Genomic DNA, 144,179 nt, shown 5'->3' on the forward strand with positions numbered 1-144,179 from the left:
ACCTGTGAAGGTATGCGTAGCGTACTTTACTTTGTCCTCTTCAGTTCACTTACTTATGGCAAACACCGATTCGACCTTCTCGGTCCACCGTTTCAATCCGATCGGTCCTTCGGTTCCATCAAATTCTAAAGGTTTGCAGGCAGTGAATTCTTTGTAGGTGCATCCTACACGATTTCCTGTACTGCTAGATCCAAGGTTATTGTTGGTATGTAGCGCAGCCTGTACTGCAGCTATGTTTGAAGCTAGAAAAGTACGGAATTCCTCTTCATTCATATTCACGGTGTGTCGAGTAGTCGGTGCCATTTCCTTCAAAATAGTTAAATGGAACAAGTTAATCATACAGAATATTAAGAGTAGTTAATAGTATTTCGTAGCATAATATGAACTCATTTATAAAAGCTTTTTCTTCATATTAGCGTTTTATAAGTTTAAATTCGGGTAGTACCTACCCGTTAAGTTCATACTTAGTAGCTAATATACAATTCAACTACTACAATTCTATATGAAAAACTGATTATAATAATATTTCGCGTTCAAACTTTTATACAATATTTTACAAACTTACAATACCGCTTATTTTACATAAAGCATGAAATATAGCACACAATAACTTTGATACAAGATAGTTGTGAAGATAATTCTAGCTAGTACACAAGTCGTTCAGCAAAGGCAATAAAGACACGTAATTCATACGTCCAGAAACAAGTCATGCATTCTGGTTTTACTAGGACTACTTCCCATCCTTGGTCTTGTGCAACATAACCGTTATGGCTGTTGATAAGACAGCGTGTTGTAACGTCGTCAAAGGGACGAGAGTTACGTAATGTCCAACAGTCCCGTAATAATCTAAAAACCTCATTTCTTACCCCAATTACCGACTCCGTCACTTGTGGAAACGTTTTGTTTAATAGTTGTAGCCCGATGTTCTTGTTCTCACTTTGGTGAGAAGCGAACATTACTAATCCGTAAGCATAACATGCTTCTTTATGTTGCATGTTAGCCGCTTTTTCTAAATCACGAAGTCCAATATTCGGATATATTGAGTCAAAATAATTTCTTAACCCGTTGCGTAAAATAGCATTTGGGTTCCCCGCAATATATGCGTCAAAGTAAACACATCGTAACTTATGGGTTTCCCAATGTGATATCCCCCATCTTTCAAACGAAAGTCTCTTATAAACCAAGACATTCTTGGAACGTTCTTCGAATGTCTTACAAACTGATCTCGCCTTAAATAGTTGTGCCGAGGAATTCTGGCCGACTCTAGACAAGATTTCATCAATCATGTCTCCGGGTAGGTCTCTTAAAATATTAGGTTGTCTATCCATTTTGTGTTTTTAAACTGTAAAATAGACAAGAGTTAGATTCATAAAAAAAATACTTATTAATACAAGCAATTTTTACATATATCATAAAGCATAAGAACACTATATTACATATATTACACCACACGAATACAACTATCTTATTCCGACTCGCTCATTTCTTCTTCTTCGGTTTTGGTTCGTTTTGCCAAGTTTCTAGGGATATATGATGTTCCCCTAATACGAGCCGTAATTTTCCACATTGGTTTAGAAAAACCTGGTGGTTTAGAGGTTCCCGGGTCATTGTTACAACTTAAGGACTTCGGGGGTTGACGATACATATAAAGTTCATCGGGGTTGGAATTAGATTTCTCTATTTTTATGCCCTTTCCCTTATTATTTTCTTTTGCCTTTTTAAATTTAGTTGGGGTAATTTCTATAACATCATCGGAATTCTCGTCGGAATCCGATTCTTCGGAGAATTGGTAATCCTCCCAATATTTTGCTTCCTTGGCGGAAACACCATTGACCATAATTAACCTTGGTCGGTTGGTTGAGGATTTTCTTTTACTTAACCGTTTTATTATTTCCCCCACCGGTTCCGATTCTTCTTCCGGTTCCGATTCTTCTTCCGGTTCCGATTCTTCTTCCGGTTCCGACTCTTCTTCCGGTTCCTCTTCGGGAACTTGTGAATCAGTCCACAAATCATTCCAATTTACATTTGACTCTTCATTATTATTAGGTGAGTCAATGGGACTTGTTCTAGAGGTAGACATCTATCACATAATATCAAACGCGTTAAGAGATTAATATATCACATAATATTCACATGTTAAAAATATATAGTTTCCAACAAAATTTGTTAAGCAATCATTTTTCAAGTAAACATGGTCGAAGTCCAGACTCACTAATGCATCCTAACAAACTCGATAAGACACACTAATGCAAAATTCTGGTTCTCTAAGACCAACGCTCTGATACCAACTGAAATGTCCCGTTCTTATTGATTAAAAACGTTCCATATTAATTGATTTCGTTGCGAGGTTTTGACCTCTATATGAGACGTTTTTCAAAGACTGCATTCATTTTTAAAACAAACCATAACCTTTATTTAATAGATAAAGGTTTTAAAAAGCTTTACGTAGATTATCAAATAATGATAATCTAAAATATCCTGTTTACACACGACCATTACATAATGGTTTACAATACAAATATGTTACAACAAAATAAGTTTCTTGAATGCAGTTTTTACACAATATCATACAAGCATGGACTCCAAATCTCGTCCTTATTTAAGTATGCGACAGCGGAAGCTCTTAATAATCACCTGAGAATAAACATGCTTAAAACGTCAACAAAAATGTTGGTGAGTTATAGGTTTAACCTATATATATCAAATCATAATAATAGACCACAAGAGTTCATATTTCAATACACATCCCATACATAGAGATAAAAATCATTCATATGGTGAACACCTGGTAACCGACATTAACAAGATGCATATATAAGAATATCCCCATCATTTCGGGACACCCTTCGGATATGATATAAATTTCGAAGTACTAAAGCATCCGGTACTTTGGATGGGGTTTGTTAGGCCAAATAGATCTATCTTTAGGATTCGCGTCAATTAGGGTGTCTGTTCCCTAATTCTTAGATTACTAGACTTAATAAAAAGGGGCATATTCGATTTCGATAATTCAACCATAGAATGTAGTTTCACGTACTTGTGTCTATTTTGTAAATCATTTATAAAACCTGCATGTATTCTCATCCCAAAAATATTAGATTTTAAAAGTGGGACTATAACTCACTTTCACAGATTTTTACTTCGTCGGGAAGTAAGACTTGACCACTGGTTGAATCACGAACCTATAACAATATATACATATATATCAAAGTATGTTTAAAATATATTTACAACACTTTTAATATATTTTGATGTTTTAAGTTTATTAAGTCAGCTGTCCTCGTTAGTAACCTACAACTAGTTGTCCACAGTTAGATGTACATAAATAAATCGATAAATATTATCTTGAATCAATCCACGACCCAGTGTATACGTATCTCAGTATTGATCACAACTCAAACTATATATATTTTGGAATCAACCTCAACCCTGTATAGCTAACTCCAACATTCACATATAGAGTGTCTATGGTTGTTCCGAAATATATATAGATGTGTCGACATGATAGGTCGAAACATTGTATACGTGTCTATGGTATCTCAAGATTACATAATATACAATACAAGTTGATTAAGTTATGGTTGGAATAGATTTGTTACCAATTTTCACGTAGCTAAAATGAGAAAAATTATCCAATCTTGTTTTACTCATAACTTCTTCATTTTAAATCCGTTTTGAGTGAATCAAATTGCTATGGTTTCATATTGAACTCTATTTTATGAATCTAAACAGAAAAGTATAGGTTTATAGTCGGAAAAAAATAAGTTACAAGTCGTTTTTGTAAAGGTAGTCATTTCAGTCGAAAGAACGACGTCTAGATGACCATTTTAGAAAACATACTTCCACTTTGAGTTTAATCATAATTTTTGGATATAGTTTCATGTTCATAATAAAAATAATTTTCTCAGAATAACAACTTTAAAATCAAAGTTTATCATAGTTTTTAATTAACTAACCCAAAACAGCCCGCGGTGTTACTACGACGGCGTAAATCCGGTTTTACGGTGTTTTTCGTGTTTCCAGGTTTTAAATCATTAAGTTAGCATATCATATAGATATAGAACATGTGTTTAGTTGATTTTAAAAGTCAAGTTAGAAGGATTAACTTTTGTTTGCGAACAAGTTTAGAATTAACTAAACTATGTTCTAGTGATTACAAGTTTAAACCTTCGAATAAGATAGCTTTATATGTATGAATCGAATGATGTTATGAACATCATTACTACCTTAAGTTCCTTGGATAAACCTACTGGAAAAGAGAAAAATGGATCTAGCTTCAATGGATCCTTGGATGGCTCGAAGTTCTTGAAGCAGAATCATGACACGAAAACAAGTTCAAGTAAGATCATCACTTAAAATAAGATTGTTATAGTTATAGAAATTGAACCAAAGTTTGAATATGATTATTACCTTGTATTAGAATGATAACCTACTGTAAGAAACAAAGATTTCTTGAGGTTGGATGATCACCTTACAAGATTGGAAGTGAGCTAGCAAACTTGAAAGTATTCTTGATTTTATGAAACTAGAACTTTTGGAATTTATGAAGAACACTTAGAACTTGAAGATAGAACTTGAGAGAGATCAATTAGATGAATAAAATTGAAGAATGAAAGTGTTTGTAGGTGTTTTTGGTCGTTGGTGTATGGATTGGATATAAAGGATATGTTATTTTGTTTTCATGTAAATAAGTCATGAATGATTACTCATATTTTTGTAATTTTATGAGATATTTCATGCTAGTTTCCAAATGATGGTTCCCACATGTGTTAGGTGACTCACATTGGCTGCTAAGAGCTGATCATTGGAGTGTATATACCAATAGTACATACATCTAAAAGCTGTGTATTGTACGAGTACGAATACGGGTGCATACGAGTAGAATTGTTGATGAAACTGAACGAGGATGTAATTGTAAGAATTTTTGTTAAGTAGAAGTATTTTGATAAATGTATTGAAGTCTTTCAAAAGTGTATAAATACATATTAAAACACTACATGTATATACATTTTAACTGAGTCGTTAAGTCATTGTTAGTCGTTACATGTAAGTGTTGTTTTGAAACCTTTAGGTTAACGATCTTGTTAAATGTTGTTAACCCAATGTTTATAATATCAAATGAGATTTTAAATTATTATATTATCATGATATTATCATGTATGAATATCTCTTAATATGATATATATACATTAAATGTCTTTACAACGATAATCGTTACATATATGTCTCGTTTAAAAATCATTAAGTTAGTAGTCTTGTTTTTACATATGTAGTTCATTGTTAATATACTTAATGATATGTTTACTTATCATAGTATCATGTTAACTATATATATATCCATATATATGTCATCATATAGTTTTTACAAGTTTTAACGTTCGTGAATCACCGGTCAACTTGGGTGGTCAATTGTCTATATGAAACATATTTCAATTAATCAAGTCTTAACAAGTTTGATTGCTTAACATGTTGGAAACATTTAATCATGTAAATATCAATCTCAATTAATATATATAAACATGGAAAAGTTCGGGTCACTACACCGTTAGCCGTACCGGGTCTCCGAAACGTCAACTAGTCGTTGAAACGCAATCATCGAGTTTAATTCAACAATTAAATAATAAATTAAAAATAATTTTCGTAAAGTCAATAATTATTGAAAATAATTATTTTTCCATTTTTCTGAGTTCCGTAAACTGAAAAGCTTTCTAGGCGATTAACTTAATCGTAACATTTTCTAGTTATTTAACTTTTCGAAATAAGTTTATAAATTAATATAACATATTAATTCAAATAATCTGATAGGATCAAATATGCATTTAATTCTATTAAACACGCAAAGTCTAAGTAAACACCGTTAAATACTTAACAGACAAGTAACGATAGTAGACGGAAAAAGTCGGGTTGTTACATATAGCTTGAATTTCTTTTTTTCCCGAGGATTTTCTAATGTATTAGAAGGTAATGTTCTAGTCTCTCTAATAGCTAATTGTTTAGATAAGGTTCCTAAAACTTTTTCTACGTTAAGTATCAAATTTTGATGATTATAATATAATTCGAAGATTTTATATAAGATAACATTATTTAGTTCAGTTTGATTATAAAAATATTCTTGTATCATATCCACTAATCCTTTACGTATGGTTTCTTCTTTTGAGATGTATGAAATATTTCCTAAAGTGGATTTTTCTTTTAATTCCTTTAGCTCATTTTCTAGGATTTCTATTTTATCTTGTAAAGTAGTTATTTCATCCTTCACTTCAATTCTATTTTCCTGGTGATTATTTGTTTGATACCAATCATGTGACTGAATGGCTAAATCAGAAATTAATTGTGGTAACTCCACAAGAGTTTTAGAAAGAGCTGCACCACCAGCGGCATTGTCGATTTCTTTCCTAGTAGAAATTAAAATATTTTTATAGAATTGCATTAATCTTTGAACATCATTTAGTCTGTGTTGAGGAAATGATTTTATTAGTTTTTCATATCTAGTCCAAGTATTGTATGAAGTTTCTTGAGATTCTTGCTTAAATTGAGTTATCTCATTTTGCAATCTTATCATTTAGAAGGTGGAAAGCATCTTTTTAAGAATTTTTCAACCACTTGGTCCCATGTAGGGATTTTTCTTTCAGCAAGTTGATTAAACCAATCTTTAGCTTCTCCCTTGAGTGTTCAAGGAAAAAAGGATAAGATAAATGTATTCGTCTTCTATCTTATTATATTTGAATAGTGTGCAAATACTAGCAAAATTTTGAAGATGTTGATAAGCATCTTCCTCAATAGTCCCGTTAAAGTGACATTCTTCTTTAATTAAGTCTAATATTTGTTTTGTGATGGTAAAATTAGTCTTAATATTTGGTGGAAAAATTTGTCTTGAGGCTTTTTAAGTGATCTTCCATAGAAAGTTTTGGATTATTCATTGTGTATTTTTTAATTGTTTTTAAGTGTTTTAAGTTATTCAGCAAAAAATGGCCGTCAGTGTCTAGGCTTCGGCAGATCCCTTTAAATCGGAAGCCCAACAACCTTTCCCTAAAAGAAGACAGTCACCACTCGTATTTAGGTGTTTTTAGTTTAATTTATGCTCTTATGATTCCATTGCGCTCCCTGGTAGCGGTGCCAAAAAGTTGACGTGTCAAAAGTGTGTGCAGCAATGCGTGTCTTTTAATATAACTTTTAAATTTATAATATCTTAATTCACGATTTACTTTTAACACTCTAACAAGCAAAAGAACCCGATCAGATGTAATTTAGTATTTAGTAAGTTAAGGTTCATTCCAAGAGAACGAGTGGATTTAGAATATAAATTTTGGTTTTAAGATTTGGTTGCTTTAAATAATGATGAAACAAAAGAACGGATAAATTGCAAATAAATAAATTGAAAAGATAAACGATAATAAAAAGAGCACATGCTTGAATCTTTCACACCTTTTTCACAATTGTTTTTTAAATTAAAACCAAACTCGGATTTATTATTGACCTAAGAATATCTAATCCAAGACAAGTTGATCAGGTTAATCCTAGAATAGATGTCTAGTTTTCTTGCTTGCGTTAAGACCTGATAATAGATTTAGTATGATTAACCAAATCCTAGTTATAGTTACTAGCTATAATCCTCACTACTAAACTAATCCGATTTTATTATGTTTGAGTTTACTAAGTTTCAAACCTAGTGATGTTCTAGTTAAAACTTAATAGTAATTGATTAATGTAAATCAGATTAATCCAACAGTGGTGTTTTAATCAGACATAAGACATAACAGAAAATCCAGAGATTCTGTCAGATTATTATTTGTGTGTTTATAAGATAAAGCCGACGACTTGGTTCATGAAGCTGGCGGCTTCGTGGATTTGGTTAAATATTTCCGCTGAATACTGTTTAAATTGATCTGAGTATAAACTACAATCAAAAAGTGAATCACCAGATGAAGTCGGCGGCTTTGGTCTATGCAGCCGGCGGCTTCATATCCCAAATATGGCTTTCTAATTTCTTTCATACAATTCGAATATTTAAACAATTGTTTACAAAGTGTTACATGATTCATGCATATGTAAGGCTATTAGCCCATAACTAAAATAAAGACAAATAAAAGACAAGAATTAAGATAGAAGATCATACCGACATAAAAGAGATTTCAAAAAAACTTGACTGAATAAATTAAATTGTTTGAGATAAGCAAAAACCCTAAATAATTCGTAAACTATCTCTGAATGCAGAGTACAAAAGTCTGATATGAAAAACTGACCCTAAGGCCTCTATTTATAATCTTTGAAACCGCCAACCCAAGCCGGCCGCTTGGATGGGATGCCGACGGCTTCCCTTGACTTGGATTGGGGCTACATAAAACCTGTCCTGAAGAATACGTCGTATCTTTCCGTATCATTTAAGCCGACGGCTTCAGTGTAAAGCCATCGGCTTGATTTCTTTCGAATCAAGGTGTAAATCTTTTCCAAAATTAGCTTGAACTTGGTCGGCAAGCAGACGAAACCGTGTGATTTACGCCGCGGCTTGACTGTATTTTGCTTGATCGCCAAATTCTTTTATTTCTGTGATCAAATCTAGAACATTCTGGACATCTTCATGGAATCCGACGACTTCAGTGCCTTCATGCTGGCGGCTTCTTCACTTTTTCTGCGTTTTTGACTGATTTTGCTCATGTTTTGTACATAACTCAAATAAAATATTAAAAATACCTATTTCCCCGTTTTTACCCATTTTAGTGTGTTTTAGCATTGAAACAACTTTAAAATACCAAGATAACTCCTCAAAATGTTATCAAAATACTGTATAATTTAGGAGTTATCATAGATCTACACTATTCTAAGCATAGCTTTGACATAAACATAATTACCTAACCCTAACCCAAACCGATATCTTGGTCAAAATTTTCGTAATCTGCATACTCCGGATATCCCTCCATTATCTTTACTTTTTCCGTAATTAGGACTATTAGCTTAAAACCAACTATACCCTTTATCTAGGTAATTTAACCAAACACAATTATCCACTTTAACTTCAATTCGTTAAACCATTCAAAAGTACGACCCTAGGTTAACTTACACCTTCTACATTAGAAAGTTAAAAGTGAATTTAGGTCTCGCAAAATATAAATAATAAACCACTATTCTCCCTCTGAATAGCTGACTCTGACGCCTTACGGTCTAACGACACCGCATAAACAAAACCGTCCGTTTCAGTCATATCAAGACCCAAATTTAGTTTTAGTGCACGCCCGCTGATATAACCGAAACGGACGATTTTATTTATGCGGTATCCTTAGGCCACGAGGCTTCAGAATCAGCTATCAAGAGGGAGAACAATAGTTTTAAATTTATATTTAGTGGGGACTAAATCGTACTACTCCTTATTATTATAAGTAAGGAAAGTACGACCTAGGGTCGAATATTTAAGATATCAGTAGTATCGAACCTATAATTATAACTTAAGATAATCCTAAAGTGAAGGAGTAGTTGTGTATTGCCTAATTTTGGGTTTTCTGTCTTATAAGATAAAATAAAGTAAATGCGATAAAATTTGTAATTCAAATAAGATTAAAGCAAGTGCATACTGATAGTGCTCCAAATGAACATATATTTAGTATCAATTTTCTTCCAATATGTAACGATTTTAGTTACTATTGTTCTATTTTTATGTTGTAATCGTTTAAATAAATAAGTGCGAAGACAAAAGAAGAAAACAACAATTTGAAGACGCAAATGGCCAAAAAGCTCAAATGTACAAGATACAATCTAAGTGGTTTAATTTATTGATAAAAAACTTCTAAAAATGACAAGAGTACAAGCCGCGAAACGCAAAGTACAAAATATCTAAGCGTACGAAAGGACGTTCAAAAATCCAGAACCGAGACATAAACTGAGCATCAACGCGCGAGTCAACGGACCTAAAATTACAAGTCAACAATGCACAAGCATATAATATAATATATATATAATTATATATATTATATTATATTAATTAAATACTCAGCAGCCCACGTTTTTAGAGCAAAATATCTGGATCTAGGCTGGCCATGCGATCGCATGGCATGGAAGAAGCATCTCCATGCGATCCCATGGAGTGAAAAGTTTGGTCAGGTCTATAAATTGGCCATTTTTCGGACGAGTTTCACACACCACCATTAATCTATCTCTCCCTCTGTATAATATATATATATATATATATATATATATATATATATATATATATATATATATATATATATATATATATATATATATATATATATATAATTTAGTTTAGTTTTATATTAGTTAGTTTGGGTAATGTAAAGGTTATTTTACGGGTTTTGAAGTCAAAGTTCTATCCGTGTAACGCTACGCGATTAATAATCACTGTAAGCTACATTCTTCTTAAAAAAAAAAAAGGTTGAACCTGCCGAATTTTGGCCTACATCTATCTGAACCTGCATATCCATGCGACTGCCTAGTTTCAACACTTAAACCCCATACGATCGCATGGGGTGGTCTGACACGCCTGATCCTAGTACAGCATTAATTACAGAGTAAGTTTTATTAATTATTATTATTATTATTATTTAACCTAATTAGGGTTTTAATTATTTAATTAGTTTTTAGTTTTAGTTTTAATTTATAATTTGTAATATTAAGTTTTAATATTATTATTAATTATATAAATTAATACTTTTATAAAAAATAATATAAAAATAATATTTTTTATAAAAATAAGTAATTTATAATTTTTTGTTTCTTTTTATAAATTGTATCTTTTTAATCGTATCGTTCGTAATTAGTTTAAAACTTAGTTTTTGCCATAGTATTTTATATTTCTAGATTTTTAGGCTTTCCGTATAATCCCGTAAGTGCTTTTTCTTTAGATTAAGATTTAGGCGCTTTAGAATTTTGCGACACCGTTTATTTATTTTAGTGCCTAATTAAGTTATTGCCATTTTCGAAATAGAATTCCATTTAAGTTTTAATACCTTTAGACGCAACTTTTTAGATTTAATTTTTAGACTTTTAAATTTCGACGCTTTACTTTCTTATTATTATTTTTTGACTTTTTTTTTTACTCTTATTTTTCAGCGTGCTTTTTCTTTTTCATTTCTACGTTCTAGTTTTTAGGACATAGAATTTTCTTTATTTTCTTTAAATTTCGACGAAAAATTATTTTAAGCAATTAAATTGATAGACATCCAAAATTTTCTGGTTCGTATATATATTATTATTATTATTATTATTATTATTATTAATATTATTATGATAAGATTAATATTATTATTAGTCGTATTATTAATATTATTAGTAGTATTATTATTAGTATTATACATAAAATATTACGACGGAGTGCTGTCCGAGTGATTTCAAAATGGGTTTTTGAGAGGGATAGAGCTAAGGAAATTATGGGTTATAACTATGAAGGTTATGGATATGGATCAGGTGTATGCTCGTAAGGTCAATCTAGTGTTTATCATCTTCGTTGCGTCTACGTACTTTCCTGCAATATTGAATCTCAATATTGATACGTGAACACTCATAACTTAACTTTTATATATTATTAGTGTATCCCTGACTAGTGCTCGAGTATATATATTTATGCATGCTTATATGTTTAATTTTGTCATTAGATAACTTAAGATAAAATTGAATTTGATACATATGCGATTGAGATAAGGTATATGATATGCATGTCATTGGAAAGCTGGCGAAAAAATATAAACTTTTCATTTAGATATCGTATGGTTTTGATGAACGGATTAAAAGATATCGTCAATTGAATTATGTATAATTTTAAAGTATTATTGTTAAAATGATTATCGTTATCGTTATCGTTATCGTTATCGTTATCGTCGTTATTATTATTTTTATTTAATAATCAATAATAATAATAATAATAATATTATTATTATTATTATTATTATTATTATTATTATTATTATTATTATTATTATTATTATTATTATTATTATTATTATTAATATTATTAAAATAATTAATATTTTTTTTTATCAAAACTATCAATTTATTATTTTTATCGTCATTATTATTATTAAAAGTATCACTAATATTAAAACCATCATTTTTATTAAAATTATCATTTTTAATAGAAATATCATTGTTATTATAAAATATCAATATTAGTATCATTTTAGTATTATTATTATTTAAAATTTTTTATTTTGAATAGAAATATCATTGTTATTATAAAATATCATTATTATTATCATTTTAGTATTATTATTATTTAAAAATTTTCATTTTGAATAGAAATATTATTTTTATATAAAATATTATTATTACGGTTAATATTAAAAAGTATTGCTATTATTAAGATTGTCATGATTAGAATTATCATTTTCATTAGTAAATATAAATATTGTTATTTTTATTAGTAGAATAATAATAATTATTATTACAAAATAATACAACTTTCACTTATTATTGTTATTATCGATAATATTTTATCAAATCAATATGTGATACAAAGATATTTTACTACATGTAATATAATTACAGTAATAATACCTATCATTATATTTTTATGATATTAAATGAACTTTATAAATTTTATTACTTAAGATATATAAAAGTATATTTTTATTATATAAATTTTAATATAAAATTTTATTTATTAATAAATGATTTATATTATTACTCTAATAAAATCTGTTAAATATATTAAATATATAAAACGACTATATTTAAGTTATATAATAATCATGCATATATTTTGAAAGTCATTTTGGGTCAAGTTGACTTTTGTTGACTTTTGCATGATAATCTCGAGCATTAGGATTGTGATACACTATGACCTGACCTAAATTGTTAGACAGATATTGACTAATCTATGAATATATATATATATATATATATATATATATATATATATATATATATATATATATATATATATATATATATATATATATATATATATATATATATATATATACTTAATATAGGTTCGTGAATCCGAGGCCAACCCTATAATTGTCAGTGTCATCATATGCACAATTGCTACGAAATACAGTATTGTGAGTTTCATTTGCTCCCTTTTTAAATGCTTTTGCAATATATATTTTTGGGACTGAGAATACATGCGCTGCTTTTATAAATGTTTTACGAAATAGACACAAGTAATCGAAACTACATTCTATGGTTGGATTATCGAATCGAATATCACCCCTTTTAGCTTGGTAGCCTAAGAATAAGGGAACAGACACTCTAATTGACGCGAATCCTAAAGGTAGATCTACGGGCACTAACACCCCCCATACTGGAAAATGGTATGCTTTAGTACTTCGAGTTTATATTATACAGATAGATTTCTGTTTTGGGGATATTCTATATGCATGATGTTAATGTCGGTTACCAGGTGTTCAATCCATATGAATGATTTTTAAATACTTGCGAGTGTATGATTATTGAATAAAGGAAATCTTGTGGTCTATTAAAATTATGGAAATGATTGATTACGATAAACTAATGAACTCACCAACCCGTTGGTTGACACTGTAAAGCATGTTTATTCTCAGGTATTAAGGAAATCTTTCACTGTGCATTTTCTCATTTTAAAGATATTACTTGGAGTCATTCATGGCATATTTCAAAAGACGTTGCATTCAAGTCATTGAATTCAATAAAGATTATTATTAAGTAAATGACAGATTAGGTCATTTATAGTTTGGATATTATGAAATGGTATGCATGCCTGTTAACTTTCGATGTAATGAAAGTTTGTCTTTTTAAAACGGATGCAATATTTGCAAAATGTATCATATAGAGGTCAAATACCTCGCAATGTAACCATATGTTATTGTATTCGTCTTTATAGATTAGGACGGGTCGCTTCATGTGGTATCAGAGCAGTGGTCTTAGCGAACTAGGTCTTGCATTAGTGTGTCTAACTGATAGATATTAAGATACATTAATGAGTCTAGACTTCGACCGTGTCTGCATATCAAAAGTTTTGCTTATCATTTCTAGTCGGAAATCATCTGCTTATCACCCTTAGAAAATTACATGCTTATCATTCCTAGTCTAGAGACATCTTACTGCATTGATTGCATGAATAGTGTATAGACAAAATTCATATCTTAGCATATCTGCTAATTCATATCTTAGCGTATCTACTAATTCATATCTTAGCGTATCTGTTACTGTAAACTTTGCCTGCCATATTTCGTAAATTTCTCCGTAATCTATGAAATCTTTTGTTCTATATATAGATATTCTACGTAAGTAGAATACCATCCGATAGCCAGAAATCATTTCATATCGAAAAATCCTTTATTCAATTGTACGCAATGGAATTCGCCACTAGTTCAAGTCCCTCGGATTCCGATATGGAGTTTCACTCGAGCTCCGAAAGTAGTGTGACCGGAATGGATCAACCAATTAGCCATCATCTACTCTGGATGAATTGGGGGTGGGTTTGTAGCCTCCTCAATCCTTGGAGACAAGAAGAAGGTGATCCCTTTCATCCACCACATTGCCCTCTTGGCGAAGAACCTGAAGCACTTACCGGCGAACCTGTTCGTGATACTATTTTCTCTCTCATTTCCAGGGTACCTCGGCGTGACTATATACTATCTCAAATTCTAGATCTTATTCATCCCCTCATTCGAACCGACAATCACCCCGGTGTAATAAAATAAGTCAACGAGCTTCGCATTCGGGTAGTGGCTTTGGAGAATATGGTGCAAAGGTTACAAGCACCAGCAGCAGCACCAGCAACAAAAGTACATCCATCAGCAACACCAACAGAACCATCACCACCACCAACAACAACATCCGCATTCCACACTTCAACATCACAATCTGTACCTCGAGCATCAACATCATACGCACCATAGATACCAAGTAGTACCAACAACAAAAATCGATAAACTATTAACCTATAACTTTGTTGGAGGAACATTCTGTGGCAATTATGTAATCTCTAAAGTCTTAGAGATTTTCTATTCTAGCCCTAACCATAAATCAGATGAGCGAACCAAAATGATAGAAGGAAGAGTAGAAACCCTGACAAGAATGGTGCGTGATTTACAAGCTAGATTTGTTTTACCAGCAGTATCAACAGTACCGTCAGCATCACCAGCACAGTCTGTGCCGTCAGCATCGTCAGAATCAGCAGCACCTATAGCATCACAAACTCCGTCAGTTCAAGAATCACTGTGGACATCTTTACGAATCAACAACGAGTATATTGTATCAACGAGTTATGAACTCATTTCCATTGAAGAAATTATATGTATAACTTATATATATAAATTTTGGAAACCATAGTATATCTTTTCATATTAAGCTATTATAAATGAATTAATAAGGGTAGATACTACTCGGTTAATTCATATTACTAATATGCTATGATGTACATCCTCCGTTAATAACTTAACCATCGTTAGCTACAATATCCCTTTCAACTCGACAAATTTCATTTCATAGTAAACCAATTATATATATGTATAAATTCTAAACATAAGAATATTAAATATAAATAATAAATAAATACTAAAGATTCAATATATTATATTATTGGCAAAAATGATATAATTGACAAATTGTAACATATCAAAGTTAATTATAATTTTAAGTGTAAATGCTATATTAATATTATTATCATTACTTTCATTATTATTAATAATATTAACATTAATATTAATACTTGTATCATCACTATTATTATATAAAGTGTATATATATATATATATATATATATATATATATATATATATATATATATATATATATATATATATATATATATATATATATAAAGATATATGAAATTGAATACATGTAACTTGTTATATCTTTTATGTTATTTTTATTATTATTATATATTACCTTGAACATTTAAAAATCATTAATATTATTACTAATAATATTATTATTATCATCGTTAGAATTATCATATTTTTTTATTAATGTTATAATTATTATTAAAATAAATATTGTTATTATTATTGATATTATCATTATTAATAGTATTATTTTTATTATTAGTATTAATTTGATATTATTATTATTACTCATTTATCTATAAATTATTAATAACACGGATATATTCAGATGGAAACAAAAGTTGTTAACAATCAAAATCATGTGAATGTACGAATCTATATTATATATTTATTCTGTGTCATTTTTATTTGTTCCTGCTTGAAAAATTCGTCCATTTCCATAAGTGTCATTTTCACAGATCAATTACAATCCAATATTACTGCTAAATCACGTACTTAATTACACTATAAAATTTACGTACTGAAGTCTGTAAAGAAAAGAGAGAAATTCAAGAAAACAAGTGATAATATCTCTGTTCTTCATCTTTAGAGCCAAAATTCGAATTAGTGTTTTATTTAAAAATCCTTAAATGCAGAATGGTTAGGAACCTTCTATGCAAACTATCTGCAAAGTTTCAAAACCTAATTCGTTATATCCAGCTTGAATTTTCGAGTCAAAGTTTTGTTTCAAAAAGTCCAACATACGAACATTGATCGAATTCGAGTTCATATGGATGTTTGAAGTTCAATTGACAATTCCAAAAGTTCCTAGGATCGATTTGCAATATATTTCGTGTTATAATCTTCGTCTAATACGTTCGAATAAATGAAATCAAAATTTTTTTTTGCTTTCCAACAGCGACAACCGTAGCTGTTCTTATGTTTATATTTTTTTTTCGTGTTTAATAAATGGAAACAACAAATACAAGATGTTTTGGTTTCAATAAAATTCCAATCTTAATTCTTCATTTGGTTTACGAATCTTGCTTTGGTTGATGGTGTTTGAAAGAAAGAAGAAGATGAAGATCACAGAAATCATTTCGAGTTAAATGTAAACGGGTGTCTATTTAAAACAAATATGTAAGCACAGACTAATGGTTTAAGAGAGTGTCGGGTTTCGAGAGGTCTCGGGTTCGAGCCCTATATGGGCTGTTTTTTTTTTTAAAACTCTATGAGGTAGTTTATTTTCCTTATTATTATTATCATGATTATTATTGTTATCATTTTTATTATTATTATTATTATTATTATTATTATTATTATTATTATTATTATTATTATTATTATTATTATTATTATTATTATTATTATTATTATTATTACTATTACTATTATTATTATTATTATTATTATTATTATTATTATTATTATTAATATTATTATTATTATTATTATTATTATTATTTTTATTATTATTATTATTATTATTATTATTATTATTATTATTATTATTATTATTATTATTATTATTATTATTATTATTATTATTATTATTATTATTATTATTATTACAACACAACAACAACAACAACAATACCCAATCCCGCGCCTGCGAGGTATGGGGGAGGTAAGGTGTAGACAATCCTTCCTCTACCCTAAACTAGAAGAGAAGTCGTTTCTGTTACCACGAGTCGGGAGAATTCTCCACCCACGGTAAAGGAAATTCATCCCCCTCTCTACTCCAGGGTAGAGAGATTGCTTCCGTGAGGACCTCCGGCTAAAAAAAAGACTCTTTTTTTTTTTTTAAACTAGAAAATAGAAATTAAAAAATAAATTAAAACATACAAAGATAAATAAAAAATAATAATAAAAATAATAATAATAATAATAATAATAATAATAATAATAATAATAATAAAAAATATAGGGGGACGCCATGAAAATGGTAGAATCAGATTTTCATGGGGTTTAAAGCATGCCTAAGAATCAATTTAGGCTCTGAGCGGCAGTCAAGACGCCACTAAAATGACGCTTGTCGTTGCCTCAATAAATAGAGCCAAAAGACCTTGTGGACAGCAACTCGAGGGCATGCCGGGTGGAAGTTGTTGCGCAAGCAAAGAGCCAACCACCCTTAGCAAACCAAAAACCACTCATGCACCTTTACGGTAGACACCCCCGAAAATAACAATAATAATTATTATTATTATTGTTATTATTATTATTATCATTATTAGTATTATAACTAATATTATTATTACTACTAATACAAGTATTAAATATCATTTATTATTATTATTATTATTATTATTATTATTATTATTATTATTATTATTTTTATTATTATTATTATTATTATTATTATTATTATTATGGTTACAATTATGATTATTATTAGTATTATTACTTAGTATCAAGTATTATTATCTTTATTATTATTATTATTATTATTATTATTATTATTATTATTATTATTATTATTATTATTTCAAGTATTATTATTATTAATAATAAATATTATTAATATCATTATTAGTATTGTTATTATTAAAAATTATTATTCTTACAACTATATTATTATTATTATTATTATTATCATTTTTACTACTAGTAACATTATTATTATTATTATTACAACTATATTATTAGTAAAAGAATCATTTTTGGTAAAAGTATCATTAAAATTATCATTTTAAAAATTAGTATTTTTATCATTATTATTATTATTATTATATTACAACTGATAAATATTTTGTACAGAAAATATACTTATTACATATACTACAATTTTATTTCATATAACTACATATCAAAAATATTAACATTTCTTATATAAATACTTTCATATAACAAACTAATAATATTTCTTAAATATAATACTAATCATATATACATATATATAGATATATTAATATAACTAAATATATAGATACTAATCATTTTAAATATATATACAAAGTAAATATATAGCATATAATTTAAGATATAATATAAGTATATGTTTTAAATAGAATATAACTACAAATATAGAAATAATATATATATATATATATATATATATATATATATATATATATATATATATATATATATATATATATATATATATATATATATATATATATATATATATATATATCAATGAAATTATGTAATTTCCACTAAATGTTTTAATATATATATATATATATATATATATATATATATATATATATATATATATATATATATATATATATATAATGATATAGGTTCGTGAATCTGAGGCCAACCTTGCATTGTTCAATGTCGTCATATGAATTTTTACTACAAAATACAGTATAGTGAGTTTCATTACTCCTTTTTTAAATGCTTTTACAATATATTTTTGGGACTGAGAATACATGCGCAACTTTTATAAATGTTTGACGAAATAGACACAAGTACTTAAAAACATTCTATGAATGATTTATGAGTACATCGGATATCACCCCTTTTAGTCTGGTAATCTGAGAATTTGGGAACCGAGCCTCAAATTGACGCGAATCCTAAAGATAGATCTATGAGCACTAACAAGCCCCAGTCAGAGAATTTGAACTGCTTTAATACTTCGAAATAGGTATACAACCGCCAGTTTTAAAAGATATGATCTGTTTGTGAGGTGTACACGGCCATTATATTTAAAAGAGTGGCCTGATTGTATACTTTTTGCATGACCGTGCGGAATGCCGGTATGCGGGGGTTATTCAAGATGCATTTTGTTAAGGTTGATTACCAGGTGTTTGTAGTTCGTATGAATGACTTTTATACACAGGTTATGTGTATTAGTTTTTGTGCACGAGATATGTGTACGATTATTAAAAATCGCGAGGAAACCTACGGGGGAGAAAAGGATACGAACCTAATCTACTAAGCATTATGAAATATGGTTTCGTACATGAGATAGGTGTACTGTATTTAAATCTTGTGGTCTATTAAAATGATGAATTTTATTGTTTACGATAAACCTATGAACTCACCAAACTTTTGGTTGACACTTTAAAGCATGTTTATTCTCAGGTATGAAAGAAATCTTTCACTGTGCATTTGCTCATTTTAGAGATATTACTTGGAGTCATTCATGACATATTTCAAAAGACGTTGCATTCGAGTCATTGAGTTCATCAAGATTATTATTAAGTCAATAATAGTTGGATATATTATGAAATGGTATGCATGCCGTCAAATTTCGATGTAATGAAAGTTTGTCTTTTTAAACACGAATGCAATGTTTGTAAAATGTATCATATAGAAGTCAAGTACCTCGCGATGTAACCAAATGTAATGTATTCGTCCAGATGGATTAGGACGGGTCGTTAAACATGCTGAGTTTCTAAATGGAACGTGATGATTCCAGATCATAACGTCATCTTGTGCCATGTTACACGACTCTTGTATTCTATTTAATCTATAAAAATATGGAAAAAAATATTTTCTTGATGTTTCTGTCTTTTTCGAGGTATTCTGGTAATTTGACAAATCAAGATCGTGCAATTACAATTTTCTTCTTAGAACATTAACTATGTTCATTTCAAAATTCATACCTACGAATTCTGGACCATTATTCGCTTGACTTGAAGTCGGGAAGAGGAGACAAAAGTATAGAACTCTTGAATATAAAAAATATATAAAGCTCGACAACAACACATAATTTACAAACCATGCATATCGATATGTATTGCCACATAAAGTCACGGGAGAATTAAAATTACTATAACCCCAAGGTAATAGTAAAAATAAATAAAATCCTTCGGTGGTAGATGAAAGAGAAGAATGACAGATATGAAAGTTAGGAGTATATCAAAGATCAGAACGGGATGGGGTATATTAAGGAATGTTTTAAAATATAAATTGAGGAAGGAAGAATAGAAGGTGTGAGCTGTGAGAATAAGGAAATGAAGAGGTTGGATATATAGTAAAATATCCGACAGGGCAATCAAAACAGATTATCGCATTTAATCAAAGCGGATCCTAAGTACCTTAATTACCGAAGAACCAATTCTTATTACGAAGATTTCCTCTAAATCCCTTGAATTCTAAAAATCAACCGTGACTACGTCACCGGTTAAAATTAATCTACATTTACTCATTTCACTCTTTTGTGATAACTTCACTCATACTCTTCACATAAACGGATTGTTTTATCCATATTCCTCAATAATGATAAAATTCTAATTATCAACTCATATTTGTCATGAAAACATTCTTATTGTTATCCATGACGACCTCGATCAAATTTCGGGGACGAAATTTCTTTAACGGGTAGGTACTGTGACAACCCGGAAAATTCCGACAAAATTTAAACTTTAATCTTTATATGTTTCCGACACGATAAGCAAAGTCTGTAATGTTGAATCTCAAAAATTTTAAACTATGTTCATACATTCATTTAACATTGACCAAATTTCGACGATTCACGAACCATTATATATATATATATATATATATATATATATATATATATATATATATATATATATATATATATATATATATATATATATATATATATATATATATATATATGAGTATATATTATAACTTGAAAAACGTTAACAAAGTATTAGGTATAATACTTTACATGATCGTATTTGACGACGTAATTATAAGATAATATCAAATGATTGATTTATCAAGATACATTATGATATGATTACGGGTCTCTGATGAGAGGTCAACTTTGAATTAAGAAATCTTTCCTTTTAACGGTATTCGGAATAATGGGTGTAATAATTTACATGATTTGAGTAAAGTGTCAATTAACGAGAGTTAGTCAAAAGTTGTGGAAATTCCCATTTAATTTTCAAAAGCATACTTTACAGTGACTGCCTCGTGTCCCTTGGTAATTTAAAAAATTATTTGATATAATAACTTTTATTATTTAAACGAGTTAACTTATATGAAACAGACCATGAAATATAATTGGTTTTGAAAAACTAAATATTATATTGAGTAAATATTTTAATTATATATATAAATGATATTTCTAAAATAAAGATGTATGTATATGTATATATATATATATATATATATATATATATATATATATATATATATATATATATATATATATATATATAGATATATTAATACAGTTATAAAACGTTTTGATATTTTATATATAATATTAAATATATTTTAATAAAAGTTGAGTTATAGAAGCAAATGATCAAAACACTCAAATGTATAAGTTACACCTCGTATAATATTATTTTTCAATGATTTTAGTCTATATTTTGACAAGGGTACAAGTCACGAAACATAAAGTACTATTTTTCTAAGCGTACGAGAATGCGTTCGAGAAATAGGAACCGACACATAAGGCAAATTTCAACGTACAATAAATTGGAATTAAATTTATAGGTAAACTATGTACGTAAATATAATATAATATTTGATTAATTATATAAATTAAATATATTATAATATATATATTAAAAATTGTCGACAGCCCACGAGGGAAATCAGTTGTGAGCTGGAATGGGAAGTTCCGCGATCGCGGCCAAAACACTCTCAAAGGCTCCACGATCGCGTAGTCATTGGGTCCAGAGAGGAGCTATAAAGCTCGATCGTTTGCTGCTTAAGTTTTTCACAAATCATCAATCTATCTCTCTCGCATATCTATATATATATATATATATATTTATATTATTATTATTATTATTATTATTATTATTATTATTATTATTATTAATATTATTAAGATAAGATTGATATTATTATTAGTCGTATTATTAATATTATTAGTAGTATTATTATTAGTATTATACATAAAATATTACGACGGAGTGCTGTCCGAGTGATTTCAAAATGGGTTTTTGAAAGAGATAGAGCTAAGGAAATTATGGGTTATAACTATGGAGTTTATGGATATGGATCAGGGGTATGCTCGTAAGGTCAATCTAGTGTTTATCATCTTCGTTGCGTCTACTTACTTTCCTGCAATATTGAATCTCAATATTGATACGTGAGCACTCATAACTTAACTTTTATATATTATTAGTGTATTCCTGACTAGTGCTCGAGTATATATGTTTATGCATGCTTGTATGTTTAATTTTGTCATTAGATAACTTATGATAAAATTGAATTTGATACATATGTGATTGAGATAAGGTATATGATATGCATGTCATTGGAAAGCTGACGAAAAACTATAAACTTTTCATTTAGATATCGTATGGTTTTGATGAACGGATTAAAAGATATCGTCAATTGAATTATCTAAAATTTTAAAGTATTATTGTTAAAATGATTATCGTTATCGTTATCGTTATCGTTATCTTCGTTATTATCGTCGTTATTATCGTTATTATTATTTTTATTTAATAATCAATATTATTATTATTATTATTATTATTATTATTATTATTATTATCATCATTATTATTATTAATATTATTAAAATAATTAATATTTTTTTATCAAAACTATCAATTTATTATTTTTATCATCATTATTATTATTAAAAGTATCACTAATATTAAAACCATCATTTTTATTAAAATTATCATTTTTAATAGAAATATCATTGTTATTATAAAATATCATTATTATTATCATTTTAGTATTATTATTATTTAAAAATTTCATTTTGAATAGAAATATTATTTTTATATAAAATATTATTATTACGGTTAATATTAAAAAAGTATTGCTATTATTAAGATTGTCATGATTAAAATTATCATTTTCATTAGTAAATATAAATATTGTTATTTTTATTAGTAGAATAATAATATTTATTATTAAAAAATAATACAACTTTCACTTATTATTGTTATTATCGATAATATTTTATTAAATCAATATGTAATACAAAGATATTTTACTATATGTAATATAATTACATTAATAATACCTATCATTATATTTTTATGATATTAAATGAACTTTATAAATTTTATTACTTAAGATATATAAAAGTATATTTTTATTATATAAATTTTAATATAAAATTTTATTTATTAATAAATAAATTATATTATTACTCTAATAAAATCTGTTAAATATATTAAATATATAAAATGACTATATTTAAGTTATATAATAATCATGCATAGATTTTGAAAGTCATTTTGGGTCAAGTTGACTTTTGTTGACTTTTGCATGATAATCTCGAGCATTAAGATTGTGATACACTATGACCTGACCAAATTTATTAGACAGATATTGACCAATCTATGAATATATATATATATACTTCATATAGGTTCGTGAATCCGAGGCCAACCCTATACTTGTCAGTGCCAACATATGCACAATTGCTACGAAATACAGTATTGTGAGTTTCATTTGCTCCCTTTTAAATGCTTTTACAATATATATTTTTGGAACTGAGAATACATGCGCTGCTTTTATAAATGTTTTAGGAAATAGACACAAGTAATCGAAACTACATTCTATGGTTGGATTATTGAATCAAATATCACCCCTTTTAGCTTGGTAGCTTAAGAATTAGGGAATAGACAACCTAATTGACGCGAATCCTAAAGGTAGAACTACGGGCACTAACACCCCCCATACTGGAAAATGGTATGCTTTATTACTTCGAGTTTATATTATACAGATAGATTTTTGTTTTGGGGATATTCTATATGCATGATGTTAATGTCGGTTACCAGATGTTCAATCCGTATGAATGGTTTTTAAACACTTGCGAGTGTATGATTATTGAATAAAGGAAATCTTGTGGCCTTTTAAAATTATGGAAATGATTGATTACGATAAACTAATGGACTCACCAACCCGTTGGTTGACACTTTAAAGCATGTTTATTCCCAGGTATTAAGGAAATCTTCCGCTGTGCATTTGCTCATTTTAAAGATATTACTTGGAGTCATTCATGGCATATTTCAAAAGTCGTTGCATTCAAGTCATTGAATTCAATAAAGATTATTATTAAGTAAATGACAGAATATGTCATTTATAGTTTGGATATTATGAAATGGTATGCATGCCTGTTAACTTTCGATGTAATGAAAGTTTGTCTTTTTAAAACGAATGCAATGTTTGCAAAATGTATCATATAGAGGTCAAATACCTCGCAATGTAATCATATATTATTGTATTCGTCCTTATGGATTAGGACGGGTAGCTTCATATGCAAAATCAATTAAATCAATACTCTCAAACGAGTGTTGATGACAATTCGTTCGGTCAATCTTGGATCACGAATGATGAAATAATAACTGGTTGTGAAATCTGTGGAGATTATCACTCAACATGGGAATGTTATTATTACATTCCTATGAAAAATTATTCACCCATGGAACCTGAATGAAATGATTATGAGGAATACAACTCAAATTGGGATTATTCCCAAGAATATATCCAAACTTAACAACCAGAGGACGAGGAAAATTATGTGTCTGAAAAGTTATTAGATTATATGAAAATCAAACTCGAAGAATTTGACGCTCAAAATGTGTAGTGACCCGAACTTTTCCATGTTTATATATATATTAAATGAAATTGTTATTTACATGATTAAGTGTTTCCAACATGTTAAGCAATTAAACTTTTTAAGAATTGATTAATTGAAATAGGTTTCATATAGACAATTGACCACCTAAGTTGACCGGTGATTCACGAACGTTAAAACTTGTAAAAACTATATGATGACATATATATGGATATATATATATATATAGTTAACATGATATTATGATAAGTAAACATATCATTAAGTATATTAACAATGAACTACATATGTAAAAACAAGACTACTAACTTAATGATTTTGAAACGAGACATATATGTAACGATTATCGTTGTAACGACATTTAATGTATATATATCATATTAAGAGATATTCATACATCATAATATCATGATAATATAATAATTTAAAATCTCATTTGATATTATAAACATTGGGTTAACAACACTTAACAAGATTGTTAACCTAAAGGTTTCAAAACAACACTTACAAGTAACGACTAACGATGACTTAACGACTCAGTTAAAATGTATATACATGTAGTGTTTTAATATGTATTCATACACTTTTGAAAGACTTCAAGACACTTATCAAAATACTTCTACTTAACAAAAATGCTTACAATTACATCCTCGTTCAGTTTCATCAACAATTCTACTCGTATGCACCCGTATTCGTACTCGTACAATACACAGGTTTTAGATGTATGTACTATTGGTATATACACTCCAATGATCAGCTCTTAGCAGCCCATGTGAGTCACCTAACACATGTGGGAACCATCATTTGGCAACTAGCATGAAATATCTCATAAAATTACAAAAATATGAGTAATCATTCATGACTTATTTACATGAAAACAAAATTACATATCCTTTATATCTAATCCATACACCAACGACCAAAAACACCTACAAACACTTTCATTCTTCAATTTTCTTCATCTAATTGATCTCTCTCAAGTTCTATCTTCAAGTTCTAAGTGTTCTTCATAAATTCCAAAAGTTCTAGTTTCATAAAATCAAGAATACTTCCAAGATTGCAAGTTTACTTCCAAGTTTTCTAAATCCATTTCAAGTAATCATCCAAGATCAAGAAACCTTTGTTACTTACAGTAGGTTATCTTTATAATACAAGGTAATAATCATATTCAAACTTTACTTCAATTTCTATAACTATAACAATCTTATTTCGAGTGAAAATCTTACTTGAAATTGTTTTCGTGTCCTGATTCTGCTTCAAGAACTTTCAAGCCATCCAAGGATCCTTTGAAGCTAGATATATTTTTTTCATTTCCAGTAGGTTTATCCAAGGAACTTGAGGTAGTAATGATGTTCATAACATCATTCGATTCATACATAAAAAGCTGTCTTATTCAACGTTATAAACTTGTAATCACTAGAACATAGTTTAGTTAATTCTAAACTTGTTCGCAAATAAAGTTAATCCTTCTAACTAGACTTTTAAAATCAACTAAACATATGTTCTATATCTATATGATATGCTAACTTAATGATTTAAAACCCAGAAACACGATAAACACCATAAAACTGGATATACGCCGTCGTAGTAAAACCGGGGGCTGTTTTGGTTGGGATAATTAAAAGCTAAGAAGAACTTTGATTTAAAAGCTATACTTCTGTAAAAATGATTTTTCTTATGAACATGAAACTATATCCAAAAATCATGGTTAAACTCAGAGTGAAAGTATGTTTTTCAAAATGGTCATCAAGATGTCGTTCTTTCGACGGAAATGACTACCTCTTTCAAAAATGACTTGTAACTTGTATTTCCGACTATAAACTTATACTTTTTCTGTTTAGATTCATAAAGTTAAGTTTAATACGAAACCGTGGCCACTGGAATCACTCAAAACGGATTAGAAACGAAGAAATGGCGAGTAAAACAAGATTGATAAAAACTACTCATTTTACCTACGTGAAAGTTAGTAATAAATCTATTCCAACCATAACCTAATCAACTTATATTGTATATTATGTAATCTTGAGATACCATAGACAGGTATACAATGTTTCGACCTATATTGTCGACCCATCTATATATATATTGCGGAACAACCATAGACACTCTATATGTGAATGTTGGAGTTAGCTATACAGGGTTGAGGTTGATTCCAAAATATATATATATATATAGTTAGAGTTGTGATCAATACTGAGATACGTATACACTGGGTCGTGGATTGATTCAAGATAATATTTATCGATTTATTTCTGTACATCTAACTGTGGACAACTAGTTGTAGGTTACTAACGAGGACAGCTGACTTAATAAACTTAAAACATCAAAATGTATTAAAAGTTTTGTAAATATATTTTGAACATACTTTGATATATATGTATATATTATTATAGGTTTGTGAATCAACCAGTGGCCAAGTCTTACTTCCCGACGAAGTAAAAATCTGTGAAAGTGAGTTATAGTCCCACTTTTAAAATCTAATATTTTTGGGATGAGAATACATGCAGGTTTTATAAATGATTTACAAAATAGACACAAGTACGTGAAACTACATTCTATGGTTGAATTATCGAAATCGAATATGCCCCTTTTTATTAAGTCTGGTAATCTAAGAATTAGGGAACAGACACCCTAATTGACGCGAATCCTAAAGATAGATCTATTGGGCCTAACAAACCCCATCCAAAGTACCAGATGCTTTAGTACTTCGAAATTTATATCATATCCGAAGGGTGTCCCGGAATGATGGGATATTCTTATATATGCATCTTGTTAATGTCGGTTACCAGGTGTTCACCATATGAATGATTTTTATCTCTATGTATGGGATGTGTATTGAAATATGAAATCTTGTGGTCTATTGTTACGATTTGATATATATAGGTTAAACCTATAACTCACCAACATTTTTGTTGACGTTTAAAGCATGTTTATTCTCAGGTGAATACTAAGAGCTTTCGCTGTTGCATACTAAAATAAGGACAAGATTTAGAGTCTATGTTTGTATGATATTGTGTAAAAACTGCATTCAAGAAACTGATTTCGATGTAACATATTTGTATTGTAAACCATTATGTAATGGTCGTGTGTAAACAGGATATTTTAGATTATCATTATTTGATAATCTACGTAGAGCTTTTTAAACCTTTATTTATGAAATAAAGGTTATGGTTTGTTTTAAAAATGAATGCAGTCTTTGAAAAACGTCTCATATAGAGGTCAAAATCTCGCAACGAAATCAATTAATATGGAACGTTTTTAATCAATAAGAACGGGACATTTCAGTTGGTATCTGAGCGTTGGTCTTAGAGAACCAGAAAATTTGCATTAGTGTGTCTTATCGAGTTTGTTAAGATGCATTAGTGAGTCTGGACTTCGACCGTGTTTTATTTAAAAATGATTGCTTAACATTTTTGTTGGAAACTATATATTATTAACATGTATATATTATGTGATATATTAATCTCTTAACATGTTTGATATTGTGTGATAGATGTCTACCTCTAGCAAAAATCTCATTGACTTACCTAATAATAATGAAGAGTCGAATATATATTGGACTGATTCACAAGTTCCCGAAGAGGAACCGGAAGAAGAATCAGAACCGGAAAAAGAATCAGAACCGGAAGAGGAGGAACCGGAGGAGGAAATAGAACCGGTGGGGGAAATAATAAAACGGTTAAGTAAAAGAAAATCCTCAACCAACCGACCAAGGTTAATTATGGTCAATGGTGTTTCCGCCAAGGAAGCAAAATATTGGGAGGATTGCCAATTCTCCGATGAATCGAATTCCGACGAGAATTCCGATGATGTTATAGAAATTACCCCAACTGAATTTAAAAAGGCAAAAGAAAATAATAAGGGAAAGGGCATAAAAATAGAGAAATCTAATTCCAACCCCGATGAACTTTATATGTATCGTCAACCCCCGAAGTCCTTAAGTTGTAACAATGACCCGGGAACCTCTAAACCACCAGGTTTTTCTAAACCGTTGTGGAAAACGACAGCTAGTATTAGGGGAACATCATATATCCCTAGAAACTTGGCAAAACGAACCAAAACCGAAGAAGAAGAAACGAGCGAGTCGGAATAAGATAGTTGTATTCGTGTGGTGTAATATATGTAATATAGTGTGCTTATGTTTTATGATATATGTAAAAATTGCTTGTATTAATAAGTATTTTTTATGAATCTAACTCTTGTCTATTTTACAGTTAAAAAACACAAAATGAATAGACAACCCAATATTTTAAGAGACCTAACCGGAGACATGATTGATGAAATCTTGTCTAGAGTCGGTCATAATTCCTCGGCACAACTATTTAAGGCGAGATCAGTTTGTAAGACATTCGAAGAACGTTCCAAGAATGCCTTGGTTTATAAAAGGCTTTCATTCGAAAGATGGGGGATATCACATTGGGAAATCCATAAGTTACGATGTGTTTACTTTGACGCATATATTGCTGGGAACCCAAATGCTATTTTACGCAACGGGTTAAGAAATTATTTTGACTCAATATATCCAAATATAGGACTTCGTGATTTAGAAAAAGCGGCTAACATGCAACATAAAGAAGCATGTTATACTTACGGGTTAGTAATGTTCGCTTCTCACCAAAGTGAGAACAAGAAAATCGGGCTACAACTATTAAACAAAACGTTCCCACAAGTGACGGAGTCGGTAATTGGTGTAAGAAATGAGGTTTTTAGATTGTTACGGGACTGTTGGACATTACGTAACCTTCATCCTTTTGATGACGTTACAACACGTTGTCATAGTATCGGTCATAACGGTTACGTTCCACATGACCAAGGATGGGAAGTAGTATTAGTAAAACCAGAATGCATGACTTATTTCTGGACGTATGAATTACGTGTCTTTGTTGCCTTTGCTGAACACCTTATTTATTAACTAGAATTATCTTCGCAACTACTTTGTATCAAAGTTTTATGTGCTATATTTCATGCTATATGTAAAATAGCAGTATTGTAAGTTTGCAAGTTATTGTATAAAGGTTTAAATATGATATTTTTTTTTTTGTGATTAGTTTTTCATATAGAATTGTAGTAGTTGAAATGGTATGTTAGCTACTAAGTATGAACTTAACGGGTAGGTACTACCCGAATTAAAGAGTATAAAATGCTAATATGAAGAAAGAGCTTTTATAAATAAGTTCATATTACGCTACGAAATACTATTGACTACTCTTGATATTCTATATGATTAACTCGTTTCATTTGACTATTTTGAAAGAAATGGCACCGACTACTCGACACACCTTAAATATGAGTGAAGAGGAATTTCGTGCCTTTCTTGCTTCAAACATAGCCGCAGTACAGGCCGTGCTACATACCAACAATAACCTTGGATCTAGCAGTACATGAAATCGTGTAGGATGCACCTACAAAGAATTCACTGCCTGCAAACCTTTGGAATTTGATGGTACAGAAGGACCGATCGGATTGAAACGGTGGACCGAGAAGATCGATTCGGTGTTTTCCATAAGTAAGTGTACCGAAGAGGACAAAGTGAAGTACGCTACGCATACCTTCACAGGTTCTGCATTAACATGGTGGAATACCTATCTAGAGCAAGTGGGACAAGATGATGCTTACGCACTACCGTGGTCAGCATTCACGCACTTGATGAACGAGAAGTACCGTCCTAGAACCGAGGTCAATAAGCTCAAGACAGAACTTAGAGGGTTACGAACCCAAGGATTTGATATTACCACGTACGAAAGACGATTCACAGAATTGTGCCTATTGTGTCCGGGAGCGTTCGAAGATGAGGAAGAGAAGATCGACGCATTTGTGAAAGGATTACCGGAAAGAATCCAAGAAGATATAAGTTCACACGAGCCCGCCTCCATACAACAGGCATGTAGAATGGCTCACAAACTAGTGAACCAGATTGAAGAAAGAATTAAAGAACAGACTGCTGAAGAGGCCAATGTGAAGCAAGTCAAAAGAAAGTGGGAGGAAAACGGTGATAAGAATCACCAATACAACAACAACATCAATTACAACAATAATCGCAACAACTATCCCAACAATCGCAACATCAATCGCAACTACAACAAACGGCCCAACAACAACAACAACAACAGCAACAGCAACTACAACAATCATCCCAACAACAATAATAACCGCAACAACAACAACAATCAGAAGCAGCTATGCCAAAGGTGTGAAAAGTATCACTCGGGGTTCTGCACCAAATTTTGCAACAAGTGTAAAAGAAATGGTCATAGCGCGGCGAAGTGTGAGGTCTACGGACCAGGGGTTAACAGAACGAAAGGAACAAATGGTGTCGGAACGAGTAATGGCGAAGCAAGTAGTGTCGGAGCAAGTTATGCCAATGTAGTTTGTTATAAATGTGGAAAACCAAGCCACATTATTAGAAATTTCCCGAACCAGGAGAACACGAATGGACAAGGCCGCGGAAGAGTTTTCAATATTAATGCGGCAGAGGCACAGGAAGACCCGGAGCTTGTTATGGGTACGTTTCTTATTGACAATAAATCTTCTTACGTTTGATTTGATTCGGGTGCGGATAGAAGCTATATGAGTAGAGATTTTTGTGCTAAATTAAGTTGCCCATTGATGCCTTTGGATAGTAAATTTTTACTCGAATTAGCAAATGGTAAATTAATTTCAGCAGATAATATATGTCGGAATCGAGAAATTAAACTGGTTAGCGAAACATTTAAGATTGACTTGATACCAGTAGAGTTAGGGAGTTTTGATGTGATAATCGGTATGGACTAGTTAAGAGAAGTGAAAGCAGAGATCGTTTGTTACAAAAATGCAATTCGCATTATACGAGAAAAAGGAAAACCCTTAATGGTGTACGGAGAAAAGATCAACGCAAAGTTAAATCTTATTAGTAACCTGAAGGCACAAAAACTAATAAGAAAAGGTTGCTATGCTGTTCTAGCACACGTCGAGAAAGTACAAACTGAAGAAAAGAGCATCAATGATGTTCCCGTCGCAAAAGAATTTCCCGATGTATTTCTGAAAGAATTACCGGGAATACCCCCACATAGATCCGTTGAATTTCAAATAGATCTTGTACCAGGAGCTGCACCAATAGCTCGTGCTCCTTACAGACTCGCACCCAGCGAGATGAAAGAACTGCAAAACCAATTACAAGAAATTTTAGAGCGTGGTTTCATTCGACCAAGCACATCACCGTGGGGAGCTCCTGTTTTGTTTTCAAGAAGAAAGATGGTACATTCAGGTTGTGTATCGACTATCGAGAGTTGAACAAACTTACCATTAAGAACCGCCACCCACTACCGAGAATCAACGACTTATTTGATCAACTACAAGGCTCGTCTGTTTATTCAAAGATTGACTTACGTTCTGGGTATCATCAAATGCGGGTGAAAGAAGATGATATTCCAAAGACTGCTTTCAGAACACGTTACGGTCATTACGAGTTTATAGTCATGCCATTTGGTTTAACTAATGCACCAGCTGTGTTCATGGACCTTATGAACCGAGTGTGTGGACCATACCTTGACAAGTTTGTCATTGTTTTCATTGATGACATACTTATTTACTCAAAGAATGACCAAGAACAGGGTGAACATTTGAGAAAGGTGTTAGAAGTATTGAGGAAGGAAGAATTGTACGCTAAGTTTTCAAAGTGTGCATTTTGGTTGGAAGAAGTTCAATTCCTCGGTCACATAGTGAACAAAGAAGGTATTAAGGTGGATCCGACAAAGATAGAAACTGTTAAAAAGTGGGAAACCCCGAAAACTCCGAAACACATACGCCAGTTTTTAGGACTAGCTGGTTACTACAGAAGGTTCATCCAAGACTTTTCCAGAATAGCAAAAACCTTGACTGCATTAACGCATAAAGGGAAGAAATTTGAATGGAAGGATGAACAAGAGAAAGCGTTCCAGTTATTGAAGAAAAAGCTAACTACGGCACCTATATTGTCATTTCCTGAAGGGAATGATGATTTTGTGATTTATTGTGACGCATCAAAGCAAGGTCTCGGTTGTGTATTAAAGCAACGAACGAAGGTGATTGCTTATGCGTCTAGACAATTGAATATTCATGAACAAAATTATACGACGCATGATTTGGAATTAGGCGCGGTTGTTTTTGCATTAAAGACTTGGAGGCACTACTTATATGGGGTTAAAAGTATTATATATACCGACCACAAAAGTCTTCAACACATATTTAATCAGAAACAACTGAATATGAGGCAGTGTAGGTGGATTGAATTGTTGAATGATTACGACTTTGAGATTCGTTGCCACCTAGGAAAGGCAAATGTGGTAGCCGACGCCTTGAGCAGGAAGGACAGAGAACCCATTCGAGTAAAATCTATGAATATAATGATTCACAATAACCTTACTACTCAAATAAAGGAGGCGCAACAAGGAGTTTTAAAAGAGAGAAATTTAAAGGATGAAATACCCAAAGGATCGGAGAAGCATCTTAATATTCGGGAAGACGGAACCCGGTATAGGGCTGAAAGGATTTGGGTACCAAAATTTGGAGATATGAGAGAAATGGTACTTAGAGAAGCTCATAAAACCATATACTCAATACATCCTGGAACGGGGAAGATGTACAAGGATCTCAAGAAACATTTTTGGTGGCCGGGTATGAAAGCCGATGTTGCTAAATACGTAGGAGAATGTTTGACATGTTCTAAGGTCAAAGCTGAGCATCAGAAACCATCAGGTCTACTTCAACAACCCGAAATCCCGGAATGGAAATGGGAAAACATTACCATGGATTTCATCACTAAATTGCCAAAGACTGCAAGTGGTTTTGACACTATTTGGGTAATAGTTGATCGTCTCACCAAATCAGCACACTTCCTGCCAATAAGAGAAGATGACAAGATGGAGAAGTTAGCACGACTGTATTTGAAGGAAGTCGTTTCCAGACATGGAATACCAATCTCTATTATCTCTAATAGGGATGGCAGATTTATTTCAAGATTCTGGCAGACATTACAGCAAGCATTAGGAACTCGTCTAGACATGAGTACTGCCTATCATCCACAAACTGATGGGCAGAGTGAAAGGACGATACAAACGCTTGAAGACATGCTACGAGCATGTGTTATTGATTTCGGAAACAGTTGGGATCGACATCTACCATTAGCAGAATTTTCCTACAACAATAGCTACCATTCAAGCATTGAGATGGCGCCGTTTGAAGCACTTTACGGTAGAAAGTGCAGGTCTCCGATTTGTTGGAGTGAAGTGGGGGATAGACAGATTACGGGTCCGGAGATAATACAAGAAACTACCGAGAAGATCATCCAAATTCAACAACGGTTGAAAACCGCCCAAAGTCGACAAAAGAGCTACGCTGACATTAAAAGAAAAGATATAGAATTTGAAATTAGAGAGATGGTCATGCTTAAAGTTGCACCTTGGAAAGGCGTTGTTCAATTTGGTAAACGAGGGAAATTAAATCCAAGGTATATTGGACCATTCAAGATTATTGATCGTGTCAGACCAGTAGCTTACCGACTTGAGTTACCTCAATAACTCGCGGCTGTACATAACACTTTCCACGTCTCGAATTTGAAGAAATGTTTTGCTAAAGAAGATCTCACTATTCCGTTAGATGAAATCCAAATCAACGAAAAACTTCAATTTATCGAAGAACCCGTCGAAATAATGGATCGTGAGGTTAAAAGACTTAAGCAAAATAAGATACCAATTGTTAAGGTTCGATGGAATGCTCGTAGAGGACCCGAGTTCACCTGGGAATGAGAAGATCAGATGAAGAAGAAATACCCGCATTTATTTCCAGAAGATACGTCAACACCTCCAACTGCTTAAAATTTCGGGACGAAATTTATTTAACGGGTAGGTACTGTAGTGACCCGAACTTTTCCATGTTTATATAGATATTAAATGAAATTGTTATTTACAAGATTAAGTGTTTCCAACATGTTAAGCAATCAAACTTGTTAAGACTTGATTAATTGAAATAGGTTTCATATAGACAATTGACCACCTAAGTTGACCGGTGATTCACGAACGTTAAAACTTGTAAAAACTATATGATGACATATATATGGATATATATATAGTTAACATGATATTATGATAAGTAAACATATCATTAAGTATATTAACAATGAACTACATATGTAAAAACAAGACTACTAACTTAATGATTTTGAAACGAGACATATATGTAACGATTATCGTTGTAACGACATTTAATGTATATATATCATATTAAGAGATATTAATACATCATAATATCATGATAATATAATAATTTAAAATCTCATTAGATATTATAAACATTGGGTTAACAACACTTAACAAGATCGTTAACCTAAAGGTTTCAAAACAACACTTACATGTAACGACTAACGGTGACTTAACGACTCAGTTAAAATGTATATACATGTAGTGTTTTAATATGTATTCATACACTTTTGAAAGACTTCAAGACACTTAACAAAATACTTCTACTTAACAAAAATGCTTACAATTACATCCTCGTTCAGTTTCATCAACAATTCTACTCGTATGCACCCGTATTTGTACTCGTACAATACACAGCTTTTAGATGTATGTACTATTGGTATATACACTCAAATGATCAGCTCTTAGCAGCCCATGTGAGTCACCTAACACATGTTGGAACCATCATTTGGCAACTAGCATGAAATATCTCATAAAATTACAAAAATATGAGTAATCATTCATTACTTATTTACATGAAAACAAAATTACATATCCTTTATATCTAATCCATACACCAACGACCAAAAACACCTACAAACACTTTCATTCTTCAATTTTTTTCATCTAATTGATCTCTCTCAATTTCTATCTTCAAGTTCTAAGTGTTCTTCATAAATTCCAAAAGTTCTAGTTTCATAAAATCAAGAATACTTCCAAGATTGCAAGTTTACTTCCAAGTTTTCTAAATCCATTCCAAGTAATCATCCAAGATCAAGAAAACTTTATTACTTACAGTAGGTTATCTTTCTAATACAAGGTAATAATCATATTCAAACTTTACTTCAATTTCTATAACTATAACAATCTTATTTCGAGTGAAAATCTTACTTGAAATTGTTTTCGTGTCATGATTCTGCTTCAAGAACTTTCAAGCCATCCAAGGATCCTTTGAAGCTAGATCTATTTTTCTCATTTCTAGTAGGTTTATCCAAGTAACTTGAGGTAGTAATGATGTTCATAACATCATTCGATTCATACATAAAAAGCTGTTTTATTCAACGTTATAGACTTGTAATCACTAGAACATAGTTTAGTTAATTCTAGACTTTTAAAATCAACTAAACACATTTTCTATATCTATATGTTATGCTAACTTAATGATTTAAAACCCGAAAACACGATAAACACCATAAAACTGGATATACACCGTCGTAGTAAAACCGGGGGCTGTTTTGGTTGGGATAATTAAAAGCTAAGAAGAACTTTGATTTAAAAGCTATACTTCTGTAAAAATGATTTTTCTTATAAACATGAAACTATATCCAAAAATCATGGTTAAACTCAAAGTGAAAGTATGTTTTTCAAAATGGTCATCAAGATGTCGTTCTTTCGACGGAAATGACTACCTATTTCAAAAATGACTTGTAACTTGTATTTCCGACTATAAACTTATACTTTTTCGGTTTATATTCATAAATTTAAGTTCAATACGAAACCGTGGCCACTGGAATCACTCAAAATGGATTAGAAACGAAGAAATGGCGAGTAAAACAAGATTGATAAAAACTACTCATTTTACCTACGTGAAAGTTAGTAATAAATCTATTCCAACCATAACCTAATCAACTTATATTGTATATTATGTAATCTTGAGATACCATAGACACGTATACAATGTTTCGACCTATCATGTCGACCCATCTATATATATATTGCGGAACAACCATAGACACTCTATATGTGAATGTTGGAGTTAGCTATACAGGGTTGAGGTTGATTCCAAAATATATATATATATATATATAGTTTAAGTTGTGATCAATACTGAGATACGTATACACTGGGTCGTGGATTGATTCAAGATAATATTTATCGATTTATTTCTGTACATCTAACCGTGGACAACTAGTTGTAGGTTACTAACGAGGACAGCTGACTTAATAAACTTAAAACATTAAAATGTATTAAAAGTTTTGTAAATATATTTTGAACATACTTTGATATATATGTATATATTGTTATAGGTTTGTGAATCAACCAGTGGCCAAGTCTTACTTCCCGACGAAGTAAAAATCTGTGAAAGTGAGTTATAGTCCCACTTTTAAAATCTAATATTTTTGGGATGAGAATACATGCAGGTTTTATAAATGATTTACAAAATAGACACAAGTACGTGAAACTACATTCTATGGTTGAATTATCGAAATCGAATATGCCCCTTTTTATTAAGTCTGGTAATCTAAGAATTAGGGAACAGACACCCTAATTGACGCGAATTCTAAAGATAGATCTATTGGGCCTAACAAACCCCATCCAAAGTACCGGATGCTTTAGTACTTCGAAATTTATATCATATCCGAAGGGTGTCCCGGAATGATGGGGATATTCTTATATATGCATCTTGTTAATGTCGATTACCAGGTGTTCACCATATGAATGATTTTTATCTCTATGTATGGGATGTGTATTGAAATATGAAATCTTGTGGTCTATTGTTACGATTTGATATATATAGGTTAAACCTATAACTCACCAACATTTTTGTTGACGTTTAAAGCATGTTTATTCTCAGATGAATACTAAGAGCTTCCGCTGTTGCATACTAAAATATGGACAAGATTTGGAGTCCATGTTTGTATGATATTGTGTAAAAACTGCATTCAAGAAACTGATTTCGATGTAACATATTTGTATTGTAAACCATTATGTAATGGTCGTGTGTAAACAGGATATTTTAGATTATCGTTATTTGATAATCTACGTAGAGCTTTTTAAACCTTTATTTATGAAATAAAGGTTATGGTTTGTTTTAAAAATGAATGCAGTCTTTGAAAAACGTCTCATATAGAGGTCAAAACCTCGCAACGAAATCAATTAATATGGAACGTTTTTAATCAATAAGAACGGGACATTTCAAAATGAACAAATGAGAGAGTTTGCAAATTGGCAAGCTGAAACTCTATCAGACTACACACCTGTTGATCTGAGGAGTTGTATGCAAGAAAATCTCATATCATCGAATTTTGATGAATTCGACAGCTCCGAAATCACCAATTATCCCGACGTTTATTCAGTTTTACCAATTTCACAACATATCGACACATTAGCCTCTACCGACGAAATCATCGATCCATTAATGGATGAAGAAGAAGTAAGGGTAACAAATTGGTACTCTTGGAAAAACGATAACGTTAAAATTTTTAACCCCGAGACCAAAGTGGTGGGACCGATAAGGACCGTTAATGAAGAAGAATTTGCTTCGATCCCGAAATTCACAATTCCACAACCTTCCAACCCAATATTCTCAATAGACGAGTCATCTACCGAAGATGAACTACGAGCTGTAATAGATAATGACACCTAAGATTTCACCCAATTGGGTAATAGAGGTGAAACCTTTGATCACGAGAATGAACGAAAGGAAATGCTAGGAATTGTCCACCATAAAGAAGTATTTATGTCGGTGTATAACGATCCATTTGACCAAGAACCAGAAGAGAAACATATCAATATACTAAAAACTACACTTAAAAAAGAATTAAGTATTGACGATCGGGTGAGTCTAAACTTTAAACCCATTGATATATTATACACCACCCGAGATGTAAATAACTGGCTCACTATTTTAATTCGTGGAACTTATTCTACCGACTTCACAAGTCATCAGCTAAGTGTGGGGAAGTCTAACCCCACTTAACGTTAAATTAGGGGTTCGGGTTAGTGCATAACTCGTTAATGAACATGCACAATGTGTAAGGGTAAAAGATGCATTTTCAAAAATTAACAAACAGTTCAGAAAAGCACCCGTTTTTTAAGAAAATCATGTGTGATAAAACAACAAAATGAATGAACAATGAGGCGCGCCATCTATCATTCGACGAGCTTAGTAATTACAAACTGGATATTTTTAATCACTTTTCTACACTAATCACCCTCATGAATTTATAATTATAGTCTGATTTCATGCAAATGAGGGCATTGCATGATCTCAAGTGTGGGGAAGGGTTATAAATTCTCTCGGGTTTGTACTTGGTTTATTTGTCAAATTTTGTGAAAATTTGAAAAATTTTCAACTAAATGAATTCAAAATCATGTTTATACATATTTATGAACGATAAAACCTAGGTGTTAATACCGAAATTATCGTTACCTTGGAAAGGACATAAATTGAGAAACAACCTAAAATGCTTGAATTCATTTAAAATGGAAAAGAGGAGAATAAAAAGGCAAAGAAAGAAATAAATAAAAGCCAAGTGTGGGGAGAATGTACTAAGTTTTTCAATTAAAAACTATCTATCACATGTTTCTGTAAAGTTATTGCCGGTGCTTTTATTTTGGAAAAAATTAACTGTTTTACCCGGTAAATTGTAATATAAATGGAAGAAAAGATGGATCTACATGATGAATCAATTCCATCATTAAAAGGAAGTAAAGTCTTCCGAAAAAGAAATGCGCTTCTTGATTTAGGTCAGGAAGTTTTCATCCAGACCAGTTGTAGAGTCTACGAAAAACCCTGAAAAGTTTTCTCAAAAATCAGCTGGAAATCCACGGACCTCAGCATCAAACAGGGTCGCCATGTGGTCAGACTTATCCTAACCATGAGAGGATCTGTCTTGTAAAATGGGGAGGGCACCGTGCAAATTAGCTTGATAAGACTAATGAATCAGAAGCCCAAAAAGGATAATCTTCTTAAAGATTAAAAATCAGCTTTTAAGCCTGATATTACTCAATCCTTGAGATTGACTTTAAAGATTGAGAATTACAAAATCATGGAATTCGATGATATCTAAACTCGAGCTTGAATTAGAAAATATTTTGATCAAAGTTACAAACCGATTTGTTTTCTGAAAACCCATTTTCAATGCGTTCATTACCATTTACCGTAAAATCCTAGGAATTCACCTGGAATTCATTAGATCACCTGAACCAAATCGGGTGTCAACCGTAAGAACGGTGGTTGCATAGCATGGTCGAAGACAGGCCCTTGTGCCAGACCGAAAAATTATAGGGTGATCTTTACTATTTCTCCTACAAAGGATAGTAATTGCATCCGACACGATGTGAACCATAATCAAAAGCATGTCATTAGACAATGCCTTAATAGTTGCTTGTTCATCGCTTTCCTTTACAACCGGATGGTAGTTTACTGAAAGTTAATATACGAAACAAGTATACTGGACGTGTTGCTTTCCTAATACAAGGATTAGCAAGTGGGTGACGCAAAACCACAAGTTTTGAGCTAAAATTTTAAAATATGAAACACACACAACCCACAAAAACATTTTTTAAACATCGGTGAAGGGTTATTCCGAAAAACTTATCTAGGGTAAAAGCTAGAATGAATTTTCAAAATATCAAATGTTTTCATAAAGATCCAATTTCCTAAAGGATCTAAATTTTTATAATCATGTGGGACTATAAACCACCTCGTTACTATCATTGTTTATACAGCCATATCAAAATCACTGATGTATAAAGTGTGAGAATAAAAAAGTGATTCGAGTGAAGTGTGATTTTATTTCAAGTTCTGTATTGCTTGAGGACAAGCAACGTTCAAGTGTGGGGATATTTGATAATGCTCCAAATGAACATATATTTAGTATCAATATCCTTCCAATATGTAAAGATTTTATTTACTATTGTTCTATTTTTATGTTGTAATCGTTTAAATAAATAAGTGCGAAGACAAAAGAAGAAAACGACGATTTGAAATCGCAAATGACCAAAAAGCTCAAATGTACAAGATACAATCCAAGTGGTTCAATTTATTGATAAGAAACGTCTAAAAATGACAAGAGTACAAGCCGCGAAACACAAAGTACAAAATATCTAAGCGTACGAAAGGACGTTCGAAAATCCGGAACCGAGACATAAACCGAGCATCAACGCGCGAGTCAACGGACCTAAAATTAAAAGTCAACAATGCACAAGAATATAATATAATATATATATAGTTATATATATTATATTATATTAATTAAATACTCAGCAGCCCACGTTTTTTAGAGCAAAAAATCTGGATCCAGGCTGGCCATGTGATCGCATGGCCTGGAAGAAGCATCTCCATGCGATCGCACGGTGTGAAAAGTTTGGTCAGGTCTATAAATTAGCCATTTTTCAGACGAGTTTCACACACCATCATTAATCTATCTCTCCCTCTGTATAATATATATTTATATTATATATACAATATATATATATATATATATATATATATATATATATATATATATATATATATATATATATATATATATATATATATATATATATATATATATATATATATATATATATATATATATATATATAAAATATAAATTAGTTTAGTTTTATATTAGTTAGTTTGGGTAATGTAAAGGTTATTTTACGGGTTTTGAAGTCAAAGTTCTGTCCGTGTAACGCTACGTAATTAATAATCACTGTAAGCTAAATTCTCCTTTTTAAATTAATGTCTCGTATTTAAGTTATTATTATGCTTATTTGAGCCGAAGTAATCGTAATGTTGGACTAATTATTAAGACGGGGTTATTGAACTTTGGACCATAATTGGGGTTTGAACAAAAGACCGACACTTGTGGAAATTGGACTATGGGCTATTAATGGACTTTATATTAACTAAATGATATCTCGTTAATTTAATATAGAGATTTATAATTTAACGTATTTATATATAACCACATACGCTTGATCGGGTACGGTGGGTGGGATATCTATAAATACTAATAATTGTTCATTTGGCCGGACACGGGGATGGATTAATAGTCAATGGACTCATTAAAACTGGGGTGGATTACATTCAAGGGTAATTGGTGTAATTGTTAATAAAGTATTACAACCTTGGATTGCACGCAGTCGATAACCTGGTGTAATCATTAACAATGTATTAAGACCTTATTACGGTTTTAATCCCCAATTAGTTGGAATATTTGACTTCGGGTATAAGGTTAATTTGGCGAAGACCCTCGCACTTTATAATTATGACCAATGGACTATTATGGACAAAACCAGATGGACTTATCAAATAATCCAGGATAAAGGACAATTAACCCATGATAATAAATTAAAATCAAAACGTCAAACATCATGATTACGGAAGTTTAAATAAGCATAATTTCTTTATTTTATATCTCATCGCACTTTTATTTACTGTCATGTTATTTATCGTACTTTAAATTATCGTACTTTTTATTATCGCACTTTTTATTTATCGTCATTTACTTTACGCTTTAATTTAAGTCATATTTATATTTAATATTTTGCATTAGGTTTTAATTGTGATATAAGACGTAAAATCGACAAACCGGTCATTAAACGGTAAAACCCCCCTTTTATAACAATAATAATACTACTTATATATATATATATATATATATATATATATATATATATATATACAAATATATTTTAAACTAAATATAGTGTTAAACTCAGCTGGATCCCTGTGGAACGAACCGGACTTACTAAAAACTACACTACTCTACGATTAGGTACACTTCCTATAAGTGTTGTAGCAAGGTTTAGGTATATCCATCTGTAAATAAATTATATAAAACTTGTGTAATTTGTATTGCATTTCGTAATAAATAATAATAGTATTTTGTATACACCGCTGCACACATCACATACTATGATTTTGTTAGTTACTTTGCCGATATTATGGAATGCTGGCTCATGAATAGGTAATGACCTTGTATTCACTACACTGGTCCTACCGACCCTGCCATAAGACATGTCAATGGGTAATGCATTAGGCTTGAAGATTCTAAATAGACAGCAACGTCCCTTACCCCCGATGCCTGTGCAGTCTGACTATAGGCATACACGTTCAAATGACTCATCCAATTGAGCGACTCGGTTGGGTGATTTATTGACATTCCACAAGGGTCTAAAGTTTCTTAAGCACAGTGAAGCACAAGGTATGCCATATACGAGAGACGTGATGTGTTTCGATGTTTTCGTTATGATTGGGTTTAAAAAGATAGTTAGGCCCTTAAAAATAGTTCAACCATAAAAAACACCATGGCCAAGTCGGTTTGACTTCCATGAACATGTTCATTTATCCTAATGGTCTAATCCTTTATGTGTTTAAACAAACAGTTCCTTAATTAACTAAGAATCCCTCAAGCGGGGTGCAATGCTTGGGAACGCATTATGGTGTAGTGTAATAATCAGTAATGACCGGGTTCAATGGACTTACTTAGCAGAGGTGCAACTTACAACAACCGTTGTGCTTCAGCGTGTACACACTAAGTTTATATGCTTGTGACTACACTAGCATGGTCTGAGAATGACAATGCACTATGGGCCTAGTTAGATGTTTCACTACGAAAGAGTCCTCAGTCAGAATCCAAGGCTCGGTGGACTTACTACAACTAATGTGCCTCAGTCAAACTTACGTTGTATCCGATAGACTTCTCTTACCAAGGGGTGACACAGACAGTGTACTCTGAATCGGGATTCACGAATTCCAAATATCAGAGCTGATAACTACGTTCTATTAGTTGGAAAATTGATTGAGTTTAAAGCATAATTGAAAAGCATTTCCACAACATACACAAACCATAACAATATTTCGGCATTATAACTAACTACATCATAGCATACACTAAAGATAACTACTCGCTAATCATGGTAACAATATCACAAATGATAATAATGAAAGACATTATATAAAGACAAAGGATAGAAGTACTAGTAGATTAAACGAGTTCCGAATACAAAAGTGACAACTTCAAACTCTAGACCGCTCCTAATACAATCTTCGGCATTCTTTTCTGGGTATTAGATTTCCCGCACGGAGTCGAAGACCTTGAAAGTATGACTAATATTGTAGAAATATAGAGAGAAAGAAGTGAATTGAAGTGTGTGTAAAAATGGATGACAAATGCCCTTTAAATAGACTTGGATTTTGCTAGGATACGGCTAGCAGGCCGTATGGCAGGCTGTATGGCAAGCCGTATGGCCAGGCCATTTGCAAGGGTGATATTGGCTAAAAAGTCATCTCTTTATCCCCGATATCAGGCTCATATTTAACAAAGTAATCTACTTTATTGCCTAAATACACATCTATTTGCTTAGATTGGTACATTTGGTAATTATGAAGGCAATGCAAAAAGAATCAGCGAAAACGGACTTAAAACAAAGAATCTAGAGCAAAAACGGCAAAAACCAAGAAAAAACCCCAAATCAAATGGCCTGCCACACTATGTGGACGGCCTGCCAAAAAATTGGACAACCTGCCATTCAAACGGGCCAATTAAACGGGCAACCACCAAATCAGACGGCCCAACACCAAATTGGACGGGCAACCTAGACGGCCTGCCACTAATTGGACGGCCTGCCATGATTTTGGACAGCCTGCCTGGACGGCCTGCCAGGCCAGATTTTAGTATAAATAGGCTCGTTTGTATACATTTCCAACACACTCTCCACTCTTCAAATTACTCTCAAATTTAGTTAGTTTTCTAGTCAAGTTTTAGAATAGTCTTTCAAGTCCTTCTCACCTCTGAGCGAGAAATTAAGTACCCGGAGGCGAACGCCGAAGATTGTACTAAGAAGCTGTCTAGAGTTGGAGTTGTCACTTTTCTACTTTTGGAACTCGATTAATATACTGATACTTTTATCTTGACTCTATTCTTGTTATAATATTTTTTATTATTACTTTGATAGATGATATTATTACCATAATTATATTTTGTGCATTCTATGATGTAATTGTTACGTTGTCTGAATATATAAATTGTGTAATGAGATATCGTTGAGATGCTTTCCGATTATGATTAAACTCAATCGCTTTTCCGACTAATATAACGTGGTTATCGGCTCTGTGATTGAGAAGTCGCGAACCCCGATTCAGAGTACACTATCTGTGTCACCCCTTGGTAAGACACTTATACCGGATACATAGGGTGTTTGTCAGAGGCACAACGGTTGTAGTAAGGCAACCTACCCTACGGATTCCGACAGAGGTTCTTTCGTAATGGAAACCCTAATTGATACTAGGAGTACAAGGCCGGCCTCAGGCTATGCTAGAGTAGTTACTACGCAGGTAAACATAGTATGTATATTGAGGGGGCACAATGGTTGTAGTACTCTATACCTCTGCCATGTATGGCCATGGAAACGACCTCACTACTGAAGAGTACATTGCACCATAACGCGGTCTCAGACATTGCACTCCGTCTGAGGAATTCTTTAGTAATAGGAACTGTTTGTTTAAACTTATAAAAGATTGGAACTGTTAGGATAACCGAACGTTTACATGGAGTCTACTGTCTGGCCATGACGTTCCTTTATGGTTGATTTATTTTAAATAAGGACCTAACTGATCTTTATAAACCAATCGTTAATGAAAGCATCGGAATCATATCATGTCTCTCGGATAAGGGATACCTGCTACTTTAGATTATGTTTAAGAAATTTTGGGCCACGTGGATAGATTAATACACTGCCTTATCGGGTCGCTCATAATAAAAGAGCCGTATAGTGTTAATAAGTAGATGTGTTACTCTGGCATCGAGGGAAGAGGTGTTGCTGCTCATTCAGAATCTTCAAGCCTGCCGCATACATTATGCCGAGTGACATGTCAGTCCTCTGACATGGGCGGTAGGACCAATATAACGGGTAAAAGATTATCAACTATACATGAGCCATCATTACACAACTCAACAATGTAACTAACAAAATCATAGCATGTGCATTTTTAATCTTATTTGAAATACAAATTTTACCTATATGTATTTACTTTATCCTTTAGAAAATTAGAAAACCCCAAAACAAAAACACAACTACTCCTTGTTAGTTATTTTTGTCAGGTTTTAGGTTCAATTCTGTATACTTCCTTAAAAAACGACCCTAGGTCATACTTCCCTCACTCACCATAAGGAGTAGTAGATTTAGGCCCCGATCTTATAAATTTAAAACACTGGTATATCTCCGCTGAGAGACCTCGACTGACGGCGTGCTGCCCGACGACATTGCACACGAAAATATAACCTTCCATTTTGGCCATATCAGTAGGGAACCTAGTTTTTGGCACTGCTACCGGGGACCACTGGTATTAGGAAATACTGCTTCTATCGAACCTATTAGCAAGCATTTGGTGGTGTCTAAGAATGACAATTATACACGGACTTGGTTGTTGGATTTTCCGAATAGTCTCCAATTATATTGGAACCAAAAGGATCCTGCCTCTTCGTAGTCGGCCTGGCCACCGGGTTTGTTGAATAGTTTGTGAGGAGCTCTGTTTTCGAAGTAACAAGGGAATCTGCAGCAAGAACCAAAAATTAAACCCACTAAAAATAATTAACTTTAGTTTAGATTGCCTTAGATTACCTTTGAACTAACCGTAGCTTAGATTAGATTGCTTTAGACTAACTTTAGGACTTGCTTTAGAATTACATTAGGAATAGCTTAGATAACTTGGACCTTTTTAGAATCCTTCTTTTTGGATTCCCTATCTAAAATTTACGGCATACCTAGTGTATAACCCACACTCGATCCAGACCAGGAATGTTGCTATATATACCTGATCCGGAATCTATTATATCTACTGCACATAAGGAAAGAAGATTCGGAGAGCTCAATCAAATGACGCTACGAGTCACCCTTGCATAAAATACCAAACCCTCGATTGAAGGTTGAGGAGGACCAATCAGATATCCAGAGATCCAAGATCACTCGTTCGAGTTAAAACATCACATTGTGCAGCTTATCCAAAGTAGATGTCAATTTTATGGATTACCGAACGATGATCCTAACTCTCACCTTGACAAGTTCATCTCTCTTTCGAACTCCTACAAACAGCAAGGAGTAGGTCAAGATATAGTTCGGCTAAACTTGTTCCCCTACTCTCTCACTCATCATGCGAAGACTAGAGAACGATTCCATCACCACATGGATGGAAATGGCCACTAAATTCCTAACCAAATATTTTCCTCCATCCAAGCAAACCAAGCTTAAAACTAACATCATTAATTTTCGTCAAAATTATGATGAATCTCTGTACACCGAATGAGAGCAATTCAGGACCTTACTGAAGAAATTCCCAAACCACCAATTGGAGAAGTCAACCCAAATCTGTACGTTCTAAAATGGTCTTAAGGTAAATCATAGGACGACGATCGATGCAGCAGCTCAAGGGAATCTGATGAATCAAACAGCAGACGTAGCATGAGAATTGCTCGAAAATATGACAATGCATCATCATGACTGGAACAGTAGTGAAAGCCTTTCATCATCTGCACCTCTCTCCGCACTCAACAATCAAACGGAGGCCATTAAATCCCTCACGGATAAGATGGAATATCTAGCTAAACAAATTAGAGAATTGAAGACGCGACCGTAGCAGGTTAATCAGGCCCAGGCCAGTACAAACTGTACCAACCCATAACTTATTGAAGATTACCACATTGAGTACGATAACCCTGACGGATCAGTCTATTACGTCCAATACCCTGCCCGTCCGCAAAATTATGGATATAACCAAACTATGAATAACCATTTTTAAAGGAACAACCAACCATTCCAACCTCGTTTCTGACAACCACCTTACCCTCAACAGCAATTAACTTACGATCAACCATTACATCTCACTGGACCAGCACCCGAAGAAAACCTTCCAGCTAACCAGATTACGAAAGCAACTAACTTGAGTACTAAAGATTAGTTGAACCAGTTCATTCAAGGACAGCACCAGCTAAATCAGAGAACTGCATCTTTACAAGATCAGACGGAAGCACTCATGAAGAATCAATTCACGCTACTGAAAAGTCTAGATTTGCAGCTCAGATAGTTATCACAACAACTTGAGACTCGGCCACAAGGGAAATTGCTCAGTAATACCATCCAAAACCCCCCACATAGAGGAAGCTAAATAAATGGATTCTATCCTACCAAAGGAAGTACCTGCACCTTGGAGGCGGTCAACAAGGCTAAAGAATAAGAATGTCTACACTCAGCAGATGCCCAAGACGAATCCAGTTCGTGTACCATATCCTGTAGGACTAAAGGAGAAGCCTGAAAAGCTTCACACCTTCAAGCCTGACAGAAAATTCTTGAACTCTATGTCCATAGTTCCTAACCAGAATAGATACTTTCGAAGACTTCTCTCTACAAAGGAACGGATGCCGGATTCCAACAAAATACCACTAAGTGAAGAATGCACGATATTGCTCAGAGACTCTCTACCAACAAAACTAGGAGATACGGGGAGATTCACATTCCCTTGTTCTATCTACCAATCTGGAACCATTCATGCCTTGGCTGATTTAGAAGCAATCATTAATCTTATACCTTACTCTCTTTTTAAGAGATTAGAGCTAGGAGACTGATAATGCTAAAAACGAACATATATTTCATAGCATTATTCCTCAAGAAAGACAAGCTTTTAGTTGCAATTGTTCTATTTACAAGTGATATTCGTTTAAATAATAAAAGGTGAAGACAAAAGACAGATTCGACGAATTGAAGACGCAAACGACCAAAAAGCTCAAAAGTACAAAATACAATCAAAGAGGTTCCAATTATTGATAAGAAACGTCTCGAAATTACAAGAGTACAAGATTCAAAACGCAAAGTACAAGATATTAAATTGTACGCAAGGACGTTCGAAAATCCGGAACCGGGACATGAGTCAACTCTCAACGCTCGATGCAACGGACTAAAAATTACAAGTCAACTATGCACATAAATATAATATAATATTTAAATAATTCTTATAATTATTTAATATATTATATTTATTTATAAAACCGTCGGTAAACAAAGAGCCAAACTTGTGTGAGCTGTAAAAGCAAACTCCGCGACTCGCGGAGGCCCAAATTCTGAAAGTCCCTATAAAGCCAACCGAATTCTGATCTTTTTTCACACTCTTAATCTGTCTCTCTTTCAATATATACGTAAAAATATATATATAATTTATATTTTAATTTTAATTTTAATTTTAATTTTAAATCCTAATAATAAGGGTATGTTAGCGAATGTTGTAAGGGTGTAAGTCAAAATTCTGTCCGTGTAACACTACGCTATTTTTAATCATTGTAGTTTATGTTCAACCTTTTTAATTTAATGTCTCGTAGCTAAGTTATTATTATGCTTATTTAAAACGAAGTAATCATGATGTTGGGCTAATTACTAAAATTGGGTAATTGGGCTTTGTACCATAATTGGGGTTTGGACAAAAGAACGACACTTGTGGAAATTAGACTATGGGCTATTAATGGGCTTTATATTTGTTTAACTAAATGATAGTTAGTTAATGTTAATATAAAGATTTACAATTGGGCGTCCCTATAAATTACCATATACACTCGATCGGACATGATGGGCGGGGTATTTATATGTACGAATAATCGTTCATTTAATCGGACACGGGAATGGATTAATAGCCACTAGAATAATTAAAACAGGGGTGAAATTATGTACAAGGACACTTGGTATAATTGACAACAAAATATTAAAACCTTGGGTTACACTCAGTCAACATCCTGGTGTAATTATTAAACAAAGTATTAAAATCTTGTTACAGTTTAAGTCCCCAATTAGTTGGAATATTTAACTTCGGGTATAAGGATAATTTGACGAGGACACTCGCACTTTATATTTATGACTGATGGACTGTTATGGACAAAAAACAGACGGACATATTAAATAATCCAGGACAAAGGACAATTAACCCATGGGCATAAAACTAAAATCAACACGTCAAACATCATGATTACGGAAGTTTAAATAAGCATAATTCTTTTATTTCATATTTAATTTCCTTTATTTTATATTTAATTGCACTTCTAATTATCGCATTTTTATTGTTATTGTATTTAATTGCACTTTTAATTATCGTACTTTTTAATTATCGCAAGTTTATTTTATCGCACTTTTATTATTCGCAATTTCATTATTGTTATTTACTTTACGCTTTAATTTAAGTCTTGTATTTATATTTATTATTTTACATTTGGTTTTAACTGCGACTAAAGTTTTAAAATCGACAAACCGGTCATTAAACGGTAAAAACCCCCCTTTATAATAATAATATTACTTATATATATATTTGTATTTTTATAAAAGTAAACTAATATAGCGTTAAGCTTTGTTTAAAAAGATTCCCTGTGGAACGAACCAGACTTACTAAAAACTACACTACTGTACGATTAGGTACACTGCCTATAAGTGTTGTAGCAAGGTTTAAGTATATCCATTCTCTAAATAAATAAATATCTTGTGTAAAATTGTATAGTATTTAATAGTATTTCCTTTAAAAAATATAAGCTATTTTATATACTACTCTGCTAAAACATCAAGTATTTTTGGCGCCGCTGTCGGGGACTCGCTTAAAAGCCGGAAGCGCAACGCTAATATAAAAAAAAAAAAAATTTAGTTTACTTTTATTAAAATTCACTTTTGTAAAAATACGTTTTAAATATTCGAAAATATAAAAAGAAAAACAAAAATATAAATATTTTTAGGAGTTTGATAAATATTTAAGTTTTATAAAGTTTCTTTAGTTTATAAAAATATAAGTTTTATTTAATTTATTTTTTAAATATATTTTATAAATATAAAAAAAAACCGAAAAAAATATATATATATATAAATCTAGCATTAAGATTTTTATTTATAAAATTATAAAGTAGTTCTATTTTTATTTTAGTTTTTAAAATATAAGTTTTTATTATATAAATATTTAGATTTTAAAATATAAAAACAGAAAATAAAAAAAATAAAAAAAAGAAAAACGCGTCGAATATTAAATAACCTGTCAGTTGAATTCTGGAACCCCGCGACTCGCGGGGTTTGCTGCATCGAATACCGCGACTCGCGGAGGGGACCTGACACCGACAGAAACCCTAACTGCAATTAATTATGGAGTAATTATTAATTATTATTATTATAACCCTAAATACTTATTGTTATTATAATTAGTTTTATTTTAAGTTTTACTTTTTATTTAATTTATATAATTAGTTAAATTAGTTTAATTAAATTTTAAAATTAATAGTTTTAATAAATAAATAATATAAAAATGATATTTTTATAAAAATTGTATTTTTACAACTTTTTGTATATTTTTATATTTTCTCCCTTTTTAATCGTTTTAGCGTAATATTTGTATTTTTAGCTCATATTTAGTTTTAAACTTAGTTTTTGCCATAGTTATTTTTATTTCTAGATTTTTAGGCTTTGCCGTAGAATTCCTTAAGTACTTTTTCTTTAGACTAAGATTTAGGTGCTTTAGAATTTTGCGACGCCTTTTTAAGTTTTAGTTTCTTTTTAAGTTATTTCCATTTGGGATTTAGTTTTTCTTGTAAGCTTTAATATTTTTAGACAACTTTTTCCTATGTATCAATTATCATTCCAATTAGTATTCTCAATTTGCGATTATAATTTTAAGTTAGTTGTAGTAATAAGGTTAGGTTAGTCAAGTGTTTTTAAGTTTTATAAGTTTCTTTTATTTTTCCGTCACCTTTTATTTTTCAACCATTTTTCTTTTTCGACCTTTTTCCGACGAACTCTTTTTCTTTCTTATTTCTCGCTATTCTAGTTTTAGGACATAGATTTTTATTCTACTTTTTATCTAATTTTCTTAAAATTACGAAAATTTATTTTAAGTGGTTAAATTAATAGACATCAAAATTTTCTGGTTCGTAGTAATAGTTGGATTTGTACGTGGACCGGGTTATTGGAGCCAAACAGTCCTCAATTATATTGAGACCAAACAAATCCTGCCCCTCTGCTGCATCTTTTGGCTATTCGAATCGTGGGCAAAATCAGAAAAGTCTATTGATTGGATAACTTATTATAATTTTTCTTTCCTTTTTAAAACTAATAGGATATTCAGTGAATGCACCGAGCAAGACGTTCACCACCTTTTGTACGTTCACCACCTGTAACTAGATCAAGACATTTAGCAAATATTACCGCCGTTGATTTTTCTTTAGAATCATCATCCAGTCGACCAAGTACTCCAGTTCAAATTTCTGATAATCCATTTTTTGAACCCGACCTCACAATTGAGAATCCGGAGAATATTCAGGAACGATTTGTAGATCCTGAACCATTAAACTTTCCTCCGGAACCACCAATCATTCAAACAGAGATTGTTGAGGAACGAACCATTAAATCAGAATCCTCTAGTGATTCCGATTCAACAAATTCAATTATGGAGAATCTGGAACCTTTAAGTATGGAAGACCGAATGAGAGCTAAACGCACTGGCCAAGGTCACGCAATTACTCATCCAGACATTAATGCGCCAGATTATGAAATCAAAGGACAAATTCTACACATGGTGACTAATCAATGCCAATTTAGTGGTGCGCCGAAGGAAGATCCAAATGAACATCTACGTACCTTTAATAGGATCTGCACACTATTTAAAATAAGAGAAGTGGAGGATGAACAGATATATCTCATGTTATTTCTCTGGACTTTAAAGGGAGAAGCCAAAGATTGGTTGGAATCGTTACCTGAAGGGGCGATTGATACATGGGATGTTTTAGTTGACAAATTTCTTAAACAATTCTTTCCTGCATCTAAAGCCGTAAGACTTCAAGCAGAAATTGTTACGTTCACACAGAAGCCGAATGAAACTCTATATGAGGCATGGACTAGATATGGAAAGTTGTTAAGAGGATGTCTGCAACATGGTTTAGACACCTGTCAAATAGTACAAATATTCTACCAAGGATGCGACATCACTACAAGGAAAGACATAGATATAGCAGCTGGTGGTTCTATTATGAAGAAAACCGAAACTGATGCTTACAAAATTATTGATAACACTGCTTCCCACTCACATGAGTGGCACCAAGAAAAAGATATCGTTAGATCATCTAAAGCAGCTAGAGCCGATTCTAGCCATGACTTAGATTCCATTTCTGCAAAGATAGATGCTGTGAAGAGACGAATGGAAAAGATGACTAAAGATATTCACTCAATACGAATTAGTTGTGAGCAGCGTGGAGGACCACATTTGACAAAAGATTGTCTCGGTATTGAATTAACAATGGAACAAAGAGAGAATATTTCATACATAAACCAAAGGCCTGGAAATAATTATCAGAATAATTATCAACCGCCAAGACCAATTTACAATCAAAACCAGAATTATAACCGAAATATTCCATACAACAACCAACAAGGTCCTAGCAATCAACAAGTATCCAATAATACTTACAATCAGCAAAGACCTAATTTTCAAAACAAACCACCACAACAAACCGATGATAAAAAGCCGAATTTAGAAGATATGATGACGAAGCTAGTTGAAACTCAAACGCAGTTTTTCACATCTCAGAAACAAACTAATGAACAAAATGCTCAAGCATTTAGAAATCAACAAGCTTCTATTCAAAATCTGGAACAAGAAGTAAGTAACCTAGCAAGGTTAATAGGTGAAAGAAAACCGGGAAGTCTACCTAGTGATACAAATGCTAACCCCCGGAATGAAACAGCTAAAGCTATTACCACAAGAAGTGGTACAACACTTAAACCACCTGAAATACCTGTAACTTCTGATGAAGCTATTCCTACTCCACAAGAACCACAACCTGATCAAGATAAGAAAAAAGAACCGGTAGTTGAAAAGGTTAATGAAGATAACACAGTTAAGGCTAAACCTTATGTTAAACCATACCAACCACCACTTCCTTACCCAAGTCAAATGAAGAAAGAGAAACTTAAAGCCGAGCAATCCAAATTCTTGGATATGTTTAAACAGATAAATGTAAATCTTCCTTTCATTGATGTGATTTCAGGAATGCCTAGATATGCTAAATTCTTGAAAGATCTAATCTCAAATAGAAAGAAAATGGAAGAACTCTCGGCTGTTACAATGAATGCTAATTGTTCAGCAGTGCTGTTGAATAAGATACCAGAAAAACTATCTGATCTAGGAAGTTTCACAATTCCATGTTTTCTGGGTAGTCTTAGTTCAATAGAAGCATTGGCAGACTTAGGTGCTAGTATAAATCTAATGCCATATTCACTATACGCTAAACTAGACCTTGGAGAATTGAAACCAACCAGAATAAGCATACAACTAGCCGATAGATCAATAAAATATCCTAGAGGGATAATGGAGAACATGCTAGTTAAAGTTAGTACTTTAGTATTTCTAGTAGATTTTGTTGTTTTGGACATGGAAGAAGATTCTCAAGTTCCTCTCATATTAGGAAGACCATTCTTAAACACGGCTAAAGCAATGATAGACGTGTTCGGTAAGAAACTGACCCTAATTATAGAGGATGAGAGTGTTACCTTTTCAGTTGATAGAGCAATGCAACAACCGCAATCTGCATATGATACATGTTATTATATTCAAACTATAGATGCACATGCAGAATTATTAGAAGAATTTCCAGAATTACAAGGAACAGGAGAATGTTCTTTAGGAGAAGGTAATGAACCAATTGATGAAGCTGAAATGTTAGCTACACTTATAGCTAATGGATATGAACCAACAACAGAAGAAATTCAAATGCTAAAAGAAGAAGACAGATATCGATATAAATTATCGATAGAAGAACCTCCGAAATTAGAGTTAAAGCCACTTCCAAACCATTTGGAATACGCTTATTTACATGGTGAATCTGAATTACCTGTAATAATATCGTCTTCTCTTACTGAAAATGAGAAATCACAACTCATTTCTGTGTTGAAAGCTCATAAACCAGCCATTGCATGGAAGATTCATGATATTAAAGGAATAAGTCCTTCGTATTGCACACATAAAATCCTTATGGAAGAAGGTCATAAAATGTATGTGCAACGCCAACGAAGACTAAATCCTAATATGCAAGATGTAGTTAAGAAAGAGATTATTAAACTGCTAGATGCAGGTCTAATTTATCCAATCTCTGATAGTCCATGGGTAAACCCAGTTCAATGCGTGCCTAAGAAGGGTGGCATGACTGTCATTACAAATGAGAAAAATGAGCTTATTCCTACTAGGACTGTAACAGGATGGCGTGTATGTATTGATTATAGAAAATTAAATGACGCCACCAGAAAAGATCACTTCCCCTTACCTTTCATTGATCAAATGTTGGAAAGATTAGCCGGAAATAGTTACTATTGTTTTCTAGATGGATTTTCCGGATATTTTCAAATTCCAATAGCACCCGAGGATCAAGAGAAAACCACATTCACGTGCCCTTATGGTACTTTTGCTTACAAACGCATGCCATTTGGACTTTGCAATGCCCCAGCAACCTTTCAAAGGTGCATGATGGCGATTTTTCACGACATGATAGAAGAATGCATGGAAGTTTTCATGGATGACTTTTCATTCTTCGGTGATACATTTGAATCATGTCTAGCTAATCTTGAACGAATGCTTATTAGATGCGAACAATCAAATCTAGTTCTTAATTGGGAGAAATGCCATTTTATGGTTAAAGAAGGCATCGTTCTTGGTCATAAAATTTCAAAAGAAGGAATTGAAGTGGATAGAGCTAAAGTAGATGTAATTGCTAAACTTCCACATCCCACCAATGTTAGAGGAGTTAGGAGTTTTCTAGGGCATGCCGGTTTTTACCGACGTTTCATAAAAGATTTTTCTAAAATTGCCACTCCTATGAATAAACTCCTAGAAAAGGATGCTCCATTCATCTTTTCAGATGAGTGTATCAAATCTTTTAATATTCTTAAAGAGAAAGTCACTAATGCACCGATCATGATAACACCAAATTGGAATCTACCATTTGAACTAATGTGCGATGCAAGTGATTTTGCAATGGGAGCCGTTTTAGGACAAAGGATTGAAAAACGATTTCAACCTATATATTATGCTAGTAAGATGTTACAAGGAGCACAAACGAACTATACAACTACTGAAAAAGAACTCCTTGCTATTGTCTTTGCTTTTGACAAATTTCGATCATATCTCGTTCTAGCAAAAACGGTGGCCTATACCGACCATTCTGCTCTTAGATACCTATTTTCAAAACAAGATGCTAAACCAAGATTAATCCGTTGGATCTTACTCTTACAAGAGTTTGATATTGAAATCCGAGATAAAAGAGGAGCAGAAAATCTCGCCGCTGATCATCTTTCTCGTCTTGAAAATCCCGAATTAGAAGTTCTAAATGAATCGGCCATACAAGACAACTTTCCTGATGAATATCTATTGAAGATAGATTATAAAGAAATTCCATGGTTTGCAGACTATGCAAACTACTTAGTTTGTGGATTCCTTGAAAAAGGATTGTCGTACCAAAGACGAAAGAAATTCTTCAGTGATATAAAACACTATTTTTGGGAAGATCCACATCTGTTTAAAAGTTGTCCCGATGGAATAATACGCCGATGTGTATTTGGAGATGAAGCTAGTAAAATATTAAACCATTGTCACACAGGACCAACAGGAGGGCATTATGGGCCTCAACTAACAGCAAGAAAAGTTTATGATGCTGGATTCTATTGGCCTACAATTTACAAAGAAATCCTGTGATGCTTGTCAAAGGGCCGAAAAAATAAGTCAACGTGATGAAATGCCACAAAATGTCATCCAAGTATGTGAAGTATTTGACATTTGGGGTATTGACTTTATGGGTCCATTTCCAAAATCTCATAATAATCTATATATACTCGTAGCCATTGATTATGTATCTAAATGGGCGGAAGCACAAGCTCTCCCAACTAACGATGCACGAGTTGTAGTCAACTTTTTAAAACGTCTTTTTGCAAGGTTTGGAACACCGAAAGCTTTAATAAGTGATCGGGGAACTCATTTCTGTAATAATCAACTTGAGAAAGTTCTTAAAAGATATGGAGTAACTCATAAAATCTCCACCGCATATCATCCACAAACAAGTGGACAAGTTGAAAATACCAACCGAGCTTTAAAACGTATTCTAGAGAAAACCGTAGGATCAAATCCAAAGGAATGGTCCATTAAATTGGAGGATGCACTCTGGGCTTTTAGAACAGCCTACAAAACTCCAATTGGAACCACACCTTTTAGACTTGTTTATGGAAAAGCATGTCATCTTCCAGTAGAAATTGAACACAAAGCATTTTGGGCTTTGAAGACATGTAATCTTGAATTACATGAAGTCGGACGTCTACGATTAAGTCAACTAAACGAATTAGAAGAATTAAGACATGAAGCATACGATAATTCGTTAATCTATAAAGAAAGAACGAAGAAATGGCATGATAAAAGAATCAGAAGTTCAAAAGAATTTAAAGAAGGAGACAGAGTTCTTCTTTTCAATTCACGATTCAAGCTATTTCCTGGAAAATTGAAATCAAGATGGTCTGGACCATTCATAGTCAAAAGAGTTTTTCCATACGGAACGATAGAATTAATAAATTCAAATGGGATTGAATTTAAAGTTAATGGTCACAGAGTTAAACACTACATAGATAGTCCGATGGAAGTCGACAACGAAGTTAATCATAATTTCGACACCACATCTAACTAAGTGTGGGGAGAATCAAGTCTTTAAAGGATAATATGTATTTCTGTTAGAGTTAGATTATCTGTTTTCGTGTAGTTCTCGAAAATGGAATCCGAATGGTCTTTCCCTAGCAGACCCTAAAGAACTAGTCTTCTCCTCCCATTCTGAATTTTTATTTTTTTAGGTTTTTACAAAATGAAGACTGCCTGTGAACTAAACCATGGTCTAATGCTACACGCTTTGATCACTAAACGTAATAATGACACACTTCCGAGTGAAATAGTATCAGTAATCAGAGAAAGAATGGACGGAGTTAGAAAAGAATCCAGATGCGAAGATAATAAGTTACAATTTGGTAAAGGAAAATCAAAATCCGCAGCAAAAAGAAGAGCACGACACCTAGAAAGATGTCACAAATGCGGAAAATGGTCACATGGAGGTAAATGTTCAAATAATCAAACCTATTCAAATACCGAATTTGTTACTTTATGCAGAGACCGACCGTTCATATGTTTAGAAGAAAAGACACTGAATGCTCGAGGTTACGCCTATGTAGCCATGGAAAACCAATTAAACCAACTATCTTATGAATGGGATAGATCATATAACTAAGAATACTATCTCACAGGTAAGTCTGTACAGTCTTTATTTTTATTTTTAACCTTTTGATAATAAACGCTAATTTGTTCGCTATAAAGTATTAAATTGGTATTGAATAAAATTAGGTTTGGCGACCGAAATTATTGATATCATTCAAAAATTTATTACATCACTGCGAAATTTAACGTTTATTCTTAAGGTATAAATATCTTTAATCAATCAACCCAAAATATTTCAAAAATTCGTCATGAGTTAAATTAGGTCTTGGAACCGAAATTACTTTACCGAAAAGAGGGGCGCATATTTTTGATAATATTTGATTGATTAAAGTGGGATAAAAAGCCAAAAAGATTTTTAATTTTATTTTTACCATGTTTTTAAAATTAATATATAAATCTTAAATTAATATTGTAAACTTTGTAAAAACAATATATTTAAAAATTGTAAATATTTGAAAAATTAATATAAATTTGGTGTGAATTTATAATATGAATTTTTAAATTAAGTTTGGTATGAATTTTTTAATTTTTAAAATATGAATTTTTAATTTTATGCATTTCAAATTTTAAGTTTGGTGTGAATTTTTAATATTAATTTTGAATTTTATATTTAAGTTGTGTGAATTTAAAAACAAAAATTTACTTTATCTCATTAAGTTAAAAATATGATTTTTAAAATTCGTCGTAAGTTGAAGACTAGGTCTTTGAACCGAAATTGCTTTACCCGAGGGAGGGACGAGAACTTTTATTATCATTATTTTTAATCTTATTGAATTAAAGTATGCCAAAAACATTAAAAAAAACCCAAAAATCTTAGCTGTTAAAACAATCGCTACAAAAAGACAAATTTTAAAAATTTTGTCGAGGGACGGACTAGGACATCGATCCGAAAAGACCTCGTCCTAAATAACAAGGGAAACAAAATTTTAAAATTAATTACTTAATTGTTTTAATTAGTATAAGATGTTAAAAAAAAAAAATATATACAAACTCCGCGACTCGCGGAGTTTGCAGTTTCAAACACCGCGACTCGCGGAGATATCGAATTACAGAAAAAAAAATATAATAGCTGGTCGAACTGATCAGTCCCCACACAGAAAAAAAACTGCGAAAACCCTCTAAAATACACGAAAAAAAACCCCCAAAATCACAATTTTTAACCATTAATCATCAAATCTTTTACTAAAATCATGTTGAGAAGGATGCTATCAAGGAATTACTCAAGAAAAACGGTAAATTTCTACACCTAAACACCATTTAATCTGAAAATTAGTGTTCTTGAGCAATTTTTTCTCCAATTTGATTTTGATGCTTTTTAGTGTAATTAGGCTTAAATTGTTTATGTATTATGCTTGTATAACCTAGATTGATGCTGTTTAACATGATTAGAAGCCTTAAACTTCAAATTTTGAGTAATCTAGGGTTTGTGTTCTTGAGCAAATTTGGGGCTTTTTGATATAAACAGGTTATGGCCGATTTTTGTCATGAATTATTGCTAAATTAAGTAGTGTAACATGTTTAGGTAGTTAAATGATCCAAACTTTGAACCTAAACATGATTTTGAGAATTAAAGTGGACTTTTTCAAGTCTAAAAATTCATGAACTTGATTTTTGAAAGATAATGCCATTTGAAACTTGTTTAATTGCTAGTAATGATTATTTTGACATGTTATTTGAGTTGAATGCCTATGAACTTGGCGAACATTTTCGTATATGCTATTTTGAAAAAGTGTAGATTTGATGAAAATACGAAAATGAGCTTAAGTTTGATATAAATTGATCATGTCATTGTAATTATTTTGATTGATAATTTTGCTGACACTAATGCATATTTGGATGCACAAAAATTGTGTTTGATGTGTTTTGCAGACTGAAAGGGGTGAATCTTCATCCCAAGCTCGCAATGCTCCTGCTGAGAATGCGGAACAACAGGAGGTGGATAACTACTACAAGCAAGATATACCTCATCCAGTCATGACCTTTTCTGATATGCACTTGGAAGATTTGCACCCGAACCTGAGATTTGACAGACTTTGGATAGATTATCCAAAATACCAAAGGGGTTTGCATACTCTTCATTCTAAGGTTGTTGAGGTACCTAGGGTCATAGAATGGGGACCATTAGAAGCTGTAGAATTGGCCGGGCCAATTAGGGAATTACTTGTAGAGAGGTATGGTAATTCTACTTTTAATGACTGGGTACGTTTATTCACCATGCGTAGACCTGTATATAAAGTATGGTGTGAAGAATTGTTATGTAGTATAGAATTAAATGATCGGGTAGCTAGTTTAACCGATCGATCTTTTATTAGATTTTTGTTAGGAGGTTCGATGCGCCACATGTCTTTACTAGACATGGCTCAGGCTTTACGTATATATACGCCTGAGGAGTTAGCATCTGCCGATTGTAGAGGGTTGATACTAAATGGTAGAAAGATAGATGAAAATTTTGATACACACAGTGTATGGAGTCAAATGACAAGCCATCACCGATTCAAAAGGGGAAATTACTCTTATTTGGATATAGATAGAGCTGAATTAAGAGTAATTCATAGGTTTTTAGCTAATTCGATTACACAAAGAGGTAAGAACAAGGAAAAGGTAAATGAACAGGATTTGTTTTACCATATGTGTATTCGAGACCCACAAAGCGCTGTAAGTATACCTTATTGTGTGGGTTATTATTTATCAGCTATGGTTAGGGGGATGAGACCGCATAGCATAATAGGAGGTGGTATTTTTATTACTTTGATTGCTGAATATCTCGGTGTGGATATAAGTCGGGGGGGATTAGGGGATTATTAGTCGAAGAACCAGAACCCCGCGATACTATAGGTTTAAATGTATACCATGGTGCAAAAGTTTTGAAGAGGCGAAATAACGCCGCAGTACAATACCATGGTAGACATCCATAGGTTGAGAGAAACTAACAGCAAGGTATTGTAGGAGGGGGAAATGAAATGCAAGAAATGCAAAGGTTTATAGCTTCACAGGAGTACGAAAATGCTAGACAGAGAGCATTTGAAGATTGGCAAGTTCACCAAAACCAAATCATAGCTCATTGCCAACATATAGGTAGAAACGATATTCCTACGCCAAAACCCATATTCCCTCCCTGGTCTATAGAGATGCAACCACCGTATCCTACGTATAACCCTGCCGAAGCATTCTATAGCACCTATGGTTATGCTTGGAACCCCTATTGGTATCAATATCATCCCTAGTCTACTTAGTTTTATTTATTTTGTAATTTGTAATGTTGATACATTTAATACTTATGTTAATATTGTAATAGTTTTTATAATTTTCTAACTTTTATTCTTAGATTTTAATAATTTTTGAATGTGGGGTAATATACCAAACTTCAAAAATATGTATATATGTTTGCAGTTATCTTAGGTACACAACAGGGTAAAACAACGCATTTTCAAAGACTGGCATTAAGTTCAGCAAAAGCAACTAATTTTGACGACAAGATGCAAAATATATGTGAAATAACAACAAGACGGAATGAACAAATGATGTGCACCATTTATCATTCAGCAAACAAACGCCAATATATTTGGAAACTTTGGTAAAAATTTAATCATTTTCACACAAATCACCCTAAATAATTTAACTTGTTACTGATTTCTTGCAAATGAGGGCATTGCAAGATCTTAAGTGTGGGAAGGGGTTAAATTCTTTCGGATTTTAAAATTTTTACTTTATACACTTGGTTACCATTAAAAATACTAGTAAAGCAGTAGTTGTATTAGAATCTAGTGCTCTCTGATAATAAAGAACAGCCCTAGTCTTATATACTGACTACCCAATTCTAGTAAAATTTTTCAAAATTTTCAATTAAATGAACTCAAAATCATGTTTATACATATTTATGAATGATAAAACTAGGTTTTAACACCGAAATTATTGTAACCTCGGAAAGGACATAAATTTAGAAACAAACCAAAATGTTAAAATTCATTTAATATGGAATAGAGGACGATAAAAAGGAAAATAAAAGCCAAGTGTGGGAAAATTTACCAAGTTATTCAAAACATATGTCACATATTTTTGTACAAATAACTGAAAATACTTTTGCTTTGGACTAAACTAAACTGTTTTACCCGATGAAAGAAAAGAAGAGATGGATCTACACGATGAATCAATTCCATCATTAAAAGGAAGTAAAGTCTTCCGAAAAAGACACGCGCTTCTTGATTTAGGTCATGAAGTTGTCGTCCAGACCAGGTGTAGGTTGACGAAAAATCTAGAAAAGTCATCACTAAAATCAGCAGGAAATCCACGGACCTCAGCATTAAACAGGGTCGCCAAGTGGTCAGATTTATCCTAACCATGAGAAGGATTTATCTCGTAAAATGGGGGACACCGTGCAAATTAGCTTGATAAGACTAATGAATCAGATCCCCAGAAAGGATAATCTCCTTAAAGATTAAAAATCAGCTTTTAAGACTGATATTACTCAATCCTTGAGATTGACCTTAAAGATTGAGAATTCAAACTCATGGAATTCAATGATATCTAAACTCGAGCTTGAACGAGAAAATATTTTGATCAGAATTATAAACCGATTTGTTTCTGAAAACCCTATTTTCAATGCGTTCATTACCATTGAACGTGAAATCCTAGGAATTTACCTGGAATTCATTAGGTCACCTGAACTAAATCGGGTGTCAACCGTAAGAACGGTGGTTGCATAGTGGTCAAAGACAAGACCTTGTGCCAGACCGAAAAATTATAAGGGCGAGCTTTACTATTGCTCCTACCAAGGATAGTAATTGCGTCCGACACATTATAGACCATAATCAAATGCATGTCATTAGACATTGCCTTAACAGTTGCTTGTTCAACGCTTTCCTTTACAACCGGACGGTAGTTTACCGAAAGGTAATATATGGGACAAGTAAACTGGACGTGTTGCTTTCCAAATACAAGGTTAGCAAGTGGGTGACACAAAACCATAAGTTTTGAGCTAAAATTTTCAAATCTGAAACCCACCAAACCCACAAAAATATTTTGCAAACATCGGTGAAGGGTTATTCCGGAAAACTTATCTAGGGTAAAAACTAGATTTAATTTTCAAAAGATCAAATGTTTTCATAAAGATCCAATTTCCTTAATGGATCTAAATTTTTATAGTCATGTGGGACTGTAAACCATATCGTTAATACCATTGTTTATACCGCCGTATAGAAATCACTGATGTACAAAGTGTGAAGAATAAAGAAGTGATTCTAGTATTTCAAGACGATATTGCTTGAGGACAAGCAACGCTCAAGTGTGGGAATATTTGATAATGCTAAAAACGAACATATATTTCATAGCATTATTCCTCAAGAAAGACAAGCTTTTAGTTGCAATTGTTCTATTTACAAGTGATATTCGTTTAAATAATAAAAGGTGAAGACAAAAGTCAGATTCGACGAATTGAAGACGCAAACGACCAAAAAGCTCAAAAGTACAAAATACAATCAAAGAGGTTCCAATTATTGATAAGAAACGTCTCGAAATTACAAGAGTACAAGATTCAAAACGCAAAGTACAAGATATTAAATTGTACGCAAGGACGTTCGAAAATCCGGAACCGGGACATGAGTCAACTCTCAACGCTCGACTCAACGGACTAAAAATTACAAGTCAACTATGCACATAAATATAATATAATATTTAAATAATTCTTATAATTATTTAATATATTATATTTATTTATAAAACCGTCGGTAAACAAAGAGCCAAACTTGTGTGAGCTGTAAAAGCAAACTCCGCGACTCGCGGAGTTTGAAGGCAAAAAATGCCGCGAGTCGCGGAGGCCCAAATTCTGAAAGTCCCTATAAAGCCAACCGAATTCTGATCATTTTTCACACTCTTAATCTATCTCTCTTTCAATATATACGTAAAAATATATATATAATTTATATTTTAATTTTAATTTTAATTTTAAATCCTAATAATAAGGGTATGTTAGCGAATGTTGTAAGGGTGTAAGTCGAAATTCTGTCCGTGTAACACTACGCTATTTTTAATCATTGTAAGTTATGTTCAACCTTTTTAATTTAATGTCTCGTAGCTAAGTTATTATTATGCTTATTTAAAACGAAGTAATCATGATGTTGGGCTAATTACTAAAATTGGGTAATTGGGCTTTGTACCATAATTGGGGTTTGGACAAAAGAACGACACTTGTGGAAATTAGACTATGGGCTATTAATGGGCTTTATATTTGTTTAAATAAATGATAGTTAGTTAATGTTAATATAAAGATTTACAATTGGGCGTCCCTATAAATTACCATATACACTCGATCGGACACGATGGGCGGGGTATTTATATGTACGAATAATCGTTCATTTAACCGGACACGGGAATGGATTAATAGCCACTAGAATAATTAAAACAGGGGTGAAATTATGTACAAGGACACTTGGTATAATTGATAAAAAAATATTAAAACCTTGGGTTACACTCAGTCGACATCCTGGTGTAATTATTAAACAAAGTATTAAAATCTTGTTACAGTTTAAGTCCCCAATTAGTTGGAATATTTAACTTCGGGTATAAGGATAATTTGATGAGGACACTCGCACTTTATATTTATGACTGATGGACTGTTATGGACAAAAACCAGACGGACATATTAAATAATCCAGGACAAAGGAAAATTAACCCATGGGCATAAAACTAAAATCAACACGTCAAACATCATGATTACGGAAGTTTAAATAATCATAATTCTTTTATTTCATATTTAATTTCCTTTATTTTATATTTAATTGCACTTCTAATTATCGCATTTTTATTGTTATTGTATTTAATTGCACTTTTAATTATCGTACTTTTTAATTATCGCAAGTTTATTTTATCGCACTTTTATTATTCGCAATTTCATTATTGTTATTTACTTTATTCTTTAATTTAAGTCTTGTATTTATATTTATTATTTTACATTTGGTTTTAACTGCGACTAAAGTTTTAAAATCGACAAACCGGTCATTAAACGGTAAAAACCCCCTTTATAATAATAATATTACTTATATATATATTTGTATTTTTATAAAAGTAAACTAATATAGCGTTAAGCTTTGTTTAAAAAGATTCCCTGTGGAACGAACCGGACTGACTTAAAACTACACTACTGTACGATTAGGTACACTGCCTATAAGTGTTGTAGCAAGGTTTAAGTATATCCATTCTCTAAATAAATAAATATCTTGTGTAAAATTGTATAGTATTTAATAGTATTTCCTGTAAAAAATATAAGCTATTTTATATACTACTCTGCTAAAACATCAGAGACTTGTTCCCAACCAAAGTGACAATCCAACTTGATGATCATACAATTCGTTATCCCAAAGGCATAGTTGAGAATGTCTTGGTAAAAGTCGACTGATTCTTGTATCCTATGGATTTCGTAGTGATGGACATTAAGGAATACCTTAATACCCCTATCGTTTTAGGATGACCGTTCATGAATACGGCTAGGACCGTCATCGACGTTTATAATCAAACCTTGGTCTTACGATCACATGGGGAGTTTGTTACGTTCAAAATTGACCAACCTACCTATTTATTTGACCATGAAGAGATGTTTACTATTTCCAGCAGCCGGATCACTTCCGATGACGAATCCCTACCATCAGCCACCGACACAGAGATGAGCATTACACCACCTGAGGCACAGTCTGATGAAGATCCCGAACTGGAAGAAGAAGATCCTGAAGAAGAAATAGAGGAAGAGGAAGAATCCGAGGAGGAAGTGGAAAAGGAAGTATCCGAGGAAGAAATGGAAGTAGAATAAATTGAGGAGGAGATGGAAGAAACAGAGGAAGAAACTGTTATAGCCTCGCTCAGCTCAGCAGCTAGTCAAGAGCACCATGAAGAGATTATGCAGCATGAGACGGAAGATCTTAGCAAATAATATTGATTCCTTTCCATAAAACAAATGAAGAACCAACCGATGTTAAAGATATAAAGATTGATCCTATCAGTAGAGAAGAAAGACACCAGAACACAGACACACCTCAATCACCTGCCACTTCAATTGAGTTCCCATCATACCACTCAGTTTTAGATGATGAGGATGATCAGCCAAGCCTAGATATTCTAGTCGACACTCGCTCTCTCCCGACAGTAACAGCTCAAGAGGAGCCGAACTCTTCTTCGGAGCATTCCGAAATTCCAATCAGATCAACCCATGCCGATATGATTTCATTCATCAATGATAACAATGATTCTTTGAAGACATTCCCGAAGCCATCCGGTACTCGACGATCGAATTGACGACTCGGTTAACAGAGCGAATTGAAGCTATCAGAGATGAGTATACTCAATACGAGCAGAGAAACGATAATGATATGGCATTATTGGAAGCAAGACTTCAGGAATTTATCACTGCACTCCACGATCATATTCGCCGAGAGGAACGGGAAAGGGAGCACAATTCAGTAGTTCGTACTATGCACGAGACAAGGTTTTGCAGAGAACAAAAGATCATCTACACCAAAGTATACGACGCGTTGGCAGGATCAGCACTTCCTTATTCCACTACTCAGAGATCACTACATACCCTTATCCGTCGAAACATGGAGCTTTCGACTGGACGCCCGACTTCCCACTCCGATTCACAAATGGTCAAAGACATTAGAAGTCTCTTCATTCTCTTAGATCGAGACAATTTCGAGAGCACACGAGAAAAACTCGTGATCTATGTTACTATCGATCACCACGCCGATATGATAATCAAAGAGTTAGAAGCCGCAGTTATGGAAGAAGAGCATCGCAACAATCCTTTCTCCCATTCAGATCCCAATAAAGTCAACCTTGCCACATTCATGACATCCAAGCTCCGGCGTATCTTCAATGAGTCAACGAATATGAGCTTCACATTAAAAGCTGGATGCCGTGAGATCTTCCAGAAAGCAACCGCTTTGTTTCTAGACTCAGGATTGCTATTCACCTCCTTCCAGCTCCGGCTAATAACAAATCTGTGTTGAACTGTCAACAGTTTTTGCGAAGATCCCCATTATGAAGATTTTGAGATCATGAAGATACAATTCCTGGCATTACTTGAAGACCTCAGACATGAGCATCCGAGACGAGAGACTATCACCACCAGCACCACATCAATGACTGTCGTACATGGGACCGTCAGTAAGGCGGTGTAGTACATCCTCGTTGGACTTCAGGAGTTATCTAGAGCTATGACTGCCCACTACCTCTCCTTCATAAGATCAACACGAGATATTCCGGACCCTCTCTACTTTTTGGTCCGTCATTTTCTCAGGATCTACCCGCCGAGATATGTTCACCCCTAGCTTAACGAATACATCATCAGGAGGGATTTGTCTACTTCACTGTGGTAGACATAGTATTGGTCGAGCCAACGACGTTAAACAAAAGCGTTTCTTGGGAGGAAACCCATGAATAAAGTAAGAGTAGAAGACAATAAAGGAATGAAGATGACAAAGAGTCTATCAGAGACCAGGAGCTGAGAGATTGCCGAAGCCTTCTACCTCTTCAGAGCCAGCCAGCTTCTTAATCTGCTTTCTCAGCAGCCAACAAAGGGTAGTCTTTTTCTTGTTTTACCGTATTAGCTCTGTTTTCTAGACAAATAAATCGCATCTTTACTTATCACTAAGTGTGGGATTCCATCCCAAATAACCACTAAGACAAATGTTTCCCAAAAATATTTATTAAAAACCCTAAGTGTGGGATTCCACAGTAGGAACATTAGGGACAATGTTCATCTAAGTGTGTGATAGCGATGTAATGTTTATCGTATTAAGTTTGTTATCAAGATTTTGTGTTTTTAACCCAAATATAAAAAAATTTAACCAAAAAGAAAGCCTTTATGAAAAAGTACTTTTGAAAAACTAAAACGTTTAAAAATAAAAGTAAGGGTTAGCTAAAATAAGGGTCTTGTTAGGGTGAACCGATTCTCTAAAAGAGCATTACATGTCTTTTCGTATTCGACCTAAATTGATTATGGTGAGGCACCCAAAAAAGACCATCAAAAGCATTCATCCTTAATTCTTCACTATTTTCCATTGAATGTGCCGATGTTTGTGCTGGGAATCAGAACTTGCTCCTGATCTACAATTTCGAGCAGCGAAGTGTGATATAGGTATCCACCAAAAGAGCTAGCCGTTTGTCAAAGAACCTAATGATACGCACATCCGCAGGACTACGCGGATTGCGTATCCAAAGCCACAAAATGCATGTGAGTTGCCATCATTTGGCACGGGTATAGCCGCACCTCGTACGCCTATACCATCTAATGTGAGTTTCGTATACTTGCATAACGGTCTAGTATATTCTAGAAGAATGTACGGTATTATCAATTTGGATTCTTTTCCTTAAATAAAGAAAGTTAGTTATGATAAGATTGCATTTAATTAAGGAAGAGATTCTACCGAAACCCTAATTCATGAGCCTATAAATACATAACTCATATCCCTAAAAAGATATACATTCATTCGTTTACTCATACGTAAACCACAACATATAAATCTTTTTCATACGAACAAAGCTTCTTACGATCTCTAAGACTTTCAGGTATGTCTGAAACTATAAAACCTTCATGTCTTTGGGCCAATCAACCTCGTATGCTAGGTTGTTGGTGGACTCTCAAATCGGCCACCCTGTTGGAATCGAAACGATACCGATGTGGGTAATCCACGACTATGCGTCGGAGGTTCGAATGTTGTTAGTCCTTAAACCCCATTATGCACTCAAGCGTAAGTTCACCTTGACCTCATAAAAATATGCTTGATCATTTGGCACCATCCGTGGGACCGGTTACATGAAACAAATAAGATTGGAATTCATGTCGTGTATGATTTATTATACGTATCTTTTTTCCGAAAAAAAACTTTTTTGTTTAATCGGTCACTTTCAGGTTTTTAATTGTTAGCAAGAATGGGTGGAGGAAGTAAGAGTGTGAAAAATCAAGGGCGATCGGACTCTTCAATATGTCCAGGGTTTCAAACACCTACGGCGACTGTTACGAATACACCGTCGACGCCACCAGCACCAACCAAAGGCGCGTCAAAGCCTCCATCGACATTAAATGTTAAAACAGGACCGGTTGCCTCAAGAACAGTCCTAACAGAATCATGTAATAGTTGGTGGCACTCCCCCGATGGAAGCTTACTGGAAACGGGAACTAGCTTCAAACCATTCGAGGATTTACCTCCAAAGAATCTGAGCTTCGGTTCTCCAAGCGAAACCGTTCCATCGGGTTTTAAAGTTAAAACCACCTATGTGGGCACCATGCCCATCATCACTTCGGTTGAGCCTAAAACTCCTATTGAAAGGGTTACCACCGAAAGCGCTCAAGAAAGAATCAAGCAGATGGGCCTGAGAAATCAAGATGGTTCATATATCATGCTGATGCCACAACAAGGGTCAACGGCGTATGCGTCCTCGCAACCAGTCCATACTATTGCAAACAACCAATATAGCGGGGCACACTATGTTGTGACTCAATCAAACAGCTTCATATCTCAATTACATCAAGTCTCGCCACCACACTTGGCACCGGCTTTCAATGAGCCAGTACGGGTACAAGAATTTTTGAACAATTGGTTCTCGGTGATGCAAGGGCAAAAAGCTAAGCAAAGCCTTGAATTAGCTCCCACAACCGAAAAGTTTGTGCCACATATTTCCAATCATCCCTTCACAGTCGCACATGTGTTGCCTCTAACACTTGGAAGTTACGATGAGTTGTCAGATCCATACGACTTTTTGCAAAAATTTGAAGGGACTGCAAGAACGCACAGCTGGGGTGATGCAGTAGCATGCCATATGCTACCAATAGTGCTGCAAGGAGTAGCAAGAGAATGGTTCAATAATTTGCCAGCTCAAAAGCGTTACAGGTTTTACAGATTTGCGCTCAAGATTTTTATTAAACTTCCACAACTTGCGCACACGCAAAAAAACACATGTCGAATGCCACGACATTAAGCAGAAGTCGAAAGAAAGTTTAGGAGAGATAATAGACAGATACACCAAGGAGGTGGCTAAAATATGAAGCGACCCGTCCTAATCCATCCGGACGAAGTCCATATCGATTATAAACGATTCACAACAGTTGATTACATCGCGAGGTACTTGACCTCTATATGATACATTTTATAAACATTGCATTCGTTTTTGAAAAGACAATCTTTCATTACATTGAAAGTTGGCGGCATGCATACCATTTCATAATATATCTAACTATAATTGACTTAACAATAATCTTGATGAACTCGACGACTCGAATGCAACGTCTTTTGAAATATGTCATGAAGGACTCCAAGTAATATCTTTAAAATGAGCAAATGCACAGTGGAAGATTTCTTTCATACCTGAGAATAAACATGCTTTCAAGTGTCAACCAAAAGGTTGGTGAGTTCATTAGTTTAACATAAATAATCATTTCATAATTTTAATAGACCACAAGATTTCATATTTCCATTTCTCATAAACATACGTCCCATGCATAGAGACAAAAATATCATTCATATGGATTTTATACCTGGTAACCGACATTCACAATATGCATATACGAATATCCCCATCATTCCGGGATCCTCCTTCGGACATGATACAAATTTCGAAGTACTAAAGCATCCGGTACTTTGGATGGGGCTTGTTAGGACCAATAGATCTATCTTTAGGATTCGCGTCAATCAGGGTGTCTGTTCCCTAATTCATAGATTACCAGACTAAAAAGGGGCATATTCGATTTAATAATCCAGCCATAGAATGTAGTTTCATTTACTTGTGTCTATTTCGTAAAGCAGTTATAAAAATTGCGCATGTATTCTCAGCAAAAAAATATAAAGGGTAAAAAGGCAAATGAAACTCACCTAATGTATTTTGTAGTAAAAATACATATGACTATGTTGAACGACGCAGGGTTGGCCTCGGATTCACGAACCTATATCATTTGTGTATATATATTAATATACATAATCGTAATCGAATAAATATATATAACTTTCTTAGTTATATCGTCATTATGTTAATAACTTATATGTTCTGTGTAATTTTTATATATTTTTTTAACTAAATAAGATATTAAGTTTGTTATGTTTTATATATTAAATATATATATATATATATATATATATATATATATATATATATATATATATATATATATATATATATATATATATATATATATATATATATATATATATATATCTCATTTGTTTGTTAAAACAGTATTTTAACAATACCAAGATAATATTTGAAGTAATATAATGATAATATGTTTTTCATATAGTTATATGGATTATCAATATAATTATAATATATAGATATATATAATAAGGGTGTTTTTATGTACAAAATATTTACTTGTTAGAAATGATAGTTTTGATATTATTGTTCTACTAGATAGTAATAATAACTTTATTAATAATGAATATTAATAATAATAGTGATATTGTTAATAATGATACCTATGTTAGTAATAATCATAATAATCTTAATAAACATAACAATGATATTAATACTAGTATTAATGAAAATAATAATGTTATTTTCAATACTAATGCTAGTAATAATAATAACAATAATTTTATTAATCATTTTAATATTAATGATAATAATTTTAATAGTAATAATAATAATAATAATAATAATAATATTATAATAATACTAATAATAACAATAACAATAAAAAAAAATTATATTAACAACAACAATAATAATAATAATAATAATAATAATAATAATAATAATAATAATAATAATAATAATAATAATAATAATAACAATAATAATGATAATAATAATAATGAGTTTTAATATGTAAAACTACCTTAAGAGTTCCTTTATAAAAAAAAAGAAATGCACTAAGTAGGAATCGAACCAGAGACCTCTTGAAACCTGACTAACACCCACGACCACTCCTCCGTTCCCTAATTCTTGATTTATACAACTCCTAAATGTTTTTAACCCGTTTCTGTGGTCCTTTCTTCTTCTTCTTCTATTTCCCAAAATCAAAATCGACCACCAGAGGTAATATAATCCTCAAACGAATTTTTCAACCCAGATTTGAAAGATTGCAATTTACTTATAACATCCTATATTTGAGAATTTATTTAACATTTAAAAAAAACAAAAAGAAAACAAACCTGCTGGGTTACGGTTTCAAAAAATAAAAATAAATAATGATTTTGATTTTGAAGACTATTTAGGAAAAACTTACAACATGAAATATGTTGTATATCGTTCCTATAAACTTCTCAATTCATCAATTTAAATTGATTTGCAACAGAAAACTTGAATTTGAAGGATGAACAATGTTTGACTTTTTAAATCAAAAACTTTGACTTCGAAATTATAATTCGTTAAGAGGAATTGGAAACTATAATTTTGCAGAAAGATTCACGAGATGAATATAAATGTTTCTGCATTTTTAGTTTTTGAAAAAATACTCGAAATCGAACTAGTACCATTCGTGGTCAAGAACAGAGGTGTTCCTCGGGTTTTATGGCATTTTCTATTTAATTCTTGAGTTGTAGTGAAAATGGAATCTGTCTGTGTGAATGATCGAAGTATAATACTTATAATTGACTCTAATTTGTTCGTATTGAGCTGGATTGAGATGTTCGTACGAGCAGAAGAAAATATAACACGGAAATAATTAAAGTAAAACTTGATTGTGATAGATTCTTGTTATATCTGTGATTGAATTGGATTAGGAATAATATTAGAGACAGAAACAAGATTTACGTACAATTGGATTACAACTTGAAACTGAATTCTTGCAATTTTATTGATTTATAGATTATTTAATACATTTTAATAATTAATAAATATAATAGTACTATTACAATTATATTAATAATAATAATAGTTATTAATGATACTAATAATAATAAAAATGACAATAATCATATTATTAATGTTAATAATTATAAAATATATTATTTTCTAATAATAATAGCATTAATATTAATAATAAAAATAATTTATAATGATAATAGTTAATAATAATCCTAACCACACTGATAATAAAAATAATTATTAATAATACTCTTAAATATGATATCATTAATGACAATAATGATAATTTGCATTATATTTATAATAGTGTTTATAATATTAATAATGATTTTTAATGATAATGGTAATTATAAAAATAATGAAAATGATAATCTTAATAATTAAAATTAGAATTTTTATTACTAATTATAATAGAACTGATATTAATATTAACATTAGTATTTATTTTAATAATACTACAACTACATTTTAATTTGTAAACATATATAGATATTACATATTATTAATTATGTATACTAAATACTTATATGATATATATTAAATAAATACACATATTGAATATTTTATATTTATACATGTTATCTATAAGATCAATAATTATATATCAATCGTTTATAAATATTACTATTTCAACTACTACATATTAAATTGTGTTTTAAGTTTTCTTTCATAATATCTAATCACATAATAGTTTATTAATCTATTTTGAATTTATATTATAATTAATTACATGTATAATTATTTATATATAAACATTTCTATTTATGATTTAAAGGTTCGTGAATCGTCAAAAATAATCAATGGGTAATTGATTACATAAATAAAATTCCAAAGTTTTTGAGACTCAACATAATAGACTTTGCTCATCGTGTCGGAAACATATAAAGATTAGGTTTAAATTTGGTCGAAAATTCCCGGGTCATCACAAAATACAAGACTTACCAGAAAGCCAGAAGGTGTCTGGCTTTATACATTGTATAGATACCGACATACACTTGTATTTATGGTAGCGGTTACGCAAAAGAGTGTCAAGAACTTTCGCAGAAGCCATAAAAGAAACGCATGATTACATGCGGGCACAAGAAGACATAAAACAGAATTCCGGAAACACCTCTTCGAGTTTAGACATCGACGATAATTATTATCGAGTGCAAGGAAGAGGGTCAGATCCTGGCAGGCATTATGGTAGTAATGGGCAACCTAGAAATGACAACTATCATAATGACAAGTATCGCAAATTCAACAACAACAAAGGGGGATGGAGTCAGAAGTATAAGAGCAGCTGATAATGTTAAAAACGAACATATATTTCATAGCATTATTCCTCAAGAAAGACAAGCTTTTAGTTGCAATTGTTCTATTTACAAGTGATATTCGTTTAAATAATAAAAGGTGAGGACAAAAGACAGATTCGATGAATTGAAGACGCAAACGACCAAAAAGCTCAAAAGTACAAAATACAATCAAAGTGGTTCCAATTATTGATAAGAAACATCTCGAAATTACAAGAGTACAAGATTCAAAACGCAAAGTACAAGATATAAAATAGTACGCAAGGACGTTCGAAAATCCGGAACCGGGACCAGAGTCAACTCTCAACGCTCGACGCAACGGACTAAAAATTACAAGTTAACTATGTATATAAATATAATATAATATATAATTAATTATATAAATTATATATATATATATTATATTTATAAAATAAATCGTCGGCAAACAAAGAGCCAAATGTGGGTGAGCTGTGAAAACGATCTCCGCGACTCGCGGAGTTTGAAGAAGGAATGGGCCGCGAGTCGCGGAGCCCCAAAAACTGAAACTCCCTATAAAGCCCAATGAATTCTGATCAATTTTTAATCCATAATCTATCTCTCTCTCAATATATACGTAAATATATATATATAATTTATATTTTAATTTTAATTTTAATTTTAATTTTAAATCCTAAGAATAAGGGTATGTTAGCAAATGTTGTAAGGGTGTAAGTCGAAATTCTGTCCGTGTAACGCTACGCTATTTTTAATCATTGTAAGTTATGTTCAACCTTTTTACATTAATGTCTCGTAGCTAAGTTATTATTATGCTTATTTAAATCTGAAGTAATCATGATGTTGGGCTAATTACTAAAATTGGGTAATTGGGCTTTGTACCATAATTGGGGTTTGGATAAAAGAACGACACTTGTGGAAATTAGACTATGGGTTATTAATGGGTTTTATATTAACTAAACAATACCTTGTTAATTTAATATACAAACTTATAATTTGACGTATTTATATATAACCACATACGCTTGACTGGGTACGATGGGCGGGATATCTATAAATACCAATAATTATTCATTTTACCGGACACGGAACTGGATTAATAGTTAATAGACTTGTTGAAACAGGGGTGAATTACATTCAAGGGTAATTGGTGTAATTGTTAACAAAGTAGTAAAACCTTGGTTTACACGCAGTCGATAACCTGGTGTATTCATTAAACAAAGTATTAAAACCTTGTTACAATTCGAATCCCCAATTAGTTGGAATATTTGACTTCAGGAATAAGAATAATTTGACGAAGGCTTTCGCTCTGTATATTTATGACTGATGGACTATTATGGACAAATCCGTATGGACATATTAAATAATCCAGGACAAAGGACAATTAACCCATGGGCATAAAACTAAAATCAACACGTCAAACATCATGATTACGGAAGTTTAATAAGCATAATTCTTTTATTTCATATTTAATTTCCTTTATTTTATATTTAATTGCACTTCTAATTATAGCACTTTTATTTATTGTTATTGTATTTAATTGTACTTTTAATTATCGTACTTTTTAATTATCGCAAGTTTATTTTATCGCACTTTTATTATTCGCAATTTCATTATCGTTATTTACTTTACGCTTTAAATTAAGTCTTTTATTTAATATTTTACATTTGGTTTTAACTGCGACTAAAGTTTTAAAATCGACAAACCGGTCATTAAATGGTAAAAACCCCCCTTTATAATAATAATATTACTTATATATATATATATATTTGTATTTTTATAAAAGTAAACTAATATAGCGTTAAGCTTTGTTTAAAGATTTTCCCTGTGGAACGAACCAGACTTAATAAAAACTACACTACTATACGATTAGGTACACTGCCTATAAGTGTTGTAGCAAGGTTTAAGTATATCCATTCTATAAATAAATAAATATCTTGTGTAAAATTGTATCGTATTTAATAGTATTTCATTCTAAAATTTAATAGTATTTTATACCCCTTAGCTTTAACTATCAAGTATTTTTGGCGCCGCTGCCGGGGACAATCTAGCTTAAAAGCCGAAATGTAAGACCCAAATATTTATCTTGCATACTCGTGTACTTATAACATTCGAGATTGGGTTTCGTTGGCTATTTTTGGGAGTTAAAATGCAAAAGAATCTGTTTCAGTTATGTCGCGCGCCGCGCGGGGATTTGGCGCGCCGCGCCGTTTGCTGCTGACAGAATCCCTTGTTTTTAATTGGTTTAAATGAAGGGCAAATGGGTAATTTCACTTGAGGCCGGATTTGTGAGGCTTATGAGCTAGTTTGGATCAGTTTTGGATCCCATTCACATCCACTCATCATCTTCATCCATTTTTAGAGAGAGAGTAAGAGTTTAGAGAGAGATTGGAGGTTTTGGTGAGGAAGAAGCTCGAATCGTTCAAAGTCTCGGGTTTTAAAGTTGTTCCTTTCGTTCTCGGCTACACGGTGATAGTATTGGTAAGCTCAAACTCCGAATTTCAATTATCTAATTTGATATTCAAGTTAGGGTTTTGAGTTAATTAGTTGTAAAACCCTTTTATGTGATGAAATGGGTTTAGTGAAGCTAGTAATCGGGTTTGTTGTTAATTGTTGGTGGATTTTGGGTTTGGTGAACTAATTGGCCATGTTTAGAACTTTAATTTGAGTTTAATCACTTAAGTTAGTGATTATGGAAGTGTTGAAACCCATTTAGGGTATTTGGTTGACTAATTGTGACTTTGGGTCAAATTAGGGTTTGGTGGTGATTATGACCCATTTGGTGACTTAATGAGGTTTATGAACTTAAAATGGATTAAGTTGGAATATTAAACCGTGTTAAATGTGTTTTGGTGTCAAAATTGGTAGAGAATGAGATTTTGACCTTTATGGGTCAAAATTAGGGTTTAAGTGTCAAAATGGGTATGACACGTGTTTAACACTTGAGTTCGGGTTTAATTGGCGTATTAGGACCATTCTCACTTGTGTTAGTGATTATTGGTTAGTTTTGGGCACGGTTTGTGCTTGGAAGTGCATTTGGGTCGAAATTGCATTAAGTGACGAATTGGGTTGATTTGTAAATCCACTCTAAGTGTATTGTTGTAATTGTGATAATGGAATAGGTATTTTCCATTGGCGAGTTGCGGATTACTTGGAAGCTTTCTTCAAGACTTCAAGGTGAGTGATATTATCCTATGTACATATGTATGTGTAGGATGGGTGCGGGTCGGGTGAAGTGAATCTCGGCTATAGAGCTCACTTCACGTGTAGGTGGACTTGATGGACTTTTGTATAAGTCCAATTGGCACGGTTGTGCGTTTTGGTTGACCATCTTTGGCGAAGTACACGTTCGTGTGTACATTATCACACGTGATTGTGATTTGGATGTTGTGGCCCCGATGTGGTGGATTATATAATCCCGTGACCGTGGGTTTGAGTTGGAGAAGTGAATCGCGTGTGGTTTCGGATTCACGATGACGCGTGTAGTTTCGGTCATCTTATCGAATGAATCTCGTGTAGTTCGGATTCATGGTGACTCGTGTAGTTCGGTCATCTTATTGAGGTAGTAATCTCGTGTGGTTTCGGATTACTAAGGCTCGTGTAGTTCGGCCAACCTCGATGTTGTGAAGATAGTAATCTCGTGTGGTTTCGGATTACTAAGGCTCGTGTAGTTCGGCCAATCTTCATTGTGGTATTTGGTTCTCGGTATTGGGTTAAGGTGTTAACCTTGTTCGTTTATATTGTTATATATTAATGTATTGTTGTGTTGTAGCTAACCCTCCGGGTGTAGCTATTTGGCGTTGTTCACATCGTCGTTGGTGAACTTATATTGTTATTGTATCTTTAGCTCGTTGCTTAGAGATCGTACGGTATGCTTAGTGTAGTGCCTTATATGGATGCCTCGGTATGCGGTATTTGTTATTTTGTGGCGTGTCCATTTTATACATATATATGTATGTAGTATATTATCATTCACTAAGCATTAGCTTACCCTCTCGTTGTTGACTCTTTTTATAGATTGCATGCGGATGGTGGCTCGGGTAAGCGCGAGGATTTGAGGACTTGCATAGTTTGCGTAGAAGGCTTGCTTTTGGATTTATTAGGATTGGGTAGCGTGTCCCCAATCGCCATGCTCGGCTTCGTTTTGTACTAAAAGTCTTATGGTCAAATATTGCATTTTGGTACTCAAGGGGTAATTTGGGTCGATGTGGGACCCGCTTCGTAAATTTGATTTTTATTAATTAAACGTGCTAGTTTTTCATATATGAAGTCATGGTTAAAAGCGTTTTAGCTAAATGTGTCGGGAACTAGTCAAACATTTTCATTAAATTGACTTCCGGGGACAGCGGGCTGTCCAGGTGGTTTGGCGCGCCGCGCAGATGGCCTGCACCAGAAAATTTTTTTTTTGTTTGAAATTTCGTCGTGTTTGGTCGGTTACGGTTTGGGTTGTTACAAGTGGTATCAGAGCATGGTCTAAGGGATTTAGGTGACTTGAGATAGGTGCCTAGACTTAGACTTTTGTGTGTGCTTAATTTGTTGCGGGACTTGTAGGATTACGGGTCGGAATGGGTTTAGTTAGTGCCTTGTTTATAGGTTGACTAACGTTTATATTAGTAATGCGGATATTATTAATATGCTCTTGTGTTGTGATAGTAATTCTCGCGTGTGTTTGTACCGCGTAGAATTTTGGTTGTGTTTGTTTATATCATCGAGCGAGGCGGTCGTTGTACTAACAAGTCGATGCGGCGTGTGTGCGTAATAAGAACTTGCAGACCTTATTACGGGTGCAAATCGTGTCTAACGAGTGATGTACGACGAGTGTTTAGCAAGATGGGACGGAGTTGTGCGTGCGATTTTATACGTTCGTGATCTAATCGTTTTGCATTTTGAGATTGACGACGCGAAACGAGATCGAGGCGAATAACGTAGAGTTTAACGCTAGAGTTGCGGCCGCCGTTGCGGAGCAAATGAGAGCGTTTCGAGAAGAAATGGATAGGAAGTATTCCAAACTTCAAAGTAGTGGCGAAATGAAGCGTTATCTTAAGAGCTTCATGAGGACTAAACCACCGATGTACGACGGGAAACCGGATCCATTGGTAAGCACAACTTGGATTTCGGATGTCGAAGGGCGTTTTCGCACGATTGATTGCCCTCCCGAGACGAAGACGAGGCTCGCAACTAGTTTGTTGCGGGGTAGGGCAAGGGATTGGTTGGATGGTAAGATTGATCTTGTTGGTGGTGAAACGTTTATGGTCTTATCGTGGGACGAGTTTAAGGAGGAATTCTTCGAGGAGTTCCGGACTTCGGCCGATTTGTGGGAATTGCGTAATGAGTTGCGAAACTTGCGACAAGGATCTATGGATTTGAGTACTCTCAAGACGACCTTTATGGCGAAGGCTCGTTTTTGTCCGGAGTATTTGGGAAGTGATCGTTTGTTAATGGGGGATTTCTATTGGACTTTGAATGACGACTTGAAAAGTAAAATTAGTCGTGGTCAAGCGAAATCGTTTTTGGAATTATTCGACTTGGCTAGGGGTTTCGAGTCGCATACACGATCGAAGAAGGGTGAACCTTCAAGGGAGATAAGGGTTGTTTCTTATGGTGCTCCGAGTAAGAGGACTAAGGGTCCGAGCGTGAGCACGGGTGGTACGCGAACGGGTATATCGGATTCTAGTGCGGCTAGATGTTACAATTGTGGCGTAAGGGGTCACAAGTCTTGGGAATGTTCGGTACCAAAGGGTGGTAGTATGGTGTGCTTCAATTGCCAAAAGGAAGGACATCGTAAGTCGGAATGTCCCAAGTTAGCGGGGACGGGTGCGGCGAGGAGACGTTAAGGTACGTTTCATTTTAATAAATAGGTCTTTTGATTATTTATAAAATGCCGGTTGAGTTTGAGTTGTATGTCTTTGTTGTGCATGTTATGCTATGGGTGACGTTCCTAATGGAAGTACCCTAAGGTGATGTTTGATTGTCGGGCGAAGGGCGTAAGACTTGGTGCAACCAAGCATTCCTTAGTATTTGGGGTATGTTTCTACCAAGCCACGGAAATCGTTTTGGTGTTCGATTGTTAAGCGCGTGTTCGCTTGTGTGTTGAAGTTGATGAACCACGAGGTTCGTCGGGTGATTGGAACCTTTGAGATCGAGTGTTTAAAATCTCGATGTGTGTTGGTAATGGAGTCTTTATGACGCGACATTAGGTGCCTCTTTTATACCTACTAACGTGGTGTCGACTCCGATTGTGTTGTAGTCACATTGTACTTAGGGTACCGGGAGGAACCCTTAAGTACACGAGTGACTCGGTGAAATTGACAACTATAGTAATTGGATGATTGCGAGGGTGTAGTTTGTGTAATGCGTGGTACACTTTTCGTTCGAAATGTTTAAGGATTGTTTGAAATCCTTCGTATGCTCAAGGCTGGAGCAAGGTGTAGTGATGGGTCGTGTGTACCCAATCGTTGGTAAAGTCTACCCTTGGTAGCATTGTACGGTTGTACGAGTGTGATATAGGAACGTGGTTCCAAGAGGGGGAGTCGCATTTCCGCACGAGGAAGTTTTAGTGTGATATTTCGGATGATGTTTTTGGTAGATCCGGAAATTTCGTCGAGACCTAGTTTTGGTCAACTTGTGGTAGAGTACAATTTTGGTTAAATTGTACTTATGATATTGGATTGGAATTACCACTGAGGTGGTAATGTGGTAAATCTCGTTGAGAGATAATGGACGTGTTTGGTGAGCAAGGTGAAATCCTTCGGTTAAGGGAGGTGTGTGTCGGATTCTCTTTTGGGGAATCATTGTTTGGTACCTATGTTTGATATAGGTGGTTCTTGCTCGATTGTGGGGATGGTTAGTGGTATCCGTTAGGATTCACTATAGTGTAGCAGGGCGCGATGTTGCACTACTCGTTGTTTGAGGCCGAAAGTGCGTATGTGATCGGTGAAGCATGATCTTTAGGGTCCGCTGACTTCATCGTGGTATTGATGATTTATGAAGCATGACCTTCGGGGTCCGCTGACTTCATTATGGTACGGTTGAGTGATGGAGCATGATCTTTAGGGTCCGCTGACTTCATCACGGGAGTACGTGATCGGTGAAGCATGATCTTCGGGTCCGCTGACTTTATCCGGTGTTGAGATTTGGTGAAGCATGATCTTCGGGTCCGCTGACTTCGCCATAGTAGTGGATCGCGTGTGGTTTCGGATTCACGATGACGCGTGTGGTTTCGGTCATCATATTGTGGAAGTGGATCGCGTGTGGTTTCGGATTCACAAATGACTCGTGTGGTTTCGGTCATTGTATTGAGGAGTGAGTCTCGTGTAGTTCGGATTCACAATTGACTCGTGTAGTTCGGTCATTCCTCAGGGATAGTGACTCTCGTGTAGTTCGGATTCACTATGGCGCGTGTAGTTCGGCCATTCCCGATTGTTGTTGTGGTGAAGGTAGTGGGTCGCGTGTAGTTCGGATTCACTAAGGCGCGTGTGTTTTCGGCCAGCCTTCATGTGTTGTGTGATCCATTGGTTGTTTGATACACCGATGGTGGGGTCGTAAGGACCGTATTGTTTGATCTATCGGTTGTTTGATACACCGATGGTGGGGTCGTAAGGACCATGATGTGTGATTAGTGATGCGATAGCCGTGTTTCGCTCACGTGTTGTTACGGGTGTGACAATAGTCGATTTTGTACACCTTGGGTTCTAGCGTTGCCATGATTGTTTTGAGCGTTATCGGTTTTAACCGTTGGATTACGATGTTACGGTAGTTGCGTATTGGTCGTATTGCGCACTACAATGGACGTTATCGATTGGTGTTATCCGTAAGGATTAGTTTGGTTCGGTCTTCATCGTTTCGGGTTGTCGACCATAGGTTGAGACTTGGTTACTTTTAGCGTTGTACTCGGTAGTAGTACGCTGAGGGATTGATATCTCGGTACGAGATTGGTTGAGTTTTCCCGATGTTAGGGAATGAGCATGGTTTTAGTGCTCGGATTGTGGTTTTGATAAATCGCGGGTGACGATTTAGTTGTTAAAGGCGACTCCTTGGGGAGGATTGTCTGGGGAAGTCGGATTGAAACTTATGTCGAGGACCATAGGGTGGGGTCCGTTTGGTTAAGTGACGAGGATCACGAGGACGTGATCGAGTTTAAGTGGGGGAGAGTTGTAAGACCCAAATATTTATCTTGCATACTCGTGTACTTATAACATTCGAGATTGGGTTTCGTTGGCTATTTTTGGGAGTTAAAATGCAAAAGAATCTGTTTCAGTTATGTCGCGCGCCGCGCGGGGATTTGGCGCGCCGCGCCGTTTGCTGCTGACAGAATCCCTTGTTTTTAATTGGTTTAAATGAAGGGCAAATGGGTAATTTCACTTGAGGCCGGATTTGTGAGGCTTATGAGCTAGTTTGGATCAGTTTTGGATCCCATTCACATCCACTCATCATCTTCATCCATTTTTAGAGAGAGAGTAAGAGTTTAGAGAGAGATTGGAGGTTTTGGTGAGGAAGAAGCTCGAATCGTTCAAAGTCTCGGGTTTTAAAGTTGTTCCTTTCGTTCTCGGCTACACGGTGATAGTATTGGTAAGCTCAAACTCCGAATTTCAATTATCTAATTTGATATTCAAGTTAGGGTTTTGAGTTAATTAGTTGTAAAACCCTTTTATGTGATGAAATGGGTTTAGTGAAGCTAGTAATCGGGTTTGTTGTTAATTGTTGGTGGATTTTGGGTTTGGTGAACTAATTGGCCATGTTTAGAACTTTAATTTGAGTTTAATCACTTAAGTTAGTGATTATGGAAGTGTTGAAACCCATTTAGGGTATTTGGTTGACTAATTGTGACTTTGGGTCAAATTAGGGTTTGGTGGTGATTATGACCCATTTGGTGACTTAATGAGGTTTATGAACTTAAAATGGATTAAGTTGGAATATTAAACCGTGTTAAATGTGTTTTGGTGTCAAAATTGGTAGAGAATGAGATTTTGACCTTTATGGGTCAAAATTAGGGTTTAAGTGTCAAAATGGGTATGACACGTGTTTAACACTTGAGTTCGGGTTTAATTGGCGTATTAGGACCATTCTCACTTGTGTTAGTGATTATTGGTTAGTTTTGGGCACGGTTTGTGCTTGGAAGTGCATTTGGGTCGAAATTGCATTAAGTGACGAATTGGGTTGATTTGTAAATCCACTCTAAGTGTATTGTTGTAATTGTGATAATGGAATAGGTATTTTCCATTGGCGAGTTGCGGATTACTTGGAAGCTTTCTTCAAGACTTCAAGGTGAGTGATATTATCCTATGTACATATGTATGTGTAGGATGGGTGCGGGTCGGGTGAAGTGAATCTCGGCTATAGAGCTCACTTCACGTGTAGGTGGACTTGATGGACTTTTGTATAAGTCCAATTGGCACGGTTGTGCGTTTTGGTTGACCATCTTTGGCGAAGTACACGTTCGTGTGTACATTATCACACGTGATTGTGATTTGGATGTTGTGGCCCCGATGTGGTGGATTATATAATCCCGTGACCGTGGGTTTGAGTTGGAGAAGTGAATCGCGTGTGGTTTCGGATTCACGATGACGCGTGTAGTTTCGGTCATCTTATCGAATGAATCTCGTGTAGTTCGGATTCATGGTGACTCGTGTAGTTCGGTCATCTTATTGAGGTAGTAATCTCGTGTGGTTTCGGATTACTAAGGCTCGTGTAGTTCGGCCAACCTCGATGTTGTGAAGATAGTAATCTCGTGTGGTTTCGGATTACTAAGGCTCGTGTAGTTCGGCCAATCTTCATTGTGGTATTTGGTTCTCGGTATTGGGTTAAGGTGTTAACCTTGTTCGTTTATATTGTTATATATTAATGTATTGTTGTGTTGTAGCTAACCCTCCGGGTGTAGCTATTTGGCGTTGTTCACATCGTCGTTGGTGAACTTATATTGTTATTGTATCTTTAGCTCGTTGCTTAGAGATCGTACGGTATGCTTAGTGTAGTGCCTTATATGGATGCCTCGGTATGCGGTATTTGTTATTTTGTGGCGTGTCCATTTTATACATATATATGTATGTAGTATATTATCATTCACTAAGCATTAGCTTACCCTCTCGTTGTTGACTCTTTTTATAGATTGCATGCGGATGGTGGCTCGGGTAAGCGCGAGGATTTGAGGACTTGCATAGTTTGCGTAGAAGGCTTGCTTTTGGATTTATTAGGATTGGGTAGCGTGTCCCCAATCGCCATGCTCGGCTTCGTTTTGTACTAAAAGTCTTATGGTCAAATATTGCATTTTGGTACTCAAGGGGTAATTTGGGTCGATGTGGGACCCGCTTCGTAAATTTGATTTTTATTAATTAAACGTGCTAGTTTTTCATATATGAAGTCATGGTTAAAAGCGTTTTAGCTAAATGTGTCGGGAACTAGTCAAACATTTTCATTAAATTGACTTCCGGGGACAGCGGGCTGTCCAGGTGGTTTGGCGCGCCGCGCGGCCACCTGGCGCGCCGCGCAGATGGCCTGCACCAGAAAATTTTTTTTTTGTTTGAAATTTCGTCGTGTTTGGTCGGTTACGGTTTGGGTTGTTACACGAAAGTGCAACGCTAAATATTAAAAAAAAAGATTTTTATTTTTAGTTTACTTTTATTAAAATTCACTTTTGTAAAAATACGTTTTAAATATTCGAAAATATAAAAAGAAAAACAAAAATTTATATATTTTTAAGATTTTGTTAAATATTTAAGTTTTATAAAGTTTCTTTATTTTTATTTTATAAAAATATAAGTTTTATTTAAGTATTTTGTTTTTATTTAAAACATAAAAAAAAAACGCGTCGAATTTTATTTAACCTGTCATCTAAAAATTGGAACCCAGCGACTCGCGGAGTTTGCAGCCTCGGATACCGCAACTCGCGGAGCCTCCCTGACACACGTGACAGAACCCTAATTTCGCATTAATTACGGATTTTATTATTATTATTAATAAACCCTAATTAGTTTAATTATTATAATTAGTTTAAGTTTTTAAATTAAATTGTATTTTAAATTTTAATTAGTTTTAAATAAATTAATAGTTTTATAAAATAAATAATATAAAAATAATATTTTTATAAAATTTGTACTTTTTGTATATTTTTATATTTTGTCCCTTTTTAATCGTTTTAGCGTAATATTTGTATTTTTAGCTCATATTTAGTTTTAAACTTAGTTTTTGCCATAATTATTTTTACTTCTAGATTTTTAGGCTTTGCCGTAGAATTTTTTAAGTGCTTTTTCTTTAGACTAAGATTTAGGTACTTTAGAATTTTGCGACGCCTTTTTAAGTTTTAGTTTCTTTTTAAGTTATTGCCATTTGGGATATAGTTTTACTTGTAAGCTTTAATATTTTTAGACGACTTTTACCTATGTATCAATTATCATTCCAATTAGTAATCTCAATTTGCGATTATAATTTTAAGTTAGTGGTAGTAATAAGGTTGGGTTAGGCAAGTGTTTTAAAGTTTTATAAGTCACTTTTTTTTATTTCTTATTTTTCGACGCCTTTTATTTTTCTTTCTTATTTTTATTTTTCGATCTTTTTCCGACACGCTCTTTTTCTTTCTTATTTCTCGTCATTCTAGTTTTTAGGACATAGATTTTTATTCTACTTCTTATCTAAATTTCTTAAAATTACAAAAATTTATTTTAAGTGGTTAAATTGATAGACATCAAAATTTTCTGGTTCGTAGTAATAGTTGGATTTGTACGTGGACCGGGTTATTGGGGCCAAACAGTCCTCAATTATATTGAGACCAAACGAATCCTGCCCCTCTGCTGCATCTTTTGGCTATTCGAAACGTGGGCAAAATCAGAAAAGTCTATTAATTGGATAACTTATTATAATTTTTCTTTCCTTTTAAAAACTAATAGCAAGATGTTCATCACCTTTTGTACGTTCACCACCTGTAACTAGATCAAGACATCTAACTAATATTGTTGCCGTTGATAATCCATTTTTTGAACCCGACCACACAATTGAGAATTCGGAGAATATTCAGGGACGATTCGTAGATCCTGAACCACTAAACTTTCCTCCGGAACCACCAATCATTCAAAAAGAGATTGTTGAGGAACGAACCATTAAATCAGAATCCTCTAGTGATTCCGATTCAACAAATTCAATTATGGAAGTAACAGATCCTTTAAGTATGGAAGACCGAATGAGAGCCAAACACGCTGTGAAGACCCGTCCTAATCCATCCGGACGAAGTCCATATCGATTATAAACGATTCACAACAGTTGATTATATCGCGAGGTACTTGACCTCTATATGATACATTTTACAAACATTGCATTCGTTTTTGAAAAGACAAACTTTCATTACATCGAAAGTTGACAGGCATGCATACCATTTCATAATATATCCAACTATAATTGACTTGATAATAATCTTGATGAACTCGACGACTCGAATGCAACGTCTTTTGAAATATGCCATGAATGACTCCAAGTAATATCTATAAAATGAGCAAATACACAGCGGAAGATTTCTTTCGTACCTGAGAATAGACATGCTTTAAAGTGTCAACCAAAAGGTTGGTGAGTTCATTAGTTTAACTTAAACAATCGTTTCCATCATTTTAATAGACCACAAGATTTCAGATTTTCATTTCTCATAAACATACGTCCCATGCATAGAGACAAAAATATCATTCATATGGATTGAACACCTGGTAACCGACATTAACAATATGCATATATAAGAATATCCCTATCATTCCGGGATCCTCCTTCGGACATGATATAAATTTCAAAGTACTAAAACATCCGGTACTTTGGATGGGGCTTGTTGGGCCCGATAGATCTATCTTTAGGATTCGCATCAATTAGGGTGTCTATTCCCTAATTCTTAGATTACCAGACTTAATAAAAAGGGGCATATTAGACTTCGATAATCCAACCATAGAATGTAGTTTCACGTACTTGTGTCAATTTCGTAAAACAGTTATAAAATTTGCGCATGTATTCTCAGCCCAAAAATATAAAGGGTAAAAAGGTAAATGAAACTCACGATACTGTATTTTGTAGTAAAAATACATATGACATCATTGAACAATGCAGGGTTGGCCTCGGATTCACGAACCTATATCAATTGAGTATATATTAATACGTATAATGTAAGTTACAAAATTTCATTTATTAATATGTATTATTTATATATTATAGTTTTGTAGAATTTATTCTAACCTTTATTTCAAAACGTATACTTATATTTTAAGTTATATTTTATATATATATCGATTTTATGTATATATATCTATAATGATTTACGTTTATATAAATAGTGACATTAATATATTTATATACATATATTTGTGGTTAGTATTGTATTTATGAAATTTTATTAGTTTGTTATGTGAATTATTAATACAATCCTAGTATATACCATAAGTATATATATAGTGTACAAAAGATTTATTTGTTAAAATAATAATTTAGATAATAATGATTTACTAATAATAATAATAATTTTATTAATAATGATAATACTAATAGCAAAAAAAAATGAAAATGATAACTGTTAATGATACTAATAATAATAACTCTAAAATAATATTAATACTAATACCATACTTATGTTAATAATAAGGATTCTAATATTTATAAAATGATAAATGATAATCATAATAATACTAGTAAATATTAATGATGATACTGATAAATATGATATTATTAATTGTAAATGTACTGATGATACTATTATTTATAAACCGGTACAAATTCTAATATTGATGATAATAATATATTTTTTTATTTCCTTCATAATAATAATAATGATAATCATAATCATAATCCTAATGATGATAAAATACTAAAATGATAAGTTTATTACTAATAATAATATTATTAATACCTATCATAATAATAATAGTAATGTCTATAATACTTTCAAATATGATAACAAGTATGATACTAATAATAACAATAACAATAACAATCAAAACAATCACAATAATAATAATAATACTAATAATAATTAATATATAATAACAATAATAAAATTAGAAAAGAAAACTACCTCACATGAAAAGAGTTTCAAAAAAAAAAATGCCGTCCTCTAGACTCGATCTCGTGACCACATGCTCACACGCAAACACTCTCGACCATCCCACCAATTCTGATTCTCTGTACTAATATCGAATTTAAATTTTATATATAAACTGTTTTTCTTCTATTCCTCTTCTTCTCCACAAGTCTCATGGATTCAACAAAACATCAATAACCAAAAAAAAAAAAAAACAAAATCTGGGTTCCCTTTAAAGCTTCAAAACATTACAGAAAAAAAAATAATTTGGGTTCTAAAATAAAAAAAAAATATACTAAAGGCCTACTGCAGCGTCGGTTCTTGGAACAAAAAAAAATTGATTTCGTAATAGATAACATTATAGATAATGTTTATAACACGAAATAGTTTTCTAAACATGTATAAAAACTACTGGAATCGTCAATTTGATCAGAAACATATACACGAACGTGAATTTGTCTCAAGAACAATTGTTGACTTTTTTTAAACTAAACTTTGACTTCAAAATTCAAGATCGATATAAAGATTTGAGAGTTGAGATTTTACAGATAGATTCAAAGAAAGATTTCTAACCTTTCTACATTTTTAGATTTTGAAACTTTATTCGAAATTGAATTAAGAGAAAAAAAAATTGGAGCGTGCAGAGAAGAAGAAAAAAAAAATAAAAAATATCGCTGTGCTCTTTAATCCCATTGGATTTCCTTTTTATTTGATTTGCAGTTATACATAATCATGTTGTAATAATAGAGATCGGTTGATAAAAAATGGAGAAAATGTCAACACAGGTTCACGAGTTGGGAGCAGGAAAGAAACAAAACAAAAAAAAAATAATAGAGATAAAGGATACAGAGGTCACGCGTATAATATAGATCCCTACTGTTTTTTTTAATTAATAATAATAATATATAATAACAATACTATTAATATCTAATAATATTAATAAAATTAATAATAATGATAAATATAATATTAATGATAATAATAATTGTAAAAATGATAATAATAATAATAATACCATACTAATTATGATAATATTAATATTTTATCGATAATAATAATATTAGTAATAATAATCTAATATATACATCCAATTTCATCTTTATATGATATAAAGTGATATTATGAATACAAATATTGATATTTGACGATACAAATAACATTGCTACAACAACTATATTTGTATTTAAATTTAATTTATTAATATCATCTATTATTATGTAATATTTAATAATTATGTAATATGTATTGTAACATATACTGAATATTATATATTTATGCATTTTAATATAAATATATTATAATATTTATTTACATACTAATTATATTATACTTATGTATGTAATTATGAAAAATATAAATGTTTTATATATGTAAGTATTATATATATTTATTAAAATAGTACATTATTTCATCATAGATATATTATAAATTTCTACATATACATAATATAATAATTATGTATAAAATCATATATATATATATATATATATATATATATATATAGTTATATTTATGTATATATGTATACTACCATATATATAAAATCATGTTTTAAATGTTGAGTAGATGATTAATTATGTATATTAAACAATTAACTACAAAGTATAACATTGTACATTTAATATTTTGATAACGTTGGTAAAATATGTTTGAATCATTTATATACAATATACTATATATATTCAAAATGAAAATCTTTAGTTATTAAATGTTATCTTTTATAATAACAAAATTACTTAATAGTTCATTAATACTAATATAATTAGTTTTATATATAATTATTTATATTTACATTCTTAGTTACAATTAAAGGTTCGTGAATCGTCGGAAATAGTTAAAGGTCAAATTTTATCATGAAATAGTTCAAACATAATGAGACTCGGTTTAATAGACTTTGCTTATCGAGTCGAATCATATAAGATTATGTTTAAATTTGGTCGGAAATTCTCGGGTCATCACACGCGCTGGCCAAGGTCACGCAATTACTCATCCAGACATTAATGCACCAGATTATGAAATCAAAGGACAAATTCTACACATGGTGACTAATCAATGCCAATTTAGTGGTGCGCCGAAGGAAGATCCAAATGAACATCTTCGTACCTTTAATAGGATCTGCACACTATTTAAAATAAGAGAAGTTGAGGATGAACAGATATATCTCATGTTATTTCCCTGGACTTTAAAGGGAGAAGCCAAAGATTGGTTGGAATCGTTACCTGAAGGGGCGATTGATACATGGGACGTTTTAGTTGAAAAATTTCTTAAACAATTCTTTCCTAAATCTAAAGCCGTAAGACTTCAAGGGGAAATTGTTACGTTCACACAGAAGCCAAATGAAACTCTATATGAGGCATGGACTAGATTTGGAAAGTTGTTGAGAGGATGTCCGCAACATGGTTTAGATACCTGTCAAATAGTACAAATATTCTACCAAGGATGCGACATCACTACAAGGAAAGACATAGATATAGCAGCTGGTGGTTCTATTATGAAGAAAACAGAAACTGATGCTTACAAAATTATTGATAACACTGCTTCCCACTCACATGAGTGGCACCAAGAAAAAGATATCGTTAGATCATCTAAAGCAGCTAGAGCCGATTCTAGCCATGACTTAGATTCCATTTCGGCAAAGATAGATGCTGTGGAGAGACAAATGGAAAAGATGACTAAGGATATTCACTCAATACGAATTAGTTGTGAGCAGTGTGGAGGACCACATTTGACAAAAGATTGTCTCAGTATTGAATTAACAATGGAACAAAGAGAGAATATTTCATACATAAACCAAAGGCCTGGAAATAATTATCAGAATAATTATCAACCGCCAAGACCGATCTACAATCAAAACCAGAACTATAACCGAAATATTCCATACAACAACCAACAAGGTCCTAGCAATCAACAAGTATCCAATAATAATTACAATCAGCAAAGACCTAATTTTCAAAACAAACCACCACAACAAACCGATGATAAAAAGCCGAATTTAGAAGATATGATGACGAAGCTAGTTGAAACTCAAATGCAGTTTTTCACATCTCAAAAACAGACTAATGAACAAAATGCTCAAGCATTTAGAAATCAACAAGCTTCTATTCAAAACCTGGAACAAGAAGTAAGTAACCTAGCAAGGTTAATAGGTGAAAGAAAACCGGGAAGTCTACCTAGTGATACAAATGCTAACCCCCGGAATGAAACAGCTAAAGCCATTACCACAAGAAGTGGTACAACACTTAAACCACCTGAAATACCTGTAACTTCTGATGAAGCTATTCCTACTCCACAAGAACCACAACCTGATCAAGATAAGGAAAAAGAACCGGTAGTTGAAAAGGTTAATGAAGATAACACAGTTAAGGCTAAACCTTATGTTAAACCATACCAACCACCACTTCCTTACCCGAGTAAAATGAAGAAAGAGAAACTTGAAGCCGAGCAATCCAAATTCTTGGATATGTTTAAACAGATAAATGTAAATCTTCCTTTCATTGATGTGATTTCAGGAATGCCTAGATATGCTAAATTCTTGAAAGATCTAATCTCAAATAGAAAGAAAATGGAAGAACTCTCGGCTGTTACTATGAACGCTAATTGTTCAGCAGTGCTGTTGAATAAGATACCAGAAAAATTATCTGATCCAGGAAGTTTCACAATTCCATGTTTTCTGGGTAGTCTTAGTTCAATAGAAGCATTGGCAGACTTAGGTGCTAGTATAAATCTAATGCCGTATTCACTATACACTAAACTAGACCTTGGAGAATTGAAACCAACAAGAATAAGCATACAACTAGCCGATCGATAAATAAAATATCCTAGAGGGATAATGGAGAACATGCTAGTTAAAGTTGGTACTTTAGTATTTCCAGTAGATTTTGTTGTTCTGGACATGAAAGAAGATTCTTAAGTTCCTCTCATATTAGGAAGACCATTCTTAAACACGGCTAAAGCAATGATAGACGTGTTCGGTAAGAAATTGACCCTAAGTATAAAGGACGAGAGTGTTACCTTTTCAGTTGATAGAGCAATGCAACAACCGCAATCTGCAGATGATACATGCTATTATATTCAAACTATAGATGCACATGCAGAATTATTAGAAGAATTTCCAGAATTACAAGGAACAGGAGAATGTTCTTTAGGAGAAGGTAATGAACCAATTGATGAAGCTGAAATGTTAGCTACACTTATAGCTAATGGATATGAACCAACAACAGAAGAAATTCAAATGCTAAAAGAAGAAGACAGATATCGATATAAATCATCGATAGAAGAACCACCGAAATTAGAGTTAAAGCCACTTCCAAACCATTCGGAATACGCTTATTTACATGGTGAATCTGAATTACCTGTAATAATATCGTCTTCTCTTACTGAAAATGAGAAATCACAACTCATTTCTGTGTTGAAAGCTCATAAACCAGCCATTGCATGGAAGATTCATGATATTAAAGGAATAAGTCCTTCGTATTGCACACATAAAATCCTTATGGAAGAAGGTCATAAAACGTATGTGCAACGCCAACGAAGACTAAATCCTAATATGCAAGATGTAGTTAAGAAAGAGATTATTAAACTGCTAGATGCAGGTTTGATATATCCAATTTCTGATAGTCCATGGGTAAGCCCAGTTCAATGCTTGCCTAAGAAGGGTGGCATGACTGTCATTACAAATAAAAAAATGAGCTTATTCCTACTAGGACTGTAACAGGATGGCGTGTATGTATTGATTATAGAAAATTAAATGACGCCACCAGAAAAGATCACTTTCCCTTACCTTTTATTGATCAAATGTTGGAAAGATTAGCCGGAAATAGTTACTATTGTTTTCTAGATGGATTTTCCGGATATTTTCAAATTCCAATAGCACCCGAAGATCAAGAGAAAACTACATTCACGTGCCCTTATGGTACTTTTGCTTACAAACGCATGCCATTTGGACTTTGCAACGCCCCTGCAACCTTTCAAAGGTGCATGATGGCAATTTTTCATGACATGATAGAAGAATGCATGGAAGTTTTCATGGATGACTTTTCAGTCTTCGGTGATACATTTGAATCATGTCTAGTTAATCTGGAACGAATGCTTATTAGATGCGAACAATCAAATCTAGTACTTAATTGGGAGAAATGCCATTTCATGGTTAAAGAAGGCATCGTTCTTGGACATAAAATTTCAAAAGAAGGAATTAAAGTGGATAGAGCTAAAGTAGATGTAATTGCTAAACTTCCACATCCCACCAATGTTAGAGGAGTTAGGAGTTTTCTAGGGCATGCCGGTTTTTACCGACGTTTCATAAAAGATTTTTCTAAAATTGCCACTCCTATGAATAAACTCCTAGAAAAGGATGCTCCATTCATCTTTTCAGATGAATGTATCAAATCTTTTAATATTCTTAAAGAGAAACTCACTAATGCGCCGATCATGATAACACCAAATTGGAATCTACCATTTGAACTAATGTGCGATGCAAGTGATTTTGCAATGGGAGCCGTTTTAGGACAAAGGATTGAAAAACGATTTCAACCTATATATTATGCTAGTAAGACGTTACAAGGAGCACAAACGAAATATACAACTACTGAAAAAGAACTCCTTGCTATTGTCTTTGCTTTTGACAAATTTCGTTCATATCTCGTTCTAGCAAAAACGGTGGTCTATACCGACCATTCTGCTCTTAGATACTTATTTTCGAAACAAGATGCTAAACCAAGATTAATCCGTTGGATCTTTTTCTTACAAGAGTTTGATATTGAAATCCGAGATAAAAGAGGAACAGAAAATCTCGCCGCTGATCATCTTTCTCGTCTTGAAAATCCCGAATTAGAAGTTCTAAATGAATCGGCCATAAAAGACAACTTTCCTGATGAATATCTATTGAAGATAGATTATATTGAAATACCATGGTTTGCAGACTATGCAAACTACTTAGTATGTGGATTCCTTGAAAAAGGATTATCGTACCAAAAACGAAAGAAATTCTTCAGTGATATAAAACACTATTTCTGGGAAGATCCACATCTGTTTAAAAGTTGTCCCGATGGAATAATACGCCGATGTGTATTCGGAGATGAAGCTAGTAAAATTTTAAACCATTGTCACACAGGACCAACAGGAGGGCATTATGGGCCTCAACTAACAGCAAGAAAAGTTTATGAAGCTGGATTCTATTGGCCCACAATTTACAAAGACGCACACCTTCTTTGCAAATCCTGTGATGCTTGTCAAAGGGCCAGAAAAATAAGTCAACGTGATGAAATGCCACAAAATGTCATTCAAGTATGCGAAGTATTTGACATTTGGGGTATTGACTTTATGGGTCCATTTCCAAAATCTCATAATAATCTCTATATTCTTGTAGCCATTGATTATGTATCTAAATGGGCAGAAGCACAAGCTCTCCCAACTAACGATGCACGAGTTGTAGTCAACTTTTTAAAACGTCTTTTTACAAGGTTTGGAACACCGAAAGCTTTAATAAGTGATCGGGGAACTCATTTCTGTAATAATCAACTTGAGAAAGTTCTTAAAAGATATGGAGTAACTCATAAAATCTCCACCGCATATCATCCACAAACAAGTCGACAAGTTGAAAATACCAACCGAGCTTTAAAACGTATTCTAGAAAAAACCATAGGATCAAATCCGAAGGAATGGTCCATTAAATTGGAGGATGCACTCTGGGCTTTTAGAACAGCCTACAAAACTCCAATTGGAACCACACCTTTTAGACTTGTTTATGGAAAAGCATGTCATCTTCAAGTAGAAATTGAACACAAAGCATTTTGGGCTTTGAAGACATGTAATCTTGATTTACATGAAGCTGGACGTCTACGATTTAGTCAACTAAACGAATTAGAAGAATTAAGACATGAAGCATACGAAAATTCGTTAATCTATAAAGAAAGAACGAAGAAATGGCATGATAAAAGAATCAGAAGTTCAAAAGAATTTAAAGAAGGAGACAGAGTTCTTCTTTTCAATTCACGATTCAAGCTATTTCCTAGAAAATTGAAATCAAGATGGTCTGGACCATTCATAGTTAAAAGAGTTTTTCCATACGGAACGATAGAATTAATAAATTCAAATGAGATTGAATTTAAAGTTAATGGTCACAGAGTATAACATTACATACATGGTCCGATGGAAGTTGACAACGAAGTTAATCACAATTTCGACACCACAGCTAACTAAGTATGGGGAGAATCAAGTCTTTTAAGGATAATATGTATTTCTGTTAGAGTTAGATTATCTGTTTTCGTGTAGTTCTCGAAAATGGAACCCGAATGGTCTTTCCCTAGCAGACCCTAAAGAACTAGTCTTCTCCCCCCATTCTGAATTTTTATTTTTTTTTAGGTTTTTACGAAATGAAGACTGCCTGTGAACTAAACCATGGTCTAATGCTACACGCTTTGATCACTAAACGTAATAATGACACACTTTCGAGTGAAATAGTATCAGTAATCAGAGAAAGATTGGACGGAGTAAGAAAAGAATCCAGATGCGAAGATAATAAGTTACAATTTGGTAAAGGAAAATCAAAATTCGCAGCGAAAAGAAGAGCACGACACCTAGAAAGATGTCACAAATGCGGAAAATGGTCACATGGAGGTAAATGTTCAAATAATCAAACCTATTCAAATACCGAATTTGTTACTTTATGCAGAGACGGACCGTTCATATGTTTAGAAGAAAAAACACTGAATGCTCGAGGTTACGCCTATGTAGCCATGGAAAACCAATTAAACCGACTATCTTATGAATGGGATAGATCATATAACTAAGAATACTATCTCACAGGTAAGTCTATACAGTTTTTTTTTGTTTTTATTTTTATTTTTAACCTTTTGATAATAAACGCTAATTTGTTCGCTATAAAGTATTAAATTGGTATTGAATAAAATTAGGTTTGGCGACCGAAATTATTGATATCATACAAAAATTTATTACATCACTGCGAAATTTAACGTTTATTCTTAAGGTATAGATATCTTTAATCAATCAACCCAAAATATTTCAAAAATTCGTCATGAGTTAAATTAGGTCATGGAACCGAAATTACTTTATCGAAAAGAGGGGCGCATATTTTTGATAATATTTGATTGATTAAAGTGGGATAAAAGCCAAAAAGATTTTTAATTTTATTTTTACCATTTTTTTAAAATTAATATATAAATCTTAAATTTATCAATATATTTAAAATTGTAAATATTTGAAAAATTAATATAAGTTTGGTGTGAATTTATAATATGAATTTTTAAATTAAGTTTGGTGTGAATTTTTAATTTTTAAAAAATATGAATTTTTAATTTTATGCATTTTAAATTTTAAGTTTGGTATGAATTTTTAATATTAATTTTGAATTTTATGTATTTTTAATTGGTGTGAATTTAAAAACAAAAATTTACTTTATCTCATTAAGTTAAAAATATGATTTTTAAAATTCGTCGTCAGTTGAAGACTAGGTCGTTGAACCGAAATTGCTTTACCCGAGGGAGGGACGAGAAATTTTATTATCATTATTTTTAATCTTATTGAATTAAAGTATGCCAAAAACATTAAAAAAAAAAACCAAAAATCTAAGCTTTTAAAATAATCGCTTGAAAAAGACAAATTTTAAAATTTTGTTAAAGGACGGACTAGGACATCGATCCGAAACGACCTCGTCCTAAATAACAAGGGAAACAAAATTTTAAAATTAATTACTTAATTGTTTTAATTAGTATAAGATAAAAAAAAAAAAATACAAACTCCGCGACTCGCGGAGTTTGAAGGTTCAAACACCGCGACTCGCGGAGGGACCAAAACTCAGAAAAAAATAAAAACGCAAAAACTGATCAGTTGAACATCCCCACACCACAAATACTGCGAAACACAGCCGAAAAAACCCGAAAAAACCCGAAAAACACTCCCAAATTCACAATTTTTGACCGTTAATCATCAAATCTTTTACTAAAATCATGTTGAGAAGGATGCTATCAAGGAATTACTCAAGAAAAACGGTAAATTTCTACACCTAAACACCATTTAATCCGAAAATTAGTGTTCTTGAGCAATTTTATACCCAATTTGATTTTGATGCTTTTTAGTGTAATTATGCTTAAATTGTTTATGTATTATGCTTGTATAACCTAGATTGATGCTATTTAACATGATTAGAAGCCTTAAACTTCAAATTTTGAGTAATCTAGGGTTTGTGTTCTTGAGCAAATTTGGGGCTTTTTGATATAAACAGGTTATGGCTGATTTTTTTCGTGAATTGTTGCTAAATTAAGTAGTGTAACATGTTTAGGTAGTTAAATGATCCAAAATTTGAGCCTAAACATGATTTTGAGAATTAAAGTGGACTTTTTCAAGTCTAAAATTCATGAACTTGATTTTTGAGAGATAATGCCATTTGAAACCTGTTTAATTGCTAGTAATGATTATTTTGACATGTTATTTCAGTTGAATGCTTATGAACTTGGCGAACATTTTCGTATATGCTTATTTGAAAAAGTGTAGATTTGATGAAAATATGAAAATGAGCTTAAGTTTGATATAAATTGATCATGTCATTGTAATTATTTTGATTGATGATTTTGCTGACACTAATGCATATTTGGATGCACAAAAATTGTGTTTGATGTGTTTTGCAGACTGGAAGGGGTGAATCTTCATCCCAAGCTCGCAATGCTCCTGCTGAGAATAATGAACAACAAGAGGTGGATAACTACTACAAACAAGAAATACCTCATCCAGTCATGACATTTTCTGATATGCAGTTGGAAGATTTGCACCCGAACCTGAGATTTGATAGACTTTGGATAGATTATCCAAAATACCAAAGGGGTTTGCATACTCTTCATTCTAAAGCTGTTGAGGTACCTAGGGTCATAGAATGGGGACCATTAGAAGCTGTAGAATTGGCCGGGCAAATTAGGGAATTACTTGCACAGAGGTATGGTAATTCTACTTTTAACGACTGGGTACGTTTATTCACCATGCGTAGACCTGTATATAAAGTATGGTGTGAAGAATTGTTGTGTAGTATAGAATTAAATGATCGGGTAGCTAGTTTAACCGATCGATCTTTTATTAGATTTTTGTTAGGAGGTTCCATGCGCCACATGTCTTTACTAGACATGGCTCAAGCTTTACGTATATATACGCCTGAGGAGTTAGCATCTGCCGATTGTAGAGGGTTGATACTAAATGGTAGAAAGATAGATGAAAATTTTGATACACATGGTGTATGGAGTCAAATGACTAGCCATCACCGATTTAAAGGGGGAAATTACTCTTATTTGGATATAGATAGAGTAGAGTTAAGAGTAATTCATAGGTTTTTAGCTAATTCGATTACACAAAGAGGTAAGAATAAGGAAAAGGTAAATGAACAGGATTTGTTTTACCATATGTGTATTCGAGACCCACAAAGCGCTGTAAGTATACCTTATTGTGTGGGTTATTATTTATCAGCTATGGTTAGGGGGATGAGACCGCATAGCATAATAGGAGGTGGTATATTTATTACTTTGATTGCTGAATATCTCGGTGTGGATGTAAGTCGGGGGGGATTACTAATCGAAGAACCAGAACCCCGCGATACAATAGGTTTAAATGTATACCATGGTGCGAAAGTTTTGAAGAGGCGAAATAACGCCGCAGTACAATACCATGGTAGACATCCACAGGTTGAGAGAAACCAACAGCAAGGTAATGTAGGAGGGGGAAATGAAATGGCAGAAATGCAAAGGTTTATAGCTTCACAAGAGTATGAAAATGCTAGACATAGAGCATTTGAAGATTGGCAAGTTCATCAAAACCAAATCATAGCTTATTTCCAACATATAGGTAGAAACTATATTCCTACTCCATCGCCCATATTCCCTCCCTGGTCTATAGAGATTCAACCACCGTATCCTACGTATAACCCAGCCGAAGCATTTTATAGCACCTATGGTTATGCATGGAACCCCTATTGGTATCAGTATCATCCCTAGTCTACTTAGTTTTATTTATTTTATAATTTGTAATGTTGATACGTTTAATACTTATGTTAATATTGTAATAGTTTTTATAATTTTCTAACTTTTATTCTTAGATTTTAATAATTTTTAAATGTGGGGTAATATACCAAACTTCAAAAATATGTATATATGTTTGCAGTTTATCTTATGTACACAACAGGGTAAAACAACGCATTTTCAAAGACTGGCATTAAGTTCAGCAAAAGCAACTAATTTTGACGACAAGATGCAAAATATATGTGAAATAACAACAAGACGGAATGAACAAATGATGTGCACCATTTATCATTCAGCAAACAAACGCCAATATATTTGGAAACTTTGGTAAAATTTAATCATTTTCACACAAATCACCCTCAATAATTTAAATTGTTACTGATTTCTTGCAAATGAGGGCATTGCAAGATCTTAAGTGTGGGAAGGGGTTAAATTCTTTCGGATTTTTAAAAAATTTTATCTTAAACACTTGGTTACCATTAAAAATACTAGTAAAGCAGTAGTTGTATTAGAATCTAGTGCTCTCTGATAATAAAGAACAGCCCTAGTCTTATATACTGACTACCCAATTCTAGTAAAATTTTTCAAAATTTTCAATTAAATGAACTCAAAATCATGTTTATACATATTTATGAATGATAAAACTAGGTTTTAACACCGAAATTATTGTTACCTCGGAAAGGACATAAATTGAGAAACAAACCAAAATGTTAAAATTCATTTAAAATGGAATAGAGGACAATAAAAAGGAAAATAAAAGCCAAGTGTGGGAAAATTTATGTCATAACCCGTCCTTAACCATAAGAACGTGTTAGATAACGTATGATTTCATTGCGAGGTATTGACCTCTATATGCGACATTTTTAAAAGAACAACTGCATATATTTTACATTACAAACCATAATTCTTATTTTGATACAAGCTTTAGACAAAATAAAGATGATTATCGTTTAGCGATAATCTTAGACTTACAAACTTTACAAATGATGATAACAACACGATTTCTAGCATATTTTACAATACAAATCCTCGGATATGCAGTTTTATTTTTGACACAAATATGAGTACGCAAGATCCTGCTTAAATTCAACATGTTGCAGCGGAAGCTTCTAATTATCACCTGAGAATAGACATGCTTAAAACGTCAACATAAAGTTGGTGAGATATAGGTTTAATGCCGGCAGCAATATATATATATATATATATTAACCACAAGATTTCATATATAAACGTTTTAATAAAAATATTCTAAGTGGTTGAGCACTTGGTAACCATACTTAACATTTAATCACGTCGCATATTCCCTTTGTTATGAAATCTTACTACACCGTACCAAGTGTAGTCACAAAATGAAGTACTGTGCAACCGTTGAATACTGGTCGTCCAGTCCGGTTGGGGTTGTCAGGCCCGATAGATCTATCAACAGGATTCGCGTTTACAATACCGCTGTAAATAACAGTTACCAAGCTACAAGGAAGTATGCCAGTGGTACAACTCAACGTAGAATATATTTTTCAGTTACTTGTGTCCATAACGTAAAACATAAAATACATGTATTCTCATCCCGAAATACTTAGAGTTTAAAAGTGGGACGATATACTCACTTTCGTCTTGAAGATATGTAATTTTGACTTGGTCTCCGATTGATATCACGAACCTATCCATATATAATATATCAATACCTTTTCTTTTTAAACAAACGTCACATATATATACTTATAATACTTTTAATACTTTTAATAATTCCTTAGTCCGTAGTTAGCAGTCCGATGTTAGTAATTCAATTTTAATGGTTCATTTTTAGGTGTTTAATAAACCCCCAATGAAATAAATAAAAACCCCCATCGTATATGTATTGGTCGGGATTAATCTTGACCCATGGTACCGGTGTTGTCAAATGACGTGTTGCGTACATAAAGTACCGGTGTTGTCAAATGACGTGTTGCGTACAATCATGGGATCTTATGATTAATCTTCTCGTATTGTTTACGGGTGATCCTGAATCATATAAAATTAAATTATGAGTACATATATATAAAATATCATGTTATTTTAAAAAAGATGTGATTTATTTAATTTTCTCCAATTATTTTCGTAGCTAAACTAGTCTTAGATATCTGATCTCGTTTTGGTCATAGTTTCTTCGTTACAACTCCGTTTTCGTTGATTCAACTTGCCACTTCCTTGGATCGAGTCCCTCTTTAAGACTATGAACTATAAATACCTTAGTTTGTATTCGAAATCACAGGTCATAGGTCAAACTTTAGTGAAACTTATGAAGTTAATCATTTTCCATCATGTAAACAACCTTAAATGATTATTTTTCTAAAAATACTTATACTTTGAGTTAAATCATGAAATTTTTATGTGTTATCATATTCATAGTAAAAATCATTTTTCCAGAAAATAAACCTCCAATTCAAAGTTTAAGATGGTTTTTAATTATCCAACCCAAAACAGCCCCCGGTTGCACTCCGACGTCGTAAATTCAGTTTTTAAGGTGTTCTTTGAAAAACCAAGTTATACCTTGTTAAATTAGCATATATTTATGATATATTACAGGTCTTGAAGTATTTTAAAAGTTAAGTGAGAAGGATCTATTTAGTTTGCAAACAAGTTTGAAAACATTCAAACTATGTTCTTGTTGTTAAAATTTTATACCACAAAATAAGATAGCTATATATATATGAATCGAATAAGGTTATGAACAAAGTTACTACCTCAAGTTACTTGGACAAGATTGCTGTAAAAGAGAAGTAAAAATCTAGAACCAAAAGAGTGATGGAGTTGGATGAAAGATTGGAAGTAAACTTGTGTTCTTGAAAGGATTCTTGAAGTGTTTTTGTAAGGTTTTTCTTATGGTGTTTAAGTGATGTTTTTATGGCTAGATCTTCATGGATACTAGCTGAATGGTTATGGAGTTTCTTAAGAGTGTGTTTTTGGTTAAAGAAATGAGGTAATAAAATTTGAAAATGGAAGATGTATTTAAGGCCATAAAAACATGATTAATGGAAAAACATGGACAAAATTTCATGTTGTATTTTTATGTAATTAGTCATACTAAACATCAAAAGTAGTTACCTTATACATAAGGCATGAACAAGGGCTGGTTGGTGGTGATTTGATGTGTATATACCAATAGTAAATACGTATAGAAGCTAGGTATGATACGAGTACATATACTCTAGATATACGTATAGAAAATCTTGTGAAAAATGGAATGAGAATTCAAATATAGCTATCTTTTGTGAATATACTTATATTGTTTTATGTATTTAAGTCTTTAAAAGTGATTAAATACATTACATATACGATATATGTATAAACATTATATATTATAAGTATTTATGTAAAATAACGTTACGTATTGTTATCGTTTTGAAAACTTAAGTTAGTAGTTTCAAAATATACTTATAACTTATTGTTATTAATACAAAATGAGATATTAAAACATCCTTAGATCATGTTAAATATGTATATATACATATATATACACAAACGTATAATTATCATATGTTATATAGTTCGTGATATCATCGGTCAAACTAGACGGTCAAACGTTGTGTAAAACTCATTTCAAAAACATAAGTCTCAACAATTTGGATTGCTTATCATGTTGGTAAGGTTTAATTTATGTAAATATTAATCTTATAAGTATAGAACGATCGAAAAAGTGCGGGTCATTACAGTACCTACCCGTTAAATAAATTTCATCCCGAAATTTTAAAATTGTACCTATTTTGCGTCATCGAGAAACAAGTGTGGATACTTTTGTTTCATCTGATCCTCTCGTTCCCAAGTAAACTCGGGACCCCTTCGAGCATTCCAACGAACCTTAACGATCGGTATGTTGCTCTGCTTGAGCTGTTTAACTTCACGGTCCATGATTTCGATTGGTTCTTCGACGAATTGTAGTTTCTCGTCGACATGGATTTCTTCAAGAGGAATGGTGAGATCTTCCTTTGCAAGACACTTCTTAAGGTTTGAGACATGAAATGTATTATGTACTCCAGCGAGTTGTTGTGGTAACTCGAGTCGATAAGCTACCGGTCCAATGCGTTCGATAATCTTGAACGGGCCTACATATCTTGGGTTCAGTTTACCCCTTTTTTCCGAAGCGTATTACACCTTTCCACGGTGACACCTTTAACATAACCATGTCCCCAATCTGAAACTCTAATGGTTTTCTTCGGACATCGGCGTAGCTCTTTTGGCGACTACGGGCCGTTCTCAATCTCTCCTTGATTTGTACTATCTTTTCAGTAGTTTCATGTATGATCTCGGGACCTGTTAATTGTCGATCTCCTACTTCATTCCAACAGATAGGAGATCTACACTTCCTTCCATACAGTGCTTCGAATGGTGCAGCTTTAATGCTCGCATGATAACTATTATTATACGAGAATTCTGCTAATGGTAAATACTTATCCCATCCGTTTCCAAAATCGATCACACATGCCCTGAGCATCTCTTCAAGAGTCTGAATTGTTCTTTCACTCTGCCCGTCAGTTTGCGGATGATATGCGGTGCTCATATCTAAACGAGTTCCTAGGGCCTCTTGTAGTGATTGCCAGAACTTTGATGTAAATCTACTATCCCGATCGGATATAATGGAAATAGGTATTCCATGCCTTGAAACTATTTCCTTTATATATAATCGTAATAATTTCTCCATTCTATCTGTTTCCTTTATAGGCAAGAAATGTGCAGATTTGGTAAGACGATCAACAATTACCCAAATGGTGTCATATCCCCAGGCAGTCTTTGGTAACTTCGTGATGAAATCCATGGTAATACCATCCCATTTCCATTCTGGGATTTCTGGTTGTTGAAGTAACCCTGACGGCTTCTGGTGTTCTACTTTGACTTTGGAACAAGTTAAACACTCCCCAACATATGTTGCAATGTCTGTCTTTAAATTAGGCCACCAATAATGTGTCTTAAGATCTTGGTACATCTTTCCAACTCCAGGATGTATCGAATATCTTGTCTTATGTGCCTCATTCAATATCAACTTCCTTAATCCACCCAACTTCGGTACCCAAATACGGTTTGCAAAATATCGAATTCCGTCTTCCCGTATAACGAGTTGCTTCTCATACTTCTTCATTATTTCATTTCTTATGTTTTCTTTAGTAAGTGCTTCTCGTTGAACTTCTTTGATTTGTGAGTTGAGATTCATGCGAATTTTTATGTTCATCGCTCGTACTCGAATTGGTTCTCGTTCCTTTCTGCTTAGTGCGTCAGCCACCACATTCACTTTCCCGGGATGGTAACGAATTTCACAATCATAGTCGTTTATTAACTCGACCCACCTACGTTGTCTCATGTTCAGCTGTTTCTGATCAAAAATATGTTGAAGACTTTTATGATCAGTAAACACAGTGCATTTAACCCCATACAAGTAGTGTCTCCACATCTTCAATGCAAACACGACTGCTCCCAATTCTAGATCATGCGTCGTATAATTTCGCTCGTGAATCTTCAATTTTCGGGATGCGTATGCAATAACTTTCTTCCGTTGCATAAGAACGCAACCAAAACCTTGTCGCGAAGCGTCACAATATATTTCAAAATCATCGTTCCCTTCTGGTAACGATAAAATAGGCGCCGTAGTTAACTTCTTCTTCAGTAATTGAAATGCACTCTCCTGCTCAGAGGTCCATTCATATTTCTTCCCTTTTTGCGTTAACGCTGTCAACGGCTTAGCTATTCGGGAAAAATCTTGAATAAACCTTCTATAATAACCGGCTAAACCCAAAAATTGGCGTATCTGCGTTGGTGTCTTAGGAGTCTTCCATTTTTCAATGGCTTCAATTTTTACTGGATCAACCTGAATTCCTTTGCTACTAACAACGTGGCCAAGAAATTGCACTTCTTTCAACCAGAAAGCACATTTAGAAAATTTAGCATATAGCTGTTCTTTTCTCAACAACTCTAATATCAACCTTAAATGCTGTTCATGCTCTTGCTCACTCTTGGAATAGATAAGAATATCATCAATAAAAACGATAACAAACTTATCTAAATATGGACTACAAACTCGATTCATGAGGTCCATGAATACAGCTGGCGCATTCGTCAATCCAAACGGCATGACCAAAAATTCGTAATGACCATAACGTGTCCGAAAAGCAGTTTTCGGAATGTCCTCTTCTTTGACACGTAATTGATGATAACCCGATCTTAGGTCGATTTTCGAATAAACACATGATCCTTGCAGTTGATCAAATAAGTCATCAATTCTCGGTAGTGGATACCGATTCTTGATAGTTAACTTAATTAATTCACGATAATCTATACACATCCTAAAAGATCCATCTTTCTTCTTAACAAACAAAATTGGAGCTCCCCACGGTGAAGTGCTTGGTCGTATGAATCCACGGTCTAGTAATTCTTTTAACTGACTCTGAAGTTCTTTTAACTCGGACGGTGCAAGTCTATATGGAGCACGGGCAACTGGTGCAGCTCCTGGTACTAAATCTATTTGAAATTCTACAGATCTAAATGGAGGTAATCCCGGCAACTCTTCCGGAAAAACTTCAGGAAAATCTCTTGCCACAGGCACATCGTTGATGCACTTCTCTTTTTATTTCTTTTTGACTTTATTAACATGTGCTAGAATAGCATAATATCCCTTTTCTAAACACTTCTTGGCTTTCAAACAGCTAATGAGTTTTAGCTTTGAATTACCCTTCTCTCCATAAATCATCACCGGCATTTTATCCTTACTAGGAATGCGAATTGCCTTCTTGGCACACACAACTTCAGCTCCTACTTTGGACATCCAGTCCATGCCGACTATTACATCAAAACTTCCTAATTCTACGGGTATTAAGTCAATTTTAAACGTTTCTCCGGCTAAATTTATTTCACAATCACGACAAATTTTATCGGCTTTAATTAGTTTACCATTAGCTAACTCAATCATGTACTTAGTATCTAGAGGTAATGATGAACAATTCAATTTAGTGTAAAAATTTCTACACACGTAACTTCTATCGGCACCAGTATCAAATATAATAGACGCTGATAAGTTATTAATGGTAAACGTACCCGTAACAAGCTCCGGGTCTTCACGTGCCTCTCTAGCATTAATAATAAATGCTCTCCCACGTGTAGGTCCGACATTCTTCTCTGGATTCGGGCACTGGATCTTATAGTGACCTTGTTTTCCACACCCAAAACAAGTAACGGTAGCCAAAGCAGTTCTATTTGCATTGGTGGCAGGAGTCTTGGTACCATTTGTATTTGTAACGAGAGCCCTACAATCTTCAGCAAGATGACCCTTTCGATTACATTTGTTGCATACCACATTACAGTAGCCAGAGTGATGTTTGTGGCATCGGTTACATAAAGGATTTTGTCCTTTGTAACCAAAGCTTAAACCACTACCCGCACCTTGCGTGATTTCTTGTTTCTTAAAAGATTGTTGTTGGTTACCTCGATCATAATTTCCATTCCACTTTCTTTTGTTACCTGATACCTTCACATCAGTATTGGATACTTTCTTATCCATGATGACCTGATCCATTAGCTCGTTTGCCATGGTTATAGCTTCATGAATTGTCTTAGGTTTCGATGCTGTAACATTTGCCTTGACCTTTTTGGGCAAACCATCTTTGTACATTTCAATCTTCCGTTCTTCGGTTGGAACCAATTCAGGACATAGCAAAACTAATTCCATGAATCGCTGATTGTAGTTGGTGATTTCAGTACCAATTACCTTCAGACTTCGTAATTCATCTTCCAACTTCCTAACCTCGTTCCTTGGACAATACTCGTTGATTAACATTATTTTGAATTCTTCCCATGGAGTATCATAAGCTACATCTCCTCCTACAGCCTTCACATAATTTTTCCACCACGTGAGTGCACTATCTTGTAAAGTGCACGATGCATACTTGGTCATGTCCTTTTCAACACAACCACTGATTTTAAACACAGTCTCCATCTTTTCTATCCACCGGGTTAAACCGATCGGTCCTTCCGTTCCACTGAATGATGAGGGCTTGCAAGCTTGAAAAGTTTTGTAGGTGCATCCTACACGAGGATTTGGGTTAACTGCAGCAGCTCTTGCAGCCTCGACCCATAACATTCTGTCGTTCACTCGCTAATTGATGAGTTCCTGGATTTCTTGTTCCGTCATTCGGTTCAATCGCGCCATAATCTTCAATAAGAATGAAAAAAAATAATTATTCACATGGAATATTATAGATGTAGTATGTATTTACAGTACATCGTAGCTTATTAATAATATGAACCAGTTATTATTATAAAAGCCTTTTCTTCTTATTAGCATTTTATAATTATATCTAGGGTAGTACCTACCCGTTAAAGTTCATACTTAATAGCTTAGTACGAAAATCAATTACTACCACCCAAATAATACTTAACCATGGAAAATTATTGCATTTCACACTTCACTATTTTACATATGCTTATCTTACATCGAACATTAAGCAAACCACACTAATAATATTATACAAAACATTATATGATCCCATGGTTTAATACGGCAGCGCATCGTTTGGTCTATTTTCTAGGACGTTTAGGTTCAAAGAATCGCTTAACGCTTATCCTGGCTGTCTGCCTATATTTTGGCTGTGGGACTGAAGAACTGGATGCCGGGATAGAACGAATAGGAATAGCCGGAATAGGGGTGGTAGTGTCTAGTGGAGTTGGTGCCACATCATCCTCACTAAACTCGGGATTTGAATTTTCTAATTCATTAGCCTTTCGTTTCTTTCCTAGTTCGAACTTGTCTTTTGTAATTTCCTGTATTTCTTCCTCGGGTTCACTTTCCTCCTCGGGTTCACTTTCCTCCTCGGGTTCACTTTCCGGTTTCTCTATAGTCGGTTCATCCGGAATTTGTGAGTCTTCCCCAAAGATATTATTTTCGTCATCGGATAGGTTAATGACTGGAACACCATCTGAAGATTCTGGTTCGGAGTCGCTGGATGTGATAACAAGTTTTGAGCCCGACATCTATCACACAACAACTAACCCATTAGTACTACATAATATTTACATATAAATTTTAACCAACAATGATAAGCAATGGTTGTTAAATCAGATCCGGTCAAAGTCCAGACTTACTAATGTATCCTAACGACTTATCAGTTAGACACACTAATGCAAACCTGGTTCGCTAAGACCACCGCTCTGATACCACATGTCATAACCCGTCCTTAACCATAAGAACGTGTTAGATAACGTATGATTTCATTGCGAGGTATTGACCTCTATATGCGACATTTTTAAAAGAACAACTGCATATATTTTACATTACAAACCATAATTCTTATTTTGATACAAGCTTTAGACAAAATAAAGATGATTATCGTTTATCGATAATCGTAGACTTACAAACTTTACAAATGATGATAACAACACGATTTCTAGCATATTTTACAATACAAATCCTCGGATATGCAGTTTTATTTTTGACACAAATATGAGTACGCAAGATCCTGCTTAAATTCAACATGTTGCAGCGGAAGCTTCTAATTATCACCTGAGAATAGACATGCTTAAAACGTCAACATAAAGTTGGTGAGATATAGGTTTAATGCCGGCAGCAATATATATATATATATATATATATATATATATATATATATATATATATATATATATATATATATATATAGACCACAAGATTTCATATATAAACGTTTTAATAAAAATATTCTAAGTGGTTGAGCACTTGGTAACCATACTTAACATTTAATCACGTTGCATATTCCCTTTGTTATGAAATCTTACTACACCGTACCAAGTGTAGTCACAAAACGAAGTACTGTGCAACCGTTGAATACTGGTCGTCCAGTCCGGTTGGGGTTGTCAGGCCCGATAGATCTATCAACAGGATTCGCGTTTACAATACCGCTGTAAATAACAGTTACCAAGCTACAGGGAAGTATGCCAGTGGTACAACTCAACGTAGAATATATTTTTCAGTTACTTGTGTCCATAACGTAAAACATAAAATACATGTATTCTCATCCCGAAATACTTAGAGTTTAAAAGTGGGACTATATACTCACTTTCGTCTTGAAGATATGTAATTTTGACTTGGTCACCGATTGATATCACGAACCTATCCATATATAATATATCAATACCTTTTCTTTTTAAACAAACGTCACATATATATACTTATAATACTTTTAATACTTTTAATAATTCCTTAGTCCGTAGTTAGCAGTCCGATGTTAGTAATTCAATTTTAATGGTTCATTTTTAGGTGTTTAATAAACCCCCAATGAAATAAATAAAAACCCCCATCGTATATGTATTGGTCGGGATTAATCTTGACCCATGGTACCGGTGTTGTCAAATGACGTGTTGCGTACATAAAGTACCGGTGTTGTCAAATGACGTGTTGCGTACAATCATAGGTCTTATGATTAATCTTCTCGTATTGTTTACGGGTGATCCTGAACCATATAAAATTAAATTATGAGTACATATATATAAAATATCATGTTATTTTAAAAAAGATGTGATTTATTTAATTTTCTCCAATTATTTTCGTAGCTAAACTAGTCTTAGATATCCGATCTCGTTTTGGTCATAGTTTCTTCGTTACAACTCCGTTTTCGTTGATTCAACTTGCCACTTCCTTGGATCGAGTTCCTCTTTAAGACTATGAACTGTAAATACCTTAGTTTGTATTCGAAATCACAGGTCATAGGTCAAACTTTAGTGAAACTTATGAAGTTAATCATTTTCCATCATGTAAACAACCTTAAATGATTATTTTTCTAAAAATACTTATACTTTGAGTTAAATCATGAAATTTTTATGTGTTATCATATTCATAGTAAAAATCATTTTTCCAGAAAATAAACCTCCAATTCAAAGTTTAAGATGGTTTTTAATTATCCAACCCAAAACAGCCCCCGGTTGCACTCCAACGTCGTAAATTCAGTTTTTAAGGTGTTCTTTGAAAAACCAAGTTATACCTTGTTAAATTAGCATATATTTATGATATATTACAGGTCTTGAAGTATTTTAAAAGTTAAGTGAGAAGGATCTATTTAGTTTGCAAACAAGTTTGAAAACATTCAAACTATGTTCTTGTTGTTAAAATTTTATACCACAAAATAAGATAGCTATATATATATAAATCGAATAAGGTTAGGAACAAAGTTACTACCTCAAGTTACTTGGACAAGATTTCTGTAAAAGAGAAGTAAAAATCTAGAACCAAAAGAGTGATGGAGTTGGATGAAAGATTGGAAGTAAACTTGTGTTCTTGAAAGGATTCTTGAAGTGTTTTTGTAAGGTTTTTCTTATGGTGTTTAAGTGATGTTTTTATGGCTAGATCTTCATGGATACTAGCTGAATGGTTATGGAGTTTCTTAAGAGTGTGTTTTTGGTTAAAGAAATGAGGTAATAAAATTTGAAAATGGAAGATGTATTTAAGGCCATAAAAACATGATTAATGGAAAAACATGGACAAAATTTCATGTTGTATTTTTATGTAATTAGTCATACTAAACATCAAAAGTAGTTACCTTATACATAAGGCATGAACAAGGGCTGGTTGGTGGTGATTTGATGTGTATATACCAATAGTAAATACGTATAGAAGCTAGGTATGATACGAGTACATATACTCTAGATATACGTATAGAAAATCTTGTGAAAAATGGAATGAGAATTCAAATATAGCTATCTTTTGTGAATATACTTATATTGTTTTATGTATTTAAGTCTTTAAAAGTGATTAAATACATTACATATACGATATATGTATAAACATTATATATTATAAGTATTTATGTCAAATAACGTTACGTATGGTTATCGTTTTGAAAACTTAAGTTAGTAGTTTCAAAATATACTTATAACTTATTGTTATTAATACAAAATGAGATATTAAAACATCCTTAGATCATGTTAAATATGTATATATACATATATATACACAAACGTATAATTATCATATGTTATATAGTTCGTGATATCATCGGTCAAACTAGACGGTCAAACGTTGTGTAAAACTCATTTCAAAAACATAAGTCTCAACAATTTGGATTGCTTATCATGTTGGTAAGGTTTAATTTATGTAAATATTAATCTTATACGTATAGAACGATCGAAAAAGTGCGGGTCATTACAATTTACCAAGATATTTTAAACATATGTCACATATTTCTGTAACAAATAACTGAAAATACTTTTGCTTTGGACTAAACTAAAATGTTTTATCCGATGAAAGAAAAGAAGAGATGGATCTAAACGATGAATCAATTCCATCATTAAAAGGAAGTAAAGTCTTCCAGAAAAGACACGCGCTTCTTGATTTAGGTCAAGAAGTTGTCGTCCAGACCAGCTGTAGGTTGATGAAAAACCTAGAAAAGTCATCACTAAAATCAGCAGGAAATCCATGGACCTCAGCATTAAACAGGGTCGCCAAGTGGTCAGACTTATCCTAACCATGAGAGGATCTGTCTTGTAAAATGGGGAGGGCACCGTGCAAATTAGCTAGATAAGACTAATGAATCAGATCCCCAGAAAGGATAATCTCCTTAAAGATTAAAAATCAGCTTTTAAGCCTGATATTACTCAATCCTAGAGATTGACCTTAAAGATTGAGAATTCAAACTCATGGAATTCAATGATATCTAAACTCGAGCTTGAACGAGAAAATATTTTGATCAAATTATAAACAAATTTGTTTTCTGAAAACCCATTTTCAATGCGTTCATTACCATTGAACGTAAAATCCTAGGAATTCACCTGGAATTCATTAGGTCACCTGAACCAAATCGGGTGTCAACCGTAAGAACGGTGGTTGCATAGCATGGTCAAAGACAGGACCTTGTGCCAGACCGGAAAATTATAAGGGTGAGCTTTACTATTGCTCCTACCAAGGATAGTAATTGCATCCGACACGTTATAAACCATAATTAAAAGCATGTCAGGGGACATTGCCTTAACAGTTTCTTGTTCAACGCTTTCCTTTACAACCGGGCGGTAGTTTACCGAAAGGTAATATACGGGACAAGTAAACTGGACGTGTTGCTTTCCTAATACAAGGTTAGCAAGTGGGTAACACAAAATCGTAAGTTTTGAGCTAAAATTTTCAAATCTGAAACCCACCAAACCCACAAAAATAATTTGCAAACACCGGTGAAGGGTTATTCCGGAAAACTTATCTAGGGTAAAAACTAGATTTAATTTTCAAAAGATCAAATGTTTTCATAAAGAAATCACTGATGTACAAAGTGTGAAGAATAAAGAAGTGATTCTAGTATTTCAAGACTATATTGCTTGAGGACAAGCAACGCTCAAGTGTGGGAATATTTGATAATGCTAAAAACGAACATATATTTCATAGCATTATTCCTTAAGAAAGACAAGCTTTTAGTTGCTATTGTTCTATTTACAAGTGATATTCGTTTAAATAATAAAAGGTGAAGACAAAAGACAGATTCGATGAATTGAAGACGCAAACGACCAAAAAGCTCAAAAGTACAAAATACAATCAAAGTGGTTCCAATTATTGATAAGAAACATCTCGAAATTACAAGAGTACAAGATTCAAAACGCAAAGTACAAGATATAAAATAGTACGCAAGGACGTTCGAAAATCCGGAACCGGGACCAGAGTCAACTCTCAACGCTCGACGCAACGGACTAAAAATTACAAGTTAACTATATATATAAATATAATATAATATATAATTAATTATATAAATTATATATATATTATATTTATAAAATAAATCGTCGGCAAACAAAGAGCCAAATGTGGGTGAGCTGTGAAAACGATCTCCGTGACTCGCAGAGTTTGAAGAAGGAATGGGCCACGAGTCGCGGAGCCCCAAAAACTGAAACTCCCTATAAAGCCCAACGAATTCTGATCAATTTTTAATCCATAATCTATCTCTCTCTCAATATATACGTATATATATATATATATATATATATATATATATATATATATATATATATATATATATATATAATTTATATTTTAATTTTAATTTTAATTTTAAATCCTAATAATAAGGGTATGTTAGCAAATGTTGTAAGGGTGTAAGTCGAAATTCTGTCCGTGTAACGCTACGCTATTTTTAATCATTGTAAGTTATGTTCAACCTTTTTACATTAATGTCTCGTAGCTAAGTTATTATTATGCTTATTTAAATCCGAAGTAATCATGATGTTGGGCTAATTACTAAAATTGGGTAATTGGGCTTTGTACCATAATTGGGGTTTGGATAAAAGAACGACACTTGTAGAAATTAGACTATGAGTTATTAATGGGTTTTATATTAACTAAACAATACCTTGTTAATTTAATATACAAACTTATAATTCGACGTATTTATATATAACCACATACGCTTGACTGGGTACGGTGGGCGGGATATCTATAAATACCAATAATTATTCATTTTACCGGATACGGAACTGGATTAATAGTTAATAGACTTGTTGAAACAGGGGTGAATTACATTCAAGGGTAATTGGTGTAATTGTTAACAAAGTAGTAAAACCTTAGTTTACACGCAGTCGATAACCTGGTGTATTCATTAAACAAAGTATTAAAACCTTGTTACAATTCGAATCCCCAATTAGTTGGAATATTTGACTTCGGGAATAAGAATAATTTGACGAAGGCTTTCGCTCTTTATATTTATGACTGATGGACTATTATGGACAAATCCGTATGGACATATTAAATAATCTAGGACAAAGGACAATTAACCCATGGGCATAAAACTAAAATCAACACGTCAAACATCATGATTACGGAAGTTTAAATAAGCATAATTCTTTTATTTCATATTTAATTTCCTTTATTTTATATTTAATTGCACTTCTAATTATAGCACTTTTATTTATTGTTATTGTATTTAATTGCACTTTTAATTATCGTACTTTTTAATTATCGTACTTTTTAATTATCGCAAGTTTATTTTATCGCACTTTTATTATTCGCAATTTCATTATCGTTATTTACTTTACGCTTTAAATTAAGTCTTTTATTTAATATTTTACATTTGGTTTTAACTGTGACTAAAGTTTTAAAATCGATAAACCGGTCATTAAACGGTAAAAACCCCCCTTTATAATAATAATAATATTACTTATATATATATATATATATATATATATAAATATTTTTATAATTTTATAAAAGTAAACTAATATAGCGTTAAGCTTTGTTTAAAGATTTTTCCTGTGGAACGAACCGGACTTACTAAAAACTACACTACTGTACGATTAGGTACACTGCCTATAAGTGTTGTAGCAAGGTTTAAGTATATCCATTCTATAAATAAATAAATATCTTGTGTAAAATTGTATCGTATTTAATAGTATTTCCTTCTAAAATTTAATAGTATTTTATACCCCTTAGCTTTAACTATCAGCAGCCACACCGAGAATGTTGCACTAATAAAAGATCTCACAAAAACGCCAAAAGAAATTTTGGCTACAGAGGCAGTATGCAAAAGCTTCGACCCCCCAGTGCCTTTGTCAAAGTATGGGAATAGAGACAAAAGCAAATTTTGTGATTTTCATGACAATTACGGTCATGAAACCAACGAATGTTGGCATTTAATCGAAAAGGTAGTTGCTTAACTCAAAAGAGGAAGATTGCAACACCTGAAGAAGAGTGCAAGAGCACCAATCGATAAGCCAAAAGGAGAAAAGGAATATCTGTGGCAAAAGAAGAGTGAGGGGAAGGAAACGGATAAAACCATAAATGTGGTAACCAGCAGACGAGCAAATCAGAGACGTAAGTTGGAAGTATCTGAAGAATGGGAAAACACTCCCATCACGTTCCCAGCCATAGCACAGGAACCCTCGGATGCGCCCATCATGATTAAGGGGCGTGTTAAAAGCTACGGTTACATCATCAAGCGACTACACGTAGACACCGGTTGCGATGTTGATATAATGTATGAACATTGTTTTCACTTGCTGCCAGGGGCTGTGCGAGCCAAGCTAGTGGCCCCTAACACCGCATTATCAGGTTTTTCTGTGGAGTCAGAATGGCCAATCGGGATCATTGAATTAGAGCTAGAACTGGTAGATGATTATAATAAGGAGTTAGTGAGGAGTACAACAGTAGAATTCGCTGTTGTAAGGTCTTACTCAAGATATAATGCACTTTTAGGATGCACAACTTTGCAAAAATTGGCAGCTATCCCTTCAACAGTGCATGGCCTTGTCAAGTTCCCAACACCATTAGGAATTGCAACGATAAGGTCAGAAAAACAAGATGCAAGCGTCGCGGCTGTGGAACAAACATAGAAACAGCCAAGTGAGGCAGAGCAGCTTCGAAACTGCATGATCATCGCAAATCCGCAATATCCAGAGCAAAATATTAAAATCGGTAGAGGATTATCCGATGAGACAAAGTTTAAGCTTCGCAATATATTAGCTTCTAATACGCAAATCCAAGTTTGACACTAGTGCGACAGAAGAAATGCGGTATGGCACTGGAAAGAAGTGAATGGTTGAAGGCAGAATTCGATAAGTTGGTCAAAGCAAATATATTACGAGAGGTAAGGTATCAAACATGGGTAGCAAACCCAGTACTGGTAAAAAAGCCTGATAGGTCTTGGCGCATGTGTGTTGACTTCACGGATATCAATAAAGCATGTCCCAAAGACAATTATCCTCAACCAGAAATAGACTGAAAAGTTGAGTCGCTAGCTGGCTTCCGATACGAATGTTTTTTGGAAGCATACAAAGGATACCATCAGATACAGATGGCAGCGAATGATGAGGATAAAACCACTTTTCACACAAGCCAGGCATATACTGCTATACGAAGATGCCATTCGGTTTAAAAAATGCCGGAGCAGCATACCAACGGGTAATAGACGAAGCTTTCAAAAGCCAGATTGGCAGAAATTTAGAAGCATACGTCGATAACTTAGTTATAAAGAGCACAACAGAGCAAGGGTTGTTGGAAGACATATTAGAAACATTTGCATCGTTAAGAAAGATTAATATGAAGCTCAACCCGTCGAAGTGCAGTTTTGGAGAAGAAGAAGGAAAGTTTCTTGGTCATATAATAACTGAGCGCGGGATATGTGCAAATTCAAAGAAAATAGAGACAATCGAGAATATGCCATCACCAAGAAATAAAAAGGAGGTGCAAAGTTTAACGGGTAAGTTAGCGGCATTAACAAGGTTTTTATCAAAATCCGCAGAGCGATCACTCCCCTTTTTTGGGACACTGAAGAATTGCTTAAAGAAAACGGATTTCAAGTGGACGGAGGAAGCAGAAGTGGCGTTTCAAGAAATGAAAAAGTTGCTGAAAGAATTGCCAACAATGACTGCGCCGATCGCGGGAGAAACGTTGATACTGTACTTAGCAGCATCGAGAGAAGCAATAAGTTCAGTATTGATTGCGGACAGGGGACATGTACGCACTATAAAATTTCAAAATAAATAATTTTCGATCAATAGAAATTTAAAATTATATAATAATGCTGTGAGAACAGGTGAAAATGCCTGTATATTTTGTTAGCAAAGCTTTAACAAGGAGCGAATTGAACTACCCTGCAAATGAAAAATTGGTTTATGCACTAGTGCATACTGCTAGACGCTTAAGGAGATATTTCCAAGCGCACCCAATCATGGTCCTAACAGACCAACCAATAAAGCAGGTATGACAAACAACAATGTGTTGTCAACAAACATTAAATTTCTTGATAAATTCTAGCAAATTTACATTCACTGATACTTGTTGAGTAGGTGCTATATAAGCCAGAAAATTCTGCTCGCATGGCCAAATGGGCTATTTAATTGGGAGAGCATGAGGTAAGCTTCTCACCAAGAAGTGCGGTAAAAGGACAAGTCCTAGCAGATAATCTGACTGAAACAGCCGGAGATATCGAAGTCTCGCATGAATCAAAAGAAATACCACCTCCGCCCGACCAGTTGTGGGAGATGCACATAGATGGGGCTTGTGATCCATAAGGCGCATGGGTAGGCATTATCCTAAAAAGTCCAGAGGGAGAAGAATATACCTTTGTGCTGCGATTTAGCTTCCCCGTCACAAACAATGAATGTGAGTATGAAGCATTATTATCTGGAATGCGGGTAGCAAAATATCTGAAGGTAAAAGAACTGTCAGTATATGTTTATTCGCAGTTAGTTGCAAACCAATTCAACGGAATATTTGAGGCACATGATGAATCAATGCAAAAATATCTAAAACTTGTGCAAGAACTGGCGGTAGACTTTGACTTATTCCAGATAACTCAGGTTTCAAGAACGTTGAACAAAAAAGTGGACTCGCTCAGTAAGTTAGCTGCCTTAACATTCAGCCATTTTAAGAAAGAAATTTGGGTTGAGGAAGTTAAGGTAAAATCTATTGAGGAACACAGTGTATCCGCCGCAGTCGAAGAAGATGAGCAGAGTTGGATGACACCAATAGTAGAATTTCTAAGCAAAGGTACATTGCTGATAGATTCAGTTGAAGCAAGAAAAATCAAGATAAAAGCACCAATGTATTTGTTAGATAAAGGAATTCTATACAGAAAGTCTTTTCTGGGACCCCATTTGCGGTTCCTTAATCCAACTCAAGCAGAATCAATCATACGGGAAGTACACGAGGGAATGTGCGCTTTACACTCGGGACACAAAACAGTTGCTTCCAAAATAATGCGGCTCGGATACTACTGGCCGTCAATGTACAGAGATGATGCAGAAGTAATACACAAATGTCAGTCGTATCAGCTTCACGCGCCGGTAAGCAAGGCTCCGCGACATCCAATGATATCGGTCGCATCTCCATGGCCATTCTGCAAATGGACAATCAACATAGTGGGGCCATTTCCCGCGGGCCCTGGGGGTGTAAAGTTTTTGGTGGTGGCCATTGGTTATTTTACAAAGGGGTAGACGCCAAACCACTGAAAACAATTTCAGGTAAGCAAATCCGAAATTTCGTATGGGAGAACATCGTCTATCGGTTTGGAATACCAAATGAAATAGTAAGCGACAATGGTACCCAGTTTGAAGGTAATCCATTCAGTGACTGGTGCCAAGAATTGAATATAAAGCAAACATTTACATCAGTCGCACACCCTCAGGCGAATGGTCAATGTGAAGTCACAAATCTGGACATTGTGTTAGGAATCAAAGCAAGGCTTGGATTGTGTCGAAGAGGTTGGATAGATGAACTGCCTAATGTATTATGGGAACACTGCACAACTCCAAAAGGCGCAACTATTGAAACACCTTTCAGCTTGGTGTACGGGTCCGAGGCTGTAATACCCGCCGAAATAAACGTGCCAACTATGCGCATAGCTTCCTTCGATGAAAATAGCAATAGAGAAGAAATGCGTGAAAATCTAAACTTAATTGAAGAACGCAGAGAAATGGTGGCAATAAATGAAGCAATCAACAAACAAAGAATCGCAAGCTACTATAACAAGCGCGTACAACCTTTGTCTTTCCAATTGGATGACTTGGTATGGCGAAAGAATGAAGCAAGCAGGGTGGAAGACACGGGTAAACTCGGACCTAAATGGGAAGGACCATACAAGGTTATTGGCGTAAGTGATACAGTGGCGTATCGGCTAGCAAGTTTGGATGGAAGAGCAATAAAGCGCACATGGCATGCGCAAAAACTGAAACAGTGCTACATATGAAAAAACTGTAGAGGGATTGATCACCCCAGACATCTGTTTAAAGTTTTTATTATGAGAATTTTTATTTTGCATTGTAAACATGACAGCTAAGTGTTGGTCAAGTGATATGTTTGAAGTAAATTAAATTATGCAATTTAAGCCAATAACTTGTGCATTTTTACATTTTTTGATTGCATGCCCCTTAAGCTACACAGGGACACACTCCGATTCTCAAGTGGCATAGTTTAGTTTGGTTACTAATACTATTTTTAATGGTGACAGTAGTAAAATATTGGTTTGTTTTAAACGCTTGTACGCCGCGCAAGACGGAGACTTGCACAGTCTAGACTATAAACACAAGTTTGGTTTACTTGTTTAAATAACCCGGACATTGGCGTGGCCGGAAGACTCTTGAGTATAGACATTGGTTTGTCTATAGTATGGGTAAATTACATTGGATTGTATATGCGTACATACTTATAAAATTTTTTATAAAAGTCTCGAGTATAAATTTTTAAGCATTGGTTTGCTTTTTTTGTGTGTAAAACATTGAATTGTTAGCGTATGAATAAAAAGATCACGAAACGATTGAAGGGTCGCTCCCGTCATGAATTCATGGCATTTGTAGTGACCCAAACTTTTTCATATTTATATATATTAAATGAAATTGTTATTTACATGATTAAGTGTTTCCAACATGTTAAGCAATCAAACTTGTTAAGATTTGATTAAGTGAAATAGATTTCATTTAGACAATTGACCACCCAAGTTGACCGGTGATTCACGAACGTTAAAACTTGTAAAAACTATATGATGTTATATATATGGATATATATATATATATATATAGTTAACATGGTATTATGATAAGTAAACATATCATTAAGTATATTAACAATGAACTACATATGTAAAAACAAGACAACTAACTTAAGAATTTCGAAACGAGGCATATATGTAACGATTATCGTTGTAACGACATTTAATTTTATATATATCATATTAAGATATATTAATACATCATAATATCATGATAATGTAATCATTTAACATCTCATTTGATATAATAAACAATGGGATAACAACACTTAACAGGATCGTTAACCTACAGGCTTCAAAACAACATTTACATGTAACGACTAACGATGATTTAACGACTCAGTTAAAATGTATATACATGTAGTGTTTTAATATGTATTCATACACTTTTGAAAGACTTCAAGATACTTATCAAAATTCTTCTACTTAACAAAAATGCTTACAATTACATCCTCGTTCAGTTTCATCAACAATTCTACTCGTATGCACCCGTATTCGTACTCGTACAATACACAGCTTTTAGATGTATGTACTATTCGTATATACACTCCAATGATCAGCTCTTAGCAGCCCATGTGAGTCACCTAACACATGTGGGAACCTTCATTTGGCAACTAGCATGAAATATCTCATAAAATTATAAAAATATTAGTAATCATTCATGACTTATTTACAAGTAAACAAAATTACACATTCTTTATATCTAATCCATATACCAACGACCAAAAACAACTACAAACACTTTCATTCTTCAATTTTCTTCATCTAATTGATCTCTCTCAAGTTCTATCTTCAAGTTCTAAGTGTTCTTCATAAATTCTATAAGTACTAGTTTCATAAAATCAAGAATACTTCCACTTCCAATCTTGTAAAGTGATCATCCAACCTCAAGAAATCTTTCTTATTTACAGTAAGATATCTTTCTAATACAAGGTAATACTAATATTCAAACTTTGATTCAATTTCTATAACTATAACAATCATATTTCGAGTGGAAATCTTACTTGAACTTGTTTTCGTGTCATGATTCTGCTTTAAGAACTTTCAAGTCATCCAAGGATCCTTTGAAGCTAGATCTATTTTTCTCATTTCTAGTAGGTTTATCCACAAAACCTGAGGTAGTAATGATGTTCATAACATCATTCGATTCATATATATAAAACTACCTTATTCGAAGGTTTAAACTTCAAATCACTAGAACATAGTTTAGTTAATTCTAAACTTGTTCGCAAACAAAAATTAATCCTTATAAATTGACTTTTAAAATCAACTAAACACATGTTCTATATCTATATGATATGCTAACTTAATGATTTAAAACCGGAAAACACGAAAAACACCGTAAACGGATATACGCCGTCGTAGTAACACCGCGGGCTGTTTTGGGTTTGATAATTAAAAACTATGATAAACTTTGATTTAAAAGTTGTTCTTCTGGGAAATGATTTTTCTTATGAACATGAAACTATATCCAAAACTCATGGTTAAACTCAAAGTGGAAGTATGTTTTTCAAAATGGTCATCAAGACGTCGGTCTTTCGACTGAAATGACTACCTCTTACAAAAATGACTTGTAACTTATATTTCTGACAATAAACCTATACTTTTTCTGTTTAGATTCATAAAATAGAGTTCAATATGAAACCATAGAAATTTGATTCACTCAAAACGAATTTAAAACGAAGAAGTTATGGGTAAAACAAGATTGGATATTTTTTTTTATTGTTGTAGCTACGGGAAATATTGTAACAAATCTATATTAATCATATCCTAGCTAACTTATATTGTATTATACATGTATTCTAATATATTATGTAATCTTGGGATACCATAGACACGTATGCAAATGTTTTGACATATCATATCGACCCATCTATATATATTATTTGGAACAACCATAGACACTCTATATGCAGTAATGTTGGAGTTAGCTATATAGGGTTGAGGTTGATTCCAAAAATATATATACTTTGAGTTGTGATCTAGCCTGAGACATGTATACACTGGGTCATGGATGGGGTGAAGATAATATATATCAATTTATTTCTGTACATCTAACTATGGACAACTAGTTGTAGGTTACTAATGAGGACAGCTGACTTAATAAACTTAAAACATTAAAATGTATTGAAAATGTTGTAAATATATTTTGAAAATATTTTGATATATATGTACATATTTGTTATAGGTTCGTGAATCGACCAGTGGCCAAGTCTTACTTCCCGACGAAGTAAAAATCTGTGAAAGTGAGTTATAGTCCCACTTTTAAAATCTAATATTTTGGGATGAGAATACAAGCAATTTTATAAATGTTTTACGAAATAGACACAAGTAAATGAAACTACATTATATGGGTGAATGATCGAAGCCGAATATGCCCCTTTTTAGCTTGGTAGCCTAAGAATTTGGGAACAGACCCCCAAATTGACGCGAATCCTAAAGATAGATCTATCGGGCCCAACAAGCCCCATTCTGGAATTTGAAATGCTTTAGTACTTCTATTTTATCATGTCCGATGGATGTCCCGGAATGATGGGGATATTCTATATGCATCTTGTTAATGTCGGTTACCAGGTGTTCACCAAATGAATGATTTTTATCTCTATGTATGGGATGTATATTGAAATATGAAATCTTGTGATCTATTACTATGATTTGATAATATATAGGTTAAACCTATAACTCACCAACATTTTTGTTGACGTTTTAAGCATGTTTATTCTCAGGTGGTTATTAAGAGCTTCCGCTGTTGCATACTAAAATAAGGACAAGATTTGGAGTCCATGCTTGTATGATATTATGTAAAAACTGCATTCAAGAAACTTATTTTTGATGTAATATATTCTTATTGTAAACCATTATGTAATGGTCATGTGTAAACGGTATATTTTAGATTATCATTATTTGATAATCTACGTAATGCTTTTTAAACCTTTATCGATAAAATAAAAGTTATGGTTGTTTTAAAAATGAATGCAGTCTTTGAAAAACGTCTCATATAGAGGTCAAAACCTCGCGACGAAATCAATTAATATGGAACGTTCATAATCAATATGAACGGGACATTTCAGTTGGTATCTGAGCGTCGGTCTTAGAGAACCAGAAATTTGCATTAGTGTGTCTTATCGAGTTTGTTAGGTTACATTAGTGAGTCTGGACTTCGACCATGTTTGGTTTAAAAACGATTGCTTAACACTTTTGTTGGAAACTATATATTATTAACATGTAAATGTTATGTGATATATTAATCTCTTAATGTGTTTAATATTGTGTGATAGATTTCTACCACTAGTACAAATCTCATCGACTCACCTAATAATAATGAAGAGTCGAATATAATTTGGGAAGATTCACAAATTCCAGAAGAGGAACCGGAAGAAGAGGAACCGGAAGAAGAGGAACCGGAAGAAGAGGAATCAGAAGAGGAGGAACCGGAAGAAGAAGAGGTTCCGGAGGAAGAAATATTGATACCTACAGTAAATTGATTAAATAAAAGAAAATCATCAACCAACGGACCAAAGTTAAAAATGGTCAATGGTGTTTCCGCCGAGGAAGCAAAATATTGGGAAGATTACCAATTTTCCGATGAATCGGATCCCGATGAGGATTCCGATGATGTTTTAGAAATTACCTTGACCCAATTTAATATGGCAAAAGAAAATAATAAGGGAAAAGGTATAAAAATAGAGAAACCTGATTCCAACCCCGATGAACTTTATATGAATCGGCAACGTCCGTATTTCCTAAATTGTAACAATAACCCGGGAACCTTTAAACCACCAGGTTTTTCTAAACCATTGTGGAAAACGACAGCTCGTATTAGAGGAGCACCATATATCCCTAGAAAATTAGGAAAATGAACCAAGTCCGAAGAAGAAGAAGAAACCGATGATTCAGATTAGAGGGTTGTAATCATGTTTTCTATTATATGTATTATGGTGTGCTTGTACTTTTATGTTCTATGTAAAAATTGCTTGTATTGTTTGTTAATTATCTTTTACGAATCTAGTCCTTGTCTATTTTACAGTATAAAAACAAAATAGACGTTAAGGGTAGACAACCGAATATTTTAGAAGACCTACCAGAGGATATGATTGAGGAAATCTTGTCTAGAGTCGGTCGGAATTCATCAGCACATTTAGTTATGGCGAAATTAACTTGTCAAATATTTGAAAGACTTTCCAGAAATGCCTTAGTTTATAAAAGGCTTTCCTTTGATAGGTGGGGTATATCACATTGGGGAGACTGTAAGTTACGCCGTGTTTTCTTTAAAGCGTTAAATGCGGGGAACCCAAATGCAATTTTACGCTACGGGTTAAGAACCTATTTTGACTCAACATATCCCAACATAGGATTTCGTGAGTTAGAAAGAGCTTCTAACATGCAACATAAAGAAGCATGTTATGCTTACGGGTTAGTGATGTTCGCTTCTTACCAAAGTGAGAAAAAGAATATCGGGTTACAACTTTTAAATAAAACCTTACCACAAGTGACGGATTCAGTAGTTGGGGTGAGAAACAAGGTTTTTAGATTATTACGAGGCTGTTGGACATTACGAAACCCTAGTCCTTTTGACGATATTACAACATGCTGCCTAGCCAATGGTCATAACGGTTACTTTCCACAAGACCAAGGATGGGAAGTCGTCTTAGTAAAACCTGAATGCATGACTTGTTTATGAACTTATGAATTACGTGTCTTTATTTCTTTTGCTGAACAACTTGCGTATTAACTAGAATTGCCTTTATAGCTGCTGAGTAGCAAAGATATTATGTGCTATATTTCATCCTATATGTATAATAGTGGTATTGTAAGTTTGTAAACTATTGTACAAAGGTTTGAACGCGAAATATTATTGTAATAAGTTTTTCATATAGAGGCGTAGTAGTTGAGTTGTATAGTAGCTAGTAAGTATGAACTTAACGGGTAGGTACTACCCGAATTAAAACTATAAAATGCTAAGAGATACTATTGACTACTCTTAAATTCTATATGATTAACTCAATTCTTTTGGCTATTTTTGAAGGAAATGGCACCGGTGACTCGTCAGAATTTGAACATGAGCGATGAAGAATTCCGTGTTTTCCTTGCAGCAAACATAGCCGCAGTACAGGCGGCGATGCAAAATAACAATAACTCTGGATCTAGCAGTGGAACTAATTCCACAAGAAATCGTGTAGGATGCTCCTACAAAGAATTCACTGCCTGCAAACCTTTGAAATTTGATGGAACTGAAGGACCAATTTGATTGAAACGGTGGACCGAGAAATTCGAATCGGTGTTTGCCATAAGTAAGTGTACTGAAGAGGATAAAGTTATGTACACTACGCATACCTTCACAGGTACTGTGTTAACGTGGTGGAACACCTATCTTGAACAGGTAGGACAAAATGCTGCTTACGCACTAGCGTGTTCGGCATTCAAGCAATTGATGAACGAGAAGTACCGTCCTAGAAATGAAGTCAATAAGCTCAAGGTAGAGCTTAGAGAGTTACAAACACAAGGGTTCGACATTACCACATATGAACGACGATTCACAGAGTTGTGCCTATTATGTCCAGGAACATTCGAAGATGAAGAAGAAAAGATTGACGCGTTTATAAAAGGGTTAACAGTAAGGATTTAAGAAGATGTGAGTTCACACGAGCTTGCTTCCATACAAAAGGCAAGTCGAATGGCTCATAAACTCATAAATCAGATTGAGGGAAGAATTAAAGAGCAGGCGGCTGAAGAAGCCAACATGAAACAACTCAATAGAAAGTGGGAAGAAACCAGTGGCAAGGGTCACCAATACAACAACAACAACAACAACAACAACAACAACAACAACAATTACAACCACAACCGCAACAACAATCGCAACAATAATCGCAATCCCCACAATAACTACAACAAACTTCCCAACAACAACAACAACTACAACAACAGTTCCAACAATAATAACAATCCCAACAACAACCTCAATAACAACAACGACAACAAAAACCAAAAATGCCAAAGGTATGAAGAGTACCACCAGAATAGGTTCTGTACGACATTTTGCACCAAGTGTAAAAGAACTAGCCATGGTGCGAAAAAGTGTGAGGTCTACGGACCAAAGTTTAACAGAACTAAAAGAACAAATAGTGGCGAAATAAGTAATGCCGCCTTTGTTTGTTATGGATGTGGAAAATCGGGCGATATTAGAAGTAATTTCCCAAATCAGGAGAATACTAATGGGCAGGGCCGCGGAAGATTTTTCAATATTAATACGGCAGAAGCGCAGGAAGCCCCGGAGCTTGTTACGGGTACGTTTCTTATTGATAATTAATCTGCTTATGTTTTATTTGATTCGGGTGCGGATAGAAGCTATATGAGTAGAGATTTTTGTGCTAAGTTAAGTTGCCCATTGAAGCCCTTGGATAGTAAATTTTTACTTAAATTAGCAAACGGTAAATTAATTTCAGCAAATAATATATGTCGGGATAGAGAAATTAAACTGAGAGATGAAATGTTTAAAATTGATTTAATACCAGTCGAGTTAAGGAGTTTTGATGTAATAATTGGTATGGAGTGGTTGAAAAAGGTGAGAGCAGAGGTTGTTTGTTACAAAAATGCGATTCGCATTATGCGTGAAAAGGGAAAACCTTTAATGGTGTACGGAGAGAAGAACAATGCGAAATTAAATCTTATTAGTAGTTTGAAGGCACAGAAACTAATAAGAAAAGCACACATCAAGGAAGATAAACCTGAAGAAAAGAACATCAGTGATGTTCCTGTCGCAAAAGAATTTCCCGATGTATTTTCGAAAGAATTACCGGGATTACCCCCACATCGATCCGTTGAATTTCAAATAGACCTTGTACCAGGAGCTGCACCAATAGCTCGTGCTCCATACAGACTCGCACCCAGCGAAATGAAAGAATTACAAAGTCAGTTACAGGAACTTTTAGAGCGTGGTTTCATTCGACCAAGCACATCACCATGGGGAGCTCCTGTTTTGTTTGTCAAGAAAAAGGATGGTACATTTAGGTTGTGTATCGACTATCGAGAGTTGAACAAACTTACAATCAATAACCGTTACCCACTACCTAGAATCGACGACTTATTTGATCAACTACAAGGCTCGTCGGTTTATTCGAAGAATGATTTATGTTCCGGGTATCATCAAATGCGGGTGAAGGAGGATGATATTCCAAAGACTTCTTTTAAGACGTGTTACGGTCATTACGAGTTTATGTTTATGCCGTTTGGGTTGACTAACGCACCAGCTGTGTTCATGGACCTCATGAACCGAGTGTGTGGACCATACCTTGACAAGTTTGTCATTGTTTTCATCGATGACATACTTATTTACTCAAAGAATGACCAAGAGCATGAAGAACATTTGAGAAAAGTGCTAGAGTTGTTAAGAAAAGAAAAACTCTACGCTGAGTTTTCAAAGTGTGCATTTTGGTTGGAAGAAGTTCAATTCCTCGGTTATATAGTGAACAAAGTAGGTATTCAAGTGGATCCAGCAAAGATTGAATCCGTTGAAAAGTGGGAAACCCCGAAAACTCTGAAACACATACGCCAATTTTTAGGACTAGCTGGTAGGTTATTACAGGAGATTCATCCAAGATTTTCCAAAATAGTAAAACCCTTGACTGCATTAACGTATAAAGAGAGGAAATTTCAATGGAAGGATGAACAAGAAAAAGCGTTTCAATTGTTGAAGAAAAAGTTAACTACGACACCTATATTTTCATTACCTGAAGGGAATGATGATTTTGTGATATATTGTGACGCCTCAAAGCAAGGTCTCAGTTGTGTATTAATGCAACGAACAAAAGTAATTTCTTATGCATCTAGACAATTGAAGATTCACGAGCAGAATTATACGACGCATGATTTGGAATTAGACGCGGTTGTTTTTGCATTAAAGACTTGGAGGCACTACTTATATGGGGTCAAAAGTATTATATATACCGACCACAAAAGTCTTCAACACATATTTAATCAGAAACAACTGAATATGAGGTAGCACAGATGGATTGAATTATTGAATGATTACGACTTTGAAATTCGTTACCACTCGGGGAAGGCAAATGTGGCAGCCGACGCCTTGAGCAGAAAGGACAGAGAACCTATTCGAGTAAAAGCTATGAATATAATGATTCACACTAACCTTACTACTAAAATAAAGGAGGTGCAACAAGGAGTTTTAAAAGAGGGAAACTTAAGGTATGAAATACCCAAAGGATCGAAGAAGTATCTTAATATTCAGGAAGACGGAACCCGGTATAGGGCTGAAAGAATTTGGGTACCAAAATTTAGAGATATGAGAGAAATGGTACTTAGAGAAGCTTATAAAACCAGATACTCAATACATCATGGAACGGGAAAGATGTACAAGGATCTTAAGAAACATTTTTGTTGGCCAGGTATGAAAGTCGATTTTGCTAAATATGTAGGAGAATGTTTGACGTGTTCTAAGGTCAAAGTTGAGCATCAGAAACCATCAGGTCTACTTCAACAACCCGAAATCCCAAAATGGAAATGGAAAAACATTACCATGGATTTCATCACTAAATTGCCAAGGACTGCAAGTAGTTTTGATACTATTTGGGTAATAGTTGATCGTCTCACCAAATCAGCACACTTCCTGCCAATAATAGAAGATGACAAGATAGAGAAGTTAGCACAACTGTATTTGAAGGAAGTCTTCTCCAGACATGGAATACCAATCTCTATTATCTCTGATAGGGATGACAGATTTATTTCAAGATTCTGGCAGACATTACAGCAAGCATTAGGAACTCGTCTAGACATGAGTACTGCCTATCATCCGGGCAGAGCGAAAGGACGATACAAACGCTTGAAGACATGCTACGAGCATGTGTTATTGATTTCAGAAATAGTTGGTATCGACATCTATCATTAGCAGAATTTTCCTACAACAATAGCTACCATTCAAGCATTGAGATGGCACTGTTTGAAGCACTTTATGGTAGAAAGTGCAGGTCTCAGATTTGTTGGAGTGAAGTGGGGGATAGATAGATTACGGGTCCGGAGATAATACAAGAAACTACCGAGAAGATCATCCAAATTCAACAACGGTTGAAAACCGCCCAAAGTGGACAAAAGAGCTACGCTGACATTAAAAGAAAAGATATGGAATTTGAAATTGGAGAGATGGTCATGCTTAAAGTTGCACCTTGGAAAGGCGTTGTTCGATTTGGTAAACGAGGGAAATTAAACCCAAGATATATTGGACCATTCAAGGTTATTGATCGCGTCGGACCAGTAGCTTACCGACTTGAATTACCACAACAACTCGCGGCTGTACATAACACTTTCCACGTCTCAAATTTAAAGAAATATTTTGCTAAAGAAGATCTCACTATTCCGTTACATGAAATCCAAATTAACGAAAAACTTCAATTCGTCGAAGAACCCGTCGAAATAATGGATCGTGAGGTTAAAAGACTTAAGCAAAACAAGATATAAATTGTTAAGGTTCGATGGAATGCTGGTAGAGGACCCGAGTTCACCTGGGAATGAGAAGATCAGATTAAGAAGAAGTACCCGCACTTATTTCCAGAAGATATGTCAACACCTCCAACTGCTTAAAATTTCGGGACGAAATTTATTTAACGGGTAGGTACTATAGTGACCCGAACTTTTCCATGTTTATATATATTAAATGAAATTGTTATTTACATGATTAAGTGTTTCCAACATGTTAAGCAATCAAACTTGTTAAGACTTGATAAAGTGAAATAGATTTCATATAGACAATTGACCACCCAAGTTGACCGGTGATTCACGAACGTTAAAACTTGTAAAAACTATATGATGTTATATATATGGATATATATATAGATAACATGGTATTATGATAAGTAAAAATATCATTAAGTATATTAACAATGAACTACATATGTAAAAACAAGACAACTAACTTAAGGATTTCGAAACGAGGCATATATGTAACGATTATCGTTGTAACGACATTTAATTGTATATATATCATGTTAAGATATATTAATACATCATAATATCATGATAATGTAATAATTGAACATCTCATTTGATATAATAAACAATGGGTTAACAACACTTAACAGGATCGTTAACCTAAAGGCTTCAAAACAACATTTACATGTAACGACTAACGATGATTTAACGACTCAGTTAAAATGTATATACATGTAGTGTTTTAATATGTATTCATACACTTTTGAAAGACTTCAAGACACTTATCAAAATACTTCTACTTAACAAAAATGCTTACAATTACATCCTCGTTCAGTTTCATCAACAATTCTACTCGTATGCACCCGTATTCGTACCCGTACAATACACAGCTTTTAGATGTATGTACTATTGGTATATACACTCCAATGATCAGCTCTTAGTAGCTCATGTGAGTCACCTAACACATGTGGGAACCATCATTTGACAACTAGCATGAAATATCTCATAAAATTACAAAAATATTAGTAATCATTCATGACTTATTTCCAAGTAAACAAAATTACACATCCTTTATATATAATCCATATACCAACGACAAAAAACACCTAAAAACACTTTCATTCTTCAATTTTCTTGATCTAATTGATCTCTCTCAAGTTCTATCTTCAACTTCTAAGTGTTCTTCATAAATTCTATAAGTTCTAGTTTCATAAAATCAAGAATACTTCCAAGTTTGCTAGCTTACTTCCAATCTTGTAAAGTAATCATCCAACCTCATGAAATCTTTCTTATTTAAATTAAGATATCTTTCTAATACAAGGTAATACTCATATTCAAACATTGATTCAATTTCTATAATTATAACAATCTTATTTCGAGTGGAAATCTTACTTGAACTTGTTTTCGTGTCATCATTCTGCTTCAAGAACTTTCAAGCCATCCAAGGATCCTTTGAAGCTAGATCTATTTTTCTCATTTACAGTAGGTTTATCCACAAAACTTGAGGTAGTAATGATGTTCATAACATCATTCAATTCATATATATAAAACTACCTTATTCGAAGATTTAAACTTGAAATCACTAGAACATAGTTTAGTTAATTCTAAACTTGTTCGCAAAAAAAAGTTAATCCTTCTAACTTGACTTTTAAAATCAACTAAACACATTTTCTATATATATATGATATGCTAACTTAATGATTTAAAATCGGTAAACACAAAAAACACCGTAAAACCGGATATAAGCCGTCGTAGTAACACCGCGGGTTGTTTTGGGTTTGATAATTAAAAAATATGATTAACTTGGAGTTAAAAGTACTTCTTCTGGAAAAATGATTTTTCTTATGAACATGAAACTATATCCAAAAATCATGGTTAAACTCAAAGTGGAAGTATGTTTTTCAAAATGGTCATCACGACGTCGTTCTTTCGACTGAAATGACTACCTCTTACAAAAACGACTTGTAACTTATATTTTGGACTATAAACCTATACTTTTTCTGTTTATATTCATAAAATAGAGTTCAATATGAAACCATAGCAATTTGATTCACTCAAAACGGATTTAAAACGAAGAAGTTATGGGTAAAACAAGATTGGATATTTTTTTTTATTATTGTAGCTACGAGAAATATTGTAACAAATCTATATTAATCATATCCTAGCTAACTTATATTGTATTATACTTGTATTCTAATATATTATGTAATCTTGGGATACCATAGACACGTATGCAAATGTTTTGACATATCATATCGACCCATCTATATATATTATTTGGAACAACCTTAGACACTCTATATGCAGTAATGTTGGACTTAGCTATACAGGGTTGAGGTTGATTCCAAAAATATATATACTTTGAGTTATGATCTAGCCTGAGACGTGTATACACTGGGTCGTGGATTGGGTCAAGAAAATATATATCAATTTATTTATGTACATCTAACTATGGACAACTAGTTATAGGTTACTAACGAGGACAGCTGACTTAATAAACTTAAAATATTAAAACGTATTAAAAATGTTGTAAATATATTTTGAACATACTTTGATATATATGTACATATTTGTTATAGGTCCGTGAATCGACTAGTGGCCAAGTCTTACTTTCCGACGAAGTAAAAATCTGTGAAAGTGAGTTATAGGCTCACTTTTAAAATCTAATATTTTAGGAAGAGAATACATGCAATTTTATAAATGTTTTATGAAATAGACACAAGTAAATGAAACTACATTATATGGGTGAATGATCGAAGCTGAATATGCCCTTTTTTAGCTTGGAGCCTAAGAATTTGGGAACAGACCCCCAAATTGACGCGAAACCTAAAGATACATCTATCGAGCCCAACACGCCCCATTCTGGAATTTGGAATACTTTAGTACTTCGATTTTATCATGTCCGATGGGAGTCTCGGAATGATGGGGATATTCTATATGGATTTTGTTAATGTCGGTTACCAGGTGTTCACCATATGAATGATTTTTATCTCTATGTATGGGATGTATATTGAAATATGAAATCTTGTGGTCTATTACTATGATTTGATAATATATAGGTTAAACCTATAACTCACCAACATTTTTGTTGACGTTTTAAGCATGTTTATTCTCAGGTGATTATTAAGAGCTTCCGCTGTTGCATACTAAAATAAGGACAAGATTTGGAGTCCATGCTTGTATGATATTATGTAAAATACGCATTCAAGAAACTTATTTTTGATGTAATATATTCTTATTGTAAACCATTATGTAATGGTCATGTGTAAACGGTATATTTTAGATTATCATTATTTGATAATCTACGTAATGCTTTTTAAACCTTTATCGATAAAATAAAAGTTATGGTTGTTTTAAAAATGAATGCAGTCTTTGAAAAACGTCTCATATAGAGGTCAAAACCTCGCGACGAAATCAATTAATATGGAACATTTATAATCAATATGAACGGGACATTTCAGCATTTATTCTAAAAAAGAGTTATTTAATGCATAAAATTGTAACAAATCATTATAACCGCCGTAGTGATTTCGTAAAGATTTAATAAATGCACTTTAACCAAAAAAGATGTCGAATTATATCCAGTCAAAAGATAATAAATTACAATCATAAAACGTCAACCGCTTAGCATAAAAGCGGGACAGGTACCAAAATTTGACCTAATACAAGCTAATAAAAAAAAAACAGGGGTTGGCATTGGCTGGAACGTTTGCCCTACACTAAGGGGAGTATGCCATCCTAGCACGCAGCGATCAGACGCATACTTCGCTGTCAACAGAAAAGAAAAATATAATATAGGGATGCGAAACCTCCAAGACTGCAAGGCCCATCCCTCATTGGCAAAAAAAAATCCACCCAAGGATGGCTTAACAAACTCAATTGAGTTTGTCGGTAATTATCTCCTGTGCGGAGATGGTAGGATCACTAATGAGAAATTGAAGACGGGGGATCGAGATTTCTTAAAGTTGGGAACAAGCTTCCTCACATTTTTCCTTGGCTCCATCAACTAGCAACTCAGCAATATTGGGGGAATCACGGGGGCACATACAGTTCCTGGCGAACAACATTCCAGAACAAGGTTCGCTCATACGCACATGCAGCAACCATGGCTGCACCAAATTGCTGCTCGATGGCTTTGCTGTCGAGAGCATGCTGGACAAGGTTCGGTAAACCCTTGCGGAGAATGTCATACTCCGCCTTTACAGTGTCATGTTTCGCGCCCCATGACTCCTATGACGCAATCCAGTCAATAAAACTTTCGTTTAAAAAGATGACATGGTTCTCTGACTCTTTAAGCTTTGCAGCCAATGATGTAATCTTCAACTCCATAAACCTTTTCTCAGCAACATGTCGATCCTCCTACGGTTGCCTTTTAAACATCATAACATTGATTAGCTCTTCTCCCTGCTTGTACGCGGTTACCGCAACCACAAACTGAGCAATTAGTTTTGCGTTTTCCTGCTGTAAAGAAGTTTATGTGGATGAAGACGGTGGTGGATGAGCGAGCGCAGCAGATTTGAGTTGCAAACGGTTAAGGTCCTTGGCAAAGTTGAACAGCGTCGATTGCGTATCCATGTACAGTTCCTCGGTAGGTGAAAGTGCAGAAAACTTTGAATCAATGGCTGAGGGGCGCATGATTGTAGAAAAGAAAATTGTTGGGCGAATACTTAAAGAGGAACCTTCATGAATTCATTGGCAGTTGGAATAAATAGAGGCAAATATTCTGGATTTGGACATACACATTTGGAGTGATGAACTACACCACTTGGACCTGCAAAAACAATAAACATGGCATATAAAAATCTTAACATCGAAATTTAACTACACGACCGTCGGATAAAATTATACCTTCGTCATGTAGCCTTTTGTGGTTACTTAGCGCTATAGTACCGGGAGTTTGGTATAATGAAGGTAATGTATCTGAATGACTAGCCGGTGAACTCGAATGGTTACCAGAATCGGTGTTCAGATTGGGTGCGTAAGATTCCAACTTCATCTACAATGACAAAAATCAGAACAACAAATGAGTAATGCATAAAAATTGTAATTAGGGTTACATAGTGTAAATGCAAAGTATAAGAGTACGAGATATACCTTTTTTTTTAGGTTTTTGCAGAGGAGATGAACAGGGCTGAATGACTTAAAAAGGAAACGATTGTGAGAGACGAAAAAGCCAAAAGGCTATTTATAGAGAAAATACGGGAGTCAAAAAGTAATAAGGGTATGATGGTAGCCGTACACGTGTATCGATATTAAGCTAAATTACTTTGTTAAGAGGTCCAGTGCACGTTAGCATCAACAGGCGGTTGCATAATTACAATCATTACCCTTTCGGTATACAGTGACAGTTGTCACCTCGGGTACAGGAAATGCAGCCGAAAAGACAGTTTGGTGACTGCACGCATACATTACATTTAATGCTAATACGATATCTGGTTACGCATATATATTTAAATAAACCTCATGCACTATCCGGTTACATTTGAGATCCAACTAGGATTTGTATTGGAACTATTAAGCATGTTAATCTGGTTCAAGGATGTTGTTAAGGATCATTATGTGTACATTTTTTCTTCTTGGTTTGACATCATACACTAATTTTCATTGTATATAACATCGAACTGGGGGGACTTAATGATACCTGCACATCCGCAGGACTATGCGGATTGCGCATCCAAAGCCACAAAACACACGTGAGTTGCCATCGTTTGGCACGGGTATAGCCGCACCTCGTGCGCCTATACCATCTGATGCAAGTTTCGTATACTTGCATAAGGGTCTAGTATATTCTAGAAGAATGTACTGTATAATCAATTTGGATTCTTTTTCTTAAATAACGAAAGTTAGTTGGGATAAGATTGCATTTAATTAGGGAAGAGATTCTATCGAAACCCTAATTCATGAGCCTATAAATACATAGCTCATAAACCCTCAAAAGATATACATTCATTTGTTTACTCATAGGTAAACCAAAACATACAAATCTTCTTCGTACGAACAAAGCTTCTTACGATCTCTAAGATTTTCAGGTATGTCTCAAACTATACAAACTTCATGTCTTTGGGCCACTCAACCTCGTACGCTAGGTTGTGGGTGGACTCTCAAATCGGTCACCCTGTTAGAATCGAAACGATACTGATGTGGGTTATCCACGACTATGCGTCGGAGTCCGAATGTTGTTAGTCCTTAAACCCCATTATGCACTCAAGCGTAAGTTCACCTTAACCTCATGAAAATATGCTTGATCAGAAACCATTCTCACCTTTAATTCATTTCCCTTTATCATCCACCTTAACCACCTACTTGTTAGGACCCCGGAAATTGCATAGATTGTGTGCTAAGCCTTGTAATGATGGGATATTGAAGAGGGCTATATATATCCCACAAGGAAACCCTAGAATGAAGCACTTCACACACATGGCCAAAGTTTAGTAAAGAGTTCAAGAGAGTTGTGGAAAAGTCAATATTGACTAACTTACTTTTTCTCTCAGTATTCATATTACTCTTCATAGATATTCATACATTCATATGATATTCATCACAATACACCCCAACATTTGGTATCAGAGCAAAAGCTTTTAGCATCGATCTGAGAATATCGTGTGAATCTTCATACTCATCTTCGAATCCTCATCCAATCTTCATACACATCTTAATATCTTCATCCTATATTCGTACCGAATCTTCGAACAAAATTTTTACCGAATCCGAATTTTGTCCAAAATAAATTCCATACCGAATCCAACTTTCTATTTTTTAAAAACACAAAATAAAGAAAAACAGTACCGAACCTCTAGTCACCAACAGTACCGAATCTACTGTACACATCTGATCTATATATCTCTCATCTATATACATCGACGTATACTGTACATCGAGAGATAAAATTCATTCATCGATCATCTATCTTCAACAATACCGGATATCATTTAATCTTCAGTTTAACGAATCTATCTCTAATATACATATATCAGCATCGATCATCATCCATCGAGGTACAGATTCATGATTCATTGATGCTACAGTAACAGAGCTCGTTCTTCATTTATGCTTCAAAATTTGGAATTCATTCATTGATGATTCTCACATCAAATTAAGTTCAGATCCTAATTCCTAATCTAAAACCGAATCTTCATGATTCATCAATTGAATAGAAAATTCATTAATCGATTCGAAGATTCAAAGTCAAATCTCGAAGAACAATAGTCAACATTTTGATTCAGTCGAATTATGATGTTTCTGGTCTAATTGATACTTGTTGAGTGTTTTTTACTGGATTTGAAGCAACTTTCATGAAGGATTTATGGCCTGAAATGATCTAGAAATCGATTTTAAATTTTGTAATTCATGAAGAACTCAACGACCCGTTCATGGTGATTTTTGCTGATTGATTGGTTTTTTTTTTTTTTTTCGAAAGTGCCTCACAAATTCACTTAATCAGTGCTTTTAGTGCATGTTTCATTCTAGTTTCATTCCTAACATGCTTAAATGAAGGTTCCTTAGAAGAGGGCTATATAAGGAACCTATGTGGTCCTAATTAGATAGCCATTGCATTGTAAACGAGTTCTAGAAGCTGTGGAATGTAAATCTTATTGATTCTCTCTCATACCGAGTCTCCTTCATACTTACCGAATCTCATTTTAATTTGTCTCTTCTTCTAATCTCAACATGATCTGACCTATCATTTGGTATCAGAACTTCCAAGGAGTGATATTACATCACTAGATCGATCCAGAGATTGAAGATTACAGAATATGAACACGCTCGGTATATTAAATCAGATTCATTATATTCGAATATGATAATCTGACGTTCAGATTCTTGAGATTAGTTCAGCGAAGGTGTATTAGGTTGATTAGAAAGAGTTTCGATCATCATTTCCGGTTTTTTACGTCAATTATGAAGAATCAAATTGATTTTTAGAGTTCGTGGCTAAAACTCTCGGTATTGATCAATTCCAGCTTGATTCTGTATTTTAGTAAAGGTTTGAGGTTTCAGTTGTGATCGTGAGGTGTTTAATCACATTTATGACGGTTTAATTTCATCAATTCTTCAAGTTTTGAAGATTTGATCGACATTCGTATAGTAACTGCCATACCGAATCTGCTTCAACGTTGTTAATTCTCATTAAGTGTTGCAGATTGTGGTGTGTTTGTGATTCTATCACATTCGGTTTGATCATACGCAGCTAATTGGTGTGGTTTGAGAAAAGATTCACTTGAATTTCTAAGTTTCCATACTTAGACTCGGTATTATCACCTACTATATTTGACATTCGGTATTCAATACATTCGGTATCTTTGATATTTTGTGTGATACTAACTTGTTTCCTTGTGCAGCAAGGTTACCAAATCTAATTCAAAGAAATTGGATTGTGTTTGCATTCAAAATCATACAGTATTGACTACCGAGTCATATACCGAATCAGGATCTCGGTATCACTTAATACATTGGTTTTAAGTGTTCTAAGGCTACAAATCTTGTGGTTACCAAATCTATACTGAATTTGGGTGTGTTGCTTGTGTTACTGATCAGTTTCTGATATAGAATCTGGTTTACCGAATATCTACCGAATCTGCTACAGTACCGAACCACTTACCGAATCTGCTACAGTACTGAACCAGATACCGAATCTGACATTTTTGTTAGATTGTTGTGATCTTTCATCCTAGATTTATCTAATACCGAATCCTTACCGAATCTACCTCAAGTTCAAGATGTCTACTCAAGATACTTTGATCATTGGATCATATTCTCGTCCTCTAGTGTTGTTTGATGGCATGTACACTCAGTGGCTTCACCATATCACTCAGTACATAGACTACAAGGGTGAGAAAGCAAAGTACATATGGGCTTCTTTGAGAGATGGTCCAGTTGTAGATTATCATCCAGATACTGGTATGCCAATTCCAGTCTATGAACTTTCTTGTGATAGACGTGAGAGAGCTCAGGGTGACATAGAGGCAAAGAACATTGTTACGCAAGCTATCTCATATGAGTTGTTTGAAAATGTTGATAGCAACACCACAGCAAAAGATATATGGGAAGAGATCAAACGACAGCAAGAAGGTTATGACATGTCAGACGTTACTAAAGTGAATAAGGCTCTGGGATTTTATGAAGATTTCAAGTAGGAACCCGATGAACCACTCAATGATACCTACCTTCGTTTCAATGGTGTTCTCAATGAGTTGAAAAGATGCAAAATTATAAAAGTAAATGCTGAAGTCAACATGAAGTTCCTCAAAAAGCTCAATGTTGATTGGCTTCCTTATGAAACCATTATTCGATCTACCAAAGAGATTGACAAGATGATTATTCATGAGCTTGTTGGAGTTCTTATGCATTACCAACCTGAAGTGTCTAAACTTCAATAAGTAAGGAAAGAGTCTTCTCCGGGCGATCCACTTGCCCTAATTGCCAAAAAGAAGAGCAAATCATTTACGACTTCCAAAAGCCTGTCCAAGAAAGTGCTTGTTGAAGAATCAACTGATTCTGAAGGTTGAATCTTTCTGATGTTGATGATTCTCACCTTGATTTAGTCAAGATGGAAGCCATGTTCACAAAAGCCTTGAACAAACACAAGTTTAAAGGAAAATCAAGCAATCAACGTAAGAACTCATCGTCTTCCTCTTACTACAAGAAAGCTGATCAATCAAAACAACAACGTGGTGATGATTCCAAGAAGGATGCTTCAATCTATTTCAATTGTGGCAAAGGTGTTCATTACTCTCGTGAGTGCAAGATGCCTAAGAAGAAGGATGCAGCTTACTACAAGAAGAAAAATGTTGAAGGCAAAGATTGTAGAAACTGGGGGAGAGCTGAAACCGGTTGATGATACTTGGTTTAACTGGACTGATGATTCAGATTCAGAGGTGGAACATGCAAATATTTGCAAGGTGACTAAGCTCATCAAAGCAAAAGAAGCAATGAAAAATTCTGACTCAGCATTTGATGATGATGAGCTACAATCATCTGAAATCTCACCTGATTTTATAAAAATGCAAAATGACATGATGAAGAATCTGGTCTCAATGTTAAAAGAAGTCAAAGGTTTGAAATCTGAAAACAAGGTTTTAAAAGATAAAATCAAATTTAATGAGACCAGGCCATCTTCATCTAAATTACAATCGAAATTGCAAAGATTGAATGTCCAATTCAGCTCAATGGAAACTGAGTTGGAAGATCTTAAAAAATCAATTCATCCGATTAAATTCGAAAGGACAGATTATCGTCTAAAATCAGAACGACTTGCAGAAAAAGTTTAAATTTTAGAAAAAGATCATTCTGATTTGAAAAACCAACATGAACCCACACTTTCAAAGCTAAACAAGAAAATTATTCAATTGGAAGACACCATAATTGAAAAGAACACTGAAATTTCTTCATTGTCAAAAGAGTCTTTTCAAATGAAAGCACAACTTGCTACATATGAGGAAAAACTCTATCGAATAGAGCAATCCAAAGCTATCATTGATATGGAACTTTTAAAACAAACAATTTTCATGAATAGACTAAAAACGATTCATGGTGAAAAGTGGGGGTTGGGTTATGAAGATCCTAAGATTTTAGATGATGCTTCCAAAAAGATTCCAGGATTATATCATTCTGATTATTTTCAATCTGGTTTACCATCTCATTTTGTGCATGCTTCTGATGCTGATTTTGGTGATATTATTATTAATCGCAAATCTAAAAAATACCATCAAATTAGCTTAATGTGTGAGAAAATTAATGCTAAAATGGGTAAATCAAATCCTGATTTCTTGAAGGAACTTATTGAAACTGAAAAGAATGTGCAATGTGCTAATTATGTGCCTACACGTAGATTGGTTTACATTCCTACAGTCATGCTAGAGAAATACATTTTTATGCTTGAGAATGAAGTGTTTAACAAACCTAGTTCTAGCATTATTAACATAGATGAAGTGTTTGATGAACCAACTTTTGATGTGAAACCAATTCTACCTGCTTTACCTGCATGTTCTAATAATGTTTTTCGTAAAGACCTAGAACCCGAACTAACTGTCTTCTTTAAGATAGAATCCCTATGTCAGAATTCTTTAGATGTAAATATAGAACCTCGAGATGAACCACCTGTTGAAAACTTGATAGACTTTAACACAACAATTGATCCTTTGAACAAATTCTATGCAAGCATACCTGTTGTACATATTTTGAGTCTTAAAGTAGATATACTGGAAAAGGAAAATGTTGATTTGCAACTTAAGTGTCAATCATTAGAACAAATGCTTGTTTTGTGTGATAAATTGCCTCCACTTCCTAAGAAAGAATGTACTTATGATTTTAAGGAAGGTGAAGTGATAGTTTCTGCTGAGGAATTATGTCTTGAGATCAAAAGCTTAAAACAAAAGATAATTCAACTGAAACAGGCTAACACACTTAAACAACCATTTTCTGTTGAAACCAATGTGTCTGAATGTGTTGGTGGGATTACTAAGAAGGGAAAGTGGACAAAAACATCTAAGGATGCAAAACCCATTACTATTCTTAAAATCCCTCTACGTTCTCAATTTGGTAAATGTGTTTCAAAAGTTGCACCTTCAACGCAATTTGTTGTCAAGAAAGTTCATTCTCAAAATGGTTCTGTGTCAACTGAAAGGATTCCTATGATTCCAATGTTAAATAAATTAAAGGAGAGTCTTTTAACGAAATCAGTCAAGTCTAAAAAACACACGAGTCCTAAACCTGATTTGAGTGAGTATGATGCAAAGGAACGTAAAATCAAATTAGAAATTTTGCAAAATCAATCATCTCATGTGTCAACTGAAAAGTTTGGACGTCTAACTAACAGAGGTGTTTTCCGTGTCACAGGTCATAATCCAAATTTGACTTACAAGTCTGTCTGGGTTCCTAAGTCAACGACTAAGAAAGTTGCAAACAAACCAAAGCACTCTGCTAGTCGACCTAGGAAATCATCACATGTTTTTCAATTTTTGTCTGTGAACAAAACATCTGCATGGAATAAGTTGTATGTTAAGACTTCTGATAATGATGTAAAACTTGATATTGCGTATGATGCTTCATGTAATGTGGTTTTAAATGATGCTTTATTGTCTAAATTGCATGATGCTTTACGTAACTATCTCACTGTTGATCCAAAGTTTATTGTTGGTACTAACCGTAGAGGAACCAAGAAACTTTGGGTACTTAAACTCTAGGAAATTCACGTTTACAGGGTTTCGACATATGTGTTTGGTATATCGATTCTGGTTGCTCTCGACACATGTCGAGCGATAAATCCTTGCTTGTCAATTTCGTTGACAAATTCCTAGGAACGGTTACATTTGGAAATGATGAGATTGAAGCAATAAAGGTTTATGAAGATTTTGTGAAAAATGGCATAACGATCAAACGGGTCTCATATGTTGAGGGTTTGGGGTGCAGTTTATTTAGTGTCAGCCAATTTTGTGACGGAGATCTCAAAGTTTTGTTTGAACATCGTCAATGCTCGATGCAATCCACCGATGGAAACGATCTCCTTGTTGGTAAACATTGTGCTTCACTTTATACTATTGACCTCAATGATGCACCATCACATGAAACCATGTGTTTGGCTACTTGTTCAACGAAGGAGAATTCATGGTTATGGCATCACCGGATGTCACACCAGAATTACAAGGGTATTAATCGACTGGTCTCTAAAGACTTAGTTGATGGTATTCCAAGCTTTCAAAATGATAAGCATCATGTGTGTCCATCATGTGCGATGGGTAAGCTTAAACGGACTAATTGTAACGACCCAGATTTTTCCGATCGTTTTATACATATGAGATTAATATTTACATAAATTAAACATTACTAACATGATAATAAATCCAAATTGTTGAGTCTTGTGTTTTTGAAAAGAGTTTTACACAACGTTTGACCGTCCAATTTGACCGATGATATCACGAACTATATAACATATGATAATTATACGATTGTGTATATATACGTATTTATACATATTTAACATGATCTAAGGATGGTTTAACATCTCATTTTGTACTAATAACAATGAGTTATAAGTATACTTTGAGACTACTAACTTAAGTTTTCAAAACGGTAACTATACGTAACGTTCTTTGACATATATACCTATAATCTATAATGCTTATACAAGTATCATATAAATACATATTTAATCACTTTTAAAGGGCTTAAATACATAAAAAAAATATAAGTATATTCACAAAAGATAGTTATATTTGAATTCTCGTTCCGTTTTCTCAAGATTTCTACACGTATACCTAGGGTATATGTACCCGTATTATACGCAGCTTCTAGATGTATTTACTATTGATAAATACCCATTATTAGACCTCAATTATCTACTCATAGCAGCCTTTATTAGTCAAAAACATGTGGGATCAAGTAGAAAGACTTATGAGCTAAAAATCAAAACTTAAAATCTATATATATACATACATATACACGTTTACATATACATACATATACTTCCATATCAACTTTATTTCAAGATAAATGATCTTCTAAACTCTCTCATCTTCAACCTTCAAGTGTTCTTCAAGGTCTTCATAAGTTTCTAACTTCATAATCAAGGTAAAACTATGTTTAAACTTTGATTCAATTCATGTAAGTTAATTATCTTAAATCAAGATATAAACTTACTTACAACCTTTGTTTCTTTCATGATTTCAATTCTTAATCTTCCAAGTCATCAAGAACAAGTTCATATCTTGTTTATTCAGTAACTTTCTTCATCATACTTGAGGTATAACCTTTGTTCATCATCTTGTTCAATTATAACTATCTTATTAAGAATATATAAATTATAACAAGAAGAACATAGTTTGAATGATTTCAAACTTGTTCGCAAACTAAATAGATCCTTCTAACTTGACTTTTAAAACACTTCAAGACCTGTAACATATCATAATGATATGCTAACTTAACAAGATACAACTTGATTTTACAAAGAACACCTTAAAACTGAATCTACATCGTTGGAGTGCAACCGGGGGCTGTTTTGGGTTGGATAATTAAAAACCAGCTTAAACTTTGAATTGGAAGTTTATATTCTGGAAAAATGATATTTCTTATGAATATGTTAATATATAAAAATCTCATGGTGTAACTCAAGGTGTAAGTATTTTTGTAAAAATGATCATATAGATGTTGTTTTTACGACGGAAATGATTACTTTCATAAGATTCACCCAAGTTTGACCTATAACCTTTGATTTCGATTGAAAACTAAGGTATTTACAGTTCATATTCATAAATAATAGCTCGATCCAAGGAACTGGCAAGTTGAACCAACAAAAACAGAGTTGTATTGAAGAAACTACGACTAAAACAAAATCGGGTATCCGAAGCTAGTTTAGCTACGAAAATATTTTGACTAAAACCAAACTAATCATATCTTGTCTAATTAACATGATATTTTATATATATTTACTCATGATTTGATTTTACATATTTCAGGACCACCCGTAAACAATACGAGAAGATTAATTATAAGACCTCATGATTGTACGCAACACGTCATTTTACAACACGGTACTTTATGTACGCAATACGTCATTTGACAACACGGTACCATGGGTCGAGATTAATTCCGATCAACACGAATACGATGGGGTCTTTATTTATTTTATTGAGCAACTAATTGTGGACCACTAACATCGGACTGCTAACTACGGACTAATAGATATTAAAAGTATTATAAGTATATATATGTAACGATTATTTGAAAAGAAAATATGTTGATATATTATATATATGGATAGGTTTGTGATATCTATCGGAGACCAAGTCGTGTTAAATATCTTCAAGGCAAAAGTGAGTATATAGTCCTATTTTAAACTCTAAATATTTCGGGATGAGAATACATG

Source organism: Rutidosis leptorrhynchoides, chromosome 3 (genome assembly GCF_046630445.1).
Source record: "Rutidosis leptorrhynchoides isolate AG116_Rl617_1_P2 chromosome 3, CSIRO_AGI_Rlap_v1, whole genome shotgun sequence".
NCBI lineage: Eukaryota > Viridiplantae > Streptophyta > Magnoliopsida > Asterales > Asteraceae > Rutidosis > Rutidosis leptorrhynchoides.